Source organism: Anastrepha obliqua, chromosome 4 (assembly GCF_027943255.1).
Source record: "Anastrepha obliqua isolate idAnaObli1 chromosome 4, idAnaObli1_1.0, whole genome shotgun sequence".
Classification (NCBI taxonomy): domain Eukaryota; kingdom Metazoa; phylum Arthropoda; class Insecta; order Diptera; family Tephritidae; genus Anastrepha; species Anastrepha obliqua.
This window is the reverse complement of record NC_072895.1, coordinates 85,308,174-85,430,069: the sequence shown is the minus strand read 5'-3', so window position 1 is coordinate 85,430,069 and position 121,896 is coordinate 85,308,174. Positions and strand designations below refer to the sequence as shown.

The window sequence follows — 121,896 nt, the reverse complement described above, 5'->3', positions numbered from 1 at the left end:
AATCTAATTGGTCCCAATTGGAGATAAACGATGCATGAAATGCTAATGTATGAGTCCAGCAAGCTAAAACTTAAGCTTTGCAGTAAACCTACCGAGGTTATGGTCGGTCTTCGATAAGCATAATTTAGTTCATTTTTGTCACTTATAGGCCTGTCACAATTTGTGTTGAGTAATTTTTTAAATGTCTTTGATTAAACGGAATGTAATTTAATCTTTTGGTTATCATCTTTGCCATCATGTCAAACAGCAGATTTTCAATAAAGTGCAGACGATTCACACAATTCGCGCTAACCATAAAACGGTAGGGAAAGTATTGCATACAGGACCCATTTTTTGGTTGATTGCGATTAGAAATATTTTGTTGTGCAATATAGAGGTGATATCCGTTATCTACTGATGAAAACATCAAGGGGTGTTGAAGAGTATGTATGTATGCGTGATGTAATACAGAAATTCGTTTCAATTCACCAATGCGGCAATGCAAGGCAATATCTCTTGCTCCGCTTGTAAAAATTTGGGGCAATTACCGTGGCGGGGAAGTAATAATCCGATGCGGTGGAAGACTTGTACTTGAATTTTGAATGTGGGTATGAATTTCCTTCAACTATTTCATTTGCGCCAAAGGAAGCCATTTGAAATAAGATGTTGTATTTTCGAATATTGCCTAAGAAATGTTTCCGATCCAATAATTAAACATTTTAAGAAATTTGTTGGTTTTTGTAATCTTGATAAAATAACTTTTCCGCCTTTCCATTTTTTTGCATTCCACTGTAAAAAAATTTTGTCTATACTACCAATTTGGACATTAGCAAAGCTTAAAAAGTTAATATCACTTTGGTAAAAGAAACGCATATCTCGATGGAAAATTACATGATAATCGCACTCGAATGAAAATGATTCAGTCTATTTTGGGTTCAATATAAGATATTTTATTTTAAGCTTTTTTTCAAATGGACTCCAACCATTCTAAACAAATGTTTAAGTAACAAAATAAATTAGTAAATGGTTTAACAGAGTAAGTATACCCACAGCGGTACAAATTTATAAATTAACAAAAGTTTTTTTTTTTTAATTGTAAAAAAAAAACATAGTGCAACTACGTCTTGGAATAACTTAATTAATTTAGGTGTTTAGCAGTTGTATAAGTAGTACATAATTTTAAAACTAATCTCCCGGAGCGATTGCATTCTCCAAGAGAATACCTATTAAGATTATAATTATAGCTCAAATAAATCACAAAATTTTATATAGTTTTCTTGCATAAATTACAGTTAACGCTTAGCACTATACCTAAAACTATTGCATATAGCAGCATCTATGTGACTTACCAAATAATTTACTGACTTAAAGCCTACTATTACTGTGTTTCTGACCGAGTGTTATTAAATCAAACTGGGAAATAAATCGTTAAAATTACCCTGCCAGTCAAAGTCTTCGGCACTTGTATCGAAATGCTCTGTCGCTGTAGATGTGGGTGAACCAATAATTGATTCATAGCCATGATCTGAAACGGCAGAATGTAATGACGGTGCAGGAGATTTCGCTAGCGGACGATTAGGTCGCAGAAAGGGCTCATCATCAGAGTCATCGACAACGTTTAGGAAAACATGTGATGGTGAAGCCATAGGTGTGGGGTATTTAATTTCATCACTATTTGACGGCGCTACACCATCACAGTAGATCTCCTCAACCGCTTCATTTACGGGTACCGCATCATCATCCATTACAATTGTTATAGAATTGGTTTTTGCGTCATATGTGCCATACACAGTATCTAGCGGGGATGTCGGGCCGTCACTAAATTTGCCTTGTTGTATTGTACACGGTGCTGCTGATGCAATAACTATAGATGAATCGCTAAGCCCTGTTAGCTCTTGTGTCGCTGCAGGCAAATTGGTTTGTAATCGAATTTCATCTGTTTGGATTGGTGACGTCCACTCCGAATTATTTAAGCTGTTACTTCGTGTGTTTGTATGTTTGCTGGATTCCAAGCACTCTGTTTTGGTCCCCACCACTGGTCCAAGCAATCGCTCTGAGCTGCTTGTAATTTTGGCATCATTTTCATTGCCTGACCCATTATTATTTTCCAGGTCTGCTTCGATATCGGCCATGAGGCTTTCGGCAAGTTCTTCAAGTTTACTGACATCGAATTCTTCGTCGATGAGGAGCATATCTTGAAAAGTAGGCAAAGCGCAACAATCCTCCAAAGCGACGCCACTGAGTTGCTCTTTTTCAGTTGTTCTTCTGTCGACTGAGAGTCCATTTGACGTGATCCCTGCTGCAGAGGGTCAGTATATATGGATACTGCAGATCCATTGAGTATGGACTCACAGCCGGCACAAGTACCAACTGCACTTTTAGCTTTTAAGTTGGTGGCATTACTGGCAAGTTGTTCTTGCTGCTGCTTCTGTTGTTGTTGCACTTCATTGAGTTGTTGACGTAAAAGTTCTAACTCCATATCAAGTTTATGATTCTTTTCAAGAAGAGATTCATTGATAGCTTGCAAACTTTCGCACTTATTTTGTAATATTTCTGTTTTTTGTGTTAATTCGTCAATTTCTCTTTCCATATCTTCCATCCGAGCTTTTTTCCGATCGCGAGATGTCTGTGCGGCAACACGATTTTTCAATTTTCTGTTAAATAAAAAACAAATGTTATTACAATCTATAAACAATAAAGGGGAAATTTAGTCGTACTTTCTCTGCATCTTTTCTTCCCATGTTAGGTGATCAAGGCGGCGTTTTTTGCCCCTTGGTGCTGATGCTCCATCCTCAACTATCACATTCTCAGCAGACGCTAATACGGCTGTTCCCTGCACTGACGTGGGAGTCGGTGCAGGCCTTATCTTCGGTAATGTCATAGTTGGATTATGCGTTATAGCTACGTACTTGGGCACTGTTATAAAAACTGATTGTGCTGTTGATGCCATTGTGTATTCCGTTTGAGTCCGCTTCACTTAAAGATCTAACGAGTTCTCAATCAAATAAATTTTTTTGTATGGCTTTATCCGAAGTGTTTCAAATTTCTAATGCAACATTACACTGGTTCCTTTGAATTATTTTACCAATTCATGTTTACACTTTCAATTATTGCTCAAGACTGACGTGTCTTTATTATGATTTTTATCAAATTTGTTTTTCATTTACGTCGGTTCAATTTCTTTCATTGCTTCCTTTTTTCTCATGCAATTTAAATTACTATGTTACAGTATCCATAACGTAAGATATTCATTTTCAACTAAATTGCTGTCGTGTTCAATTGGGACTGGTTATTTCTATTTGGACAAAATTGTAATACAATTATACGCATTTGTATTCATAAGTTGACTTGTTACATTCTGATTGGCTGTTCGCATAAAGTTTTTTTTTAATTGATGACTCATTCATGACGGAAATTATGGCAGGGTGGTATTTTATTCAGCAACGTTCAAAAATTATTATGAATGATTTTTCTTTATTTGACAACCGGTGTTTTTTTATCGAATCCTACTTTTTTGATTGAAGGTTGCACAGTGCATGGTTTGATATTGTTGCAACACCGCATAATAATGTTGCGAGCAAGTTGAGCTCCACGGATCAAACCACATTGTCACGGCCAAAATATAAGGCTTATTATACTAATTCTTTATATGAGTAAAGATTATGAACCAACAATTTTTTGGAAAACTGCGAGCAAAATGACTGTGAAAATGCCCGTAAACATTGTCAGTTTATCCTAAAGGAGAGGTTTGAGTTTTCTAAACCGCAAGGAAGGGCTGGGGTCCTTAGCCAATGCGTCCGCTACCTCTGCCCCAGTTATACCCCTGTACCCTGTCACCCAAAAAGAGCCGGATGCGGTTGTGCGTTCCCAAAAAATTCAGTTTCTAGATACACTCAAGGACCTGTGAGAACTTAACCTACTAGAGCAACAATATTGACATATATTTTGGCGTCTTCCGAAAATTGCTACTCTATCTTCCGCGATTTTAACAAAAGGCTGACGTAATGAGCCATAATAATACAAAAAATATAAAAAAAAAGAATACAAGGGAAGATAAATTATTTGCTTGTAAATATTCAGTGAATGGCTTGTTAATATTTGACTTGAACGTTTAAATTAAACAAACTTATGTTAGAATGTGAAAGCACAATTCAATATAATGCTTCTAAATGCATTGTTTTGGCATTTTTATGCCGATGGCGACGTAGCAAGTGGTTGGCAATTTATTACATTGCTTTTTTCTTTCTCCGTCAAGTCACTCTAATATTTTCTTTATCTTACACCCTGTAGTAGGAAAGAATGAAGCTCAATCTATTACGTTTCCAATATGTAATCATGAATATTATTCCGAAAAAATGCGCAACGCGATTTTCGGACTAGTTTTTGTTTTGGTTTTTGTTTTTATGAAATTCTTTGTTGCCGCATCGAATAATATTATATTAAAAATACAAGAGAAATATAGTACCTCAATGTGATAAAAAAATCCACAGAGATAGAACCCAGTACCTTAAAAGTGAACACAAAAATATTGATTCTGTTAAAATTAAGTGTTTGGTGACGAAGCGTACTTCTAAAACCAGAAATTAACGCAAATTCATGGGAAAGATGAAGGTTTGTTTTGCCCAGAAATAAATTTAAGTAAATCGTGCACAAAGAATTTATATTTTAAATGCTCATAAATAAAAATAGTGGTGCAGTCCAGCACAATTTGAGGAAACATTGATTGTTTTGCTGTATGGAACACTATTAGAGAAGGGGATGATTGTGTGTGGGGGAGAATGTCGGACACAGGTGTATGTAGCTAGCCAAGTGTAAAATTACAGGTGGCTACGATGGATATATTTATAACGCTTGTTGCTTTTCGGTATGCATATAGTTGTTTATTAGTAAACGGCAAAATCTTATGCAGGTTGTTTGTGGATCATAGTTACATAGCGAGCAAAAAATTTCGAACAGCGCGTTTGGCATTCCGAATATTCGTATGCGGTTGTTGCTTATTAGAAAGGGCCGAATGGCAATAAATATCTAACTTAATATTCAGATCAAAGTCGATATGATTTGTGTAAGTATTGCAAAGCCTAGCACAAAGCGATTGGTTCATTATCAGAGATATTACTTAGGTTCCGTTTTGGTAAAATAATGGGGAGAAATATATACATATATTTTTGAATATCAAGTTTTTAGGCAAACTAAAAGGAATAAAAGTTGATTGTAATAAATTTTAAAGTTAAGTGAAAAATAAAGAAGTGTTTGATAATTACATTTAGAATGAAAAAAATTGGTGTTTTTTTTTAATTTCTGTTTATCAATTATTTTCCTGAATGCTCCCCATAGTTGCTATATTTTCAATGAGGCGGTAAAGAAATAAATAAGGCAACAACAAAGAAGCAGGACATTTTGTCATTCATCTGTTATAGCCAAGTCCCCTTGAGTGGATTCGGCTTAGACAGTTCTTGGCCAGACATGCATTTGTAATTTCGGATCGCTCCGGTAATGCAGAGCCGACGGCCGTGGCTGAGATTTATATCCAATAACGGCATGCATGAGACTAATGATAACGAAGGTTGTCCTACATGGTCTCGCGATATTCCACAAGGTTTAGTGGCTGGGAAATGCATCCTTGGTAATAATCAATTTGAGGGAGAAGGGAATTTGACATGGGAGAATGTGACTTGGCTTTCTTGGTTGGCGACTTATCAGGTTTCGGTAGTGATACCATTCTTCCTCTTTTTCAAGTTTCAGATATAGAAAAGTCATAGACAAAATAATAGCGTTCCCACGACAGTTGGTTCTACGTACCACAACCATCCGGAATTATATCCGGCGAAGGATATAAATGTGAAATATTCTATTCCCGATTCATGGCATTACCAATTATTTATTTTATTTTATTCATTTAAATAGAGTTTAACAACCAAATTAAGGCAATTTAATTCTTCAACTTTAAATCTTTAAAATAATTTACTATCTTATGCATTCATTATACGAGTGTTGTAGATACCGACTTTTAATGATCTGCTGAGACAGCCGAGGACTCACAACAGACAAAGTGGCCATTATTGCTGAGCTCTGGGGAACTTTCCTGGAGTAAATTTTTTCGGCACTTGTTTTTTTAAAGGTATTACCTTACCAAGAAACCATGTGTCGTGAGAAAATTTCGCCTCAAGTTTGTTCTCCTTTTCCTTCATATAATGCCAATGGCGATTGTTCGTCGTAGGTTGAAGCGTTAATTGCCCGAAGTTGTACGTTCGAGCGCAATAGCCGCACTCCAACTTCAAATGTTGCTTCCACTTTAGTTCGATTGGTTCGTCGTACGTGTTGGTTGTGCACGCTTGCTACGCTAGTTCACATGCTTTTGTGGCTTATACGTGTTCTTCATTAAAAATATACATATGTATATGTTCATATTCTGTGGCCATCACTCGCAGAAATTTGGAATGAGTTTTCAATTTATATGAATTATATTTTAAGTGAATAATTTAAAATAGGTTGTGTTTGGTCACTAATAGTCTTTGCAGAAATAAAAAGTATGAATAAATTTGGTGCTGTTTGACCACTTTTTGTATTAATTATTGCCAAGCGATTGACAGCAAACAGGTGGAGTCGATGGAAACCGGCCGACCTGGTAAGCCGGTCGCAGCAAAGGTGTAGAAAAGAAAGTCAAGTGCGTTTGAGAGTCTCGGCAACGCGTGAGATCTCACTGTTATCGTCGTCGTCGAAGAAGCCATCATTTGTGTCTGCAGTTAAGCTGTAATCCGCAGCACTAGAAATAACATTGCGAAACTACAAATATCGCCCTGTCGGTCGTCTAACGTGTTTATGAGTGTTTTGTGGTTTTTTTTTTCGCTTTGCAAAGATAAAACCATTGCACTACGTACATATATTATATTTATGCGTATATAGGTACGTATGTAGATTCATCTGCCTCATAGGCGCAACCAATACCAATAATACAAACACCCTATCAATAAGTTGTGATCACCTGAACAGCTTTCAAGGGGTAGATGCGGCGGTTGCTGGCTGTTATTAATTGTGGAGTTGTATTGAATTTGCTGTGCGTGCTGCCTTCGCGATTTCCCCCCTTTGCCAGTAGTGTGTCCAACAAGTGAACCTGTCAGTTATTTTAGTGGCTTGTGGAACGTGATTTAATCGTGCAATATTTTGATTTGCTGCAAGTGAAAATGGAAAGTGATCTTTCACCAACAGTCTCCCTTCCTTTGCCGCTGCAGCTGTATCAGTTATCGTGCTCAGTACGTAAACATTAGTGCCAGCGGTTTTAAGATTGTTTTGCGCAAACTATTTACATACAAGGGGAAATATGCACATACATACATTCATATATATGTACGTATTAATATAAAAATAAATAAAAAAAGGTGTAAATGAAAGTGATGTTTAATTAAAAATCATTGCGAACAAAGATTTTCTACTGTTGATGTGTTTATGTGAAACTGCGCTTTGACTTAAAACGTAAGCTTGATAAGTGAAATACAATTTTTTGAATAAACATTACTTTCCTAGTAAATAATATGAAATAATAAGGTAAATATTTATTAATTTATAACACAAGTCAATTTTATTTTTGATATTCTTTAATACTAATACCAGTTTCTAAAAAGTCCGCGACAGTATTGCAGTTGACGTGGCTGTTTAAGGGGTTAGGGGTAGTCAGAGGCCCGAAAAAATGATGATTTTCACGAATTTTTTTTTGCTACTTAATTAATTTATTTAACAAAAATAAAAACATAGCATAAAAACATCATGTTTTAACTTGACTTCACCAAAATTTAAAAAAAAAAATTAATAATTGCAAAAGTTATCGCTGTTTGTGTGAAGCCCGTTTCTCCAGAAGTCCCTTGCGGTGAACATCACAAGTCCTTGCAGATTCATCTAAAACCAATCGGACAAGAAAAATTAGTTTTATTAATAGATAATCTTGTGCCTGATCGAAGCTTTTTTTTTTTTCAAAATGAACAAAATGGCGGCCTCAGAAAATTTTTTCCAGATTTTAGAAAAAAAAACCAACAGTTAATTGTTAAAAAAAAATCGAAATTTTTGAAAAAAAAAATCCTTCGATCAGGCACAAGTTTTTTATGTTTTTCAAAAGCTGTATAAATTTTATTGAAATCTACGTAGCGGTTTTTAAGTTACAGTGTTCACCAGTTTGAAAAACATAGTTTTGAGAAAAACGCATATAAAGTTTTGCTATCGGCTCCGGAGCGGCCGAGCTCCCTTTGTTAATTGTTGAATAACTTGAAAAGTATTTGTCGGATTCACTTCAAATTTTTACACAATATTTTTAAAACATTATACTTTAAGAAAATGCAAAACAAAAAAAAATCGATTTTTTGAAAATTCTGACTACCCCTAACCCCTTAAATTGACTATTCCTTATATAATTCGACCGAATAGAAATTTTTAATCATCGAAGGTTTTCACTTTTCCTACAAACACTTGTAGAGGCGTTTTCATTAGAGTAGTGAAGCTTGAGATTGAATAATACACCAAGAGTTTAAATGATATTGCGACAATGCGTGCACTTTTTGGATTCTAATTTTTTTTGGTGGACGGTGTTAGGCATTTTTATCGCCATACAAAAAATTCTAGCATTCATTGTATGGACGAATATGTGTTACACCGTTAATAAATTATCAAAAATCAATGCGAATTTCAAGCCACTATTTTATACGAAAATTGAATGGGCTATAGCCGGAATTTTTCTAAAAAGTTGGAAATGTTAGTAAAAACTCATTAATTTTTTTTTTAATTTGCTACACAGTGAAAACTTGTCTTAAATGGTTTTGAATTAAAAGAATGAAACTTTGAGTTACAGTGGCTCAATAAAGAACTCGGACTTGCAAAGCATACAGCTTCAAATTCAAAATTTTTCTATGAAATGCAAATAAAATATTTTGATTTATATATTTTTCTATTGGGTATTCAAATAGGAATTTAAAAATAGTAATAAAAATTTACATATCCACTACCTCCTTGTTATAAAAAATTTACCATGCAGCATTCTCAAAATTGGTGTCAAAAAAGAAGTCGAACATCTGGCATTTTTGCGATTGTTTGACACTTTAAAACGTGGAATCCCACAATTAATTTGCTTTCTCAGTCGCGTTTTGTTGAATAAAAGTCCAAATTATAAACATGGGTGGGAGGATGGTTCCATGTGTAGAAGTCCACGCCAATGGGGAAATTTACTGATCACCATTCACTTGGGAGTGGCCTTCTGCATATGATTAAAGCAACTCACAACGTCCGGGACTAGCCCACATATCCTCTGGGTAGCTTCCGAACAGCCGTTCCAGGATAGCTGGTTGTGCGCTGGGTTTGGGACCCGCCGCTTAAAAATCCACCCCAATGAAAAGAATTACAAAGCCTCGGATGAGAACTACGTTTACTGATGACGACCCCTGCAAACGAAATAAGGAATATGATTCGAGGGCATGCACCTGGAATGTCCGGTCCCTTAATGGGGAAGGTGCCTCTGCCCGGCTGGTTGATGTCCCCGTGAGAGTAAAGGCTGACATCACTGCCATCCAAGAGATGCGACGGACGGGGCAAGGCAAGAAAACCATAGGACCTTGCGACGTCTACTACAGCTGCAATGTAAAGGAGCGCAAATTCGGTGTCGGATTTGTTGTGGGAGAGTGACTTCGTCGCTAAGTACTGTCGGGTGGACGAGCGTCTCGCAATAATCCGCATCAAAGCGCGGTTTTTTAACATCTCGCTAATTTGCGCCCACGCCCCGATGGAAAAGAAGACGATGCGACTAAAGATTCCTTCTATGAGCGCTTGGAACGTTCCTACGAGCGCGGCCCCCACTACGACATAATACGACCAGATCGATCATGTTGTGATAGATGGAAGACACGCTTCTAGTGTATTAGATGTACGTATGATCCGAGGACCCAACATCGACTCGGATCATTACCATGTTGCAGCTAAACTGCGCAAACGCCCCTGTGCAGCAAAAAATGTACATCTACCTACGCAAAGAATGTTCAACATCGAAAAGCTGTAATCACAACAGACAGCCAGAAGATTCGTCACTCGACTTTCACTCCTGCTCTCAGAGAGCACTGCCCAACAAACCGGCATGCACGACCAATGGAGTAACATTTCTCGCTCCCTACTTACCGCCGGGATCGGATTCCGGCGAGCCCCAAAAAACAGTTGGTACGACGAGGAATGTCATGCTGCTGCAGAAAGAAAGGATGCCGCCGCATGTGGGATCGCTACAGAGAGCTAAAAAAGGAAGAGAGACGTATTATCCGAAAGAAGAAACGAGAGGCCGAAATCCGTGAGTGCGGAGAGCTTGAAATGCTGGTCAACAGGAACAACGCCCGAAAATTCTACTAGAAAGTTCGGCGGCTTACAGAAGATTTTAAGACCGGGGCGTTTTCCTGTAAGAACAAAGACGGCGAACTGGTGACTGACGTACAGAGCAATCTTAAGTTATGGAGGGAACACACTCGGGTGGGAGCTAATGCTGCATCCACCATATTCTCCGGATATTGCACCTTGTGATTATCATCTTTTCCGTGGACTTCAATCCCATATGAGTAACAAAAAATACTCCTCAAAAAAAGCTATATCGAAGCGTATTTTGGCTCTAAGGGCAAAACATTTTTTGAGCAGGGATTAAAAATTTGCCTAAACGTTGGGAAGACATTGTAAATAATGAAGGAAAATATATTATTGATTAATAAATACTTTAAACATCTTTTTTATTAATTTTAAAACCACCTTTAAAAAACGCACGAACTTATGGAGTGACCTTATAGTTTTGCCATTGATTTGATTGACTTGTGACACGGTGCGTTGTTTTGTTGAAACTGTGAGCAAACACAGCATCTTCTTTGAACAGAGCTTTCTCATAGTCAAATGCTCATGCAATATAAATCCAACTCCTCGTCTTTTTAATATCTTCAAGATGTCAGCTAATTCCCGCAAATTTACTTTTCGATCATTCAAAACGATCTTGGGGAGTTTTTTATGTCTTCTGGTGTTACCGCCTCATTTGGACGTCCACTGTATTGTGCATCATCGGTTTCTCTACGACCACGCTTGAAGTCAGCAAACCATCGTTTTATTGTTGTTTCTGATGGAGCGGAATCGCTATAACACTTCTGAAGCCATTGCTTCGCTTGAACGGTATTTTTCCCATCAAGAGAAAGAGGTGCAATAAAAATAAAGCCATCTATGTGTTTGGCCGGAACTTTTCAGCCCATGTGTTAATCAACAAACAAAAAATGGAGCGCCGAAAGGTCAAAATAAAGATTTCCATCATTCCAAATTATTATTTTTATTTAATAATAGGACTATGAATAAGTTCGTGCGGTTTTATAACAGATGGCGTAACTTGATTATTATTCCATCGATCCACATTTCCAAACATTCATTGGAGAGCTACTGTCGTAAGGCACAAACGTCAGTATAAGTTTTTTATTTGAAGCGTAAACAACAATATTTTTACCACACTTGAAAATGTCGAATTTCGTGCCAAATAATGTGTTTTTGCGGGGAATTCTTTAATATGAAGAAAAAAGCAGCCGAAAGTCATCGTATCTTGGTGGAAGTTTATGGTGAGCATGCTCTAGCTGAGCGAACGTGCCAGAAGTGGTTTGCACGCTTTAAAAGTGGTGATTTTGGCTTGGAAGACGAAGAACGCGAGGGTGCGCCGCCAAAGTTCATGGATACCGAATTGGAGGAATTGCTCGATCAAGATCCGGCTCAAACGCAAGAAGAGGTTGCAAAAACTTTGGGAGTTGATCAATCAACCATTTCCAAACGTTTAAAAGCCATGGGAATGATCCGAAAGGTAGGCCATTGGGTGCCGTATGAATTGAAGCCAAGAGACGTTGAACGCCGTTTTATGGCATGCGAACAACTGCTTCAACGGCACAAAAGAAAGGGTTTTTTTGCATCGAATTGTGACTGGCGATGAAAAGTGGGTCCATTACGACAATCCAAAACGTCGGGCAACGTATGGATACCCTGGCAATGCTTCAACATCGACGTCGGCGCAGAATATTCATGGCCTGAAGGTTATGCTGTGTATCTGGTGGGACCAGCTGGGTGTTGTGTATTATGAGCTACTGAAACCGAATGAAACGATTACGGGGGATGTCTACCGACGACAAATTGCCAGAAAGATGGGAAAAAGTAGTAGCAAGCGATGGACAATACTATGAATATTAAATTTGTAACCATTTTACGTCAATAAAGTTTCAAATTTCGAAAAAAAACCGCACGAACTTGAAGAGACAGTTCGTTCACTCGACAGCCGATTCTATGTTAGTCGTATGATGCGGATTTAAATCCAGCGAACGACTGTCAATTCAGCAGCATTCCCCGAAACATTTTTGGAAATTTTTTATGCTGTTACAACAATAATAACGTGACCAGTTTGTTAAAGACTTCAAAATGCTGGTTTAATCACAGAACACCTTGCCATGCCAAAACTCATTTTTGACAACGAGAATACTTGGCTTGATTGAAGACTATAATTTGGTTCCGACCATGCGTAAGAAGAAGAACCCATGCACGCTATAATTACGAGGTGTTAGTCGAATAGTTTCCGAATACTTTTCGTCGTATGTTATTGGGTAACTGATTGAGTAACATCTATTGAGATGCAAAAGTAGAGTCAATTAGGTGCAGATATGCAGAGGTCTGATAATATACAGATCATTTATCAAAGTAAAAAATGTTTTTAATAAAATGTTTTAAATAAAATATTTTACAAGATATATAAAAACATTGGACTATAAAAAGTAATGCCAAAAAATCTAAAAATAAAAAAAAATGTTTTTTAATTAAATATTTTACAAGATATATAAAAACATTGGACTATAAAAAATAATGTCAGAAAATCTAAAAATAAAAAAAAAATATTTTTTAATAAAATATTTTACAAGATATATAAAAACATTGGACTATAAACAGTAATGTCAGAAAATCTGCAATTTTTTGGTGTGCACATTTTTAGGTTATCAACTGTACATAAATCAGCTTGCGTTATAATTTATTTGACACCATTCCTACGTTGTCTTCGATATTTTAGCAGAAATTTCAAGTTGTCACGCAATAAATTGCACAGTCTGATAAATTTTTAATTTCCGGTAAGAGTTAGTTATTTAGAAGATTACAAATTATGTATGTATGTATGAATGTATGTATACTCATCTTTGCACACGGCTACATTATTCTCCATCAATTATTAATGTTTGAAGCATCATACGAGTACACTTGCATTCTTGTCATTATTACCGTAACGGTTTCCGAAAATATAATTCCATACATACATATATCTGTATTGTACAGTAGTGTAACACTGGACTGCACACCATGATTGAGGAAATTTTGCTTTGAAATTTGCAGTAGATACCAATTCTTTACATCGCTCATTTAGACCAACTGATTTTTTTGATATCTGTAAATCATGTTGCGTGAATATCATTTTGATCTGGGTAGCATTGCATGAAACCTTGCACCAGAATATTTATACTTGTATGTAGCTCTCAGCGGAACCACCGAAGCTCGTCAAATATCGTTTCCAAGTACTTACATATAGTCTGTATAATCAAATATGATCGATTACTAGGTTTGGCCAATAACTATGGTGAAAAACAAAATTGTGAGGGGAACTTCGGCTGCCGCGTCACGGGGGTGATTCGTCAGCCGAATTCTGCACGATCATTTCACATGCACACACTCGTCCAATTGGTCGTTGTTCAACAGCAACGCAGCAACATGAGCGAAGGCTTTGTTGATTTTTGTTATACATCTCTAATACAATTTTTTCCCCAGCCGAAATCTGAACTACAATTTACAACAATTTACGACAAAAAAAAAAAAATATATGTACATATACATATATATAATTGGCGCGTATACCCTTTTTGGGTGTTTGGCCGAGCTCCTCCTCTTATTGGTGGTGTGCGTCTTGATGTTGCTCCACAAATGGAGGGAACTACATTTTCAAGCCGTCTCCGAACGGCAGATATTTTTTATGAGCACCTTCTTCATGGCGGAAATACACTCGTAGGTTTGCCATTGCCTGCCGAGGGGCAACCGCTATTAGAAAAAACTTTTTCTTAAATTTGGTGTTTCACCGAGAATCAAACATACGTTCTCTCTGAATTCCGAATGGAAGTCACGCACCAACCCATTCGGCTATGGCGGCCGCCGAAAAAATACCCCACCAAAATAAGAACAGAAGGTCATTGACTTGTTTGCGACAAAGCCGAACAGCTGGAGCAGTTTTGGAAAACAGGAAAAATGGTTTTAATGTATCCAGAGACACGATTCGAGGACGCTTGCGTGCAGAGGACCTCAAATTCCGGAGCACGTTGAAAAAAGACTTGCATGGGATAAAGCAAATTCAGAACGGAATTTGGCAAATGTAATATTCATGGATGAATCTTCCTTTGTAGTGAATTTCATACGTCGGTCCTCTTATATTGCTGAAAATCGACAACATCAATGAACTCTTAAGCATCCAGTTAAGGCGTCCCAAACGATTGCTTTCCGGAAAATGATTTGGCGATAAACACAGAATCGCAAATTTTAATATAGTTTTGATGATTAAAATTTACCAAAAAGCATTATTATCGTCAGCTGCGAAGATGTTTGAAAGAACTAGCCAACCCTGGATTTTACACCAAAAAAACGATTCCGAAGCCGAAGGTGTGTAGAGTGGAAACCGCAAAATTGGATTGAAATGTTGGATTGTCCTTCAGAGTCGCGTGATGTCAGTCTTATTGAAAATTTTTAAGCAATAGTTAAACAAAAACTGTAAGCAACAAAAACAACAGAGGACGGTCAAATAGTAATCAAGGTAAATACGGTTAATTTGGATCCGATCGCCTCCAAAATTTGCGCAGAAACGAACACAAATTATGACTCGAAAATGTGAAGAAGCCTTGTATCTAATAAACTCTTTTTTTATCGAATTCTTATATAAACTCTTTCAATAAGTTTTGATTCCAAATCTTTGCTACACTTTAACGTAAACAAAATTTATAAATTATTTAGGGACTGAATCAAGTAAAGTTGGGATTTTCTATAATTAAAATAGAGTTTCCGGGTTGACGGGATCGCGCGATTAGCATCCCTATTGGGTACACAATCAAAGATACTTAAATTAGTTTCTATATGGTAGGTGTAATACAGTTTGCGTGATTGTTGTCGGTAAAGATTAAAAACATTTATGAGCGGGTTAAGGTATGGGATGAATAGAAATCGCAGTTCATCCATCTTTTCTCCAACATCATAATCTCATCTCAGTTAACTAGAAAAAAGCGATAATTTCGAAACTAATCCCTCAAGCCCCACGTCAGTCTCGATTCGAAGTCAATGTCATGCGACGTGCTAATGTTGTTGCGAATTTTTTGTAATGTTTGTGCAATTGCAGTTTGCCATTGCGGAGTCTGCACTGGACACGGCGGCGGCTGATGACATCGCTGAAATCGCTACCCTCCGACAGCGCCGCTGCCACTTTTCTCCGTCACCACTTGCGGCTGGCGTATTTAGCCGTCCATCACTCATTCAGACATACAGACAGCGAGTTGCCATGCCAAACAGTCAGTCAGTAAGTCAAGCAGTTAGTCAATTGCTTTGTGTGCATCAGTCAACGGTAGCATGTTGTGCGCCCGCCGCCTCAACGATTCCTCAGCACGTCAACACGCAATTGGCATTTTGCTTGCATTTATTGCAAAACTTAAATATTTCGCGAGTTAAAGTGTTTTTGTTTGCAAAATTTCCACTGAAATTTACTGAATTTTTTTTTTTGCAAAAGTCTGAGTTCACACGTTTATCCGCTCACATATACATTGTGGCATTGCGGCGACTTTCCTTTCTGACAATGTGTGAAAGTTAAAATTCGACATTTTAAAAACTTGACACCCCTCTATGGCGCACAGTGTATCGTGTGCGTGAAATTAATTTTGAAAACCTGTTTTCAAATACCGAAGCGACTTCAAATACTTTTAACTAAATTAATTTTGTTAAATTTTATTTTTTCCGAAAAAAAGGAAAACCAATTGTTCAATATAAGCTGTAATCTAGTCGATTTCTGAGGTGAGAACTTATTTCGTATTGTAAAACTATGTATGTAGATAGATTTTTTCAACAGCTTAAAAGTTAAAGATCACAATGAGCCCATCATTTGCTTTCCAGGCACAAATTCTTGAATTATAATAATAAATGAGTATTTGATTTAGAAAAAATAGTAATCTCTAAAAAATTTGCTGCTCTTTACGAAACTCTCTTAAATCCGAAAAAAATTAGAAAAAATGTAGGTGTAGACAACAAGAAGTTCAGCTTGTAGATTATTCCGCAGTGGAAGACTCACTAAATATTATTGACGCAACTACAACCAAGACTGACCAAGAGTTGACTCACAAAAGGCGAAATACATGGCACTATTAAGATCCAGGACAACAGGAGACGACTAAGAACACTGCGTTCTCACGTCAGTCAATTCTACGTTACTGGAAGGACCCGGATTTAAGTATATCCGGCCAAAGACTGTCACTCCAGCAGCATTCCCCGTACATGTATGGGGGATCTCTATGCTGTTACAACAACAACAACTAAGGACACTGATTATAAACGGCTGGGATTTGGGTGTTGAGAATTTGGATTATCTGGGAGTAATGACAATGGGAGCAATTGACCATCAGAGATACACTACAGGCAGCACACAAGCAGATATACTTTGGTTTAAGGCGGATTTATTGCAGGTGATGGCATTCGGCCAGCTGATTTTTTCGCCGTAGATATGAATAACGTCAAAATGATTTGTTTTGTTTACATCTGTCTGTTCACTTTGCCATTTGTATATTGATAATTTATAGTTGGTGATCAAATAATATCTAAAGTGAAATATTACATAAAAAACACATGAAAAAGTTTGTATTGGGACTGAAAAAAGTTGGGGTAAATAAATAAAATCTCTTGTTTGGCGTTTTTTGAGGGGAACCGAAACAAGTGTGGAACAGAGGATGCTGATTTTAACAGTGGATGAAGGATTATCAGGTTTGGGCTTCAGCTATGGTGAAAAATTAAATTGAGCGAGTAACTTCGGCTGTCACGTCACTGGCAGCAGAAATCTGTCCGCTCATTCACACGTATTCACACACTCGTCCACTCAGTCGTTCAGATGGTTACAAAGTAACATGAGCGATGATTGTGCTGATTTTTTTCGAATATCACCAACACAATTTCAGTTTTTCGTAAACAAACCGCTCTTATGACCCCGGTTACGTCAGCCAATCAGCTGATTCCTTTAAATTCGCTGCGAGCCGGTTAACGGTCTGATATTGGCCACACGTGAATTTTTTCCACCATGGCTTTTCACGTGATAGAACTCAAAAAGCAAAAACAAAACACGTGTTTTTTTTTTGTTGCGTGTTGTGGGACCTCTAGGGTGATCTTTACTGCAACGCCTTTTGGGAGAGCCTTAATATGAGGATGATGGTCGGGCGACAGCAGGAGGCTATTTAAGTTTAATTACTGCGTTATACCACAAGTAGTAACAAAATTGAAGTTAATATTAGCTAGCCCTGTAGTTATTTACAGCTCCCCTTCGACTGATCGCTCTACTGCACTAAATTTAAAAATTATTGTTGTTGCAATGGCGGTAGTCCCTCTCACTTGCTTCTAGTTGCCAACGCAAAACGTATGTGACCAATTCTCATAGCCGTAGAGAATGACGGATTTTGATATGTCCACTGGCATTTATGAGTAGAAACGTGTACCGTTGGTTTTCACAGTCTTTGGAAATATATTACTTCTGCTACTTAAACTTCAGCCTCGTGTTGAGCTTGACCCCAATGTTGTTGTTGTTGTTGAGGTGGTTGAACATTTCTGAGCTGAAAATGCTCCTAATTAGTGAGTGTTATTTGTTGTTTTCCAAGTCAGATCCATTTAGTGAGGTCCAAGTATAGCAGCAAATCCTTTATCTCTATGTCTGAGATTTCTTTAATTTGCTGTAAGGAAGGCTTACCGAAGGATCGGAGTCGTGCCCGGGCTAGTCCCGGACATTCACATAAATAGTGGAACAGACTCTCCTTCGCCCCTTCCGATTGACAGCTTCTACAGATAGGGTTGAAGGGTAGATTGAGTCTAGCTGCATGATCCCCTACTTTCCAATGTCCTGTAAGGGTTGCAGTGATACGTGAAATGTTTGGCCGAGAACATCCTAGGAGGTCATTCGTCCTTTGGATTTTGTATGACGGCCATGTGTTTTTTGTTGTAATACATGTAGGTATTTGCTTCCATCTTCTTTCGGCTAAAGCATGATAGTATGAAGCAATGGATGCTTTTAGTGTGTTCAGTGGGGTGGAGACTGCCACTGCCTCTGCTATGTCTAGTGTCGAGCCCTTTCTTGCTAGCTCATCCGCTATCTCATTGCCCCGTATGTTCCTATGACCGGGAACCCATATCAGGGTAATTTCAAGCCAATGGCTGAGCAGTTTCAGTTCCTCTCTACACTGTAAGACCAGTTTGGATGAAATGTAGTTGGAGTCTAAGGCCTTAATAGCTGCTTGACTGTCTGAGAAGATAGCTGCTCTTGCACCAACTTCCTTGTACTCTTGCACCAACTTCTTCCTTCCCCAATGTACTTTATTGAAAGTTTCGAATGCGTTGTAAATTCTTTATTCAGTCTTATCACTGAGTCCATCGTTACTAATACAGCCCTCCGCTTCGACTACGCTATCACCGAATCCATGTGAACTCGAAAAAAATGCTGCCTAACTCCAATGGCTAATTTTGACATTTGGATACCAGCTGGCACGAAGTAAATGAACAAATTTTAGCTTAAAAAGTTACGTCTTCAGTGTCGTTTTCCAATTATTTTCCTTTTCTTGCAAAAATGAATTCTGCAACACTGTTAAATGAATGAAGAAAAACAGCAACATTTATGAGTGATTGAAAGCCTGTGCTTATTTTCTCAAGTAGATGCTGAATAGACATTACATTCGGAAAATAACTCAAGAAGAGTTAAAAAATGAGTTGGATAATATTGTGGTAACCAATTTACCTTTATCTTTACCAAAAAGTAAAATTGATTAAAGTTAGAGAAATTTAAAGCTTTAATTCTTTCCCACTATGCCGCATTCCATCCTCGCCGCCATTAGCTCTTTGACATTTCAGTGCTTTTGAGTTACCTCTCTATACTGCGCTTCACACATAAATCACTTTTATTTTCCATCGCGACGTCCACAACTGCTGGAGAGTGGTCTTTACGGTTAACTGCCTCATCGTCGCTCAGGTGCTGAATATGATTTATTCGGTGAGGTAAAGTAGCGAGTTTAAATGAGTTAAGCGGTATTTGGCTACGATTAGCTTAACTTCGTTTTTCGTTTTTCATTTTATACTTGTTTGTTAATGCATAAAGATATTTTTGGCACTTTTTATTAAGTGTAATTTTAATACTGTAATTTGAACTTTTGTGTAATGCTATTTTTTTAATTTTTTTCAAGTACAAACCAGTTGGTATTTCTTAGACAATCACTATTTTATTATTTATTTTATGGCTTCTGTGCGCATTAGCTTTTACAAGACAAGCAAGTGCTTCGATGTTTTTTATTCACTCGCGACTTAATTATTACGGAATTTCCTTTCACTTGGTCAAGATATATGCAAATTTTTTTTGCACAACATTTCTTTATGTAAAAACAAGTTACTATCATATATAATGTTTACATTCTTTTTACTTCTTTTTTTGTTTTAAGAAAGTAAAGTTTATGAATATACATTTTCAGCTACGGACTCAGGTGGCTTTAAAAAATATGGAACTTTGGATTTTTTCAAATATTTTATTGCAGATGCACGTGACATTTTTGGACCTTTAAGGTGTGTACGTGGGAACACTGCATCAATTAATTTTTCATACGCGGAACTCATTTTGTAAAAACAACGCACGCTTTCTAAATTTCTCACAAGACTAAAAGAATTGCACAATGCGTACTGCGAAAAGAATACGCCTATTTGGCAGTATTTACAATTTTTTATAACAGCTCCAAGTTTGAATTTTGCCAGCCACGCTTCTATTACACAGACTGTACTTTTATTATACTACATATATGTATTGAAATTTTACCAACATAATTTTTTTAATGCACGCACTAATGAAATGAAACTCTTAGACAAATTTTTCGTTTTGACTTATTGTATTTCCGTCGTTTAGATTGAATTTTGAGCTTTGGCATACATTCTGTCAAAAAAATATCAGGAATTGTGCATTTAAAAACCGCGCGTTATACACATGTCCAAATTTCTCTTGCTGGAATGTTGGTGCAACTGTCCTCTATAGTGTTGCAGAGTTTGTGCGTGATCTGTCAATTAGCATATTTTTGGCATTTAATTATATCAGTCAACCGCAGGTATACTCTTCGATTTTCACTATATATAAAAATATCGAACAAAGATTTTGTCTTAAATTTTGTGTTTTAAACGGGATTTCGTGTGCCATTGAAATGTTCCAGAAAGCCTATGGCGAGTGTGCTTTATCAAAAACACGGGTCTACGAGTGATATAAGTCTTTGTGACCTTAGCGTGTCTCACGAATCAATTCGCTACATTTTACAATTATCAATTGGGCATGAAACGCCAAGACGCGTGGCTGCTTGACTCGTTCCAAGAGAGTTGAATTTCTTTCAAAAAATTCATCGGAAGAAGGTGGCTGAAGGCATGATTGTGCAAGTAAATTCGGACCCAACGTTTATTCAGCGCATCATAACAGGTGATAAGACGTGGCTATATGAGTTTGACATGCAAATCAATTAACAGGCGGCTGAATAGCGCTATCCATATGAGACGAAACCCAAAAAACCACGTCAAATTCGGTCAAAAACGAATGTCATGCTACTCGTTTGATGGTCATGGTGTTGTGCCATCGGAATTCGTTCCAAATGGTTCTACGGTAAATAAAGAATATTAAATGGAAGTTATGCGACGCTTGAGAGAGAATGCGTGTAGGAAACGGCCCAATTTGTGGAAAGAAAACTCATGAATCTTGCACCATGATAACGCACCGTCTCACAAGGCTCATATTGTGAACACTTTTTTTTAACAAAAACTCGACAAATATCATCGAACAACCATTTAGCCTCTTGTGACTTTTTCCTTTTCCCAAAACTTAAATTGCCACTCTGACGACGCTGCTTTCAGTCGATAGAGGCCATTAAGGAGAATTCGCTGAAGGAGCTGAAGAAGATCTCTTCAAACGCGCTTAAAAGGTGCTTTGATGAGTGGACTAATCGTTGGCATATGGTTTCTGCTTCGAGTGAAGCCTATTTTGAAGGCGACAAAATAAATTTTGATGATTAAAGAATTATTTTGCGTTTTATTGAACAATTCTCGGTACTTTTTTGACAGTTGTATTACGGCGGCCGCCGTAGCTGAATGGGTTGGTGCGTGATCACCATTCGGAATTCACAGAGAGAACGTTGGTTCGAATCTCGGTGAAACCAAAATTAATAAAAACATTTTTCTAATAGCGGTCGCCCCCCGGCAGGCAATGACAAACCTCCGAGTGTATTTCTGCCATGAAAAAGCTCCTCATACAAATATCTGCCGTTCGGAGTCAGCTTGAAACTGTAGGTCCCTCCATTTGTGGAACAACATCAAAACGCACACCAGAAATAGGAGGAGGAGCTCGGCCAAACCCCCAAAAAGGGTGTACGCGCCAATTATATATATATATATTAAAAAACTTATACAAGTTTTTTGTGTCCAATATTTGTGTGCTATATATCAACACAACAACCCTCTAATAGTCGTCCTTGGGCAGGCAATGGCAAATCTCCGATTGTATTTTTACCATGACAAAGCTCTTCATAAAAAACCCTACTGCTTCTTGGAAGTGGTATAATTCTGTAGGTGCTACATTTGTGGAAAAACAAAAAGACGCACTCCAAAATTGGACTAGGAATACCGCCAAACCAGCCAACAACGGATGTGAATGTATATGTACAAGGTGGCGCATAAAAGGTGGCATATGTAAAAGTAATCATGCGATTTTGTCTTTGACTACTTTTAATAAAATAAAAAAATTATTTCGAATGATGGTATTTATACTGCAGCTGTCTAGTTCACAAGTGTCAAATATGATTGACATACGAATGACATTTGCAAAATTTATAAAGCTTCCGATAGGGTGAAAGCTTTCGAAAGGTGATGATTTTGCGCCACATTGTAACCAGTATTTTTTTCTTCTACTCGCGAAGACGCGCATTATGAATCATATAAAATAATATCTTCAATTCCAGCACTACCTAACCTTCTTCTTTTTGACTGGCGAGATAACTGCTTATACGCCGAGTTTTACAAAGCGCACGAGACGTTTCTTTCTCGTAATAACCGGCGCCAATTGAAAACACCAAGTGAAGCCAAGTCCTTCTCCACCTGATCTTTCCAACGTAGAGGAGGCCTTCCTCTTCCTCTGTTACCACCAACTGGTACCACATCGAATACTTTCAGAGCCGGAGCGTTTGTATCCATTCCGACGACATGACCTAGCCAGCGTGGCCGATGGATCTTTTTTCGCTGCGCCATGTCTATGTCGTCGTAAAGCTTATACAACTCATCGTTCGATCACCTACGACACTCGCCGTCACCAACGTGCAAAGGTCCAAAAATCTACCTTAGAATCTTTCTCTCAAAAACTCTAAGGTAGGTCGCATCGGACGTTTTCATCGTCCAAGCTTCCGCGTCATATGTTAGGACGGGCATGCTGAGACCCTTGTAAAGTTTTAGTTTTGTTCGTAGAGAGAGGACTTTACTACTCATTTGCCTACTTAGTCCAAAGTAGCACTTGTTGGCAAGAGAGATTCTGCGTTGGATTTCAAGGCTGACATTGTTATCGGTGTTAATGCTGGTTCCTAAATACACGAAGTCTTTTACAACCTCGAAATTATAACTGTCAACAGTGACGTGGGTGCCGATACGCGAGTGCGTCGACTGTTTGTTTGAAGACAGGAGGTACCTCGTTTTGTTCTCGTTCACCACCAGACCCATTCGCTTTGCCTCTTTATCCAGTTTGGAGAAGGCAGAACTAACAGCGCGGTTGTTAAGGCCGATGATATCGATATCATCGCCATACGCCAACAATTGTACGCTCTTATAAAAAATAGGCAACTTCTTTTCGTACTGGCAAACAATTAATAAAATAAATAATGAAAAAATAGGAGAAAAATAGTAAGATATCTAATTTGACAAAAGACGATAAGTTTGTTCCTTAGTAAATAACTTAATTGCATTACAAAAAGGCTGAGGCTTTGAAATCGACTAAAAGATGGTGTGAGTCGATTCTCCTTTCATAGATCTCTTCCAAGCCTTGGCGTATTGTGAATATCTGATAGATGATGGATTTTCTAGTTCTAAAGCCACACTGATAAAGTCCAATCAGTTGGTTGATGATGGGCTTCTGCATTTCACTCGCTCGCTAATACCTTATAGGCGATATTTAGAAGACTAATTCCGCGGTAATTGGCACAGATTTCAGTATCACCCTTCTTGCGGATTGAGCAGAGCACACAAGTAAATTCCAATCGGCAGGCATGATTTCATCGGACCATATTTTGAATAGGAGCTGGTGCATGCACTTTACCAGCTCCCCGCCGCCGAGTTTGAATAGCTCAGCCGGCAGTCCGTCGGCTCCCACGGCTTTGTTGTTCTTTAGCCGCGCTATTGCTATTCTCACCTCGTCATCGTCGGTACTTTCAAAACACCGATACAGGTATGGTAAGTTAGATTGCAAGAGTACCACAGGTACACTTCAAGTATCACTTACGTGCCGTTTTGATACCATAATGTGGGCCACGAAAAAATTTAGGGAGGCGAAAACCATCTACAGCCATCCAGTGCTGTTGATGTAGTGGAGGAGAGGAAAAGGATCTAGGCTGGAGAATTTTCTCAAGCCATCCTCAAAGGAAAGGAATCCCAAGCGCCTAGCCTCCACAGCCGGACATTTGCAGAGAAAGTGCTCAACAGTCTCTTTCTATGCAGGATCCCAACAGCTTCTGCAATAAGGGTTATACGGAATTCCAATCGTCTCCGCATGAGTATCGATCACCCAGTGACCAGTGAACACCGCAATGAGTTTGGAAATTGACACAGGTATACTCGTAAATATATTTTGCCCCATTACGAGAAGCTATTATCGGAACCTTTTTAGTTTTTATGTTGTACAGTGTAATTGAATGGCTTTCGTTTTATGCCGGGTTTTGCATGTAAGCCGCATCTATTGAATTATTATTGAAATTGTAGACTTTAACGATATATTGTAGTTTTCAGAACCTTATAGCTTTCAAATATGTTTTTAGAAAATGGTAAATTATTTTAATATGTTTAATTTTTACTTTTATTTACAGTTTATTTTTAAAAAGCGCAGACTAATTTTGAATGTTTTGAGTAAAGTAAATAAGAATAAATAAATCGGTGCATTAATGTGGTGATGTGATAATGATGATACTTAACTCCACAAGAAAACAGAAACATATGAATAACCAAAATTACTATGTTGTGTGAGTAAAGGTTCCCCCAACACGAAATACAAATATACAAAAATGCAAATTTCAGCTTTGGGAACGAAGAAAATTAAGCATTCCGTCATAGTAGATTTCCTCGTACCGGTGTCTATTTTTATACATAATGCAAAGAAGCGTCCGATTAGGAACGCAGATAGGGTACTCTGAGCGTTGAAACTGTGTGTAAGAAAATTGCGAGTAGTAGATAAGCGTAAGGTCGCGTGTGAAAGCGTAAAAAAACAGGAAACTCGCTTCGCGAACGTCAAACTGTAAACACAAACAAGATCCGCAAAATGTTGCTGTTTTCTCTGTTAAAGCAATGTAATTAAACAGATTAGAAAGAAATCTCATTAAAGCATAATAGAATAAAATAATTACAACACAAGAACGGGCAAGACCAACAAAAACAACGAACGACAATTCGACTGGCGAATACCCAGAAAATGCCTACATTGGCGGCAAAAAATTCACAAGCTCCAGTCACAGCCACAGCTGCTATGATGGCAACGGCGGCGGTAACAGAAACGACAACAGCAACAGCGACAACGAATTCCGTTGGCAGTGGGCAGGGCGACGTGGATGCTGCTGGTGCAATAATAGCGACAGCGGCAGCGACAACAACGATAACAGACACAACAAACACCGGTGGCGCGTTGAACCATCATTATCATCATCCGCCGGCGCCGCAATCAGGCCCAAACGCCTTAGGCAATGCATTGCCGTCCCTGGCACCTGCAACAATATGTGCAGATGGGGCGGGAGCAGCAACAGCTACGAGCACAGTTGCAGCTAGTTTAGCCACATTTAACGGAAATTCAAATTTAAATATTGCCAACGGAAACATTGGAGGCAATGGCAATCACAGTAACAACAATAGCAATATCGCAAGTGTTGGTGGTGGTGGTGGCAAAAAGTCAATGACAACACTACATGCATCCCGTGAGGATGTTGCATCACCACCACCGCCATCACTATCGGCGCTTGCACACCTGGGCAGTGCCATGCCATCAGCGTCAATCAACAATCACCAATTGTCAGCGTCCAACAGTCAGGGCAATCACAATCATAACAACAATAACAGCAATGGTGGCAGCATCGGCAGCAATAACGGCAACGGCAATGGAAATATCAACAGCATTCTCAAAGGAAGTAAAGGTGAGTGAAGTTTCTATTTGAAAAGCGAAAAAATAAATCTCATTGAAAATTACCGTACCTAACGGAATATTGAATATGTTGTGTAATGAGTGGCATTGAGTATGTTAAAAAAAAGTTGCAAAAACAACAAATTTAATTTACATATCTACTTAAGGCACAAAGGAAGCAGGAAAACACAAATTTTCTTAGTGGCTACACAGATTAGAGAGGCATATTTTTTCCATGCAGGGTAAGGCTATAAGGCCGTGAAAGTAAACAAAATACTGGTAGTGTCTCGATGTGTTTTTGTTTTTTTTTTTTTGAAAATTTGCGAAGTAATGGGTCACTTCAAAATCAAAAAGGATCTAGGAAGCGTTTATTTTTTTTTATTTAATAGCTCCGATGCCGTCAGACGAATCTTAATAAAAATTACAGACAATGCAGCTTAATAACCACAGTAATAATTAAAAAAAAAATTTAGAATGTGGTCTAAAAACATCGAAACAAATTTTTGATTTAATGTTTAGTGGCGTGTTTCTTTAACATTTTAATGCGCATATTATTATTCCTTCAAATTTCACTTTTTATTTGAAAGGAAGCTATGACTTTAACCCTACAGTAGTCGCGCCCCTGAAACTGACGTAATTGGTCGCGCGGTCTACATATGTAATCCATTTTAAAATTAAAAATACAAAAGATAAATATTTAATTCTTCCATTGCTTTTGTTTTAAATATTCTTGTTATTGTTTAATTTATTAATATTAATCAAAAATAACATAAATAAACTTTCTGTTCTTACATAAAATAAATAAAAACCAAAACTTCATTTTTTAACAAAAAATTAAGATACTTCACAAAAGTATAAAATATATATAAAATAACCAGAAGATAATTGAGATGTTTTAATTGTTTTCGAAACATGACGAACATACAGTCTTGGAATGATCAGGACAAATGAATTTATTGCAAACGTTACACACTTTACGGGTGCTTTTATTACGGGCCCTTCCAAAGTCGTAGCAACGACCGACGTAGTTATTGTGCGTTGGACCTTGATGACTTACAACTTGTGGAAGATCCAAGAAGTCTTTTATTTTAAATGTCAGTGTTCTAGGTAGCGTGGTAACTGTTAATCTTTGGTGAGCCAGTGGTTTCATCCAAGACAAGGCTAAGTCTATGAGAAAATCACGCCTTTTGACAGATTCATAGTTACTGTTTGCAGTGTAAATGCATAATGCGTTGAGAGCATTGAGGTGACTGATTTTGAGGAGCATATTGTTAGAGGCAATTCTAAATTCCCGGGGAACTTCTCTTGTATCTTTTCGAACGGTAACAACCATTGTAATTCCATTATCAAATCATTGCTTTGCTATTTTCAGAGAGGAAAACCAATTGTCCATAGTAATATGATATGTCTATTCAAAATTGGTTGCACCATTCTCATCACGATATCAAATCTCTCGTCGCTTAACCGAAATGGACCTTCGGGTTGTTGGCCGGCGTAAATTTCTAAGTTATAGGTGTATGGGTAATGAACATCTACAAGTGCAAAAACTTTCAGTCCATACTTAGCAGGTTTATTTGGAATATACTGCCGAAAAGAACAACGCCCTCTGAAGGACAAGAGTTGTTCGTCCAAAGTCATTTCAGCAGAGTAGCATACATATGTAAATATTATAAGAAAAGTTCCACAAAATTGTAAAATGAAAAATTATGCCAAAAGTCCACTTTTATTTACAAAGTATAACTAGCTATTAGCATAAAACCTAATTTAAAATACTTACGTAATCGGTCGCGCGGCATACATACGTAGACCATGAATTTCACGAACCTCTAGCGACACAACTGAATGCGACAATTAACAGCGGAAAACTGAGAGTGACTCTCAATTTGTTAGTTACAAATAGCAAAAATCTCCGATGAAATCGATGCACGATTTTCAAGAAATTTAAAATTTAGCAATGGTGGATTACATATGTAGACCGCGCGACTACTGCAGGGTCATGATTCAATTATAGAAGGTTAGGTAAGTAAACAGCTTTCTCGCTCCCTCTTGACATATCGGCTCCCTTATTTGAAAACGTGTTGCTTCTTTACAAAAAAAAGTACCTATTTCACAAAAAAATTTTTGAATTGTAGTAAAAACTAAACTTTTGGTGCAAATTATTTGGTCGGCAACACCGTTTCCACTTTGACGCTTTGCTTTGTTATTATTCGTTGAAAATCTTTTATCTGTTTGTAAACATTCAAGTAAGTATAATAATAAAAGCTAATTATTTTGTAAATTAATGTCGTTTTTCACTATTTAGGTCGATTATGTCTTACATATGGTGATAGTCGATTATTTGGAGTCGGCTTTCTGCTGCAGAAAACCACCGGTTTGTGAATTTTCATACATGTAAGTCCAGATCAGACATTTGTAAAAATTCTTTTCAAACTTTTTCATTCATAGGTTTTTATAGCAGCGTTTTTGCAAATATAACAGATACCACCTTACATACAATACATAAACTACAGTTAGTAAGTTCTTTTAGAATATTTGCTAATAAATTGTAATAAATAAAAAGTTTTTATTTGTAGGACTTCACAGACGAGCAATTGCTGCGGAAGGTGTGTGTTAAAGAGCTAGGTGGCCCAACTATTGTGGTTTTTAGAAGTAAGTGCAGCGTTCCAACACCTATACGAGCAAGTGCACCCACATTCCTCATATTTCCACTCCGATTCATTACTGAGACACGTGGTATTGATATACGTACATTTACAAACCATCACAATTACTAAAAGTGGATTATATTACCAATATCTAAAATTTTTCGATGTATTAGTTTTAGTCTATATTAATAAAGTATATTAAGGTAGACAAATTTTAAACTATAAACTAGTAAATTTGTAATTTTTATTTTTTGGCCGCAATTGAATGGTATGGACTTAGACGACATGTGGTTTCAACAGGACGGGGCCACAAGCCACACATCACACGCTGAAATTGATTTGGTGAAGAGTAAGTTCGATGAGCGCATTATTTCCAGAAATGGACCGGTCGAATGGCCGCCGCGCTCGAGTGATTTGACGCCTCTAGACTATTTTCTTTAGGGTTATGTGAAATCATTGGTCTACAGTAACAAACCGGCGACGATTTGTGAGCTCAGAGCCAATATTGAACGCGAAATTGCTGGAATTTCGGCCGATTTATGCAAAAGAATGGTCGAAAGTTTGGTTCAACGATTTGACTTCGTAAAACGTGCACGCGGTGGTCATGTAAAAGAAATCGAATTTCATACTTAAATGTAGATGTTCAAACTCGATAATAAAAAAAAAAATTAGTTAAAAAAGTCAAACCGTTTGTGTTTTATTCAAAAAAGTTCAAAAGTTGAAGCGCTCTTACTGAAAAACGCTTTATATTTTGACCTTTGGTGTATTAAAAGACTTGTACTATTGTAGTAAATTAAACACATTAAATTCCTTTATTATGATTATTTTTTGTTCTCTTCCACAAAATATACTCAAATCTATTGCGAGCTTATATATGTATATATATAAAAATATATAATTGGCGCGTACACGAGCTCTTCCTCCTATTTGTGGTGTGCGTCTTGATGTTATTCCACAAATGGAGGGACCTACAGTTTCAAGCCGACTCCGAACGGCAGAAAAAAAACACATACATAAGTAACATCACATAGTTCTGTGTGCTCTTGTGTTAGATAAACATCGAAAATATTCTAAATAAATATTACATTTGTTTAAAGAAAAAACTATAATTTTTCTGTCGTTTTGTTTTAATGTAGATTAAATAACCAATATACTTGTTTTTCTCTTAGTACAGGACTAATTAGTTACTTTACGTACTTTTTTACTACCTTTAGGCAAGAAGGGGAAAACATTTTTCCCTTTTTCCCATCCTTCGTAAATGCAGCCCTAAAATAAGGGAGTGTCAAAGCGCCCTTGTCATTACTTACCTAACCTTCTATAATTGAATCATGCTGCAGGGTTAATTAAGCATATTTGAATTATGACTATTTTAGGGGTGATTCTGTTACACTGCGTTGTCGACCGAAACGAACAAACGCGCACGAACCTGTAAAGGCTGCGGGTTAGCTGGAAGTGGGTACCATTGAGAAAAAATTGTTAGAGACGCTTGTGTACGTGTCATTTTCCATTTTCCTCCAACTTATGGACTTTGTCGACAAATTAAACATATAGCTATGCTGCTCACTCAAATGCTTCTTTATAGTCAACGATGAAGTTAACATTCGTTTTACATATACTATAGAATAGATTACAATTTATGCAATTTTAAGTCATAGTTGACTAATCAAAGTTGATGTAAATATCCGACACATATAAATGAAAATTGAACAGTCATATTTTTTCGATGTATTTTCTTGAAATCTAAATTTGAAAAGTCGAGCCCAGAAGCACCGAAAGATTTGGTAGCTCCTAAAATACACAGGCTAAAAAGCACATAGTATTTAAAGCTCTGGAAAATGAAAAGGAAGATAGTCAAGGAGGAAAGGAGAGAAGTAATAGAAGTTAAAATATAGGATAGAATAAAGAAATAGAAGTAGTTAGACCTGTGAAAATTTCCCAGATTTTTCGGTAAATCTGGAAATGTCCTCCACTTTGACAGAACGAATTTTACACGTTCTCATGACATTGGAACCCGAAATTCGTAGCCTTGGTCTAGCAAATGCAGGACACTCACAGAGAAAATGCTCAGTGCTATCCAACTCCTCTAAGCAAGACAGGCAAATCGGGTCCTCAATGATTCCAATGGTGGTCACATGTTGACCTCATAGATTGTGTCCCGTAATAATACCGACTATCAACCGAACGTCTTTTCTTCCAAGTTTTAGTAGAAAGTTTGACAAGTTTTTTATTCGGACTTGTCACAAAACACTTTGCGGCTCTGCAGTGTTCTGGACCGGACCATCGCTCTTTATGCAAAATGCGTACATAATCGCTGATCCAATTCGTGATTCCTGCAGAACTGATTCCGATTATTGGCTTTGGTCCCTGTGGGGATCCACAGTTGCCCAATTCATCGGCAGTTTCAATCCCTTGAACAGTGTCCTGGAACCCATATTTTTGCCTTGCAACAGAATTAAGCTTCTTCTTACATTCTTGAACAATATATTAAGTTTGCTTTGCGTTCTCCAGAGCCTTTAGTGCAGCCTGACTCTCACTAAAGACTCCAATCTGTTTCCCGTTCCAACTCCTCTCAATTATCCATTCTACTACTTTCAGAATGGCAAAAATTTTCATTTGGAGAACGGTTGCCATTCCTCCCATTTTCTTAACATTTCATAAATCATAATTACATAATTTTACTATGTATATTAGAAATCTTGCGGGGTGGTAAAAGACTGCAAGGGGAGCATATTGACTATTTCAACATGGATGCTCAACTGTTCGGATGGTCTCATTGCATTTACGTTTTAATTTGTTCTGGCCTGTTATTTCCCACTTATAAGCGATGTATCATATAAAATTAATTTTTTGAATTTTCTTGGAAATGAACAATCATAAGGTTGTAAAATACCTTCATCAACTTCTGCACAAACAATTAGCTATTTTGAGTTGTTTCATACATTTTTTTAGTCCTTTTGTTGCCACCCGGGTACCCATCGGCGTACATTTTGTTGAATAACTTTTTTCCTATGGGAGATAGGCCAACCTCCTCATGGATCCCCATGATTTTACTTATTTTGTATCGAAATATGCATTGAGCATATTTTGAAAAATTTTTGACTTAAAAATTTTTGCATTTGAAAAAAAAATAAATGCATAAGCCACCCGGGTACCCCTAAACCGAAAACACGAGATTCATGTATTATGTCATGAAAATATATTTATACAAATAAAAAGTAAGCAAGTAAGTAAGCACTCGGCACAACACTTCCTTGTCTTTCTTCGCTTACGAAAAGGCTGCTCGTTGCAAATGTAGCATGACCCAACTACAACTTTTCTGCCAGTGACGTCTCGACGTTGGTTGTCGTTGCGTGGTTTCGCATAACCTGCTTGGTTGGAAGCTCGCTCTTGAATCACCGGCATAGCTAAGTCTTCTGAAAGCTGGCGCCAAAAGATTCTGCGTCGATTGGTTTTGTTGGAAAGCATATTATTATTTTCATAATAAATGACGTAAGCAGCAACACAAGCAATAGCCAACATATTGTAAAAGAAAGCTAGTGGCCATCTGCAATTTCTGGTTTTTGATGTGCTAATTCAGGTATCATAGCATCGTAATACATCGTACTAAGAAGGATCACTGCTTTGTTTTTCGTTGGTACGTATGAGCACATGGTAACTTGTTCATGAAAGCCAAAAAGAGTTGAAAAAAGTTCTCTAGAATTCGACGGTTTCTTTTCTGGAGGAATGTACGTTTTGTTTTATGTTCAAAGTACCAACGATAGTAAGGTCCAAGGAAGAAGACTTTTAACCAGAGGTAACGTTGTAAAAAATCTATCCATGCTAATGTTTCGGCCAGATCATTTGTAAGCGACGAGTTCTTTCACAAATCGCACTCTTTGATTCACCTTTCGAGTATTACCTTGCTTGCCTGTACAGAGAATCCCTTTCAGCGGATAAGCATTACTTGCATCGCACACCCAAAAAACTTTGAGACCGTACTTAGCACGCTTTGATGACATGTATTGGGTAAACTTCGTTCTTCCTCGATAACGAAAAAGCTGTTCATCAATAGTCAAGTGTTCCGTTGGTCTATACATCGTTTCAAGTTTAATTCACCTGGCCTTCATAAAAACGAGAAATTTAGGGTGCAGCTGCCTGCGTTTTATACCTGATATAGGAGTATGAAAGTTGCTGTATATAATATTATTGATGTATTCAGTTAGAAATATGTTCTTACAACATAAATAAATAAATATGTATCGAATGTATACAACTATTTTGGGATATAGAGGACCTAACCCAAAAAAATTGTCGTCGCGGTACCCGGGTGCCGGATGGCAGAGTATGTAGATTTTTTTTGGTGGCAACACAAGGGTTAACGTAATGAAGATCCATATGGACTTTTTTACCCTATTTTATATCCAAAGCAAAAATATTGAAAGCATTTGAAATTCTTGTAAGTCACTGTGATATCAAAAATATATATTATAATTTATAGCTTCGTGAAGATTGTAAAATTTTAGTGATATCGAGGAAAGATCCCTTTGAATCTTGCATGGAATTTTGTGATATCACTATAACTATAATAGACTCAACAGTCCCCTTGTCTTGATTACTTTAACTGACACGGTAAATTGCCTCTGGTATCATCTGTTACAAACACCTATAGTTCAGTAACCAGTTGACTCGTCAAAACGTCCATAATGCCTACGCCATTACAACGTCGTTTGAGAGGAAGACGGAGTTCATTAAAATCTACAATTATGAGTAGATATGGCGGCCGCCGTAGCCGAATGGGTTGGAGCGTGATGTTCACAGAGAGAACGTAGGTTCGAATCTCGGTGAAACACCAAAAATGAAGAAAAATATTTTTCTAATAGCGGTCGCCCCTCGGCAGGTAATGGCAAACCTCCGAGTGTATTTCTGCCATGAAAAAGCTCCTCATAAAAATATTTGCCGTTCGGAGTCGGCTTGAAATTTTTATATTAAAATTTCTCTCCCTGAGTCATCAGAGCAAATGTGTTCCCGAATTTGGTTGCAGCGCGTTGAAAACCTGTGGAGTACCTAAAGTGTACTCTGGCTTTAGGTAAAAAATGTTCGGTTAATTTTGTCGGCTTTTTTAAACGAAATGGAGACAGCCCTACAAAAATGTTCATAAATCCATTATAACCCTTATCTGTATCGGCTTTTAAGCATTTTTTAAGCGTTTGTAATTGCCCGTTTTATATATTTTTTACAATATATTGATGAAAAGTAAAAACAGAAACTAATTTCAAATTGTGTCATTAGCAATCAGACTAGTTAGTGGCCATATTTCCAAATTATTTTCGTCTGTGGGCAGCTACTTATTTACATTTGTAATCAAGACCTACTATATGCATATTCGTATGTATTGGATTATGTCATTTCCTAAAACCATTTATTTACAATTTTAAAAGTATGTTTGCGCATAAAAAATATCAAACGACTCTCAAACCGTGGGTTTCTGTTTGAGCTTATATTAGTTCAATGGATTAAAAATACAAAATTAACAAATCTGAATTACATTTTTTACATTATAGCCTTTGCTAGTTTATTTACTGACAAATTTTCGCGCTAAAGCTTTCAAAAGACTAGTTTAATAGGGTTTCCAACATTTCTGGGCGTACTGCTCCAGCATCGGTAAATTATTCAAAAACACTGTCGGAGACCTGACTATTTCATACGAGGGTTGCTATTTTTATTTCTGGTCTAATAATGGAAAAATTATCATAATTCATCGTAAGCCTATTTTTGTGGGGTGGCGTGAAGGATCGATGTTGTGCGAACAATTCATTAACGATTTAGACCCTTAAGGCGAAATTTACGCAAGTCATTCGCGAGACAGAGCCAGAAATCGGCACCAAAGTATTGGAAAACTGGGTCAACGGGATGTGTTGCTGTGAAGCCAGCCGAGGCAGCCACAGGAATGAAATAGTATTTCATAAATAATGGGAATGATTGCTCTTTAATAAGCCCATTATCTCGATACTTTGCGTGCTCAAAAACTCTCTTGTGTGAGCCGATATGTGAGAGTTCGTATTGTCTTGGTGAAGGATGATTTATCTTCTGTCAAAAAAATGGTTGTGTACCACTCAGAATTGACTTTTTGAGTTTTTGTAGCGCTACATTTGCGACATGATCAAATTTTCCGAAAGAACGAGCAACCATTTGATTTGAAGTGCTTCGTCCACGAATCACTTTTGTTCGATTAAGCTCGCCTTGGAACCCCCATATTATCGATTACGTTTTGTTTCCAGCTCATATGCAGAGATCCAAAATACGTCACTTGCTGCGATGCCATAGAGGGGCTTTATACGCGGCTGAATTTCTCCAACATTTCTTTACACCAATCGACACGAGTCCTTTGTGACAATTGTCAAATTATGCGCTATCCAACGAGTACACATTTTCTTCACGACCAAATGTTCGTGCAATATTGAATGTATGCCTTGTCGCACTAATGCTCAAGGATGCGTCTATCTCACGATATATCCCATAACGATTTTGCGTTAGAAATTGACGCACATCATCGATTGTGTCCGGCACAACAACCGTTTTTGGACGGCCTTCATGAAATTCATCCACGTTGGAACTCATTGTAACAGCGTTTCATAGTGGCTAAATATGGGGCTTAAACCCCAAAAGTCGAAGTAAGTTGATCAATGCACTTCTGTCTCTTTAATCCACATCGAAAATCGTAAGAACTCATCGTACGAAAATTCCATCTTTTGATCGAGATACATTTTTCAACCCACTGAAAAAAAAGAATAAATAAAGATCATAAGTGGAAAAGTTGTATGTAAATTTATGCTAAAATGTACCAAACCCATCGGTAAAAATATCGAATCACAACTCTTCACACGTAGTGTTGCAAAGGTGCAAAATTTAAAAGGTAGCCCTCTTACATAAATAAGTTTATATCTATGGGAATAAGTCTAAATAGGCTACATTCGCTATCGGATTTTTTCCCCCTTTTGTGTTGTACTCTGATGTTGTGTTTACGGACTTATAGAAATAGTACACACAGTCCATCTAATAGAAGCGTGACCGGCAATATTCAAACTTAGAGTTCCGTTATAAAAAAAATTTAACTGTTGCTAAATAGGCGTGTCCTTTTCGCAATACGCGTTGTGCAGTTTGTTGCGTGCGTTGTTTTTATTGTGTGTGTTTCTATGTGAACATCTTAAAGGTCCAGAAATATCACTTGTATCTGCAACAAAATATTTGATGAAGTCGAGGACGTTTATAAATAAATGGGTGCAACAGTGTATCGAAATTAAAAACGTTGACGGTTTGCCCAGACGAGACCCAAAAAACATACCTCCCCAAAACCAGATCAGAAGATCTTTGAGTTGTTTGCGGCGAATCAGTTTTAAGGAAAAATAGTTTTAATGTATCCAAAGACGCGATACGAGGGCGTTTACTTGCAACAGATCTCAAATTTCGGAGCACATTGAAAAAACCGCTGTTCTCATTAAAATATATTGAAAAAAGACTTGCAGGGGCTAAGACAAATTCAGAATGGAATTGGGCAAACGTAATATTCACGGAAGAATCTCCCTTTTGCATACGTCGGTCCTGCCGTACAGCTGCTAATCGCAACTTCAACGAATTGTTAAGTATCCATTGGTCTTTTCGCATTCGCTTGATACACAGTGCCTGATTGAAAATGTTTGTGCAATAGTTAAGCAATAATTCAAGGGACAATAAATATGGATAGTCTAACAGTATTCAAGGCAAATTCGGACTGATTTGGAACCGACTACTTCCACAACTAGCGCAAAGTATATGTATAATAAATTTTAGGTCTTTTCTATTCGCCACTTCTCTGCACGACTAACTTGACGAAACATTTGTGTGTGAAAACAACAACAAAGTTATCGAGTAAGATTCGCCATTAGCGAGTATGGTTATACCTCATTAAAATGGTATAACTCACTATCGTACAAAGAGATGCAGCGGTATCAAGATATGTTAATTTATACCAGTTGTTTCATCTAATTGCCACTTGCTAACGCTAAAAAGAGCCCTCATACAATGCAGTTTGTTAGAATCGGATTGGTCACTTAGTTTCTAAGTAATGGCGATCACGCTTCTATGAAACAGACTGTAAGTGACTCCATTTAACAATTCATTTAAAAAAAAAAAAAAAAAAATATTGAAATGATTGTAATATTAAAACCATGCGTTTACACAGCATTCGCTTTGGAGTTAATGTATAACTCTTCCGCACTTCCATTGCTTAGGTTTTACTGTTCTTTGTTTTACATTTCAAAATCGTATAAATATTTTCTTATTTGTATTGCTGATTTACTCATTTTATCCAGATCTTAGTCACCACTTTGTTTACACCGCCCGTTCATTTGATCGCACGTGTCTTCCTAAACTTCAATTAGTGTGCGTACTCGTGCTCTGCTTAACACGAATGCATAACGCCTAACGCGCCTTTTTAGGTAATCAACTGCATATGTACATACATACATACATACATATAAATACCAAGAGATCTGAAAATTCAATGTCGACGGTGTGGGCAAACAGTTTTCGTTACTATTCCTCATATGGATTTTTTTTCTTTGAAGAAATTGTGTGTAGATAGAGGGGTGGAAGGTAGGGCTGGACACAATAGTCAGACAACACGTTCATTTGGGCAATAGGCCATTGAACCTTTCATTTTTGTTGTTGCCCTCGAATTCGTCTTTTTTATTTATTTATTGTTTTTTATGTAATTTCTTTCTTCGTGACTTCTTAGCTTGTAAATAGTTTTTGGTTTTCCTTGTTGGCTTCCATACCAGTTACAAAAAAGATCAATAGCTGATACTACTGAGCATTGATTTCTCTACATTTTTAAACTTTTATAAAGAACAACATCTTTTCCAAAATTAAAATTAATTTTTCTTACTATAAAATATTGAAATGCACAGTGTTAATGATTTGAAGTCTTTTTGTTACTGGGAGCGGCTCTTGAAAACTTGTTTTTTATTTAAATATAGTCCTTTAAGCAAATCTTAAGCACTTTTCCTTCTTGAAAATAAAAAATGCTTGCTATTTGAAATATGTAGTCTCTGAGTTAAGGCCATTATCGATTTCTTCAAGCGTTGATCGGACAAATCCTTCTGTATGCAGCAAAACAACTCAAAATCACGAATTTAAAGCGCATAAACATATTCCACTAATCGGCGGTACGGTAATGCAGTAGGACTTCTCACAAATGCTCCTTTGTTGGAGGATTCGCGAAAATTTGTATTTTTATAAAGAACAACATCTTAAATTTTCATTTAAATGGTATAAACTAACATGGCAGTGATGGAGAAAATGAATCACACATTTTCACACTAAATTACACGTGTGCAAAAAGAAAGTTAAAAATGGATGAAAAAACCAAAAATATGCGTAAGGGTTAAAGATGGAAATTTCACAATCAAAAAAGAAAATTCTTCACCTCGCTTAAGTTATCTGATTTTTTTTTCCTGATGGAATCTACATGTATGTATGATTCAATTTGAAAAGTGAAGTGCATATATCTATACTATTTATACTCGAATTAACTTGGGATTGTAGTTCGTATCCGAGATATGAATTTTAACGCTCATTTTAGCCGGTAGATGTCACTGTAAAGTTTTGCAAAAAATAACATAATAATTGACCCATATAAACGACTCATTCGTGCCAAAAAATTATACTAGAAAGAAAAAAACGAGATTAATAATATACATATATTTTTTTTTAAATTTTTAAACCTTTTTTTAATAAAAATTTCTTTTTTTAATTTAATTTTTAATTTAAAACTTTTTTAATTTAAATTTTTTTCAGGGTAACTGTAAAAAATATTGGGTTGGCAACTAAGTAATTGCGGATTGTTTTTAGAAAATCAAAAATTTTTTCATGGAATTAAATAACTTTATTCTGTAATGCATTGACCATTTTGATCAATGATCTTTTGCCATCTTTTGGGCAGCATCATAATCCCACGTGCATAAAACTTCTGGTTTTTATTACCAAAAAACTGTATCAGGTACAATTTGATATCATCATCACTATTGAAAAAGAAATCAGATGATGCAAAAAGTAATAAGATGGTGTAAGGTCAGGACTATATGGTAGATGTGGCAAAACATCCCAACCAGGCTCCAATAATTTTTGCCGAGTGGCCAAAGATGTGTGTGGCCTTGTATTGTCATGATGGAATACAATACTTTTTCGATTTGTCAATTCGGGCCGCTTTTCTTCAACTGCATTGTTTAATTTCGTTAGTTGTTCAATGTAGACGTCAGAATTGATCGCTCGGTTGGGTGGTAAGAGTTCAAAGTAAACAATTCCTTTGTAATCCCACCAAACTGATACCAAATCCTTCTTTTGATGAATATCAGCTTTTGTGTTGTTTGATTTGGTTCGCCTGGTCTGCTCCACGATCTTTTCCGCTTGATATTGTTGTAAACAACTCATTTTTCATCGCTAGTTACCAATCGTTTTAAGAATGGATCATTTTCATTACGTTTCTTTAGCAAATCGCAGCTGTTAATGCGTTTCTTTCAGTTCATGAGGAATCCATATATCCAAATTGTTTTAAGTGATTTTCAATGCATGTATGTGGTACATGTAGCTTCTCTGCAATCCCACGTGTTGTACTGTGACGATCCGAATCGATTATTGCTTTGATTAGGGCGTCATCAACTTCAACTGGACGACCAGAGCGTTTTTCATATTTGTGTGAAAAATCACAAGGACGAAATTTGGCAAACCAATTTTGATACTGCCGTTCTTTTAAGGCTTCGTCACCGTACTTACTTTTTATGAGCTTGCGATGCGGTTTTCCCTTTGCGGAAATATGAATCACATTTTTCAATCCATTTTTCAACGAACGCCAAACGAAAACTACGCAACCGATCAAAAAACTTTTTTTTCAGATTGACAGCTGAATTGCCAAATATCAAATAACAAAATGTGTTTTACATTTGTACTACGTCTGCAAACCTAAAAATTCAACTGAAGCCATCTATGAGTGAAATCCGCAATTACTTAGTTGCCAACCCAATAGTTATTTTTGTTTAATAAATGTAAATTAAACAAGATTTTTTGATCATCGTCATACATTATATTTCATTTTTTGTATGTATATTTGTGAAGGGAAATTAAAAGAAGAGTTGAAACAATATCGATCTGTAAACTCTTTATTCGAAATTTACGGAGAATTGTATTTTTTCCTCTGCAATCTCAATGTTTATTTTCGAAGTCTTGGCGGGTAAATATTAAATAAAAAAATAAAAAATATAGGTGATTCACTTTTTCAAAGAAATTGTGACCGTCGTAGATAAAAGAAAGTATGCCATAAATGCCAATAAAACAAAGCATAAATTCATCACTGGGCACCAATACTGGCGCATACCTTTGCAAAGATGAAAAGAAGGCGGAATCGATTTTTCAAATTTTATATTAATGTCCAAAGCTGCAGTCGAATACCTGACATTACGCTTCTTCCACAGCCAGGCAGAGATATCTATTGTAGAAGTATCGCACCTCCTCATTTTCATCAAGAGACTTAAGTTGCTTTTCACGCAAACAATAGCTAAAGGGAACTGCCTCTTGCTGACACTTACAAAGAACCGTTATTCACAATGACCATAATGAGAGTCTTAGCGAGTTTTGGATTTCCCCCTACCTATTCCCCCAGACTTACCTAACCTAAAGTTTAATTTGCTGTATTTTGAAATAAATATTTGTTTTCTTCCTTACATTGGAAAATTTTCCTTCCTCACATCAGCAGTGGTCTGAAGGTGTGCTCTAATTTTTTACATATTATTATAAAAAAATTACACCTTATGAAAATAACCCGATCTGTGCAACCAATAGCGCAATTTAATATAACGGGCCTTTTAAATCCACAAAGAAGCAGTGTTGCCATTTGTAAAAAAGTGAAATTTCAATAATAGCTTTAAATTGTACTGAGCGACATAAGGAAATCGGTAGCTAAAGGCAGCGTACCTATTTTAATGGCCATATGTGTCCATATGTATTTCCGAGATTATGCCGGGTTTATCGCAATCAAAGTAGCTTTAATCTAAACCGATTTAAAGATTGTATGGAATTAAATAAGAATAATTTTAGAATCATTGCAGGAATTCTAACAGAACATTGTAGATTGAATTATCATCTTACTAACCTGGGAATTTTCTCTAATGAAACTTGCAGAAACTTGGGTAAACATATTTTACCAGAGGAAGAAACAAAACTCAACACAATAGGACAAGTACTAAAATACATTGAGGAAGTTGGACTCCGAGAAATACTCTGAATTCGTGAAGAGGACATAATAATCCTTTCAGTTCACAGTACTAAACACTCTCATAAGAATAGAGTGTTGAAAGGTTGCAAATTTCGATGTGACTTCAACTATGTGTTTTTAGTCATAATAATGTGAGTCCGTGTTAGGCTATTCTTTCGTATGCAAGTCAAAAATATTTAAAGTAGGGCCTCCGTTCATTCGCCAAATGACCGTTTTGGTAACGTGTTTTTCAATTCGTAGACAACTAAGCAGCCAGAGAAATGTTATTCCTGTTTCGAATTGATATATGTAGCTACAGAAGCTCATATTTGTACTAGTGAATTCCCACCGCTCAGCTCCTTTGCCATTAAGCGTCAATACTAGACAAGAAATCAAACAGCTTCTCATTCAAAATCAATCGGGTACAGCTGAAGTCAAGACGCTTACCAGAAATGGAGAAAAATGCTCACATTAAACATCTGTCATCACTACGCCACACCACGACTAATACTAATTGTGAAAATATTCTTAATGAATCTAGAATTGAGATTTTTTTTTTAGATATAAAAATTGAATATTGTCCGGCTTGCTGTAAGAATTCTCAGGGAACCTTAAAAGCGGTCATTATTAAGTCCTTCATATATTTTATACGAATATCTCATGTCGAAAGTAATTAGATGAATACAGCCGTTCCAACAACCACAAGAAGCAAACACCACCAAAACGGTCTTGAAAAGTTTGTGCTGCAAATTTTAAAGTTGTTGTACAATTTTTGATTGTCGTGGTTGGCTGCATGCGAAAATTTGGCGGAACATGCAACCGGTATCAAAGTGAGACACCAAACATATAAACACATACATACATATATATATATAATATATATAAGTACATGCTTGGATATATGGGTATGAATCTAAGCTGTGCAAATAGCAATGAAGGACTGGTAAATACGTGGATGTTTTTGGACATTGGTGTGGTAGCCAGAAAAAAACTTCATATTATATTTTCGTTCATTAGGACATCAATTCAACATTTTGCTGCTGACCAAAAACTCGCGGAGGCACTCGCAACAACAATAAAGTTGAATGTGGGTGTGTCTGGATTTATGAAAAAAATAAAGCATGGAGTTTATTTCATATGATACTAATGTTATAAAAATACATGAATGCAGTGAAGCTATCACATAATGAACCTTCTTATAACGAAATACTCAATATAAACTACTGCTTTCACTTTATTGTTTTGAAAACTTGCTCTTCTCTTCTTCTCGCTAGAATGAAGCAGTTTCGTTGGTTGGACATCGTAAAGCATAGGATTATTACATATAATATATTATTTACAAAGTACTTGAGAGAATACTCAAAGAGAAGTTTAAGAGAATTAGAAAGTTTTCCCTAGGAAGATTAAGAAAGAAGTTGAAAGAAATTTTCGATATGTCCTTATTTAGCCGTAAACCCATTCGGATCCATGCGTGACTACACTTCGGTAGGGTCCGTCTTCGAAACCCACTATGAGCATGAAACCCAAATGATAGAGAAGGTTTTTCTAATAAGTTGCGGTCGCTCTCGGGCTGCAATAGCAAACTGTGCCGAAAATTGTTTTTTTGGGTCAAATTCGTCCTAATACGATCAGTGAGAACGTTTAAAGGGCGCTACGTGGTCTTAACTCTTCGACTACAAGCTTAAATTTGAACCCACTTAAAACAGAACGCATGCTTTTTACCCGAGATACAAGGTACCTAATTTTACCCTACCACTTACTAATGGCCAAACTCTCCCAATTTAATCCAGCGCAAACTACTTAGGAGTAATCTTGGACTTCAAACTTACATAGCTGGAAACTGAACATTGAAGAACGGCTAAGGGGTATACCTGAGTATACTTTATGACTGTATAAGGTGGTTATACGATCAATTTTATCATACGGATCGGTAGTTTGGTGGTGAGCTCTTGAAATAGATTACAATATCGAACTACTTAGCAGAATACAAAGATCAGCCTGTGCAATTACGAATGGTGCATCTAGATTATGCCCTATTGAGGCTCTTAATGCACTAACACATGTAATTCCGATAGATCCCTATATCAAGAAGGTGCCTACCATGAATACATTTAGGTTGAATAAAGCGGGTAAAAACGCCAACCCATTATTGCGACAAAATCAATTCGCCTCGGGGAGGGCTGATTACATAATCCCAACGATGACATTTTCCCACTTTCCTTCCACCTCGGGAGAAATGGAGTAAGGAACTCTTACTAAACTAGTTCGATACTATAGTCTACACAGATGGTTCGAAAATAGATTGTGGTGTTGGAGCTGGTATATATTCTCATAGAATATTCTCATAGAATATATACTGAATAATCTGGTATATATTCTCATACAATTGGAATTGATTCCACCCTGGGGCTGCTAAAAGCATTTCATCAAGGTGGAGCCGTGTTTATGCCTTTTAGACGCACCAAGTACCAGGTTCCTCTCCTAATTCCGCATTGGGTATAACCCCTATTAATAGCTACCATTGCTTTGTGACTGATGGGGCATCGGAAAGTTGCAATATCGTTGCTCGATATCGAATTGTCGTCTGTTTGGGTTCGTCTTGAGGCGTTCGTGCCTGTCATATGTTCGTGAATACAGTCACCCCCACAGGAGATCTGTTTACTCACTTTGCTTCCGCTTGCTGTCTGGCTTAGACGGCAATAACCTAATCTTAATCAAAAAATCCAGTTAAGTAGTGATCATCATAGTGATCGAAGAATTTTATCAATCCTCTCTACTTCGTATTATCGAGGTTTTACAGTGCATAAGAATGTACATATGTGAGCCTCATTCTAATTCTAGCAGCAAAAAATGCGGGAATTATAACTTAAAGTTACTATGAAAGCCATCAACGACGCAAGACAAGTGCTCGAATGGATATTCGCTTGATAGTAGAAATTGTGGCGCAGCAATCAACTATGATACATACCACAACATTTGGTTGTAGTTACAGTTGACTGCGATGGTTACAGTGCAGCTGTTTTTACTGGTTTGCACTAGAGTGTTCTGTTTGTCTGTTGCACTGCCACATGCCACCAGTGTATTTATATATGCATGAAGTTTTAAACTGTTTTAGAAAAGGAGGAGATCGTGAGTCATGTGAGATAAAATTGGTTATTCAGTTCAGACTCTAATAGACTACCATGGAAGCAAGTTTCGCTTGAAGTCATACACATGCATTTGCTAGAACTTACAAACTCTTTCATACTTTTACTCTAGGCTGCTGGAAATATACACACAACAGTGAATCCATCATAAAAAAGTAGTATTCGAAATCAGCTGGCACTGAGTAAACAAACAAATGATAGCGATTTTTTTGCGGTGGCACAAAAATAAAGTCTCACACTCGACCCTTACTTCCGCTCTCAGAGAGTGTTTGCCAACTAGCCGGCTTGCATGAGCAATGGAGCTGCTGAATATAAAATCGAATTTCGGCGACCTCGAAAAACAGTTGATACGACGAGGAATGTCACGCTCCTGGCGGAAGAAAGGAAGGTATCATTGGGTGCAATGCGAGCCACGTGGGATCGCTAACGGGAGTTGAGAAAGGAACAGAGACATATTATGTCTGATATTATCAGAAAGAAGAAACGAGAGGTCAAAATGTGTGAATGCGAAGAGCTTGAGGGGCTGGCCAACGCTAAAAGTCTTGGGAAAATACCCATGAAAGAAGAATGGACACACATTGTCACGAAAAGGAGATGTTTATATATCACGATGTCTGAATTTGATATTGGTGATTTTACTGCTTCATTTGTACTTCGTTTGTTTAGGAACCAGCATTACCGCCGATAATAATGTCAGCCTTGAAATCCAACGGAGAATCTCTTGCCAACAGGTGCTACTTTGGACTAAGTAGGCAATTGAGTCGTAAAATCCTCTCTTGACGAACAAAACTAACATTTTATAAGTCTCTCATCATGTCTTTTCTATTGCAAGGCGCAGAAGCTTGAACGAGTGTTCGAGAAAAAAACTGCGAGTAGGGCCAGTGATGGAACAATGAGCTGCATGCACTTTACGGCGACACAAATACTGTGCAACGAATAACGATCCAGCAGCTCCGCATATTAGGTCTTTCGCCCTAATGGAAACAAACGCTCCGGCGCTGAAAGTATTCAATGCGGTACCAGCCGGTGGTACTAGAGTAAGAGGAAGGCCTCCTTTGCGTTGAAATGATCAGATGGAGAAGGACTTGGCTTCACTTGGTGTGTCCAACTGGCACCGGTTAGCACGAGAAAGAAACGACTAGTATAGGAAAAGGAAATCCGCGCTCTTCTAGAACAAACACTCTCTATTCCAAGAAGAACCGAAACATATGGATACAATCCGTGTATATATTGACACTAATATTTACTTATTAATTTAATATTTGCCTTCTGCTCAGTTTTAAACATACATACACAATTTTGCGTGCTTTTCAAATTTATCAAGCAACCTATCTATGTTCTTCAATATATTTTATATTGTTTAGGATGGTAGGTACAGCGGTTTGAATGACTTCAATCGATTAATGCAATCAAAGAAGAATAGACGAAAGACCAAAACAAGAAACCTATGAAAAGTAAAAAAGGTGGCAGATCTATAAGAGTCAGATCAGATGCGATTATCATCGAAAAAAGTCAGATGGTATGGCATACGCGGACATACTGCGGTTAGGGAAAAATATCGTACAGCTCAAAGACCTTAGCGAAAAGTTAAAACCCATGCCGCCTACACAAAAAGGTAGACTTGCGGTCGAACTCAAGATGAGCAAGGATTTAAAAGCACCAACCTGCCGTGCGGCTATGGAAAAAGCTTTAGAAAATATACACAGAGTCTATGTGCACAAACTTAAGGTACGAAGATATTTCAACTTAATACCAACCACTGCCGAGAAGCCCAATACCTATTTTGGCAAACGCTCGCTGAAAACAATGTGGATGATGCTCTTCTTTGCCAACTCTACGAAAACATCATCTCTTACAGTTGGATGGTGGACTCTGAAATGCTAGCGGCGATATGGTTAGTGAGCTAAGAGGGAAGCGTCGAATCCTCGTTACTGGGGACTTTAACGCTGGGTCTATAACATGGGGCAGCATGCATACAAAGCCAAGGGGCGGGTTGATGGAAGAAACCTTCATGGCAATGGATCTTGCATTACTTAATGCCCCCGAAACATTAGCTTTCGATTGCAGCAGAGGCCGGTCCATAATTGTCCGGAGGGTAGAGAAGTCCATCTACACGCAGAGTGATCATCTAGCCATAATAATACCAAACCAGGAGGAGGGGCGACACTCTGGAAAATGGAAGACGCGACAAAAATGGAAAAAACGGTCTTAGTTCGGTTTGGGATGATGCTTACCTTCCTGCTACGAGTGCAGTTGGTATAGGGAAACACATGGAGTCCCAGATACAAACCGCTTGTGATGCATCGATGCCAAGATGTAGATATGGTTGCAAATGCAAACCTGCCTACTGGTGCACTGCCGAAACAGCTGATGTGAGAAAAGCCTGCATTAAGCCGCGTCCACGACCAACTTTAAATGGTCTGCAGGCAGAGTATCGACCTCGACACCACACTTCAAATTTTATAATTATTCTTGAGAGCTGTAACCAAAATACTTTCAACAATTTTCGTACATTTCAATATGTCTCAATCGAATTAATTTTTCTTGCTATAAAGGGTTTATTTCTTCTTGTAAACTTCATTGTTTATAAGTCGGTAAATTTGTTGCACAGCACTTGCAGCATAAACAATTTTCATAAGTAAGAATGTTTAACTTTACATACTTACATGTGCACATATGCTGCATGGCATGTTGCCTCGGCTTCCTTATACTCGCAGCTTGCTGGCGTTTTCTATTGTTGGCGCGCGTACAAGGTCTTTGACTTGCTGACATCAATAAAGCCAGCGCAACTGAGATGGGAACTGAGTGCACGGTTGTTCGCCACACTGCATCAGCCAGTCATCGGTGATCGTCGTCGCATAATATGCAAAGCGTTTGAAAATTTCCGCCTTCGCCTTCGCCTTTGGCATTTGCAACGCAGTGCAATGCAGAAGTCATTTTACTCACAGTTGCTCTACTTACTCACGCATTAGAAATTTCCTTTCCATGCAGCTTTATTTCATTATGCATTCTATACACTTGAATGCTGTGTATTTCCATATTTCTGCAGTGTTTTGATACTGAGTGTTGTTTCGCTCATTTAATTTCTTATTTTTTCTCTTTTTTCTATTATGCTATTTACTTTCTATGCCTATTAAAAGCACTTGTGTATTTTCATGTATGAATCTTCATTACTTACAGTGTCGTTGAAGTTTCCATTCACAGCTTCGCCTTTACTCGAACATATTCTTTATGCTTAATTATAAAGACTTCTATGTACTTGTTATATGCGAGAGAGTACGTGTACGAGTATATGTATCAGGTCAATCCATAAGTTCGTGCGTATTTTACCATAATTTTACTTTTGTACGATTTTTGCATACAAAAAATTATTCACGGAATACAACGGAGCTATTTATATTTTCTTTGATATATTGTGCATTCAACAAGTGATTTTAATCGCGGATAGAAGCACGTGTTGTTAAAAAATAAAATGGAATCTTCGAACGCGTATACGAGGCATATTTTGTATTTTTTTATAAAAGTGATAAAAATGCAACAACTGCTGCTGCAGAAATAAACACTGCTCATAGAGAGAACACCGTGAGTGTAAGGACTGCGCAAAAGTGGTTTTCAAAATTCCGAAGTGGTAACTGCGACGCCTTGCTCAAACTCATGGAAGCTGAGCCAAATTTGACAGTTAAATTCATCGCATGGAACAGTTCACAGGCACCTGGTTCAGTTGGGAAAGGTTTCAAAGCTGGGAAAATGGGTTCCGCATAGACTTTCCGTCGCCAACCTTTAGCAGAGAGTGAATGTGTGTTCTCAGCTTCTGCAACGGCTTGAAAATTAAAGTTTTTTAACCGTATCGTTACTGGTGATGAAAAATGGGTACTTTACAATAATCCTGTTCGCAAACGCCAATAGTTAGATGAAGATGAAACACCAGAACCGACCCCTAGAGATGGCTTTCACCCAAAGAAGATTCTCCTGTCTATTTGGTGGCATATGGCCGGTATTGTTTATTATGAACTTCTGGAACCAAACCAGACGATAACTGCTGATTATTATTCTCATCAGCTATCAAACCTGAATGAGGCACTTAAAAAAAATCGGCCGTCTTTAGTGAAGAGACGCAAAGTTTTTTTTCACCACGACAACGCAAGACCTCATACCGCAAGGCAAACATTAGGCAAGCGGGACGAGTTCGGATGGGGGCTAATGCCGCATCCACCATACTCTCCGGATATAGCACCTTGTGATTATCATCTTTTCCGTGGACTTCAATCCCATATGAGTAACAAGAACTACTCCTCAAAAGAAACTATAAAAAGGGATATCGAAGCGTATTTTGGCGCCAAGGAAAAACATTTTTTGAGCAGGGAATTAAAAATTTGCCTAAACATTGGGAAGACATTGTAAATAATGAAGGAAAATATATTATTGATTAATAAATACTTAAAACATCTTTTTTATTAATTTTAAAACCACCTTTAAAACACGCACGCACTTATGGACTGACCTGATACATACAAACAGTTAAGCACATACGTATGTATAGAAATCACTGCTATTTACATGCACATAAACCAATTCTTTTGGGTAAATTTTCTTGTAGTTTTTAACTTAGCTGTATGTGGAAAAGTTTTCAATTAAATGTTCCATTACTGGCGGTTTATCACTGAATTTTTTCGTCAGTGTCGCCGATGAAATTGAAAGTACAATGATTTTTTAATTTGGGTACAAATAGAGTGAGAATACAGTTCTGCATTCACTTGAACCAATTTTCAAAGCGTTTTTGCCTCTCAGAACGAGCTGCTAACAGCTTCTTCAAGCGTGGAGAAAATGCTAACCTCGCATTTTATTTTTAATGTTCAGGAGGAAAACAAAAATCATTAAGTACCAAATCAGTTTTGATCGGCGGATTACGCAATAATTTGAAGACGTGTCCACGACAGTCGGTTCTGCAACACTTTACCGGAACGACCCAAATTTATATCCGCCCAACGACTGTCACTTCAGCAGCATTCTCCGTATATGTATGGGAAATGTTTAAGCTGATACAACTACTACAATCACCATCTATTAATTTGATCTCTAGAGTGCTCCAAAACTCTCTTGTAGGAGGTCATACATACCTACGAGCTCGCATTGTCTTGGTGAAGGATGATTCGTCTTCGGCGGAAGGTGTTCCGTAATTCTCCGAAAACTTTTCGTTTGACTGTTTTAAGTTTCTAGCGATACAGTTGTGAAATGATCAGATTTTCCGAAAAATCAGGCGACCAGTTTTCCACGAATCACTTTTGTTTGGTTGAGCTCGTCTTGGGCACCCATACTATCCATCGCTGCTTTGTTTTTGACATAGATCTCAGACTCGTCACGTGTTATGGTGTTATAAACGTGCTTCGAATCACCGCGGCTGAAGTTCTTCAAACTTTCTTTACACCAATCGGCAGGAGTCTTTTTTTTTTTGGAGAACTATCAAATTATACGGTATCCAACGGGAACAAATGCTCATGCCATATCACACATATCCACTAATGCCCAAGGATGCCTCTATCGCATCCACAACATTGATTGTTTCTAACGCATCAATCGTTTTTAAGCCATCTTCACGAAATTCATGTTGCAAGGTTCGGCGGTCACTTTGGAATTTTTTGAGACAGCCTTTCAACGCCAAAAGTTGAAGTAAGCTGATCAATGTAGTTCTGCCTCTAGCATCCACGACAAAAATCATTAGAAATCATTGCCCAAAAATGTTCACGAGTTAATTCCATCTTTTAGGCGAGATGAATTTTTCAACTCCTTTGAAAACAGAACAAATAATGCTCGTAAGTCAAAACGTTATATTATATGTATAGGGTCCGCCATATAACTTTACGGAATTAAAAATGCTATAAAAAAGAAACTACTCAATATTTTTCAAAACTGTTTTTTTTATTTTGAAGTACAATCCTTCCGGTTAATGATGGAACACAACTTCATTCATATGGTTGCCTCGGCTAGCCATGCACCATCCCATACGATCGGTCCAATTTTTCAACACATTTTCGATTGTATGCGGCTGTATTTCAGCTATAACATCGCGTATGTTGTTCTTCAGTGCATCAATTGTTGCTGGTTTGTTGGCATAATACTGGTCTTTGACGGCATACCAAAGATGATAATCCAACGGCGTCAAATCGCAGTTTGTCAATAAGCAACCCAGTTTCTCTTACTTTTTTCGCAAAGTAACGCACATACGCTTCATTCGGTGCTTTTCTTCTTCCCCTTGCCGTACGTAATTTTCGTACACATTCTGCAACATTACCATGATTTTCAAAGTAATGTCGCAATATTTCCCAGCGTTCTTTGAGCGTATACACAACCATTTTCGTTCAGCGGAAGAATAAAACTAATTTTCTGTCAAATCAGATGACAGCTAATTGTTACCATTCTTCAAATAATACCTAGTTCAAATCCGTAACGATAGATGGCGGGCCCTGTAGTTTTTTCTAAAAATTACCAAAGTTCTCGATAAAAATTTCGAATTACACTCATCACACATAGTTGTTGCAAGGACGCAAAATATAAAAGGCAAGAGTCTTATACGACTATAAAATTTGCGCGTACACGTCCGTTAGGTATTTATCCGAGCACATTCTCCTACATTTCTAGTGTGGAGACAAAATTTTCTATCATTTGGTGTTTTCGAACTCGGGCTTTACCAGGTTTTGCAAATCGATCTAAAATTCGCGAAATATATAACACCTTTACTGATATGTCGAAAAAACTAACACTAGTAAAAGAAACAGCGCGAAAGTAGGTTTCGAAATAAATATCGGTAAAACCAAAGTAATGCGTTTAAATTCGATCTGTACACACAAATTTAAGGTCGACGGTACTGAGCTTGAAGAAGTTAGCTCCTCTTGGTATATGGGTAGTACTATGTGTTCACGCAGAGGCTGAAAAGAAGATATTAAAAATCGCATAAGTAAAGCAAAATAGGCATTTGGCTCTCTTCAAGATGTCTGGAAATCCTCTGCGATCATCCACCCTATTGAACGGCTGCGAAACTTGGAATCTTGCAGCCACAGATTTGTGGTGCTTACAAGTATTTGTGAACCGTTGCCTCCGTACAGCACTTCGCATCTTCTGACCCAACACCATATCCAAACAAAACGTATGAGCTATGACTAACCAAACTACAATGCGAATGGAAGTATTCAAAAGAAAATGGAGGTGGCTTGGACACATTTAACAAGAGACCCGAACGACATCACCCGTAATGCGATTGATTGGAAGGACATACAAAAGTTGGAACGAACTAAAGTGGTTCGTTTTTTACCTCTCAATAAATGATTGACGATGGTATACCTCTAACTTTTTATTCAGCTGATTAATTCTGTAGGGGTACGTTTTAGATCCCAACGCTTAACAAACTACTGAATTTCTTGGCCCAACGCCAGAACAAAAATGATTCGTAAGTCGCGTCGGTTAGCCTAAATTAACATCCCCAAACTGTCTCTTAACAAATATACAAACATACATAATAACTATTCCATCAAACGACTAGGATCCACTCAAATGTGACCTTATTTACACAAATGGGACAATATTGTGTTATACAGAGATGGTTAGTAAAAAGGTATACAAATACATGTGTATGTGTGTATGTATGCTATGTAAATATTTGCTTCTACTAAAACGTTTAAAGCTCATTTGGGTTAAGCAAACAGGTATGTAAAGTAGATAATCGTAGGCAATAGATACAAGCATCGATATGTTGCAGTGTAGTTATGTAAATCCCGAATAGTTTTAAATGTATATGGCTAAAGTATATGGCTAGCTATATACATAGTACACATGTGCACCTACAGATATATACAGATGAGTGTTGACAATTCAGGAGTTAGCACCAGCTTTCTTCCTTTCACTTTGCGCTCCAAATAATTATAAAAGGGAAAAAGAAAGTTGTGTAGTACGCCGACCAACTAAAACTGAGATCGGAAATTAACTAAGCAAAACTAAAGTTTTGAAAAGAAACTTAAATATCAACTGGATACCTACCTGAAATGCATTGACATACATTGGTGGCCAAATGAAATGCAACTATTGGCTTATTATAAAAAAAAAATAAATAATTGGCGCGTACACTTCTGTTAGGTGTTTGGCCGACCTCCTCCTCCTATTTGTGGTGTGCGTCTTGATGTTGTTCCACAAATGGAGGGACCTACAGTTTCAAGCTGATTCCGAACGGCAGATATTTTTATGAGGAGCTTTTTCATGGCGGAAATACACTCGGAGGTTTGCCATTGCCTGCCGAGGGGCGACCGCTATTAGAAAAATGTTTTTTATTAATTTTGCTTTCACCGAGATTCGAACCAACGACCTCTCAGTGAATTCCGAATGGTGATCACGCACCAACCCATTCGGCTACGGCGGCCGCCTTATTATAGAAAACCTAAAAACACTAGATATTAGAAGGACTATTCTCTCCATCACTTGGCTTTTTGATTTGATAAGTGGGGTCATTGGCTCCTCATTGCTACTCGGGAGAAATAATTTCAATATTCCTCAGCAAAACATATGGAATCATGCTATTTCTGGTTATGGATGCTCCGATGCTCCGATTTCTAGAACTTTGGTAGCATTTAATTCGCTTGCAAATCATATTGGTCTAGATTTTTCTTCAACAAAGAACCACCTCAAATTGGTACTAAATGAATTGTTGAACTAAACTCTTAGTATTATCTAATAATTTTTCTCTGTAAATTAATAGGTCTATGAATAAGTTCGTGCGGTTTTTTTTTCGAAATTTGAATTTCGGATCATTCCCATGGCTTTTAAACGTTTGGAAATGGTTGATTGATCAACTCCCAAAGTTTTTGCAACCTCTTCTTGCGTTTGAGCCGGATCTTGATCGAGCAATTCCTCCAATTCGGTATCCATGAACTTTGGCGGCGCGGCCAAAATCACCACTTTTAAAGCGTGCAAACCACTTCTGGCACGTTCGCTCAGCTAGAGCATGCTCACCATAAACTTCCACCAAGATACGATGACTTTCGGCTGCTTTTTTCTTCATATTAAAGAATTCCCCGCAAAAACACATTATTTGGCACGAAATTCGACATCTTCAAGTGTGGTAAAAATATTGTTGTTTACGCTTCAAATAAAAAACTTATACTGACGTTTGTGCCTTACGAAAGTAGCTCTCCAATGAATGTTTGGAAATGTGGATCGATGGAATAATAATCAAGTTACGCCATCTGTTGTAAAACCGCACGAACTTATCCATAGACCATTATAAGAAATGTTACCTTTTTCTTTCATTCATTACAATAAAACTAATAAATTATAAGTTTAATTTATTTGTATTAAATTATTTAGCATTAATCTGTTTTTCATAGTCTGTAAGAAATAAGAATAGAATAAAAATAAAAAAATAATCCGTAGGACCGGATGAAATTCCAGCTGAATTATATAAACTTGTAGATGAAGAAAATATATAATGATGGTCAAATATTTAATAAAATATACGATTATGGTGTATATCTAAAAGAGTGGCTACGGTCGACCTTCGTGCCGTTGCCTAAAAAATCCAGAGCTAACAAATGCGATGATTACCGACTCATTAGTTTAATGAGTCATGGCGTGAAAATATTCCTTAAGATCCTTCTCAACCGTTTATTTACAAAATGCGAACAATCAATGGGTCGTACACAATTTGGATTCAAACAAGTCCTAGTACAAAACTGTAAAGATGTCCAGAAAGATATTTTTATATGCTTCATTGACTATGAAAAGGCTTTTGATAAGGTACTGCACACAAAACTATTTGAGATTGTAAGGCAAATGGACATTAAAGAAAAAGAAATAAGGTGCATTTCCAACTTGTATTGGGGCCAAACTGCGAACGTAAAACTACAAAATGATGTGACGAGTGATGTTTCAATCGAAAGAGGAGTTCGCCGTGTTTTATCACCAATGCTCTTCAATTTATACTCGGAATATATATTTGAAGGAGCTTTGGCATCAGTCAACTTAGGAATAAGAGTCAACGGTGAAATAATAAATAACATACGATTTGCCGATGGCACCACAATATTGGCTGACAAAATTAATGACCTTCAATATCTCCTTAAAGAAGACAGCGGAAAAGGTCTGCAATACGGCCTAAGTATTAACACCCAAAAAACCAAATTAATGGTTGTTTCAAAAAACTCTCAATAAATAACCAATTCAAACATTTATGTATGTAGTATATGACAATCCGACAAATGACAGAGAAATTTGCTGTCGGATTGAAGAAGCGAGGGAAGCTTTCTTCAATTACAGGAACGTTCTTTCCAATAAAAGGTTGAACATAAAATTACGTCTTCGATACATAAAATTACGTTTGGTCAGATTTGTTCTACGGTATGGAGGCCAGGACACTAAAGATTACGAGTATGAATAAATTAGAGGCGTTTGAGATGTGGTGCTATCGGCGGATGATGAAAATATCGTGGACAGACAAAGTTAGTAACAAAGAAGTCTTAACGAAACTTAGAAAGGTTAGAGAGCTGTTATTAACGATAAAGCGCCGCAAAACCGCACATTTGTGGCAACTGATTGTGCAAGGTAAAATCGAAGGCAAACAAGGAATTGGAAGGAAGCAAATGTCTTAGCTACGTAACATAAAAGAGTGGATAGGATTAAGGACTATTGGACAGTTAGTTGAAGCAGCCCGAAGCAGAGACAATTACCATAATATTATATCTAATATTTTATAGTTTTGTTAAATGTAAAAAAGAAGAAAGAATTATTTATCACATTTGTATTAAAATGAATGAATAAAACATTCTGTACAGTCTGTGTCAAAAAAAGGAACCGCGATTATTCATGAAGTATACAAGATATATGAAAGTATGTGCAAAACTACGAGTCGCAATAAGCCATGTAGTCTTCATCGTTGGAGTATATCCTGGCATCTTCTCTGGATGCTTTAAACCAGCTTTTCTACGTAGCTCGTCGACAAAGGGGACCAGATTTTGCGAACTTGACGCACAAGTTGCATTAAATCGCGGACTGGCTTTTCGGCAAGATGCGTTTTCATAATTCCCCTTACATTTTCAATGGGTTTGGCGTCTGGGGACTGGAAAGGCCAGTTCATTACTGTGAGGATTTTTTTTGTTTTGTTGTTTTGATGATGTGGGACGGTAGGATATGTTCGCCTCTTTCAGTCGTCGTTCGATGGTATTGATACTCACATCTATTCCCTTTTTAGCAAGAATTGTGCGTGCTTGGCGTACTCGCAAAGCAGGATCCCGCTTAAAATGTTGGACGATCACTTTATCCTCCTTTTTTGTTGTCACTCGCTTCAAGCCGCGCGGAAAAGTCACAATTTTTATACCATTTATTGTCGGCCCTTTCGAATGTGTGCATAAAAATACCGCCTCGAAACGAGTCGCGTACTTCTCACTCATTTTTGTTTGGTTGCGTTTACGGGAAATTTTCAAACTACACTAACCTAAGTTAGCACTGGCGTCGTAGCCCTTGAGTGGGACTATTACGCAGCAAAAAGCAGAACGAAATATATCTTGAAGTTAGAAGAAAAAAATCGGTACTTTTCTTCTGACACAAACTGTATTAAGAATTTGCAAATAAAGAAGAAGAAGAAGAAATACGGTATTTTTTACACTATTAATTGAATAAATAAATAATTACATATTTTTTTTAGTTCAGTTGTGTAAAATGTTAAACTATTTTAGTTTAATATGCTTATTTTTATTTAAGGTTTTTTAAATTAGTTTTCTTTATAACAACAAATAATTTAATTTGATTTGGTAACCACTGCATGTATGTGCATTAGAGTGCATCACTTTCGGTACAAAAATACATTGGAACTATGTGTACATTTTTTTTATATTTTAAGGCTTAACCCTTTGGGGACGAGTATCGGCATATAGCCGCCCAAATTAGTTCGTAGCTGCAAGGCTCGTGACGTCTGCCATTCTGAGCGATAAGATACGCATAGGTATAGTACTCGTAAAAGAGTCACGTTTTCATTCAAAGTCATTAGGGGCCATTAGTGATGCACTCTTATCTTCCTTATAATGTAAACTTACGTTGAGACGACAGTAGAGTCAGATCGAATTTCACTGTCAGAGGAACCAGCAGGCTTTTTATATATTTTATATTTTATCCTACGCACGATGGCTAAGCGATCTAGAGATGATACACTAGATAGTGACAGTTCTGACGAATATTCCTTTGAATCTGAAAAGGCGGAAGATGACGGCATTACTTCGTTAAGGAAAAGTGAACTCCGTTTTTGATTTTATGAAAAATGTTTCTTGTGTTAAACCCTATTCTTGGAAATATTTTCAAATCGGCAAAGCGAATGCCAGTGGAAAAACCACAACAAATTAAGATGATACCTCCTTTAAGGGGGGAAGCTGGTCTAGAATTTTGAAAAAATCGAAAAATTTTTTTTTGTCTTAAGAGGTTATGGAATCACATACGTATATAAATGGTAGGTAGAAGCAGCAGTCGGTCTCTAGAGTAACTTACTTAGACCGTTATCAATCCATTGTGATACTGCAGTAGCAGTTTATCTGCTACTCCTCCCTAAACCATTTTGTTTTAAGTGCAAACCCAATGATCTGGTTGACACTTGTATCCCTGAGGTCATCAGTATTATTTAGAAACGATGAGCCAAAGTGTTTAGACACTAGTAGCATGCCACGCGGGACAGTAACAGAGAAGGTGTCTAACGCACTCTTCCTCCACATCATTCTTGCAGCTTCTGCAATAGTTGAAATGAAGTACGCTCAATCTTTGACCATGTCGACCTATGAGATAGTGGCCTGTTATTAAAGCAATTAGCATAGAAATGTTTTTCCTTGACCGATTAAGTGGCACCTTTGAGCGACTAGCATCCCATTGCACCACCCAGTTTGTAGGTGGTGAGGGTATACCCACAATCTACATAGCAAGAGGGAGGTGAGTGGTAGTGTCCTCTCTTGCTAATTTCTATGTCTTACAATTCCCTGGTATGTCACTAAGCTCTGGCACCCATATCAAACGGATGCGGAAATATTCCGCCATCTTAAAAAGACGCCCGGCATTTGCGAGCAATGATGGGATTAGTGACAACCCCAACAAGAGATTTAATTGCCGCTTGGCTATAGGAGTAAATATAGATTTCTCTGAAGGTAGTCACATTTTTGCTTAACCAGATAGTTATTTCAGCCTAACATACGCTACAGTGATTAGGAAGACGAGGCGAAACGCTTACTTTTAGCTTCTTATAGTACACATCAAAAAAGCCACCAATACTTTGAGTTAGATTCGCTAATATTGTTGTTATTTTAGCAGCATAAATTCCCCATGTTTGTACGAGGAATGCTGCTGGAGTGACAGCCCTTGGCCGAATATAAATCCGGGCCGTTCCGCTAACAAACCGACTGTCGTGGGAACTAGTATTTTTGTATTTTTGACCATCCAAGTTGAATGAACGATCGATTGTGGTGAAATTTCGAGTGTCTTCATATTCTATAAGTTTTTTTCTAGTTGTTTTTTTAGCAGTTTCGTGCAAGTTCATGCGTTTAAACGCTTCTGAAGTCCAGTTTCTATTTCCAGAAGCATTGAAGTATTTTTGTATCCAGTGGAAAATGAACCTGATTTCTAAGTTCGTTACTGTAAGCAAGCGAATGCGCGCTGCTGACCGGCTATACTTCAGATTGGCTAATGAAGTTGAGTAGAGACTGCTCTTCAGTTTCGGCCAACCAACAAACTAAACGATGACCGACGTGGAGGAAAATGAATGGTTTATGTTTTTACTGCTTTCAAGTGTTCAAAACAGAACTATCAACAGCATCTTTATGTGGTACGTGTACACACGTGTACGTGTGGCAACACTTTAAATATTCATATTTGCTCCGGTTTTTCATTTTACCGCCTATTATGCAAAAGTGTGTTGTATTTACATACATATTTGTGTGTAATATAGTTGCATATATTGCACATTCCTTGTAGGGAGATGGGCTGCTTCCGAACTTTTGCCCTTTGTAAACATTTAAGACAGTTTAAGTTAGACAAACTGTTTATGAAAGAATCCATATGCGGGCATTAAGAGCCAATTTTGATACCCAATAAAGAAAAGGCTTCCCTAGTATACTCCTACTCATGTTGGGATGGCTGCCGTACAAAAGTGGGGCTTCGAAACTGGACCAAGGAGCCAAGATGGTCGCTTATTAACACATCAGTGCCAAAGAACTCAAGCCTGATTCGAGCGAAAGTCATGCAGATGCACAAAAAGTGGTCCGCGTCTCATTTTACTCTCCGCATGTTGGGTAGAGTGCACCGTATGAGATGCCTACCTTTTTCGTGTGCTTCGCCCATAGAAAGTGGCCCGTCATCACTCCAACCAGTTGCCTACAGTCAGTCCCTTCGGCTTAATGACCGGCAGATCTGTGACAGTCGGCCGAACACATCCGTTTTGTCCATCTGTAGCCTCTCTCAGCCTGCCAAGGTAGGTCGCTTGTGGGTCGAAGTAAGCCGTTTGCTAACCGTGGCTTTGCTGGCTACAGAAAGGAGTGGCAGAACGGGTTCCGGGCCCGTTCTTAGCTAAAGAGGCAGAGATCCCGTTACTCGCGATATCCACGTGTCCCGAGACCCATGTTAGCATCAAGATATTGTGTCTTTCGCCATAGTGCAACCTTGATTTACAGTACTCCACTACCCTTGAAGTGGTTGGAGGGATGTCCAAGGTCATGAGCGCAGCTGATCAGCTTAAAACACAGTTGCGACCTCATTCAGATTATCATTTATTATTAAAAAAAAAAAAAAAATGACAAATGAAAGTCGGCTATCTTTGCCTATTTTCACACTTAGTTCCGCGAACTTCTTGGCTTCGAAACTGGGCCAACCGATTGATAATCATATCGATATCGATTTTTTTTCATTTTTGGCTTAGCAGCTATGTGAATAATAAAAAAATATTGAAGCGAACACCAACCAGAAGTGTTCAAACAAACATCAAAGCATCCACAAAGATTGATACTTTGGTGCGGCGGCATCATAGGACCATATTTATTTCTTACTGAGGAAGAAAACATCTTTACCGTCGTGTACCGTCAATACTCTACGGGACTCAGCGATGATGCAGCCAACTTTCTATGGTCAGAGCTCGCCAACATCAATATACCATATTCGAGCTACGGTTCCAACAAGACATCGCTACGTACCCCACAAGCGACACAACGCTCGAACTTGCGAAGGAGAAATTTCAGGACTGGGTCATCTCTTTATTTTCTTTGGGTCTACGTCAAATTACGAGGGCAACATTGGAGATGCTACTGCCGGAAAAACGGCGGACATATTGGACAGTGCTATCAAAAATTGCACCGACTGTTTGAAACTGTCAGCGAAGAACAGGCGTTTTTTGAATGATGTCATATTCCACATAAAATGGCATGAATATAGCTTCAAAATACGACCAGAAACAACACTTATTGAGAGTAACTCCAATCACCAGATCAGCTTAGATTTGTTAATGCGTACATATAATATTAGTTGTGAATACGATTTTTCTCACTAGCTCAGGTTTTTCCTGTAGGTTCAGCATATTTTATGCACTACGTTCATTACTGCAGTGGAGCACGGAAGTGATTAGAAATAGAATTTAAAGCAAATATGCATACAAACTCATGCCATTTACCATACATGCACTACACAAATGAAACCTGCTTATACGAGTTAATCGAAGCGACTAGCTGCTTACAAGTAGAAGAGCTACATGCGCATATTTGCGTATGTACGAGTATATCCATATCTCCAACTACTAATAGATACACACATACGCAATATGTAATTTTTAGTGGGGCTGTGCGAAAATTGGGACACACTCGTATGCTTTCAAATACGTAAAATGATAGCTAACAACTGTACATATTTATGCGTTAAAGTAAAGCACTAGCTGGGAACTAGAAATTTGCTTCAGATGCAAGTGTAATTTTTTTATTTTATTTTATTTATATTATGTTTTAAAATTCTTCTTGAGTCACTCATTCCCTCATTACAATGTTGATTTAAGTGATTTTCGTCAGTCAATAGTTGCTTGACGTACCCAAGAAGTAGTCCATAATCAGAGTTCGAACCCAACATCGAGGGATCAAGGGAACCAACTGATATTCATTCATTGAGGTGATTCGATTACTAAGGGCTCGTCTTTTGATTTCATAAGCTGTATGCAAGCTGCACCGTTTTGTTGAAACAATTTAGCACTTATGTACATACATAGATGTTTGGTATGCATGTAATACACAAAAAGTCACGCACTATTTGGCATCAACTTAAATAATTTTTGAAAAAATATGGACTAATGATGCTTACGGCATGCAAATTACACCAAAAAGAAACCATTTCGGGACTTGCGCTTATTAACTTACCTACTACGCCACAGATAAGGGCCAAAACTAAGAATTGATTTCATTGTAAGGATCAGGTTTAATAATAGTATCTTCTTCTTTTTCTTGAATTTTCTTCAGTCGTTTCTTTATCGCGCTAATTAGCGCCATCTGATCTTTCCAATGCAGAGAAGGCCTTCCTCTTACTCTGCTACCACCAGCTGGTACCGCATCGAATACTTTGAGAGTCGCAGCATTTGTATCCATTCGGATAGCATGACCCAAGTGTAAAGCTCATACAGCTTATTGTTTCATCGCTTACAATACTCGCCGTCGCCCACTTACAAAGGTACAAGAATCTTCCGCAGAGTCTCTCTCAAACACTCCGAGGGACTCCTCATAGGATATTGTCATCGTCCAAGCCTCTGTGCCATACGATAGGATGGGCATGATGAGAGCCTTATAAAGTGTTAGTTTTGTTCGTCGAGAGAGGACTTAACCTCAATTGCTTACAGTAACATTTGTTGGCAAGAGAGATTGTCCACCCCACAACGTGAACAGACATTTTTGTGCATTGACTACTCTAAAACGTGAACAAACCCAAAAAGCTCTATAACATGAACAATAAACATTACAATTATTTGAATGTAGTTTACATTGATCTCAAGTAATTCTGAAATTGGGGAATCCCCTAATTATAAAATAAGCATTTTATTCGTAATTGCGTGTAAGGAGTAAAATATTTCAGTCGCGGTTTTGGTTTTGCAAAGAGATTTCGTCTTATGTTTCCTGGTGAAAATGAGTTCTAAAAAACCCGTGTGCTTGACATTAAAACAAACGGCTAAAGTTCTCGGCTTTTTAAAAAAAGGCTCATCTGTCACGATTTTAGCAAAGAAATATAATGTTGCTAAATCAAAAATTTGTAACATTAAAGCGAAAAAGCAAGTGATTTTAAAATGCGTAAACAACACGTATTGTGGACCTGGAAATAGAAAAACACTGCGTTCTTCAGAGTTGCCCCAAAGGGAGAGAGCCCTTTATCGTTGGTTTATCCGAAAGCGAGATAAAAACTGGCCAGTAAGTGCTCTAATGTTGAAAGAAAAGGCAAAAACACTGCTTGCAAAATTTAAAGAAAATTAAGCAAATTTCTTCGCTGGTGATGGATGGCTCCAAGGATTCAAGAAGAGATACGGTATTCTTTTTCTTAAAATATCAGGCGAAAAAACAGAAGATACAAAAAAAGATGACTGATTTTTTTTAAATAAAAGCATCGTACGACGTAATTTTCAATTCATATGTAACGAAAACAAGAATAAAATGTGAATTTAAATGTGAAAAAATATACCTATTTACTTAGTCTTTTTGGGCATTCCAAAACGTGAACCCTTTTGTTAACGTGAACTGCCTTGGTTTGAATTAGTTCACGTTATCGAGCGTACGCTGTATATATAATCTTGAGAGTAGACATAAACATAAATCACCGAACTAAACAGGATTAGTACAGAGTTCACTTTCGCGAACTCTCGCCCCCTGAATGCCCTTTTCGGAATCCAACCACTATCCAGAGCAGAGAATAGCTACAGTTGACTCGTGAGATGCGCGTTCCATATACTGCAGCAGCTTAAATACCTACTTATCCAGAATTGGCCTAACATATGATATTATAGACTATTAAAAACAATTTTTTCAAAATGTATCAACTTGAGATCAAATTAGAAAAATTCAATACACCGTTAAACAAAATTATGACATTTAGGGATAAAACGGCAGACAGTGCAATAATCTACAGTCCTTGCTCTTTCATAAGTGTGTATCGGCTTGGCTTCAATTTGAATTAAAACAACAAGATTGTGCTAGATGGATGTATAGTGTACACTCGACAGAAAAAGTCTGCGCACATGCTTCTGTCTTATTTCCTTATCTTCACCAAATTTCCTACTATGAAGCATGGTGATGGTGAAGCAATGATATGGGGATGCATGGCTAGTAAAGTTGTAGAAAGAATCAGCTTCTAACACCACCACAATCACTATATTTGATTCCTTTAGAAAAAAAAAATCATTCCTCAAACCCAAAAACTTATCCTTTCTATCCTTACTCCCGTCAATAGTCAGCGTTGCATTGTGGTTGCCAGCAAGAGGAAGCGGGCAACCGCGGTAATAGCGCAGACACTCTACATTTAGCGAAGTCTTCAACCATTTTGTGCGATCCTTCTGCTAGAAAAATGTGAAACACAAATGGCACTCCAAGCAGTAAGAAAGCGTTGCTCCTAAGCAACGACAGGTGAGCATTCCCACTAAGGACTGGTAGCGGCAGGCTAATCACGTACCCTGTCAGAAATTAAAATAGATTAACGAAACCTACACAAGACTGAGTCTTGTCGAGGCCCTATGCTCTCGAGAGGAGTGAAAAGAAGCAAAAATAGAACACCTATGGGATTTACTGGAACGGGAAATACATCAGTGCACAATTACCTCAATGGCTATGCTCAAGGAAGTACTGCGCGATGAATGGGCTGAAATCTCTTCGGCGGAGACCTCTAAACTTGTCAATTCCATGCCAAAACGTCTGGCGGAAGTTTTCAAGCGTAGGGGATATCCGACTTATTATTAAATTTTAAGTGAAATTTGGAAGAAAAATAATTTGGTTGAACATACATATGTACCTTGTACTTAGACTTTTTCTAATGGATTTTGAAGGCGAATTCATATTTTGTTTTATTTGTATGTTATTGGTGGAATATTTATCGTTTTTTTTTTTTTCATAAAAGCGAAAGCTAAATATCCTTGAATGAATTTAAAATAAATTGGATTTCATAACAACTATATAAAAGCCTTTTTTTCAATGAATTATATTTGTTGGTTCCTTGTACGCCGACTTTTTCTACCGAGTTTATAGTGTTTTGGATCACCTCGCTTCGGAGCACCATCTTGAACCTTGTTTAGGTAGCTTTCCGAATTAAAACGTGGTCACGCTGCGCTATGGGACGATTGTGAAGGTTCCGTTGTTATGCAAGAAAACATCGATGCCATACGGGAATTAATATAACAAGCTCGAGCTCGTCATGTGGTACATATGTATGTATGTACATATGTATGTATATCATCAGATTAAGGAATGTTTTCCACTCGAATGCAAATTTTATGAGCATTTGACCGTTAAAAAGATTTGTTCGCATTGGATATCACATACAAATTTGACAAATAGACTATAAAAACTTGATTAATGCAAAAACTAGCTCACACGTATGGAAAAGTGCTTTGCTCATCGTGAACAATATTTTGACAGCGGGAAAAAATTCTCGATTATTTATAATTATTTTTACTTGTCTTTGTCAAACCTAAAATGACAACCCTAGTTCCAACCTAAAATGTCAAACCTAAAATGACAAAAAAAATGCGAAATATAAGTACGTGAGAAGTATGTATGTACATATATATATATATAATTGGCGCGTACACCCCTTTTGGGTGTTTGACCGAGCTCCTCCTCCGATTTGTGGTGTGCGTCTTGATGTTGTTCCACAAATAGAGGAACCTAGAGTTTCAAGCCGACTCCGAACGGCAGATATTTTTTATGAGCAGCTTTTTCATGGCAGAAATACACTCGGAGGTTACCCCATTGCCTGCCGAGGGAAGTGAGAAGTAATTTTTATAAAAAAACATGTGAGATGTGGAAAATTTACTAAGAGAAATCTTAAATTTTGCCCAATACTGTGTGTAATTAAGTCTCGTGTCTTCGCTTTGTGTGCTTCGCAGGCAAACGCATGCATACGTAACTTTAATTCTATTTCAAATTCCAGTTTGTATGAAATTCCTTAAATCTGATGATGTTATTCCTGGAATTTCCATCTGAATTGTTGTGTGAACAAGCGTACGGTAGGAAATTTTTGTGACTCATTGTATGATTCATGCTTGTGGAATTCCAGTAGAAGCAAAAATAGTAATAAAAGTAGGTACTATGGTAGTAAATACATACATACTTGTTGCAGAAGCAAAGAAAAAAGTAAAAGTTTTATGGCTAATGTGATGGAAGTATTCAGCTGATTTTGTGAGGTAAAAAATGATTTTATTAACATGAGCAGTATGTAAAGTGTGATCAAACCATCCAATTTCCATAACCTTAAACACTATTATCTGCAAAAGTATGTATTATATACATATACATATAAACATACAGTAGTCACACAATTTATTCGAACACCCTGCGTAGTACGTAAAAAACTTTAGCTTTGCGTAAAATATTTGCTGTTATTATTTTTTTTTGGGTCAGTGTAAGAATGTTACATTCCTGATGAATTGCCGCAAACAAAACTCCCGTAATTTCAACTCACATTAAAGGGTTCCAAGGAAAGCAGGCAGATGTAGCAAAATGCTGCAAAACATTTATTCGTACACTTTCAGTTCATGATATTGTTCCTACAAAAGCAACAGTAGAAATCGTTTCTGTTTTTACTAATATTACTGAAAACGAAATAATATATGTAGGATTTTTTAGTTTTTCTCGCTGATTCAGTTTCAGTTCGCGTAATATCTCGATTGAAAGTGACAAAATGGGACGAAGTGCGGACTTACCATTAGAAATGCGTAAAATTTGTTATTAAATTGTACTTGGAAAACAAGTCTCTGCGCGAATTCGGCAAAAAATTGGCAAATCACATCCTACAGATCAAAGTGTTACTCCTAATTACGTTAATATTGGTAAATTGGAAGGTAATCACCTCCAAGCCGGAAGGCGAAAAATATTGACTTCACGTGCGGAACGCTATATAGTAGCATCAGCCGCGTAAAATCCCAAAATAACCTCCACGATACTATGCCGAAATATTCTAGAGTCTTTGCGTAAAAAAGTAAGCCCATAAACAATCCTTAATTGTAATTGCGTAACACTGGTTATCATAGCAGAGTGGCACGTCGTAAGCCCTACATTTCAGATATTAACAGAAATAAGAGATTGGAGTTTGCTAAACGCTATAGGTATAAATGACCCAGATTCTTTTTGGCACCACGTCATATTCAGTGATGAGTCGAAATTTAATGTTTTCGGATCAGAGGGCCCTCCAAAAGTTTGGCGAAAAGAAAATACTGAACAGAAAGAAAAAAAATCGTATTCCTACCGATAAGCATGGAGGACGATATGCAGTGGTTTGGGGGTGCATAGTTGCATCTGGAGTAGTAAAAATGGTTTTTATTGATGATAAAATGGACAAATATTTTGTGGTGATAGTGTCGTTAAATTTGGACTGGATGCTAAAGGGTTGTTGTTTCAACAAGACAATGATCAAAACACTCATCTTATCTCGTAGAAGAATGGCTTATTTACCACTGTAAGTAGCCTAAAACTCCACCTCAATCACTGGATCTGAACCCAAATGAGCATGGCTGGGAGCTCTTAGAAAGGAAAATCACCTTTTTGGGTGTTTGAACGAGCTCCCCCTCCTATTTGTGGCGTGCGTCTTGATGTTGTTCCACAAAAGTATTAGGCTGTAAACAATATTAATATGAAATAAATATTCAGGTTACCTTTTCCTTCACTTATTGTGTGAACTTCTTGATTTTGCCCAACGAATAGAGAATCGCCCTTGAAATAGTGCTGTCGGGAGCGAAAAAAAAAATTATAAAACTTTGGAAAAGAAGTAACTAAAGAGTAACCAAATTTTTGGTCAGACATCAACATTTTATATGTGTATGTATATGTAACATGTATTTTCAACAAAAAATTAATTTTCATATAAATATACATACATATATTTACACTGTTGGAAAATATAATAGAAACAGTGCACTTCGATTTTTCGAATGGACTGCATCACGGAAATGCAAATTGTTTTTGCTAAGATTGTTTACGAAATGTGATCAGTGGTGAACTGCTTTCTGTTCTGTATTGCATATCATGTTGTATTTTGCCTCATTCTTATTTTGGACTCACTTAAATAAACAAATGAGTTTTGTGCTTGGAAAAAATTATAGAAAATAAAATAAATAATATGTTTGTATGTATAACTAGATTATAGGTATATATTAGTATTGAATAAAGTGAGCAAAATGGGCCGCTCCAAGCATTGTACGGAGGAAGAAACCAGATTATGAAAAATTAAGAAGGCATGAAAAATGATGGAATTAAAAAAATTTTTAAAGAAAAAAGTGTTTAATGCTATTCTTAATGTACAGAAGCAGAATTTCAAGGAAGAAAATGTAAAATTCTGGTTCCAAAAACTCGTACGTTATAGCAAAATTAAATTTTTTTTCATCAAACGAGCCTAAACTGGATAAAAGCTAAAATGTGTGTAGTGGACTATGTGAGAACATTGTATACGGTTATGCTACCCCATGCAACCCAACAATTTTAGAAATCTTCTTCTTGATTGGCGCGATAGCCGCTTAAGGGGGGAGCCTGGTTTATAAGGCCAAAAAAATCAATTTTTTTTTTCGTTTTAAGCGATTCCTAATACCTATATTTCAGAATATTCACACAAAGTTACAGAGCCTAATTCTCAATATTTCCGTAGATACAAAGCCAAAGGTAGGCGAGCGTAAGGTAGTTACGCTGTGACCGGACAGCTATAGTACAAACTTTATCTTCTTTTCTCGACTTTTCATTTTTATGATTTCTTTGAATTGGCGTACATGAGTGAAAAAAAACTAATGAACCTTTTGAAATGAATCATAGCTTGTTCCCTTCAGTATTAAATTCTCTTCTATTTGAGCTAACAAAATAGATAAAAAAAAATTTTAAAGATTTTTATACCAAGTTGAAGTGAATTTTTTTTATAGAAAAGCATTTTTTTCTTTAAAACCTCCAAAAAGTTGAAATTTTGGAATTTTTCTCAGTTTTCTTAGTTCATCTAGAATAAAAAATCATGATAATTAGAAATCCATTTGAATTTTTTGCTTTCGATAATAATTACGAACTGTATCTTGTATGCCAGTTGGAAACTCCAGCGTTGCAGCGCTCTACTAATTTCTATGTTAAACATTTTTTTCAACTTATTTTAACCACTACAAAAATTTTTTATACTTTTTAAATGTTCATTAAAAGATAGAAAAAACTTTGCAGTGCTAAATTAATTTTTTCCTTAAAAAAAAAAATCGCAAAAAGATGCAATTTTTAGACCTCATAAACCAGGCTCCCCCCTTAAGCGATTTTTGCGATTTTAGAATTAGAAATATGATTAATAACCAAACAACTCAAATACTTGTGAAGAAAAATAAATATGTAACTAACTGTGGTTAAAAATAATCGAAACGGCAATACTGCTCGAAGGCAAATAGTTTTTGTGATAAGTTTTTTTAGGGAGCGTGTCATTATTCTGTATTACAAAATTCTGGATGACAAAATTCTGTAAATTGCAAAAAAATTTAAAAAAAGCAGAATTTTAAAAAAGCAGAATTTTAAAAAGCAGAATTTTAAAAAGCAGAATTTTGTTTTTAGAATTTTGTACATACAGAATTTCGACAGCAACCCGTTTTTTTATGGCAAAAATGCGTATAGTGGTTTGCGGTGGCATGTAGAGAAAATTAAGACATATTTTAGCGAGTTCAAGAAATAATATTTGTGGAAGGTGTTGGAAGGGTGGAAAAGCTTTGAAACGTTTATATTGCTATATTTCGTAGTGAACTACGTCGAAAAATAAGACTAAAAAGAATCTCCAATATATTTGCCATTTTTTTAATGTCAATTGTGAGTAGGATTCTGCGTCACCCGACTACTTTTGAATTTAAATAAAATAATATTTCACAGTGAATTCAATCTCATTTATTCTGAGTGCTCTCACTTGATTCATGACAAAACTAAGTTAACAAATGATTTATATTTAAATAACGATCTTAGTACAAAATGTATTCAGATGTTCAGGACATTTTGCGAACGACAGTGGGGCGAGCAAAAACACCGGTTGTTATATGAGGATTAAAAGCGTCAACAAGCAATAAGAGAGAATCCCAGGAGAGAGACAGCGAGTAAGACAGAATCCCAGGAGAGAGTAAGACAGAATCCCAGGAGAGAGAGAGAGAGAGAGTCCCAGGAGAGAGAGAGAGAATCCCAGGCGTTTTCACGACGTTCTACGTTACCGAAACGACCCGGATTTATATCCGGCCAAGGACTGTCACTCCAGCAGCATTCCCCATATGTAAGTATGGGGAATGTTTATGCTGCTACAATAACAACAGAAAATCCCCGGAATTAAGTTTCGTTGTTGTTGTAGCAGCTTACTAAAAATTAAGTTTCGTCGCACGCGCTCCATAACATGGTTTTGTTTTTTTTTCGTTATTTTTATTGTATTTACGCATGTATACGAGTATATGTGTGTATGTATGCATGTACAGTGGTCACACAATTTATTCGTACACCCGGCGTAGTAGGTAAAAAATGTTAGCTTTGCGCAAAATATATTGCGACTATATATTTCTTTCGGGTCACTTTAATATTACATTTCTAATGAATTGTCGCAAACAAAACTCCCGTTATTTCAACTCACTGACGGGATCCAAGGAAAGCAGGCAGATGTAGCAAAATACTGCAAAACATTTATCCGTACGTTTTTTTTTTTAAATTATTGTTTGCATTTTTACTAAAATTACTGAAAACAAAATAAGATTGGTTTTTCTTAGTTTTTATCGCCGATTCAGTTTCAATTGCGCGTAATATCGATTGAAAGTGACAAAATGGGACGAAGTGCGGATTTATCATTAGAAATGCGTAAAATTGTTATTAAATTGTACTTGGAAAACAAGTATCTGCGTGAAATTGAAAAAAACATTGGCAAATCGCATTATACAGTTCAAAGTGTTACTATTAATTACGTTAATACTGGCAAATTGAAAACTAATCACCACCAAGCCGGAAGGCGAAAAAAAGCTACATCTGGAGTAGGAAAATTGGTTTATATTGATGATAAAAAGGACCAACATCTGTATTTAAACGTTCTGAAGAATAATTTGCATGATAGTTCCGTTAAACTTGAACGGAATGCCAAAGAGTTCTTGTTTCAACAAGTTTACCATTGTAAGCATCTTTAAAACTCCACCTCAATCGCCGCATCTGAACCCAACTGAGCATGTCTGGGAGCTTCTAGAAAGAAGAATCAGAAAGCTCAAATGAACATCAAAGGCGTCATTAAAGACACCTTTAAGTGTTGAGTGAGAGAAAATTGCAGCTAATGAAACCAAAGAAAAAGTTAACATCGACATTTAGAAGCAGTTATTAAAGCTAAAGGCGGCCCAACAAAGTACAGAAAACTCGTTTTTCTTTCGTCTTTCTTTATATGGCTATGAACGAATAATATTTTTGCATAAAATTGTGCCTTATTTCGTTATTACCTTAAGTTCCAGGTGTATCCGTTCATAAACTGTGAGTGTACGAATAAATTGTGTGACCACTGTATAGACTTTGCAATTACCTTTTAACTCTTTCCTCTTATGCCATTATTAAACCATTCCGTATTTTTGCTCATCATTAACACATTCAAGCAACAACAAATTCCATAAACGCATTCATCACTAAACCAATTGTTGTTATTATTATATACTAGGTTTGGAATATTTGAACATTAAAAAAAATAACATTTTTGTCGGTCATTCTATTCATTTGTGTGCTTATTTGTTGTTTTCTTTGTTTGACGTATAATTCAGTTTTAACCTGTTGTACCACTGTCGCTGCTCTTAGTAAAAGTGGGTCAGCAGTGTTAACAATCATTCCGTCACAGCAGCTAACCTACTACTACCACTACCCACAACAACAACCACTCAGCTAACCATCAAGCGTCGAAGTTTTGCTGTCAATGGATGCTGATACAGTTGCGGCTGCGACTGCGGTTGCTGTCACTAGTAAATATTGTTTCTCCTCCATCTTACCCCTTTTTATGCACTTCACATAGATTCCCGTATAGTATGCGTTAGGGTATTGCAATTTTGTTTCATATCTTTGGTTTTTTTATGCTATTTTTGTAGATAGCATCCTCCAGTTCACGCTTCAGCTGTTTTATTTTAGAAGTGAGTTAGCGATGGGCTTGTTTTATGCATCACTACTCACATACATACATACTATATGTACAGTATGCAAAATTCGTATTAGTACACCCCCTTATAAATAAAAAAACCACGTATATTTTCAAATTAATTTGAAAACAAATGCTTGACACCGTTTTATTTTATAGATAATTAACTAAAATAAGGCTAAATAACAAAACCACTCACAAATAGTATTAAATTGCAAAACAAAACTAAGAAAGAAAAAAATTAACACTTTTCACAGAAACAAAATTCGTATTAGTACACATGTTTTTTTAATGATTTAAAGAGTAAATAAAAGATTGTTCAGAAAATTAATATTTTGTAGGATACCCTCGTTGCCTTAGAACAGCAGACAATCTCTTCGGCATAGATTCCACCAATTTTTTTGTGAGATTTGGAGAAATCTTCTTCCACTCTGATTTGAGGACTTTTTTTTAATGTTCTCGGTTCCTTATTTGATGATGTTTCAGTTGCTTTTTGAAAATCGACCATAAATTTTCTATGGGATTAATATTCGGGCTTTGTGGTGGTGTTTTGAGATAATTTGGACAGTTATAAAGGATCCATAACCTTGTATCCAACTCGGTGTGCTTAGGGTCGTTATCTTGCTGGAATATACTTTTTTTTTTGCAACCCAATTTTTTGGCACTTTTGCGTAGATTCTTTTTTAAAATATCACTATATTGCCTCGCAGTCATAATTCCATCAATAAAATGCAACTTTCCTACTCCGTTTGCCCCGAAACACCCCCATACCATCAGAGAACCACCACCGTGCTTGAAAGAAGGATGCAGATTTCGTTTTTGAAGGCTAGTATTACACTCTCTCCAAATTTGTATGCGTCCATCGGACATTTTTATATTAAATTTACACTCGTCCGAAAAAATTACCCTTTTCTGAAACAGCATATTTTTGTTTAAATATTGCCTGGCGAATATAACACGCTTTCATCTATTGACTGAGCTTACATACGGTTTTCTAACCGCAGTTCTGATTCTAAATCCCAATTCTTTTACATAATTGCGCACTGTTTGAGGTGTAATTTTGATAGCAAAGTATTTTTCTAGTTCTGCAGCTAGTGAAACTCCACTGACGGTGGGATCTTTCCTGATAAGGCGTTTCAAATAAGTCTTGTGCCTCTGCCCAAGCTTTGCCCTGTTCACATTTCGAAGTTTTTTGTCAATCCTTCCACTGCCTCTATAAATTTTGACTACGTTTTGTATTGTAGACACACTTTTCTGCAATGTTCTCGTAATTTCGTGTAAAGACTTTCCGTTTTTGTTCATATTTATTATTAATCTCCTAGTTTCGTTTGATAATTCACTTACTTTAGGCGACATTGCAAACTAACTCCGCGAACTTCAACAAATGGCTACTAAAACGCAACTGCCCAATGTTAAACATTGAATGTTTAACACAATCGTTTCGAAAATAACGGTAAATGCCAACAAATTGTTTACAAATTCAACGCATCCTAAGTGTACTAATACGAATTTTGCCTGCAGTAGAAATAGCTACACTGCTACTAAAGCTATTTTTTTCAATTCTATGCAAATGTTTCGAAGTTTTTGTTATTATTCTATTTTTTTATGAATTATACAATACCGCACTACGATTGAAATCAATTGCTTTAAAGTAAATTTGAAAATATACGTGGTATTTTTATTTGTAAGAGGGTGTACTAATACGAACTTTGCATACTGTATGTGCAGATGTATTTAGTGTATGTTCAACTTTGAACATACTGAAGTATGTACATATGCATGCACATATGTTGTTTGTATTACAAATTGATTGAATCCTTTAATTATTTCGCCCCACAAGCCGGACCCTATTTTTCTAAATGCATAGTATGTTTATTGTATTTATATACTCCTTGCTTAAATGCTTATTCTATGTGAACGAGTATTTTGCACTGCTAGATTGTCGAGTGTGTTGTGAGTGCTGTTGTCGACATTACTAACAAAGCGAACCGCTGATTACCTCCCGGATAGTAAAGCTGGATTGGTGTCATTGTTGAAATTACTTCCACTCATCTGCACCGAAATCAATTAAGTGGAATAGTTTTGTGGTTGAAAATAAAAGAACTTGGAAATATTTATGTAGATTTTTTTTCATCGCAAATAGTTTTTGGCTATCTCTTTATGTTTACCCAATTAACATAGCCCTAGTGATACACTGCGATTGTCATACATATACATACACATATATGTATATAAGTATGTAGGTATGCATAAGCTTACATATATACAATACATTGAAACCTCCACTGGCAGACATTTCTCATAAACGAACAAAAGTTCGAGAACCAAGTTTTCCGTAGCGTTTTTAGAAGAAATTCCACTCTAATGACCGGACGCGGGCACTTTTTTTCTTAATTTAATGCTTTCATCACTTCTCGTATGCGGACACGGAACGTTTGGCAACGCATAAGCAAAATATGTTAGTGGGTAAAAATGTAAAGGAACTATAAAAATCACTGTTAAGCGCACGCGAGACTCTTATCCGCGAAGAAGGAAGATCAATGATTCCAAAAAGAATACTTAGGACTGCCATATCTTCTGTTACAAGTTAAGTCGGTTATAGATATGGAATTATAATACTTTTATTTTAACGGAGTTAGTTTTATTTAATCATCTAAATATTAAAAAAAAAAATGAATTTTCATTACAAATGGTCTCCATTGGCTTTTATACAAGCCTTCAAATGATTAGGCCATAGAGCAATTGCTCGAACCAAAGATGGTTTGAGACTCTCCAAATTTCTTTGAGGTCTTTAACAGGCCATATTCTACAATTCTGACCACAAACTATAGTCCAATGGATTGAGATCTGGAAGATTTATAATTTTGTGAACTGGACAACTGTAGTATAAAAATAGACAGGCTATGCACCCGCAGCGAGGTGCTGTTTGGTGTGGGATTTTTGGGCTGACGGAGCCATCTGACCGTACTTATTCAGAAATGATGCCGGTAACGCTGCTACGGTGACATGTTAATGAACATTTTGTGTCCTGAATGTTATGACATGGATTTGATCAATATGTCACACTGCCACTTGCCGCACATCCCATGAAACAATGACCCAATTCCGAACGAAGCTGACAAGACGCATTACCGCACCGGGAAATGGCCGTCAAGACCTTGAGACTTGGCGCCATTGGGATTTTTTCTCTGAAGCTAAGTAAAAAGTACGCTCTATGCCAATAAGCGCGAATCCAGAGCTAGAAAACGATATACAGTGCTATGCCAAAAAGTCATGGAAGTTTTTGATATGCGCACCCTATGCAAGAGGAGTGGTGGTGGGCATTTAGCTGATATTGTGTTTCATACAGAATTGCATAGACTGAAAAATATGATGAAATAAAAAATAATAATTTCGACAAATTTTGTTGTATTTTATTTATAAAAGAAAATTTGGGCTCTTATTCAATCACCCTGTATTTCTATAAAACAATATACACCCTACAAGACAGTGCTGAGCACTTTTGACAAAAATTCCAACACATTTACAAGTATTTTATTAGTCTCTAATACATGCTCATTATCAGAATAGCATATACAACATTTTTTAATGGGGAAATCAAATATTTCATTTAATATTCTTTTCCCCTTTTCGGTGTGACTTCTATCTCTCTTTTAGCAATTTTATATAAGTGAAAAATATATCTACTGTACTTTAAACGCCAAGGCATCAGTGTTGATTAATTTTAACGAAATAATGTGGCTGCTCTGAAAACAGTTCTAGTGTGAGATTTAGCTGTCTTTGTTTCATACTTGTTATAGCCGAGCGAGTAGATGCTTGGTTAAGACTTGAGAATTTGTGATTTCGAATCTCTGTGGACGAAACACCGAATTGGTGTGAAAATTTTTTTTTAATGAAAACAAAAAAATATTGAAAATTCGTGAGTTCGAATCTCAATGAAAACACAATAATATAAATTTTATAATTTCTAAATAAAACATTTTAAGTAAACTCCGCAGTCTAATTACTTTTTAACGAAAATGAGGAGCTTTTGTCATCAGTGTTGATTAATTTTAAGGAAATAATGTGGTGCTCTGAAAAAGGTTCTAGTGTGAAATTTAGTTGTGTTTGTTGTACAGTTGTTACAGCCGAGCTAAGGCTTGAAAATTCGAGAGTTCGAGTCTCAGTGGATGAAACACCGAATTGGTGTGTACAAGTTTTTTAATGTAAACAAAAAAATATTGAAAATTCGTGAGTTCGAATCTCAATGAAAAATATAAATTTTATAATTTCTAAATAAAACAATTTAACGAAACTCATCAGCCTGATTACTTTTTAATGAGAAGTTATTGAGGAGTTTGTGCTGATTACTTTTTGACGAAAATGAGTAGTTTAGAGCATAGCAGATATATTTTTCAGCTATAAGAAATTTCTATTGGTAAAAGATCGATAGAATATCACACCGACAAGGGGAAACTATCAGAACTTTCCCATGGCTAGAACAAAAATGTGTAGTTGGATGATGATAGTGATGATGATAATATGAGTGCTAATATGATAGTCAGCTGTCTTGTAGGGCAGTATGTGTTAGTTATAGGCAAATACTTGGCGGAAAAACTGAATTCCTATTATATTTATACTCACCTAATATTATAATTCGTAATCTCTGATAATTTCTTTTAATAACAAAATGTCTATTTTTTCAGAAAATTTGCTACAGAACTGCTATAACGGAGGTGCTACGAGTGATGTAGTTGGTTCTGAAATTGATGATCCTGGCGATGGTTTGGGTCCCTTACCACCCAAATGGGAGACAGCATACACCGAACGTGGTGAACTATATTTTATCGAGTAAGATGATAAAAATCTATTCAATTTATAATTCAATGTTATTATCATTAAATAATTATTTTTCCAAAAGTCACAACACTGGCACATCCCATTGGCTCGATCCACGTCTCTCGAAATTCCAAAAGAAATCGTTAGAGGATTGTGGCGACGACGAGCTGCCATATGGTTGGGAGAAAATAGAAGATTCACTCTATGGCACCTACTATATAGATCACGTAAACCGACGTACTCAATATGAGAATCCCGTATTGGAAGCTAAACGACGAGCAGCTGAACAAAAACAAAAACAACAACATCAACCACCACCACCAGCACACCTCAGTCCACAAAACATCCAAGGAGATTGCAGCATAGCACAACAGTCAATGCTACCTCACCCGCAGTCACAACAACGTCCGCAAACACCTTCAAATCAGTTACCTTCACCTTTGAATGGAGGCGTTGGTGGTGGCTCTGTAGTTGGTGGTAGTGAAGGCGATCGAGTTGGAAATGTTGGTAGCGGTATGGTAGATTTAGCGCAGCGTTGTATGCAACCACCTCCTCCCAATGCGAATTTGCAGACGCCGCCAACAGCGCTGTTGCCATATAAGTTTACACGAAATCCCGCTGAAATGCAGGGCGAGCGTATCACGGCATCGCTAGTAAAGTCTGCACGAGGACTGGGCATTACTATTGTGGGCGGTGATGATGGTGCGGAGGAGTTTCTGCAAATCAAATCGATTGTTCCACATGGGCCGGCGAGTTTGGATGGCCAGCTGCAAACCGGCGATGTGTTGGTTTATGTGAATGACACTTGTGTGCTTGGGTTTACTCATCACGAAATGGTGAGTTGTTGATTTCTATTATGTGAAATAATACAATTCATAAGTTTATTATTTCACTGTAATATATTACTAGAATTTGCCCAGGGTATTTTGTCTTTGCCTCCTTATGTTTATCTTTATCTCTATCCCTTTCTCTAACTCTTTCTTTGTTTCTATTTGTATTCTGTTCTTTATCTTTTTTACTTTAACTTTATCCCTATACTTATCTTTATTATTTTCTTCGTCTACATACATATTCATCTTAATCTGTTTATCTTAATTTAAATCTTATTTTCAAGCCGCTGCTTTAACACGTTTTCTTAATTCAGTATCAATATTAAAGCATACATTTAGGAGGCACATATGCATGTTTTGGTATTTGGCTTAGTGGAATTTTTAAACTGATTTCTTCGCTTTATATTAAATTAAAGTGAAATTTGATTAATTTTCTACCCTTCGGCACCAAAAAAAATATCTTTCGAGTGATACGAGGGTTGCTTTTTATATTTCTGGCCTAGTGTTGTCAGGTGCCATCTGACGTTGCCATTGGAAAGTTTGACCTATTTTGTGAAAAACGCACTTGATATGTGAGCTATATTAGTGTTGTTTACAGTGGCTTTAAAAATCTATCTCGGCAAAAAAAAAATGGAATTAAACCATGCACGTTTTCGTACGATTATTTTCCACAATATCGATGTGAATTAACAAAACAAGAATGGAAAATATCCGCAAAAAGCTGGTGCAATGAATTTTTTCAGTTCGGTCACCGACGAATTCCGGTAAGGAAAATCAGTTGTTCTGCAAGAAAATATCGATGCCGTACGCGAAATGATTGAGCAAGCTCGTCATGTCATAATGCGTGAGATTGAGACATCCTTGGACATTAGTATGACGAACATCAAAAGAGATTCTGCACGATCACTTTGTGGTAAAAAATTGTGTTCGTATTAGCTCACACACAATTTAAAAAATGCTTTGGAAACGCGACTGGACAAAGTGTTTCGAAAATTGGTTCAAACGAATGTGAATGTTTATTGGTAGTCATCATGAAGAAAATTTAGAAAAACCATTTCAGCCATCAATGTGTATTTTTTCATTGTTATACCAGAAATACATATAAAGAGCAGCATTCGTTTATTTGCATGTAATCTTTCACACATTATAAATATATTAGATTGGCGAAAAAGAAATCCATTATTTTCCCGGTGGATGGCTGCAGTCATTGATATCTCGTAAAGTATTGATCAAACAATTTAAAGTTTATTCCTGTTGTTAAGGTGACATTTCACACTAAATAAATTATTTTGCTGTTCTTTGTTTGTGTTATTCATTTGTGAGTTACAGGGTGTTAACAATGGAAGTCAACAAAGAGGATATTCGGTACATTTCACAGTTTTTCTTTGATAAAGGCAAACATGAAAGCCAGACCGCTGAGTTTAATTTATTTTTGATTTATTCTGCAATTTATATTTATTTTACTTATTTTGCTACATGATTCAATTATTAAAGGTTTGCTCACTAGTGACATTCGATTTTTGACACTCCCTTACAAAAGGTTGTATAATATTTAAGAAGGTGCATAAAAAGGAAAAAATTAAATCCCTTTTGGGAAAAATGGTAGCAAAATAGTATTTTGTTACTTAAATGGAAACAAACTGCGAACGGTTTAAAAAATAAATTTTAATTAATATTTAAATGTAAATAATGCTATAGATAGAAGTGATTAGCGGAAATTGCCAAGTCTAATATTAAAACAAGAAATTATTTCACATAATCCAAGATTTTATTTTGTGAATTAAAATTTAAATTTAAAACCAATCGCGAAGTTTCGCCAATATGAAACTATTTTGTTAAAAATAAATAAATAATTGGCACGTACAATTCTGTTAGGTGTTTCGCCGAGATCCTCCTCCTACTTGTAGCGCGCGTTCCACAATTGGAAGGACCTACAGTTTTAAACCTATTCCGGTAGATGGTTTTTTATGAGAAGCTCTTTCATGCTGGTACTGTGCTTTGCTAAGCCTCCTCTGGACACTTCATCCATCCATGGAAAGGTGGGCTCATTGGAAACAAGTTCCGTCAATCCCAACTTTTTTATAATGAGGTCTAAAATGTTATCGATCGCGTCGGAACTATCCAATTATTCTCCCTGCCGCAACTCTTTGGGAAATGCTAGCTGTTTGCCATGAATTCCGTCTGAATCACCACATCATAAGAAAAAGAGCTATGTAAATTCACCACTCATCGATATCGTATTGCCTCAATTACTCTATCATGCCCTGACTTAAGGGGGGAAGCTGGTCTAGAATTTTGAAAAAATCGAAACATTTTTTTTTGTCTTAAAAGGTGCTTTAGGGTCTTAGAAATAATATACCAAATGAGGGATGCCAGCAAAAATGTCTAAATGCCCAAATTTTTCATTCGACGGCAGTGCCTCGCAGGTATGATTTTACAATACTTACAACTTTAAACGCGTTTTTCTCGAAATCACTTTTTTTAAACTGGCCGAAGACATAACTCGAACAAATCTTTACCGATTCTTACGAAATTTTGACAATACATTCGAAATACCTTTCTCCGGAGACGTACGTAGGATTTTTTATTTATATTACATAGTTTTTTTTTTAATCAACAATTTTATGTCGTTCTTTATAGTGAAAATTGTAACTTTTTGTTCAAACGTACACCATTTCGCGAAAAAACAAAATATCGAAAAAATCCTACGTATGTCTCTTTCTGTTGTTATATAGAAACTAAAAAAATTTTATTTTTTGATCCAGGACAAAAATTAAGGAGTTTACGTCTTCGGCAATGGCCCCACTAGAAAAAAAGGCGCCTTAGGAGAACTGCTGGACAGCGGCCATTTTGAAATTAATTCAGACGAAAAATTTTGTATTTGTACCATGAAAGCTATATTATTAAACCTATTTCACAGATTTTCGATTGATTCCTTTGTTGAGTCAAAATAAATTCATAAAATATGCCCATTTTTTGCGCTCTAGACCAGCTTCCCCCCTTAAGCGGTTTGTATTCCATGTCATACTACCATAATCCTGAACATACCGATGAAAACTCTTGAGCGAGTTGTTGCTCGTAAGCAGTCCATTTTGAAAATGAAATGTTTTTTCTACAAATTTTACTTTTTCTCCACTTTTAGTCAAAGTTTCTATAGCTAGCAACCCAGTGTCTTGCTAAGGCAGCCGATTTGTCAAGAGGGAATGAGAAAGCTGCTTACTGAGCAATCCTTTTATTATTGAATCATGATTTTGCTAATTTTCATATTTGTACTATTTTAATAAATTTTTTTGGTTCATATTAACTTGATCTAATTTCGTATAGTAATCAATTAAAACCAATTTTCGGTTAGGTTAATATATTCCAGTCAATTTTGCCGGGAGAAACCGCTACTTTAGAAGTTTGCCGCGGCTATCCTTTACCGTTCGATCCCAATGATCCGAATACGGAGGTGGTCACGACGATAGCGGTGGATGGCGTGAGTGTTGCAGCCACAGACAAACAGCGACGAATGTTACTTGACCTACATATGGATGGAAATTATAATTTTCTCGATGTTAGCGGCGGAGATGGTGCCGTAAAAGTGCATCCGCACAACCATTTACGAAGTCAGCACTCGACAGCCACTGGCGGTTTAAATGACGGTTTCATATTGATGAAAAAGCCTGAGCTCCAGATGCACACATTTACCATTGTAAAGGGAGCCATGGGCTTCGGTTTCACCATTGCAGACTCGGCTTACGGCCAGAAGGTGAAGAAGATTCTTGACTACAATTGTTGCACGCAATTACAAGAGGGCGATGTTCTATTAGAGATCAATGGTGTCGATGTGCGGCAACAGAGTCATCTCGAAGTGGTGCAGATACTTAAGGACTGTTCGAAAACCGAACCGACGCTTGTCAAAATTCAACGTGGTAGTCCATCTACGAACAGTGAAAGGGCATCGCCATCTGGCGGCATTTATAGCACCGTTGCAAGCAACCCACAACCAATGAACAACACTAACAGCAGCTTAGGCAATGTAGCTAAATTGCGTAAGAACTTCACATCGGCACTATTTCGCAGTAAGACACCGACCGCGGATCTTTACAGCACGCAACAAAAGGAGATTTTACCGATACGACCCAAAACGCCGTTGGTCGATACGCGACACACACGGGCACAAACTCCAAATGATGAATTACAACATGACGATAATATCAACAATGACACTTCATTGGGAAATGACAATGGCAGATTGTCCACAAGCAAATCTCAATTGGATAGCGGTACACACAAATCAACAAATAGTCTGCAAGAGATTGAAGCAATCAACCAAGAGATACCCTTCTTGGATCCATACCCGAAATTGGTCACTAGCTTGAGTGAGCGACTAGCTGGAGTATCTATGCTCGCTGAAACTGCCGCAAGTGGCGGCGCAAACGGTGGTGGTGTCACAAACGTAGGCTACCACCACGCCGGCGGCCTCTCGCTACCCTCAAGTGTTGGTGACATAATGCGTTACGATCATCAAGAGTACGTAACAGCGGGTGTACGTGGAGGTAATAATATCTATGGAATCTCGCCGCTACCATCCAGTATGAATACCTACTATGCGCCGCAACAGTTGCACACGCCGCCTCATATAAACATTTCCGCCAGTAGCTACTCGCCGTCCACACCCCTCAGTTTAACGACAACATCCGCCACGCATCACAATCTCCTACATCATCACCCACTACAATTACCGCCACCGCCGCATCCACATCCGCATGGATCACAGTACTCGCCTGCATCGTTGCATGTCACAACGCCATTGCAAGCGGCTCACATCCAAAACGAACGTATGCAAAAACGTGTGAACGAGCTATTGAGTGATCGTCGGCGTGTAGGCTTCTCCACGCTCGATGCACCACAACCACAGAAACAGTGCTCTGCGCCGTATGTTAATCAGTCCCTGCTACAGCAGCCTCCACCACATTTGCAACATTCGCCAGCCGTCAGCAGTGTATCGCAACAGGCTCCGATTTCTTGGCTGGGCGCAGGAGTTTACACCAATACTTTACAGTCATCTCCCGGCGGAAACTTGCCATATATGCAACGCAATGGCGGTGCGCTCGATGTGCTTGACGATCTGACGACTGAGCAATATGAACTGTGTGAGGTTACTTTAGAGCGTCAGGCGTTAGGGTTTGGGTTCCGCATTGTTGGCGGCACCGAAGAAGGCTCACAAGTGACGGTGGGTCACGTTGTGCCTGGCGGTGCTGCAGATAACGACCAGCGCATTAATACAGGTGACGAGATACTCAGCATAGATGGTATTAATGTGGTAAGTAGTACGATGTACTGTGCCATCTATGTAGGTATATGTATAAGTATAATTTTTCTAAAGGTCAATTCGTCGCACCACAAAGTTGTTTCACTGATGGGCGAAGCGGCATTGCGAGGCCAAGTGACTATGATACTGCGGCGCCGATTACGGTTAACACAACAACCACACTTGTTGCAAACACAACATCAAGAACAGGAAACCCAAATGCCATTACCGCCACCTCCGTCGTTAACGGTGCCTCTACGAAACACCTTCCGCTACCCGTACGATGTGATAGTGAGCCGACACGAGTCCGAGGGCTTCGGCTTTGTGATCATATCTTCTTCAAACCAGTTCTACGGTTCCACCATCGGTAAGTAACAAAGTAATTTCATTCGCAGAAGAGGAAAAAGGGAGAAATATTAAGTGCCTGTCAAATATTTTTTGTTTTGTATTGTAGATCACAAAATGTGCAACTGATCTTCAATCTTTTTGGTTAAACACTATTTTGAGTTCTGCACAAGACTTTGGGATCATTAACAGAGCTATTGTACGCACGACCTAAATTTTAAATATTTAGCACCTAAAAACTCATGTTGTAGTTTATGGAGTGCTGATAAAGGGACAGTATTCGGTGCCACACTCGAACCAGTGTCGCATTAATGAAGAATCGTATATTTACGATGTTTTAATATTTTTTAATTTGCTCATTAAAACTATATATAAGTACATATACTTGTCCTGACCACTATTAATTCGTTGCCCTCGCTTTCTTCTCATCTACACCCCGTTGCAGAATTATAAGCATTTTTATAAAAAATAGAGTTAATAAAAAAAATATTTTGTTTTTAATAATTTGATTGTGATTTTAGCTGTAATCGAATCCTAGCATAGTTCAGAACTATCATCTTGATAAAAAAAAATATTTGTATCATCATCATCATCATTTGTTCTATGTAAGCTTTGGCCTGCTGCTCGAAATGTTCTCATGTGGTTATTTTTGTTGTAACAGTATACTTATCCCTGTCAGTGTCAGATCACTGGTTAGACGAAAGTGATCGGTAGGTCCAGGAAACTTGTTGTTTCGACAGGTTGGGTCCAGACGGAAAGGGGTGTTAGATGAGTGGGCTTGATGGGTCATGTGAAAAGGGGGCTAGTGTCGTGCTGTGTGCCTTCACATGCTGGACATATGTTTAGTATGTGGGGGCCAATTCTGGATAATTCATTATCCATTAGATTCCCATGATAACCGGTTCTACGTTGCCGGAATGGGTTTTTCCCGACCAAGGACTGCCGCCCCAGCAAACCAACCATGCCTAGTGTACCATACCTTCCCCATGTCGTCTTCTAGTTCATCGATCCATCTTGAACTTGATCTGCCTTTTGCTTTCATTGCAAATTTTTTAGCGTCAATTATTTTTCGCTGAGCTTTCGTCTTTGAGCTTTAATAAACCGCACAACATTTTCCCCTCTTATAAGTTGGTCCAGCTCGTAGTTTCATCTTATACGCCACTCGCCGTTGTCTACTGCACCGAAGATTATCGTCCAAATTTTTCTCTCGAATGCTTGAAGTTTGGTTTTGTCTTTTTCACTTATTGCCCAAGATGCCGATTCGTAGCAAAGCACTGGTTGGACTATAGATTTACACAGTAAAATTTTGCAGGGTCTGTGCAGCAGCTTCGATTTAAAAAGTTTAATACATAAGTATTCCACGCTCTATACGCTCCAGAGCCATGCACCCGCATAGCAAGTGTTCTATAGTCTCTTCTTCTTCAATGTCGTTACAGCTTCTGCAATAGTCGTTATAGGGTGCTACCAGTCTACTGGCATGCCTGCCAATCAGTCAATGCCCTGTTAGGACCCCGAGAAGATTTCTCGTGTTTTCCTGTTTAGTTTCAACAGTCGGTTTGTGTGGCCCATGTTCCATTCCGGCCACGTCGTTCTATAGCGCGTTGGCAGCACTGATAGTGTGTTTGTCTATAAGCATATTACAAGTTGCTAAAGTTATAGGTATGTTCGCTTTGTCTGGTTGGATCGGGAATGTGGTACCCAATCTCGCTAGTTCATCTACTTTGCAGTTGCCTTCTATATCTCTATGACCCGACACCCAGAGCAGGTTTATTACAAAGTACTGTGATAGTTCTGTCAAAACGTCGATACATTCTTTTACTGCCTTCGAGTTAATATTATATTAAGCGATTTTAAAGCTTTCAGGGCCGATTGGCTATCTGAATATATGTTTATATCTCTTGTGGTGGCCGCCGTAGCCGAATGGGTTGGTGTGTGACTTCCATTCGGAATTCACAGAGAGAACGTAGGTTCGAATCTCGGTGAAACACCAAAATTAAGAAAAAAATGTTTCTAATAGCGGCCGCCCCTCGGCAGGCAATGGCAAACCTCCGAGTGTATTTTTGCCATGAAAAAGCTCCTCATAAAAAATATATGCCGTTCGGAGTCGGCTTGAAACTGTGGGTCCCTCCATTTGTGGAACAACATCAAGACGCACACCCCAAATAGGAGGAGGAGCTCGGCCAAATACCCAAAAAGGGTGTACGCGCCAATTATATGTATTGTATATATATATATCTCTTGTGGTGAGGACACTTTTATTTAGGGCTAGCAGGCCTTCCCTTATAGCTAGAATTTCAGCTTGAAATACACTGCAGTGATCCGGTAACCGAAATGAGATGTTGGCATTCATTCCTTCAGAATGAAGGCCTCCGGCTACTTGATCATTTAGCTTGGAACCATCAGTATGGGTGCTGATTCCGCTTCTATTGTCCCAATCTTCTCTCGTTGGGAAAGTTGTGGTAAAGGATGTGTTTAAATGCAACTCTACTGAGCTACAAAAGTCTGTCGTTTGATGTAGGAAGGGGTATTCGTCTAGTATTCTTGCGTGACTCCTTCTGTTGATGGCTCAGGTAAGATTCTCTTAACCTCAATGGTTGAATAACTCGAAAAGTATTTGTCGGATTCACTTCAAATCTTTACTCAATATTTTAAAGATATTATGCTTTGATAAAAGGCAAAACAATCCAATTTTCCAACCCAAAATTCTGACTACCCTTAACCCTTAAAACCCTAAATACGTGGAAGTTTTCACCGCTTCAAATTCATATGCTCCACTTTAGATTGAGCCAGGTACCACATTATTTTTTCTGGACATTATCATATATTTTGTTTTTTTTTCTCGTTAATTCTCAATCCAATTTTACCGGTTGCCTTCGCTATATCACAGAAAGTATTTGATAATTCATTGGAGTTTTTGCTGATTATCGCAATACCCTCCGCGTACACGTATAATTTTGTTGTTCTGGGGGGCAACACTTCCAGCCCACGACTTTTTCAATAATAAATTACATCTTAATATTCATGCTTAAATGAATATATAAAAATTGTTTTAAATAATAAAACAAAACGAAAAATGATGGCGCTACAACTGTACAAACGTGGCTTCTTTAATTTGCGCCGTGGAATGTACAGCCTCTTGTAATCTATTGAAATCAACCAGACCGAAATTTTCACTTAGCCTTTTAAAAAAAAAAATGATAATTTGAATTGAAAAAGAAAAAAATGACTCTTTTTTTATAAACAAATTGATGAAAACAATATTTTTAGTGATAATTAATAAAAAAATTGAGGTACATGCAAAGGCCATTATGTTAAAAAATATCGCTGTAAAATTTTAAGTTGATGTCTTGATTACTTTTTGAGTTACATTCGACAGCGCGTATTTCGTATTTCGAGAAAAACGCGATTAAAGTTTTCGTTTTTACTCATCTTTCGTTCGACGCTCATCACTTCACTGACTTTATAAGGACTTTTTAGACTTTCTATTAAGCTTAAAAAATTGAAAAGGTATTATTTAGATTGTAAACCAAACACAAAAAATGGAAAATTTGAAAGTGCTGAACGAGCTGCCCCCTTAAGTATGTGTCCAGTTCTTTTTGTATCAGTTACTTCGTCTATTGCGGAGCCCAGTAAAAACTCATATGATTTGTATATTGTGATGAATATAATGCTGATCGGTTAAGTCGTTCAAAAGTTCCGCGATCATATGCACCAAAAAGTTTATATATAAATAATTCTTTTTTTATTTAATATACCAACTCGTTTTACAAAAGCTAAAAAAAACTTAATTTATTTTCTACACCTTTAGGTAAGTTAATACCTGGTAGTCCAGCCGATCGTTGTGGTGAGTTGAAAGTTGGTGATCGCATCATCGCTGTAAACCGCATTGATATTGCCGGCATGCCACATGGTGATGTAGTCAATCTCATAAAAGAATCGGGCCTTCACGTGCGTCTAACCATCGGTTGTCCGAAAGACGCATTAACAACACCAACAACCACTGCGGGAACCCCAACTTCGGCATTGCTCGTTAACTCGGCACAGGTGTCGCCAGGTCAGCTATCACAAACACAACTACTATACACGCCATTGGCAACACAACAACATAAATCACGCATATCGCCAAATCTGTTGCCCAGCAATGACGGCAGTGGCACCTACTTTATTGAACAGCCCAGAACAAGTACGGCAACAAATTTCACCCAGCAGCAGCACCCACAATTGCAGCAGCAACAACAACAATTGCCACAACATTTATGACTTTGAGACTTGCGTATAAGTCTCTACAAAAGCTTCCTCTAAGCACACAACAACACTGTATATACGAATAACACGTCAAAGGCAAACTGAATACTTTTATATTAAAGTTTTTATACAAAATTAAATGAAATTTAGTAATTTACAGTATATATGAGTTTATATATAGTATAAACGAATGCATCGTAAACGTTTTGCGTATTTTTACTTAAATTCATTTAAACATTTCCTGTTTTATAGATATTTACGTACCTAATTGTGAGAATAATGCCAATAAGTTAAAAAGGAGGATGCCATCCAACAACAGTGGCAACAGAAACAAAATTTTCGTAGAATTTAAAATGTTTCACTATTCTCTCAGTTAGTAAAGCAAATGAAACTAAAAAAATATATACTTCTAAGAGCAAAAATAATGTATTCTTTTTCCTAATTAAGAATTTTTAAGTTATTCGCATTATTACATAGATTCGTCGTATTGAATCCCAAAGACTGAAATTAGCCGTGTGTGCTGTTGCATGGCGTCTAAACAAAAAAAAGTAAATATATATATAAAATTAAATTTTACAAGTTAAGCATTCTTGTTTTATTGAATGTACAAAATTGTTACCATTTTTTAACATAGGGAACTTTTTTATACACAGATGTGTTTTGCATTTGTGCAACTTTATTATGCATATCTTATAAAATACTTATAGTGTACGAATATACTACACTTTTATTAATAGGTCTTTAAAAAGAACAAAAAAAAAACGAATATAAATTTTATTTTTAGTTTTAGACTCGAATTGGGCAATGCCCACTAAATGCAGCCTTTCATCCCACATTTTAGTATATGTACATACTTATTATATATCTACAGTCAGCATTAATCTAATGAATTTACATCTATGCTCAAATAATAAAGCACATGTACCATATTTCATAGCATGCAATAGCCTTAGGTCACCAGTGTACTTATAATGCAGTTGATTTTAGTATAATTATGTTAATATTAATATTATACTCTATATTGTGCCGGAATAAATACTAGGAATATCCTAGGATTATTCGTAGTATGGCTGCATAATAGTGAATAAATATTGTACTGAAAATTATTGCAAATAAATATTTATAAATATACACAGTTTTACAATTAGAAATTCGATTTTTCATTTAGATTCATCTTACATATTTGGTAATTAAGTCGAAATGCATACATCAATGTACTTCAAAAATTTTATTAAAATATAGGGTATGGTAATAAGTTTCCTCCTTTCGTCCAAAGTGACGAATTATGTAAGGTATTTGCCATTGGAAGCTACAACTTTACTCCATCGTTCGGGCAGCACACGGATTCCTCTGACCAAAAATGCAAGCTCTTTTGACTTGATCCATTCATTGGGCCAGTTTGCAATGCTCTCGTAAGAAGTGAATTGCTCTCCAATAAGAGCTGACAGATGGCAATCTGAAGGTGCAATGTTTGGGGAGTACGGCGGGTGGAGCAAGATTTCTAAATTCAGTCCATCTAAATATTTCTGGACCGATTTAGCAAGGTGTGGTCTGGCGTTGTCATGCAGCAAAATCAGTTTGTCATGTCTACCGTCCCATTCCGGCCGCTTTTCTTTGAGAGCTCGATTCAAACGCATTAGCTACAGACGGTGGTTTCTGATGGTTTAAGGAGTTCATAATAGATGGCACCCTTCTGATCCCACCAGATGCACAACATAACCTATGAAGCATGAATTAATTTTTTTCGCTTTCGATGGACCTGATTCACCTGACAGGCTCCAACATTTTCGACGCTTAGGGTTACCATAATAGATTCATTTTTCATCACCAGTGCCGATATGATGCAGAAAACCTTTTCTTTTCTGCCTTTGAAGAAGCATCTCACACGTGACCAAACGTCTCTCGATATCCCTCTCCTTCAATTGATGTGGCATCCAGTTACCTGCTTTCTTGACCATTCCCATCGCGTGCAAACGTTTACCGACGGTTGATCTGTCAACATCCAACTCTTTAGACAAATCATCAAGGGTTCGACAAGCGTCTTCATCCAAGAAATGTTGTAGTTGAGTATCTTCAAATTTTTTTGGTACCCTTTCGCGATCTTTATCACTCACGACGAAATTGCCACTTTGGAAGCGTCGAAGCTGTATTTGATTACCGTAAATAATGATCAATACACGACACGTTTCATAGACATTTTTGACGTCAGATAAAAAAGGGTCTTTACACTTCCCACGAATGTCAACTACTGCGATCGAGGCCACACATATACACCTTCAAGTCACCAGTATATTACTAGAGCGAACACAAAATTCAAGTTCATTCTCAAAAATAGTAAATAGGTTAAATGGTTGAATGGCGACGCTGTGGCACTCCCCATGTAGCACTAAAGTGCCGTTTTGATACCATTATGCGACTTCCAACGGGCACATATCCATACACAGTCAGCCAGGGCTGTTGATATAATGGAGAAGATTGAAGGGATTTACGTTGGCGCACTGCCCCAGGCTGTTGAAGAGGGAAGCGACCAGTGACCATAATCGTCTAGCTGCCAAACCCGGACATTTACAGAGAAAGTGCCCAACAGTCTCCTTCTTTGAAAGGTCCCCACAGCCTCGGTAATTCGCGTTAAATGGTAAATCTAGTTTTTCCGCGTGTATGCCGATCATCCTCCTTAAAGGAGTAGATTTATGGCCACCATTGTCCCCATACAGCCAAATATTTTAGAAAAAAATAGGTCAAAAATTCGACCGATCGAATGGGCCATGTAACTCAAAGCCGCGGCGGACATGTGCCGGAAATCATATTCACAAAATAAAGCCATGAAATGATCTGCAATTCTAACAATATTTCTGGTTTGTATTATCATTTAAGTTCTTATGCTCTTACAAGAACACCCGATACATAACTTGCACTGGAATGCTTCAGAAAGAAACATTTTTGGTCTTCATCTTAGTCTTAATATCATCGAAAATATAAAATTAACAAATCACATTTCATACTCTAATCCACTAATCCAAATTAAAAAAAAACACATCCGTTTTCTTTTTTTTTCCCATGTTTTCCATGGAGCACTAGCACTGTGTGTCGTTGAAATGTGCGTTAGAAATATAGTCCATTCCGCTTGTTATTCACAAAATAAACATTTATTTTTACAGGCTCCGTGTAATCGTTTAAATCAGGTATGTTTGTAGGTATACTTACAATTTTCCTGGTATTCGGAATGATTTTTTCTTTGGGCTACTCAATTTATAATATTTGTATTTGCATTTGCGAGACCGCCGGCTTCAATTAATTGTAGAAGGAAAACAACATTTAACGGAGAGTTACTGCTAATTCTTTTGCCTGTCCGATTACTAAAGTTTAATTTTTTTTATATGAGACTGGCTGCCGATATATTTTTGTACGCTGAATATGATTATGGAGTCTAAATTAAAGCATGAATAACCACATATGCAAGTACGACAGAAAAAAAGAAAAATACAGTTTTCCACAATTTCACACGTCTACTTAATATAGCTTCAACGGACTTGTAATCAGCGGCCCCAAAAACCGCTGAGTAGCTATTTTTATGAGCGTAGCTCAATCCAATTTAATAATTTGCAATTCGATCGTAATCACTGGGCCTTAAAGTGCTAACACCATTTATATATAAAGTAGATACATATGTATGTAGTACCTACACCTGCGTTCAAAATAATAGTACCACTAAATAGTTAGAGAATAGAGGTTGTTTCGGCTGGGTGGGACCAAATAAAAACGCGACTCGTTTGACCTTGCTCGCTTATGCGTGGCATACCGGTAGTACTGCAGATATGCATATAAGGAAATGGCCGGAAAGAGTTTTTTCGTTGCCTCTTCTTGGGCAAAGGCAAACCATGAATACCGTGATCATTGAGTGGAATACCTTCCATCATTTTGAAAAACACACTTATTGCTTCTTCATTTGAAACCAAACATCAACACAATCAAGATTTCGCCCGCGTAACTTTGGCTCAATTACCTTGCGGATATTTGAACAGGTCATAATTATAATCGATTAAAAAATACTCAATATATGTCCGGTATGCGCAAGTACCCCGCGCGATACTATGTATATATATATAATTGGCACGTACACCCTTTTTGGGTGTTTGGCCGAGCTCCTCCTCGTATTTGTGGTGTGCGTCTTGGTGTTGTTCCACAAATGGAGGGACCTACAGTTTCAAGCCGACCCCGAACGACAGATATTTTTATGAGGAGCTTTTTCATGGCAGAAATACACTCGGAGGTTTGCCATTGCCTGCCGAGTGGCGAAGTGTTTATATTGAAGTTTCTACTAAACCTGAGGACGCTTCACAGTATTTTATCCTTTATACTCGACAAGGAATCACGACTTTCCAAGAACCACAAAACACCTTGTTGTTGTTGTTGTTAACAGCATAGGTAGCCCTGTCAGTGTAGGCATATCATCGTTCGTCTTCGTCTAGCTCATCTAAGGGTAGGCCCAGGAAACATGCTGTTTTGACAGGTTGGGTCCAAAGGGAGAGGGGGGTTAGATGAGTCGGTTTGAGGGGGCATGTGAAGAGGTGGTTAGTGTCGTGCGGGGTACCTTCACATGCCGGACATGCGTTTGGTATGTCGGGGTCGATTCTGGATATGTAGGAGTTCAACATGCTACAGTATCCAGAGCGTAGTTGTGCCAGTGTTACACGGGTCTCACGGGGAAGCTGGAGCTCTTCATCTGCGATAGGTGGTGGTTGGACTCCAATTACGGCATTCACAGGACGAGACTTCAAGAAGGTGGTAACGGTCTCCCGGTGAATGTCGTTTATAGACTGTCTAAATACTGTCCGGTCCAGTAAGTTACGGTCGGTCTTGTCCTAAAAAACAACCTTCATATGCTCTTGTTTCGTATGCGATTTATATACTTCCAGCTTGGCCGTATTGAGCAAGTTTTAGCGATCTTGTTACAACAGCCGCTTTGCAAGCCAAGATACATTCTTGTATACTTTAAATAAGCACCTTAGATTCCGGTGGCTAATGCAAAAAATATGCTGCATAACAAATATAAATATCAATAAAATAAAAAAATGCAAAATAAGAGCTTATATGGAGATGTTTACAGTTTACATTTATATTGAGATGTAAGCAAATATAAAATGGAAAATTAAATACGTAAAGAGAGTACTACTAAATTAAAATATTATATAGGCTTAATTTTGAAGTGCAGTCCAATTAGTGAAAATACTAAGCACTTTAAATCTTGCACCAAATAATAGAAGCAACGTAGACCTTCAGGATCTTTTGACCGATTGACATCAACCAGAGAGCCGGTCTTCGATGTTGTGAAGGATATATGTTCATCGCCAATGACAATTTCCAGTTCCTAGATATTAAACAGATTTTAAATGTATACCCTTGTATGGAGGCTTTAGTTTTTCTCACTAACCTGTCTGCCCACTCGATCCGGTGGTGGCCAAGGCGAATCATCTTCGGCCATAATTTCTGAATCTAAAATTATTCTTTTTAATTCTTCCATTACAGACTGATGCACAAAGGCCTCCTTTCGGATCATTGTGTCGTTCTTATAATTTGAGTTGTTGGCATAGCGCAGTTTACCGTCTGGCCGGAATTCGAACTCCAGGAATTCATGTCCGAACTTGCCCTTGTGACCTACGTAGTAACGTAGATAGAAATCCTCCGTAGACATAATATCTAATAAAATATTGGTTAAATCAAAATAAAATATTTGTATAAAAAAATAAACTATTTATTTCTAATATTTCACTCACTAACCTTATTTTTGCCGGACTTTTATGCCGTGCGAATTGTCAAACTTTCTAAACCTATGTTACACTGTGATGCCATACTATTCGATATTTGTAAAAGTCTAATAGTTGTGTTCGGGTATTTTTCCGGGCACAATTATCTACCAAAGAAATTTGAGAGTTTGACGAGGAGAAACATGTATCTGTCAATTTTCATTGCAATTTAGTTTTAAATTTTTTTATTGATTTTATTTTATAATTTTGAAAAAAAGTTATTGTGAATAGACACTGACTTTATTACATTCAATCCAATTTAGAAGATTATTTGTTAATTTGAAATATATGAGTTTTCTAATACATTCCGCATATGGTAGTGGTTGAACAAAATTGACTAACTGCTTCCTAGTACCAAAGTCTTATGTAAAATATGTAAAATTAGAACAAAGGTTACAATTTTCTTTATTTATGAATTTCAGCCGGGAAGTTCTGCATGATCGAATCTTTTCTCTGGGCGATTTTTTGAATATATTGTGACAAATCAGGAACACTTGCGAAACTATTGGCAATACCGAGTTACATCATTCACTTAAATAAAAACATGAGTGCCAGATGACAAGAAAGAAGTTAAGAATGTTAGAAAAGCATAGAGATGGTGAGCGGAGAAATGGTGAATAGAGAAACCTAATGGTGCTCACACTCACCAAAGTATCATAGTTCCTCTCCGTTGCCCGTAGGATACACAAAATTGAGCAAAACTTATTCCGTAGAAAACAACTGCCTTCTTGTAGTTACATATTACACAATACATCGGTTTGTGTGGGTTTGTGTTTGGTTGCATCTACACAATGTTGCCATTGATATTTTTGCATACACACATTTACACATATCCGCGCTATCAGTTACAATTTTTCAATGTTTAATTAAGCAAAGCCAAAAATCAACAACTGCAAATAGTTTATTTATCTATAGTTAACATTATTCAACATTGTTTTTATGATATTTTAATAAAAAATAAATTTTTTCTAAGTTTATTTTGTAAATGATTTCGAAATGTACTGTATGGCAACACTATGTGGTGAGAGAACAATCAGCTGACACGATTCTACGAAATCAATCCAAAATCCCATGTCAATCAGCTACGATACTACATGGGGCTCTCATTTGTTCCATAGTGTTAGCTGATATGGGCGTACGTTGGTGAGTGTGAGCACCATAATGATAGTTTCTGTATACCGTAACATTAGTTTGGAATTTTATTAAGCAATCTATGATCGTGTGATCGAACTTGCAGAAATCATAAAAAAACGTTTTACATGTAGAAAAGCGTATCAATATTAAATGGTAAATTATTGTGTATAAATAGGGCTCAATTATGTCTTTGCTTTGCCTATTAACCGCGAATTGGCACATTCTTTGAATATGAAAATATTTTTAATATTTATATATTTGGTTTACATATTTAAAATATTTTAATATTTTTTTAGTATATCACAGACATAAATCGTCTGCTGATGTACAATGCTGAGTAAGTTTTTAAAAACAAACAACGATTTCAATTTCGGTTGGAATGGGTTTCTCAACTTATTTGTTTCTTAAATGTCTCTCTTTCGTATTATTTTGAAATTGCTTTATCTGGCAGCGCTGATAGGATTGTAGCAAAGCGTTGCCAACGATGCTGCGAATTTTAGTCAAAATAAAACGCCAAGATTGCTGTCAGATTATTATAATTTATAAAGAATGTAATTTAATTAAAAGTTCGAAACGGCACTATTGAATTGATGAGCGATTTCTTGACGTAGCTCGTGCCAATAATCTTAGAAAGTTCGGTGTAGCTATAGATTCAACAAATACCCGATTAAGAAAAATTGCGTGCATTTAAAACAACAATGTTGCTGGTAATAACAGTAGCTGTGGCAGTAGGAACAATGGCGGCAACAACGATGTTGATAGCAGCGACGTCGGCAAGGCCATTTGCTACAAAGTAGATGCAGAAAGAAGTAGCAACGAAAGACAAAAAATGTAGGTTGCAGCAGTAGACGACGTAGTAGTGAAAAATTACAGGATTCCTTGCATTTAATGTTTTATAAGTTAATAAAAAGAGCACTAAACGAAGGTTTTTGCTAAATTTGGAGCAGGTAAGTAAATATTTGAATAATATAAGATGAAAAACTTCTGTAAGTTCTTCAACCGATTAGTGTGAAATCATGTAAATTAAATTTGTTTTGTTGTAAAGCCGCAACATACAAGGGTGGAATGGAAGGAGGCAGATAGTGCTACGCACAGTTGGAATGGGGAGGTGGCCCTTCAAATTTTGAGGCACAAACGTGTCATGGGCTGAACATAAAGCTTCCTAAGTGTGTAAATAGAAATCTCTGTACTGTCGCTTTAATAACATGGTTTAGGGTTGAGGGGAGAGGAGTTTTAAATACAAAATGGTTGCATCTAAAAGGGGGGAAAAGTTTCGCGCCGAAAACGTGTAAGGAGTAAAAAGAAGCGTCTTCGGGGAGACTACCATGATATTATATCGGTCAAAGTAATTTTACAAAGTCCATTGGGGCTGCTAAGAGTTGAACTCAAATGCATGTAGGACCGAAAAGGAGCAAGTTGAAATATTTACTCGCAAATAAGTTGTACAGTAGTCTGCTAATTGCCGCGCACGTGTCGTGCAAATCCAGAGAACAACAGGAGAGCCAATTGTTATTCTAGTGGATGTCTGGTTGCGTGAACAATATTTTAGATTGTGGTTTCGTTTAGTGAAAGTGCATGGAACAACGTGTTATTGAGCATGTGCTGCATTCAATGGAAAAAATAAATGCACACTTGCACAAGCTATACCCAAACATATTTATGCGTGTAAGCGTGCATGTGAACCTCTACATTAATGCTCCGAAACTGGGAAACTCGGTCGCGCAACATTGTTGCTCACCATCATGGCGTCTGTAAATGTGAGAAATGAGGCTACTTCACAGCAAGGGTTGCAGGAAGCCGGCTCATCCGTGCAACCGGAAATAGCAGCCAAAACAACACTATAAAAACTGTGCTTAAGTAAGTTGTTCTTGTATTTCGCAAATGTACTAAAGCTGGTAGTTGGGTGTACGCTAGGTCGACATGCCATTGGCTGCGTTTTGTAAAATCGATGACATTGAGTGCAACATTGTAGAGCACCAGCTGCTCCTGAGCAGTAGCTGGCGCAGTAACTACTGCTCTGGTATTGCTGCTACGGTGATAACAAAAACAAAGTAATGCAGACCTATGTTCGTCATATGACAAGTTTTTATTGCAATTTTTAACTTTATGCAGTTATACTTGTATCCTGCCGTAAAGGGCAATGAACGCTTTGTTTTAATATATACCTGGGCAATACCGGCACAACAAAAAGCCAAAAAGAAATGTCAGTTATATTTTCAATGTGTTATAAATGAACTAACTGCTTTTTTTTAAGCCGTTACTGCACGCTACTTCCACCTACCTCACTTCTGCTGAAAGAGCTAACTCTGGGGGAGGGATATACTCATATTCGATGTAGCCACCCTGAGTCGTCGCAAATTCTATGCATTGAGGCGTCAAGCAGTCGAAATTTAGGACAGTAAATGTAAAGTTACTTTGTTCAGCACTAACAGTCTAAGCCATTTTTTGGAAGGTTCTGAAAGCAAAATTGAATAAATATGCAGGATTAGGAGAAGTCGCTGCCGATATTCTATTTTTTACAGAAACGAATCTTTTAAATAAAAATGTAAGCGTGGTATTTGACTTGAGTGCATAAGTATGTATACGTGCCTGTGCAAATATGTCGTATGTGTAGTTGTGATTGTTTAACTTTGGCTATATATTCTACTTCATAAAAAAAAGATATTGTTTAGCCAAAGTTCCTCGAAAAAATAAAAAATATATAGATGAGCACAATCAGCGTAAGGGTATTAAAACTTTATCCAATTTGCCATTACACCGGCATATATCTATCACCGTAGGTATCTACAAATATTTGTATACATATGTGCACCATAATGCAATGTTATTACATCATGTATTCGTACATGCAGGTATTTGACCATTCATTATTTCGCAGGGCATTCAATATGTCAACAAAATTTAGTAACTACTCAATACTTCGTTTATCGGCATGTTTCTTACAGAAGTTTTATTCGATCAACGATTCTACCAAAAAATCACAGACAAATTTGTTTATTTGTTAAACCTATAGCTTGCTCATAGACATGTTTAAAATTGAAAATTTACGTATGTATATATTTTTCGTCTTTCAGGATCCTCAGGTTTCTAAAATCGGGTTTTCAGAAGTTTTTCAATATCCTCATATACAACATATAAAATTTTAGACAAAATATTGCTTTTGTACGTCTAAAGAAGCCGTCGAGCCTAGTCATCTAATAAAAAATATGTAATTCGGGAGCAATATTTTTTGTGAACTTGCTCAATTAGTTCATCAATACAATAGCATTCGCTGTAAAATATTTAAATTAAAATAGGCCATGAAGACTTGCGAACTTCAATTAATTTAAAGGTAAGTAAATAAGTCGCATTTGAATGTTTAAGACATTTAAAAAATTTATATTTATAGTAATTATCTCCCACTCAGGTCACTCAAACATAATTTATAAACGTTTTTCAATACGTGCAAAGCCCAATCAAAAAGCGTAAAGGTCAAGAAACGTCGCGCATTAACAAGCATATTTACTAAACAAATGTGAGACTAGCTTTGAAGCGGGTGTGGTGTCGAGAAGAAACACATCACATTGTTGTGATTAATATTGTCAATGCATGCATGTACCTGCTTGCATATGTATACACATTGGAATATTGAGAATTCAGCAGATGTAATAATACCGTTACACATTACACCAATGCCAAAGGAAAACGACAACACTATATCACGTCAACTACAACAACTAATTTGTATACAACTTATATGTTGAAGTAAATTGCAGCCACTTCTGCAGAAATAGAGAGAGGAGCCAGTAAAGTTCGTATAGACACCGTTGGGCAAGAAAACAGCTGATCAGCCACTTGCGTTATTAAAAAGAAGAAGAAATATCACCGGCAAATAAATACACTCATAAAACTGTTATATACCTGTTAGCACATCTATTAGCAGGCAATACGTATAATAGAGAAGAGACAACCACGAATGTTATAATGTCAACATACGGTGCATCATATAATAATGGCAACAGTGCTAATACCGAAAAGTTACGCATGCACAGCACAAACAACAGCTTCTGTACCGTTCAACAGACAAAAGCGAACATGAAATCTAACAGCTCGAGAAACATGAGCGGCACGAATTTGCTGCAATTCCTGGCCATAGTGTTAGCCTGCGTGGTTTGTTACTGGAATAGCGCGCAATGTGAACTAGTATTTGATGATATTAGCGCCGTACGCGACAACAAGGATTTGCGTCCGTACACACCAATTCGTAACATTTTTCTCAACGATTTCTGGGGCACACCAATGCGCAAAGAACAATCGCACAAATCGTATCGGCCTCTCACAGTGCTCACTTTTCGCTTCAACTATTGGCTGCATGAGCTACAGCCATACGGCTATCACATTGTAAACATCCTGTTACACATTGTGGTGTGTCTGTTATGGCGCCGTGTGTGTAGAGTATGCCTGTTGCATTGCGCCTGCGCTGGGGGAGAGTCTGCTATCGCTCTGCGTTGTAATGTGTTGTGTATAAACACTTGTAGCTTCTTGGCGGCACTGCTGTTTGCAGTGCATCCCATACACACAGAAGCTGTTACCGGTGTAGTGGGACGTGCCGAGCTACTCTCTTCCATATTTTTTCTGGGTGCATTTCTCTCGTATGCAAGCGCCATTGAAGTGTCGGTTACCGCCAATCGTCGTCATTTACAACAGCAACCTCTGCATAAAAATATACGCACTCGATGGTCGGTGTTATGTTGCAATTTTTGTAGTTGCTTAGTGGCTTCCATGCTGTGCAAGGAGCAAGGCATCACCATAGCGGGTATTTGTGCTGCATACGAATTGTTCGTTATACAGCAGGTGCATCCACGTGAACTCTGGTTATGTGTGCAACGTTTATTCGAAGATAGAACGCGTATTTGGTCACCGCAACATGCAGCTAAAAGCGCAGTAGATTCATCAGCCAGTGCGTTGCCATCGGCCGACGAGAACAATCGTTCAAGTATTAACGGCATTTGGAATGGAAGTTTGGTGCGCCGCTTGTCGTTTCTCGTTTGTATTACGGTTGGCCTTTTGATTGGACGAGTTTACGTGATGGGCTCGCAACTACCGGTCTTCACGCGATTCGATAACCCAGCTTCGGCAGCGGCGACACCATCGCGGCAGCTCACCTATAGTTATCTTATTTACTTGAATTTATGGCTTATGTTCTTTCCCTGTGACTTGTGCTGCGATTGGACAATGGGTGAGTTTTTTTAAATATAAAAATTCAGTATATTTATTTCCAATTAAAACCATTTTTGACTGGAGTACGAAATAGACAATCGTTGCAAAAAAATAATTGTAATAAGATCTATTAAACATTTTTGTAACGGGTGTTGTCCTTGGCCGGATGAAAATATTTTTTAAGTGACAGCTGCAATTCCAAGGTTGTTATTGTAGGTAAACAAAACGTATTCCTTCATACTTGGAGCTTCTGAAAAGAGAAATATGTGCCAGCGAGTGCTACGTTAGCACAAGGCAGTGCTCAGAGTATTAGGGAGTAGGTTAGGTTAGGTTATGGTGGTAGTCGGTCTGCACGACCAACTCACTTAGACCTTACAGGTCCGTTGTGATACCACTGTGCTACACGGGAACCTCATTTATCTTCCTTCGTGGAACCATTTCGTGGCTCTTATGAAGAGTAGTATTGATGCCAACCCCACGCCAGACAGTTCTGTAAGAGAATTAAAAAAGTATTTACCTAGACAACCTGCTCTGATTTTAGCTAGGGCTGGACAATTGCAAAGGAAGTGCTCAACTGTTTCTTCCTCTTCCTCATCTCTACAACTTCTGCAATATTCATGGGAGAAAACTCCTAGTCTCGAGGAATGCCTGCCAAATAGCCAGTGACCGGTTAGACAAGCCACGACCTTCGAGATATTGTCTCTTGAGAGACTAAGCAATTCCTTTGTTCTTTTCTTGTTTATTTGCGGCCATAGTAGCCTAGCTGTTAGACACGTATCCTCATTTGTACCGTGAGGTCATAGTAGCCTAGCTGTTAGACACGTATCCTCATTTCTCCATGACCTATTGGCCTCTTGGATGAAGTGGTTTTTTATCATTAGTTTACTCGTGGCCATGGGTATTCCGATGGTACTTTTATCACTCAGCAGTTGGAGAGCAGTACCCTTTCTGGCTAGCTCATCTGCTTTACAGTTTCCCTCAATATCTCTATGTCCCGGAACCCAAATAAGGCTGACCTTGAATACGTCACTAATGTCATTTAGGGCTGCCCGGCATTCCTGTGCAACCTTCGATCTTAGTAAAGCCGCATTCATTGATTTGATGGCCGCCTGGCTATCCGAGAATATGTTTATAATCGTTTTTGTTACGGCGTGCGTATTTAGGTATATAGCCACTTCTTTTATAGCTAGTACCTCTGCCTGATAGACGCTGCAGTAGTCTGGTAGTCGAACGGATAGTTCCAGTCCTAATTCCTTCGAGAAAACTCCGTAGCCAACCTTATCGTCTAGCTTGGAGCCATCTGTGTAAAAGTTTAATTCCCCCCTTCTCCATGGCCTTGTTGTATGCCACTCATTTCTTGATGGTATACTCGTCTTGAAGAGCCTTTCAAAGGTGAGTCTAGGGATAGAGTAGTCTATTTCTTGTTTATGACTATTTAGAGAGTGCAAAATGGAAGCGTGGCCAAAGCACCGGTCTTTCCATAGCGCCATACTTTTTAGTCTGAGCGCCGAGGCGGCGGCGACGTGTTTTCCTACCAGATTTAGGGCAGGTAAGTTGATTAGCACTTCCAGCGCTTTGTTTGGAGTAGTCCTTAAAGCGCCAGAGATGCATAAAAAAGCTGTTCTTTGGACCTTACTCATGATTTTAGCGTAAGTCGCCTTTTGAGCAGATGGCCACCATACCAGTATTCCGTACATTAGGATTGGCCTAACTACCGAAGTATAGAGCCAGTGCGTAATACGGGGTGTTAGTCCCCATTTGATACCGACCGCTTTTTTGCAAGTGTATAATGCAACGTTGGCCTTCTTTACTCTTTCCTCAATATTAGATTTCCACGTAAGTTTCCTGTCTAATATGAGTCCTAGGTACTTGACATTCTCTTTCAAAGGAATCTCCACACCCTTAAAAATTAGCGGGGAGATTGCAGGGAGCCTATGTTTCTTTGTAAAGAGAATTATTTGAGTTTTTGAGGGGTTTGTATCGAGTCCCCTGTTCTCAGTCCAGCTTCTAAGCGTGGCCATGTTAGAGCGCAGAATATCCATAAGGGTATTAGGATATTTGCCTTTAACGGCGATTGCTACGTCATCTGCGTAAGCTGTGACGTGGCAACCCCCTCTTTCCAGGGTCAGCAACAGGGAGTTTACTGCCAGGATCCAAAGAAGAGGGGAGAGGACTCCACCTTGCGGTGTGCCTCTGCAGACCTGTCTGCTTAGAGTAGTGCTTCCTAATTTAGCCGTTACCTTTCTTTTGATGAGTATATCTTCTATCAGGGCTACGACGTGTGGTTCAACTCCAAAATCTTCTAATGAATCTACTATGGCGTTTGCATTTATGTTGTTGAAGGCGCCTTCTATGTCTACGAAAGCAACCAATGCAAACTCTTTGTCTGATAAGCTTTTTTCCACCAACCCGACGAGTGAGTGTAAGGCGGTTTCTGTGGACTTCCCTTTAGTATAGGCGTGTTGCGCCGAAGAGAGCCTATTTAAAGGCACGACACTCCGTATGTATTCATCTATTATTCTCTCCAGGATCTTGAGAAGAAAAGACGTTAGACTAATGGGTCTGAAGTCTTTAGGGTTAGTGTGTGAGGACCTACCTGCCTTGGGTATGAAGGAGACTTTCGTCTCCCTCCATCCTAGCGGGATGTAGCCCATGTTAAGACAGCTTCTAATGACAATTTTGATAAACGGTAGTACAATGCCCCGTGATTGCTGTAGTTCAGCGGGGTAGATACCGTCCATTCCTGGCGATTTAATATATAAGGACCAAAAGTATTAATAGCCCAATCGATTTTTGAGTGTGTAACTAAGAGATTTCCTAGGTCGGATTGCCTTTCATTATTGGCGGAATGGTTTTGTTCCACCGGCGTGTTACCTGGAAAGTGTGTGTCTAGAAGAAGACCTAACGATTCCTCACTAGACGTAGTCCATGTATTCCCTTGACCTTGTAGGTAGCCTAGGTTGCATGGCGTCTTTGAGAGAATTTTTCTTAATCTGGCCGCTTCTGAAGTCTCTTCAATTTCTTTGCAATAATTTTGCCATGATTCACGCTGCGCAGTTCTAACTGCTTTTTTGTAGTTTTTCAATTCAGCCTTATAGGCTTGCCAGTCCTCTGACCTTCTCGTGGCCTTGGCCAGATTAAATAGTTTTCTATGGGATTCTCGTAGTGAGGTTAGCTGCTCGGACCACCAGGGTGGTTTAGACTTCCCTCAGGGTCGGACAACCGGACAGCTGGCTGCTAACGATCTATTCATTGCTTTAGTTACCTGATTAACCAGTTTATCCAACTCCCCACGAGTAGTGCGGTTTTTGGGGGCTTTCTTTGGCAGTAAAGCTCTTAATTTTTTATTGTAAACTCCCCAGTCAGTTTTCCGTATATTCCTGAACTGGCTAACTTGGGGAGACCTAGTTTCGATTTCGAATTCAATATACCGATGGTCTGAGAACGAATTTTCGTTTGAAACTCGCCATATTTTAATGTGATTAGAGAACATGTCGGAAGCCAGGGTGATGTCCAAAACTTCCTCTCTGTTCATAGTAACAAAAGTCGGCTCTGAGCCTAAATTCAAAACACTAATTTTATTTTCTAAGATAAAGTCCAGTAGTGACTCACCTCTAGAGTTAGTGTCGCTGCTCCCCCACAGGGTATTGTGGGCATTTGCGTCGCAGGAGACAACCAAATTTTTGTTCTTCCGGGCTGCCTCTTGCACCAGAGTGCGGACTTCGTCCGGCGGAGCTTCTCTGTCATAGGCCATGTAGGCGGAGGCTAGCCAAAAACCGGTTTTCCCGAGCTCGATGCTTGCCGCCACCATGTCGCCGCTACTAAGCTGTGGGAGCAGGAAGATATTTATATTATTTTTAGCGAGGATGCAGCTACGAATCTTACCTCTGTGTTGTACGGCAATCATTTTAAATCCCTTCACTCCGAGGCCGCAGATTTTATTGCCGTATATCCACGGCTCTTGAATGAGGGCTATGTCAAGTCCACCGGCAGCCAAGCGGACGGAGAGATGCGCGGACGCAAGTTTGGAGTGGTGGAGATTAATTTGGATCAGCTTCATGAGAATCTGTCCGTTTCATCTCCACCATCGTGACCTCGACGTCCTCCTCTGAGATCTCCCCACCCTCAATGTCAGCGAGAAGATCATCTTCGTTAAAAAGCGGCCCCACACCGGTCAGCCTCTCCGAGTCGGTTGAGCATTGGCTGTTGGCCAACCCTTCTTCAGTATCGCTCCGCAAGCTGGCTTTGTCACTCTCCTCGTCTGAGTTCAAAGCTGGCTCGTCGCTGCGATAGATTCGAATGGTTGCGTCAACGAACCCGAACCTCACGACATTGTTTTTCTGCGCCAGTGGGCCGAGCGATTCTCCATTGAGGATGAGCATCACCTGTCGCCTACCTTCTACTGGCTCCTCTATTCTCCCTACCTTCCAATTATGTGTTGGCAGGTCTCTGTTGCAAGACTTGAACATCTCTTCAATTTTGTTTGGCTCTGCCGGGAGTAGGGAGTAAAAACAAATATAATATTTAAGACATCACACATTTGCACTGCCACGTTCCCCGCAGAAAAACTGGGAAATATTAACAAGCACTAAACAATTCAGCGTATTTCAAACAAGAGAAGTAGTCCTAAAATAGCGTTGCCGTGGTGCGAAAGGACAGGCAGTAAAGTTAAATCCAAATTTACATATATTCCTCTAAAGGAGCTCCTCCTCCTATTTATGACGTGCGTATTGATGCTCTGTCACAAATGGAGGGACTTACAGTTTTAACCTGACTTCGAACGCAGATATTTTTTTATGCGGAGCTTTTTCATGGCAGAAATACAATCGGAGGTTTACCATTGCCTACCGAGGAGTGACGGCTATTAGAAAAAACTTTTTCTTCATTTTGGTGTTTCGCGCAGATTCGAATTAGGTCTTCCGAATGGTAGTCACGCACCAAACCAATCGGCTACGGCGGCTGCCATACTATACATGGTACAAACGTTTATCCAATATGCCCATGTTGATACATAGAGTGTATATTCTAACACACTTGGGCTGATGTTTGTTCAAAATTAGCTTTATTCATCAACGAAATTTCCATCAAGAACAATAGAATCATTCCAGCGTCGCTCTAACATTTTTGTAGAACGATTTATCTTTTGCCTCAAAATAGCCCTCAGTTTCAACGATAACCTCTTCATTCGAGGGAAATTTCTTACTGGCGAGCATTTTTTTTAGGTCTGCGAATAGCCTGTAGTCGCTGGGAGCCAAATCTGGCGAATACGGTGGATGTGGGAGCACTCGAAATTCAATTCATGTAGTTTTGACATTGTTTTGATTGACTTGTGACACGGTGCGTTGTCTTGATGAAACAAAACAGTGGGCAAACGCGGCATCTTCTTGGAACAGAGCTTTCTCATAGTCAAATGCTCATGCAATATGAAACCAACTCCTCGTCTTTTTGATATCTTCAAGATGTCAGTTAATTCCCGCAAATTTATTTTTCGATCATTCAAAACGATTTTGTGGAGTTTTTTTATGTCTTCTGGTGTTACCGTCTCATTTGGACGTCCACTGTGTTGTGCATCATCGGTGTTTCTACGACCACGCTTGAAGCCAGCAAACCATCGTCTTATTGTTGTTTCTGATGGAGCGGAATCACCATAACACTTCTGAAGCCATTGCTTCGCTTGAACGGTATTTTTTCCCATCAAGAAGCAGTGTAAAATTAAATTACGAAATTCTTTTTGATCTATTGTTTTGAAAATGACAAAAGTAGCGTCGCTCTTATCACAATAACTCACGAACTAATGAATAGAATATCATGAAATTTTAACAAGTATAAGTAAGCTTAGTACTAACTGAAAAAGAGGTGAACGCAATAAAGTTAGTGCTATCTATGTGTTAGGCCCGGGAATTTTCAGCCCATGTGTTACAGCAACGTCTGAATAACAGCGAGTTAATGCTTGAATTTAGTTAAATATCCTCACTTATAACTCATAAGGAAGTAAATACAACAAACGCTTCAAAACGTCAAGATAGAAAATTCCATTGACTGTTTGGCCCGTTGGGACGAACTCCTTGTGAACAATTCCCTTGGAATCGTAAAAACAAATAAGCATCGACTTGATTTTTGACTTCTCCAAATGCGATTTTTTGGGTGGTGGCTCGTCTGGGGCCTTCCATTCGGCACTTTGACGCTTAGTTTCAGGTTCATGTTGGAAATACCACGTTTCATCACCAGTTACAGTTCTTTTCTCGCCTCTTTAATGAGGTCTTTCGAATGTTGAATTCTGAGCAATTTTTGGTCCTCGGTTAACTTGTGCGGAATGAAACGTGCAGAGATCTTTCGTAAGGATCTTTCAGTTAAAATACGATAAATCGATGTTTTGGAGATATTGAACTCCGATTCCATGAACTTCAACGATGATTTCGGTTAATTTTTGATAAATTTACAAATAATTTCGATGGAGTTTTTGGCGATTACTGATTTTGGGCGACACCTATGTATTTTCATTGTCATTTATGTCCTCACAACCATCTCTAATACGTTTAAACAACTCATGAACTCTGGCACGAGATAGACAATCATCGCCATAAACTTTTTTATTAATTTAAATGTTTCGGTAAACGCTTTACCGATTTTAAAACGAAATTTGATATTAACTCTTTGTTCGAAACTCATTTTTGTACCGATGATACAAACATACTGGCACTTTAGACGCAATAACTTCGCTTCCACTAAACCGAATGTCACCAAGCTTTCGCTGGAAGTCAGCTAGTGATGTAATGCGGAGCTTTGCCACCACGAATCACAAGTCCCAGGCGACCAGACGGACGCAGCGTAATTTTGTACCGGCAGGCCAATTGCTTTAAATGTCGCCAGCAACATTTCCTTGTCTTTGCCCCAAGTGCTGCCGGCTAGCTATTTGCAATTGTGGGGGACCTTAGTGGCAATTGCGGTTGTATGCGCTGAGAGGAGAGTAAACTGTCTAAGGCGACACCCAAAATTGTACGGTTGTTAACGATCGGTATTCGTGTGTAATCGACTTTCACGTTTAGCTGCAGTTTGACTTTTGTCCAGGTGGTAAAAAGGGTCGCCGTCTATTTAGTGGGGGAAAGCTGGAGATTCCTCGTAGTGAAAAAGCAAAAAGGGTTGGTGAGGCAAACGTTCACTTTGGATCAAAAGTGGTCGATGTTATTGTCGGACGTCTTTATCGAACAATTTTCAGCATAGGAGACCAGTGAAGCTCTGATGGTTGGGAGAGTTTCTAGATATAGAAGTTTAAAAGCAAGGGGGATAGGACACAACCCTACGGCACACCTTGCTTTATCCTCCTCTGTTTTGAACTGTGATCTCGAAAAATTACAGGCGGTTGCCGGCCACACAGATAGTTCGCGGACCACCTCTTCAGTTTCGTCGGTAGGGTCTGGCTCAGGACTGGCTTACTGCCGGCGCTACTGGGACAGCCCTCTTCGAACCCACTCTTTATATTATCATTAAAAGTTAATCCTCTATTTCATATTGTTGCTATACAATAATTCCTATTTTACAGGTACTATTACTTTGATCGAAGGCTTTAGCGATGTACGCAATTTGGCCACTCTTGCCGCCTTCGCTTCGCTGGCCGCCATAATGTGGCACGCATGCACAACTCGTAATTTAACTCGATCCCGCGTGCTGCTGATGAGTCTCGCTTGGCTGGCATTGCCATTTGTGCCCGCCTCCAATCTCTTCTTTCCGGTTGGGTTTGTAGTGGCCGAACGAATACTCTATATGCCCTCTATGGGCTATTGCCTATTTGTGGCATATGGCTACGTGCAATTGGAGGAATATCTTCGAAGCAAAATGGTTCTACGCCGTTTGATGCAATTATCACTTGCTTTATTGTTGCTCACACATGCGCTGAAGACGCATCAACGTAATGAGGATTGGCGCACAGAGTACAGACTGTTCATGTCTGGCGTACATGTGAATGGCCGTAATGCAAAACTCTTCAACAACGTCGGCCATGCACTTGAAAATGAGCAACGTTACGCGGAGGCCTTGTTATATTTCCAGCAGGCTGTAAAAATACAACCGGACGATATTGGAGCGCACATCAATGTTGGACGTACCTACAATAATATGCAACAGTACGATCAAGCGGAGTTGGCGTATCAAAGGGCCAAGGCTTTGTTTCCCCAGGTGAAACCCGGTGAAAGCTATCAAGCGCGCATAGCACCCAACCATCTGAATGTGTTTATTAATCTAGCGCAACTGATAGCGCGCAATCGTACGCGACTTGAAGAGGCTGACCTTTTATATCGGCAAGCGATCAGTATGCGTGCTGACTATGTCCAAGCGTATATAAACCGCGGCGACATATTGATGAAACTAAATCGCACCACACAAGCGCAAGAAGTCTACGAAAAGGCACTATTGTATGATAGTGAGAATGCTGATATCTATTATAATTTGGGTGTGGTATTTTTGGAGCAGGGAAAAAGTGCGCAGGCGCACGTCTACTTCAATAAAGCCATCGAATTGTACCCGGAACATGAACAGGCATTACTAAATTCCGCCATTCTACTACAGGAGCACGGCGGTGCTGAAGCGCGTGAATTGTCGCGTGTGCGTCTCTTTAAGGTTCTAAACAAGGATGCGAACAACGAGAAGGTCTACTTCAATTTGGGCATGCTGGCCATGGACGAATCGAATTTCGAAGAAGCGGAACAATTCTTTAAGCGCGCAATACATCTGCGTGCCGACTTTCGCAGTGCGCTCTTCAATTTGGCGTTACTGTTAGCCGATGCAAATCGGGCGTTGGACGCAGTACCGTACCTGAATCAGCTAATACGTCATCATCCTGAACATATTAAAGGTTTAATCTTACTCGGTGATATTTATATAAATCACATGAAGGATCTAGATGCGGCTGAGCAATGCTATCGGAGTATACTTACTTATGAGCCGCACAACATACAGGGTCTGCACAATTTGTGCGTAGTATTTGTGGAGCGCAAAAGGTTGGCGCGTGCCAATGCGTGTCTTCGTTATGCACATCATTTGGCACCGCATGAGGATTATATTCTGCGTCATTGGCAAATTGTACAGCAACGCTTACAGAAGATATCAAAGTTACCTGAAACGTCGCTGGAGCGACAAATTGCCTATGTTGACTATGAGCCTGACGAGTTTAAAGTCATAGCAACGAAAGTGGACAGAAAGGAACATACAAGCTTAGAGCAAGAAAAACAGCAACAGAAACAACAACATCGGTAGGAGCAAACAGGAAATAATTAATATATAAATATGAAGACATACTGAGTAAGTTTGAACAACATTTGTTGACAATGTGAAAAAATCTAGCAATTAAGGGATAGAATCTAGCAATTAAGAGAAGATGGTACTTAAATGTAAATATAAGCTCAAGCTGAGTGTATGCGTCGTTGAAGAATTGAAGACCAAGTAAACTGTTTACAAAACAAATGAAATATTAACTACGGTAAACTTTGTTCATCACCATCATTTTGTAGACTCTAAAATCACGTACATCCGTCACTAATATTCTATTTTTAAATTGTATGTGAATCCTTACTGTGCTGATAGAGCGCACCAGTTGATTACATACTATACTTCTCTAAGTTTTCTATAACTGCGATGTCGGTTCTAGTTGTAACAGCATAAAGGGTTTTCCATAAATTTCGGGGAAAAAACTGCAGGAGTCTAAGTTCTTGGCCGTATATAAATCTCAGCTGTATGAACAATCGGTTATCCCATGAAAACCAAACTCGTATATCCGGTCAAGGACTCTAGTTTTACAGCTGCATTCTCCAAAATGGTATAAAGGTGTTATAACAACAAAAAGAATAGGAACAGTTTTATGATGCGGTAGCAGCTGTGATTAGCTTGAAATTACCTTAGGCTGCAAGTTATCGATACGAAGATCCAAATCCAGGGGATGGATTCCGTTTCACCAATAGCATGTTTTCCAACGTTTCTTCGCTTAACAGATTTTTGCTCTCAGTTAATATGATTTTAAAATTTTTTTGTCACCTTAAATCAAATAAATCTTTTATCCGTACTATTTATTTATTAATTATTTAAAAACATTTCATTGTGGTTTCAAGGCTTTTACGATGTTATTTATTTATTTAGTTTATGAACACATATTTCTTACAGACTATTTGTATATCGACCATTTTTTTTTACTTCGGTTGCAAAATCATTTAAGTGCAGACTTGGAAGGAAGTAGACCGCAGAAACTACAAAATTCGGCTTTAGATTAACCATTTCTGCAACAATTATATCAAGATTAGAAGAGAACGTAATGCTCATGAATTGAATTTGTTTTTTTCACGGCTATGGATACATCCCCATAGCCATCTGGCCTATTTTTTATCATATTAAAGTTAATAAATTTCCTACATTTATTTTCATCATTGAGTTGTACCACGCCAGGGCTGCGCCTTTTAGCTTGGTGTGAATAACGACTCCTAGCACAGCGTAGTTTATTTGTACTACCTCGGGCAAATGCAGCAACTAATTATGCCAGGCTTTGGACCCGTAGCCGCCATCGTACACAGGTATTATGTCCTTTTGGTCAAGGAACGATTTATGACTTCATTGGAGTCGATTATATTGACATTCTCAACCAGTACCGAGAATTCTGTATCTTCGACATCTAAGCCATCGAAACGGTTGTTGCTTTTCGGAAAGAAAGTATTGAGCACTTCTTTACGAGATAACTTTTTGACTGTTTTCAGTTTGTTTATCTTATTCTCCTTCTTCCACACTGGACATTTCCTTCTATCAGAGTATTTGTGGTCCTTAGCTTTGCATAGAATGTATTGTCTTATATTACAGGGAGATTTATAGCTTTTTTGCGTGTGCCCCAATCTGCCACTGTTGTAGCACTGTCTAACAGACAGAAAATAATGTTGTACTTGAAAATTTGAGTATTCAAGCTTGACATCCTTAGGTAAGCTGTTGCACAAAAATCCCAGTTTAGCCGAGAAGGTTGGGAGAAATTTGTTTGAATCCTCCAAATCACGTCTAAGGAAACGTTGTACGAAATTTACCTTGCTAGAAGACTTTAATTCTTTCAGGATTTCTTCATTGGAAAGGTTAAGCGCAACTCCTCGAATTACGCCATATGTTCCAAAGGCCGTTCTGGGAATGAAAGGCTTTAGTTTCATTTTTAAAATGTCATTATTGGTGACGAAATTGTTTGCCGATCTGGGATTGAAGAAGAATACTTTATATAAGGTGACACCAACTGCTTCAATTATATCGATATCCTGTATTTTTAAACGACATATGAGCCGCTTAGTGCACACATCGATTAACTCCATAAAACAAAAAGTTGAGAAACACGATGATGTTATGTAGGTATATTGTTTTTAAAAATTCCTCTGATAATATGAATTCAAATATATAATGTGGAATGGATAATTGCAGATATAGCTTTCATCTAACGGTGTATAAAATCAATAAGAAACAATAGCCAACAGACAATCGTCACTAATGTTACAGTTTTTATGTGACTGATGGAGTTAATCGAATTGGCAACTGAAAAAATTAATAAAGTTAGTTATTATATGCATTTTTATCACAGCTTTTCCATAAAAATGAATTTTGGAAGTTCGGTTATAAAATAATTTTCGTAATTAATTTATAGCTGCTTTATATTAGCGGCATTATTCTTTGGGATGATTCAGCAAAATTATAAATAATGACTTGTTCGTCAGCTGTATGCGAGAATTCGTCATTTCGATTTGTTGACAAGTTCTTATATTGTAGTAAACGTGTTTAACAGGAGGAATGAATTTTAGCATGTCCATCATGTCTCTCCATTTTCCTTTGTCACAGTTCTACCTTTAGGATATAATAAATTCTGATCTATATTTTTCAAACTTTGCGGCCTACCCACTAAAGACTTTCTTATATTAATGGCTTGAAATTCTGTATCTTCATTATACAGTAAAACCCGCTTAAGTACCCCGAGAAAAATGTTCAGATTTTTAAGGTCACACTCTGAGGTGTCTACCAAAAGAAAAGCTTTGCCATTAAAATTGGCTGGATAATAAACGGAGCTATCAGACTTTTGGATACTTAGAGATCCAGACTTATTTGTATTTTGCACTTTTTTGGCAGTTGCTTTTTTCAACTGTATAAGTTTCAACATTACAAATATTTTGTACTTTTAAAGAATCTTTCGAAGATTTCACAGACTCAATCTCCATTAACTTCTCACTCTCATTTCCATCAGACAGAACTCCACTCTTCTCAACCGAAGCATGTGGCTTGGATGGATTTATGATATGTTTCACACCTTTTTTCTTGAAAATCTCGGTTTGACCTTTATTTTTGGTCTTTAGCATATTTATATCCAGTTTTTCACTAACAGGTTTATGGATTAATTGGAATAATCATTGCTAGCGCAAAATTCCTCAAAATCCTCTGCTGAGCACGATGTCGAAGGCGTTAGGATGCCATCGCATCACCTTTTTTGCGGTATCATTAAGCCTCACAAAGTAGTTTTAGCTATCTTCACTAGCTTTCACAACACCTTTTCTAGCGTGGATGTAATTTGATAGTCTTGCCTTTCAAACACTGGAAGCACACGAGGCTTGGTATTTTGGTTCAAGACCTTATCAGATTTGACAGAAGACTGTTTGGGAATTGCACTCTTCTTGACAACTGAGCTGTATTTCTTTTTGGTCAAGGAACGATTTATGACTTCATTATAGTCGATTATATTGACATTCTCAACCAGTACCGAGAGTTCTGTATCTTCGACATCTAAGCCATCGAAGCGGTTGTTGCTTTTCGGAAAGAAGTTATTGAGCACTTCTTTACGAGATAACTTTTTGACTGTTTTCAGTTTGTTTATCTTATTCTCCTTCTTCCACACTGGACATTTCTCTCTATCAGAGTATTTGTGGTCCTTAGCTTTGCATAGAATGTATTGACTTATATTACAGAGAGCTTTACTATATAGCTTTTTTGCGTGTGTCCCAATCTGTCACTGTTGTAGCACTGTCTAACAGACAGAAAATAATGTTGTACTTGAAAATTTGTGTATTCAAGCTTGACATCCTTAGGTAAGCTGTTGCCCAAAAATCCCAGTTTAGCTGAGAAGATTGGGAGAAATTTGTTTGAATCCTCCGGATCTCGTCTAAGAAAACGCTATACGAAATTTACCTTGCGAAATTTACCTTGCTTTAACTCTTTCATGATTTCTTCATTGGAAAGGTAAAGCGCAACTCCTCGAATTACGCCATATGTTTCAACGGCCGTTCTGGGAATGAAAGGCTTTAGTTTCATTTTTAAAATGTCATTATTGGTGACGAAATTGTTTTCCGATCTGGGATTGAAGAAGAATACTTTATATAAGGTGACACCAACTGCTTCAATTATATCGATATGTTTCAAAGGCCGTTCTGGGAATGAAAGGCTTTAGTTTCATTTTTAAAATGTCATTATTGGTGACGAAATTGTTTGCCGATCTGGGATTGAAAAAGAATACTTTATATAAGGTGACAACAACTGCTTCAATTATATCGATATGTTTCAAAGGCCGTTCTGGGAATGAAAGGCTTTAGTTTCATTTTTAAAATGTCATTATTGGTGACGAAATTGTTTGCCGATCTGGGATTGAAGAAGAATACTTTATATAAGGTGACACCAACTGCTTCAATTATATCGATATGTTTCAAAGGCCGTTCTGGGAATGAAAGGCTTTAGTTTCATTTTTAAAATGTCATTATTGGTGACGAAATTGTTTGCCGATCTGGGATTGAAGAAGAATACTTTATATAAGGTGACACCAATTGCTTCAATTATATCGATATCCTGTATTTTTAAACGACATATGAGCCGTTCAGTGCGCACATCGATTAACTCCATAAAAAAATAAAAAGTTGAGAAACGCGATGATGTAATGTATATTGTTTTTAAAAATTCCTCTAATAATATGAATTGAAATATATAATGTGGAATGCATAATTGCAGATATAGCTTTCATCTAACGGTATATAAAATCAATAAGAAACAATAGCCAACAGACAATCGTCACTAATGTTACAGTTTTTATGTGACTGATGGAGTTAATCGAATTGGCAACTGAAAAAATTAATAAAGTTAGTTATTATATGCATTTTTATCACAGCTTTTCCATAAAAATGAATTTTGGATGTTCGGTTACAAAATAATTTTCGTAATTAATTTATAGCTGCTTTATATTAGCGGCATTGTTCTTTGGGATGATTCAGCAAAATTATAAATAATGTCTTGTTCGTCAGCTGTATGCGAGGATTTGTCATTTCGATTTGTTGACAAGTTCTCATATTGTAGTAAACGTGTTTAACAGGAGGAATGAATTTTAGCATGTCCATTATGTCTCTCCATTTTTCCTTTGTCACAGTTCTACCTTTAGGATATAATAAATTCTTATCTATATTTTTCAAACTTTGCGGCCTACCCACTAAAGACTTTCTTATATTAATGGCTTGAAATTCTGTATCTTCATTATACAGTAAAACCCGCTTAAGTACCCCGAGAAAAATGTTCAGATTTTTGAGGTCACACTCTGAGGTGTCTACCAAAAGGTTGCCATTAAAATTGGCTGGATAATATACGGAGCTATCAGACTTTTGGATACTTAGAGATCCAGACTTATTTGTATTTTGCACTTTTTTGGCAGTTGCTTTTTTCAACTGTATAAGTTTCAACATTACAAATATTTTGTACTTTTAAAGAATCTTTCGAAGATTTCACAGACTCAATCTCCATTAACTTCTCACTTTCATTTCACAGTTTTTCACTAACAGGTTTATGGATTAATTGGAATAATCATTGCTAGCGCAAAATTCCTCAAAATCCTCTGCTGAGCACGATGTCGAAGGCGTTGAGGATGCTATCGCATCACCTTTTTTGCGGCTTACCGCAGGCACTTTTGCGGTAAGAAAACTCTCTACACGTTCACTTTTCAGGGGAAAATTCTAGGCAGTAAAAAACTACGTGGTTTTCACAAACATAACTATTACAGAGATATACACCGGATACTGCCAAAAAATTTCACAATCTATTAGATCTTTTAGTTTCACGACGCCTTTTATTTTTGCCAAATAAACCAGAGCACTGAGAAAAACACACCAATCACAGCTATGGCTCGATTGCGACAGTGTCGACAAAGATTTAAATACCTTAAAACAGAGAAAGAGATGAAAAACTAGTTGGATAGAACTCGAGATTAAATTAAATTCACTTAAGGTTTGAAAATTGCATTACGCGAATATATTCCGTTTGACAGTTAATCCCATAGAAAGGAAATTGGGTATTGAAATTAGTTATATCCCAAAGGAAGAGCAGTAAATACTGCAATTGCTGATGTTATAAACAAAGGAAAGCGAGAGGACTCATCCTCTTCCAAATACTTTAGGTTAATCAAAAGCAAACGACACTGATATATATGAATTGGCTCAATAAAGGTTAAGGAATACGGAGCGTATTTGAGAAAAAAAATTTTGGAACGATAGCCGTATATAATAACTTAAGAGTATAAGAGTCAGAGAACTTGGAACATTTCGAAATCAATGTTTACTTTTGCGAAATCAATTAATTTAAAATTGATAACTAGGTGATGTTTATGTTAATAAGATCGTCCATTTCCATAGGACTTTATTCCCTTATAAAGTTATAAATCCTCATTGGACATCCAGCCGCGTTTAAAGCTTTTCACGAAGATACAATTTCAAAGGATTATTTTTTGTATAGACAGTACATTAGATAATAGAAATTAATTATAAATGTTGTTCACAGGATTAGGAGTTCCTAGATAAACTGTGTTATTAGTATTAGGACACGCGGTGTTGCGTGTAATGAGAAGACTTTGTAATTCGCGAGGTGACGACCGTCGGCGTTTATTTCCAAAATTCAACTAATTTCTAAAGCTTTAAGCTTCTCGCCCTAAGCTCTAAAGACGCTGATCTTGCACTTTACTGCAAGGAATCATTTTTCGTCGCGAGGCATAGCTCGCAACATGGTTGTGCGTCGACGTTTCCGCTGCCGCTGTGTGGTTTCTGTGGGAACTGTTATTTTACGTTTCTGCTGACGCTATGCGATTTCTATGGGAACTGTTGGTTTTGCATCTTATCATGCGCTCACTGGGGGATGGGCTTGGTTTCTTTTGCTTAACTGGTCACTAGAGATGGCAAAAAAATAAAAAGAATCGATTAATTAATCATATGATTAATTGCAGAAGTAAAATAATTGATTTGCGATTAATTGCAATTAATAAGAATTAATCGATTAATTGTCGATTTATAAAATATAATGATAAAAGAGACCCCTGTTTCAAAAAGCTGCGATAAGGCATTAAAATAATTAAAAACAATTTACTTGAAAAAATTCTTTTGTTAATTCATTCAGTCATTTAAACATATAATTTTATAAAGGGAATTTATATGCGTTTACATACACAGTTATATGAATATTTTTTTTTCAAAAAGTTTAAAAAAATATTTGACAAAAATTGAAAATACTGTTGTGATTATTTTTTTACACATTTTACAAATTATTAATTCATCCCTTTATTTTTTATTTAGCCAAGTTTGTAGAAATAATAATTTTGACAGCCGTTTAGTTGTCAGTCGGTTTCTTTTTAATGTTGCGGTGGATCCGGCCTTGGAGAACAACCGTTCCGCAGGCACTGATGTGCCAATCAAATGGCAATAATTTTTAGAGACTTCATAGAGCTTCGGATAAACTGTTTTCATGTCATCCCAAGCATCTACTACGTTCGATTTAAGTGGCAAAACTTGGGAGTTTAAATAAAAAGAGAGCTCGTCTTGAGGTTGCACATCGTCACATGCTCTCTTTTTTTTTTGTGCGCGAGAGTTTTGTGTGGAGCCCAGAAGTCAAAATCGTGTTCTGATTCCATCGATGACTCACTTGCTGTTTCCATATTGTCATCATTTTTGGTCACCAAAGCCACCGGATCCTTAAAATTAACCCTTTTAAACCTTGGATCCAAGATAGTGGATGCAGCTAAGAGAAAAGACTGTTCTATGGTGGCAAATCTTTTGTCAAACTGCTTTAAAATTTCTTGCTTCAGTTTTTGTGCTGCTGGTTGACATGGGTGAATTTTCGAAAATTGCTCATGACCACAATGAAATAGTGGTATTATTTGGCTGAGAGTTCCATGTCGTTCGGCACTTATCTGCACTGTCATGGCCTCTAAAGGTCTTAAAATTGTACATATTTCCATTAGTTCATCCTTCTCTCTTGACGTTATCATGGGCGGAGAATCCGGGTAATTTAACAAAATTTGGCTGACGTAGGCGCTAAGTTTGATGAACCGCTCGATCATATAATAGGTGGAATTCCAGCGCGTATTTACATCTATTAAAAGTTTTAAAAATTTACCCTCTGGTACGCCAGCAGCTGCTTGCACCTTTCGCATGTCGTCATTGGCTTTAACGCTGCGTTTGAACCATTTCACAATTGTTTCGCATTTTAAAACAATGCCTTGTACAGCAGAATCATCTAATGAATTCGAACAAACCAAATTCAGCGTGTGGGCGAAACATGGAATATGACGATTTTTTCCGAATTTTTCATAGATTGCATTGACAATATTTCTTGCATTGTCTGTGACAACAGCCTTAACTTTATCTTCCTCAATAGAAAATGTTTTCATTGCATCGGACAAAATCTCAGATATATGGGAAGCTGTATGGGACTCACTCAATACATACACACCAATTGTTCCATTAAATGGCTTTGTTTCAAGCAACCCATGAACGGTTATTCCCAACATGCTTTTCATGTCTATATTAGTCCATATATCAGTGGTCAGGGTTACACAATGCAAATTGGAAAGCAATGACACACATTTTTTTTCCTCTTCATACAGTTTATCAATTTCAGCCTTTTCGTGTTCCTTGATGGGACTTTGTAAAGTGGGAAATTTTGCTTCATAAAGTCTAAGAAGCCAGCACCTTTAATAAAAGTTAAATTTTTTAGAATAAAATAATAGAACAATTAACCTTTGACTGGTGACGTGGTTGTTTTATAACGTTGTTTGTGACGTGGGGCCTCAGATGCCCCTATATAAAATGTCCTTATTCGTTAGAAAAAAATTACGGAAAGTGACTTTAATGTTATTATATGGTAAGGATACATATTTATCTATAAGAAAAACAAAATAAATGTTACTAATTATTTATTTCTGTATTGGGAACTTTTAACCATGTAATGTAATTTAAGAAATATAATAAAATAGACTTCTTATTTATAGTTGCGCAAAACAAAACAAAATTTTAATTTCATACATAAATTATCATTTTCCATAACTCAAATAGACTTCTTAAAACACAAAAATCACCTAAACATTACAAATAATAAAAAAATATAAAAAATGACACCGACTGAACTTTAGTTATTTTACTATTCACAATCAGGACAAACTTGTTTGGCGCACTGTAGACACACATGTTTTTTGCATGAATAACACTGATGATTTGACTTTCGATTCAGTTTTGGTGGACAGGAAGCACATACTTTTCTCGTCTTCTGTGTGATTTCTGTTGCCTGCTGGTTAGGTGGCATATCGGAACCCAAGATTCGCTCCAAGCTGGTTCTTATTTCTCGAGGAATTCGCAGGTTGTAAACTCGACGCTGTGCATGTAATAAAACCAAGCGCCTTGCTAGAGTTTTAGTAAAACGTCCTCGGTCTTTGTTTCTAGGTTCATGAATTTGATACAAAATGTGGCTATTGACTAGACTTATGTCCAACATTCTGTAAAAAATTACCATGGGCCATCTGCGTGTTCGGCGGCTGCTTGTGTAAATAGAACACTTTTTATCAATATCATCAACCCCTCCTTTTGTTGAATTATAATAGGCTATAATTTCAGGTTTGCCTGTAGTTTCATCAGTTTCAATAGAGTGATGCATGGAGGAAACTAAGAGAACTGCTTTACGTTTTTTTGGTACATGAGACAACATTGTAATTTGGTTAGTAAATCCATAAAGAGTGGTTCCTACATCTCTCGTTTTGGACGGCTGGAATTCTTTGGGAATTTCCCGTTTATTTTTTTTTAGTGTTCCTACGCAAGTAAGTCCGCGTTTCTTTAATTGATCTACCAATTCGATCGACGTGAACCAATTATCAAATGTGATATTGCGGTTGGTGTTGTGTATAGGCTCAGACAAACGAATAACTGCCTGTGATGGAACTAATAATTTATTTTCGTCGATAGACAAAGTTTGACCATCAGATCCCTTTCCTGAGTAGATGTAACCATTGTAAAAGTAGCTAGTTTTGGAATCGCACAAACACATCATCTTTAAGCCGTACTTAGATGGTTTCTTTGGCATGTATAAAACAAAATATGAACGCCCTCTAAATGCAATTAGCATTTCGTCAATTGTAGCACACTCTCCTATAGTATAAAGCATTTGGCAATTGTTTACAAATATATTAAATATTTTACTTATTGCAGCAAGTTTGTCATTTTGCTTGCGTTCTTCTCTGTCTAGACTATTATCAAAACGTAAACACATCAAAATATTTTGGAATCGTTTCTGAGACATAACACATCGAAATATATCTCTTCCTGTTCCATCTGTAGCAAAAATGTATTCACAGTTTTCGTGGTTGGATTTGAAAACGGCTGTGTACATTAGGAGGCCCAGGAAAGCGTGTAATTCAATCATGTCCAGATCATGTAGTTCTGGGCGGTCTTGTCTTTGGTATCTCATTCTGGTTTGGCCAATCTTCACATTTGTCCACTTCAAAACTTCTTCTAAAATCTCAGAGCTCATTATTTTACCCCACAAATCGTAAGGGTCTTTTTTCTCGCTCTCACTTAATCGAGGCTTCTGTGTAGGTGGTATAATGTTATGCTGAGATGTCCTTACAACCCTGTTGGGTGGTTTTTTTGCCCATTTGTAGCGATTTTTTCCATAATAATAGCTAGATCTTCGAGATAAAGGTTCATCGCTGTCACTGCTTGATTCCTCATTCACTCGGACTGGTAAATGCACAACTTCTTCTTCCTCTTCAGATGCAATCGCTTCAGTTGCCGAATCGTGGTCACTCTGCTCAGCAATATAATTGTCGGGTATATTTTCTGCTTCTGACCCACTCGAGTCTTCGTACATCAACCATTCCTCTATTTGTTCATCAACCACTTGTCTGCTACGACTTAGGACCCCACCAGAACCTTCGACACATCTCCGCTTCTTTCTACTAAATCCATCGTCATCCATAGTTGATATGTATTGATAATAACTGTAATATAATGAAAAAAACAAAAACTATGAAATCCAATATTTGTTACGTAAGCAGTGACATCGGGCCTGAGAGGCCGCAAGAAAAGTTTGCATTAATCGTACTTACCTATTTGGCTGCGGGTGGCACAAATTTCTCCATCTACAGCGCGGGCGCAACTAAACTCTAAGCTACTGAGACGCACAAATCCGGAGTGCGCGGGGAAAGGGGTGAAAAAGCGTTATGCTTCCTTCACGCGGCCTCTCAGGCCCTACGTCACCAGTTAAAGGTTAATGAACACAAAACATACCTTCGACAAAGGTAAACGGCAAATTATCTTTGACGATCATGTGCATGATTCCATGTGTAATTTTGTTGCTTTTTGTTCCGGAGGAATAGCTTCGAATGTTGGTGAATGCTTGTAAAATTAATGATTGACTGGCGCTACTACTCGGCCTATCATCTGTGTTACCTTCGCATACATTTGTCATATCGACCACAGTATCCACACTATTTTTATCAATGGTTTCACTGTCATCGTCATTTGTTTTGGAATCAAGCTATAAAAAAATGCATTACTCACTCATTCTTTGAAGGAAAACAACTATTTGATCTTACATTATACTTATCAACTTCAGCTGCATGTTTCAATTTCAAATGCTGGAACATGTTTGAAGTGTTGTTTGAAAATTTTAACTTTTTTTTGCAAAAATTACAAACAACCAGGTTGTTATTTTCTTTAATGAAATATTTCCACGCTTTACTTTTGATGGGAGCCATTTTGAGTAATATAAGAATCTTAGTGATGAAAGAAATAACAAAGAAACAATGCTGCCACGCACAACGATTATTTTGCCAATTAATCGATTAAAATTGCAATTAATTGAAAGTAAGTCTACGATACAATTAAATCATTAATTGCTCAACATTAATCGATTATTTCAATCTTTGCGATTAATCTTGCCATCACTACTGGTCACTCGTGTTAACTTACATAGATTTAATTTTTTTTGGTATAAAGTTAAAGAAATAACCACCACATATAGCTATGTGGTAACTATGCCTTCCCAAATTTGCCATATCTTCTGGTTTTACAGAAATAATATGAAATATAAAAGTCTCATAAACCTCGTTGCACTTTGGCTTGCAAAATTCATCAATCGCTTTAGTCACCTCGTCTTATTTCGCTCTTTTTGCTTCGCTGATATTTAAGAAATTGAAAACCTCAACAATCGTGTTCAAAAAAATAGCCACCTTCACTGGCTGGGGCTTTTTGTTTTGTTGTTTTGTTCGACAGCCACTGCAAAAATTTCAAAATTCCGCCGAAATAGTCTCCAATTTTCGGCGATATTTCCACTCAGATTGAGTTCGTCTACTTTTTTCACGTAGTCCATGTTTTTGTCTATATAAATATAACGGATCTATTTCGGTGGTCTTCCTCGAGGTTTTTCTTTCACTATTGATGCGCTTAGTTTTGCTCTTCGCATTTAATTTTTCACCGACTGCGCGATGTATTATTCAGAAGACCTTTATTACAAAAGTGGGCGCTTGCATTGGAATAAGTATGAAGAGGAGAGTATGAGAAATACTGGTAAATTATACAGTGTTTCCAGTAGGTAACGATCCACGCTGTTCTAATTCTTATTTAAGATACTGAATCATAAGTTGGCTTAGCTTTGTCCTTTTCACAAACCTGTTCTATGCGACTTCATTTAGGTTAGGTTGGGACTTCATTTATCAATCCAACATCCGACACCAATTACAAGTCTTCTCCAATAAAACGTCTCACAATAATTCCTCTATATTCGATCACTGAATTGTTAAATAGTCTTGCACTGGTTGGCTCCTCGCCAACAACTGCGTGTAACAACTGAGTCGTGCGTGTCACTGAATCCCGCAGCTGAGTTTTACACCAACTGTGTGTAACCGACGGAATCGGTGTATAAAATAATATTCACTGCCTTGATTTTTCAAAAGACTTTATTCAAACAATACTACGTATTTCGACTGAACTTCTCACAAGTGCTCGTGTCCAAACTCGTGCAATGAATGCTCTAATTTTTTACAATCAGCAGCGCTTTGGTTTTTCCCATACCTGTTTGTCCATCTTGCCGTTGCATTTTTGTGTGTAGCAACAATTCATTTCCCTCGATACTAGGGGTGTCCTTATTTTGGGAAAGTTACTAGATCATCGTTCACCGGGTCTAATTTTTTTCCTTTTGGTGTAAAAAAAAATAACTGCAAAGTTTGAAGCCGATCGGGCTTCATTTGATGGACCCGGAAATCGCTTATATCTGAAAGATCCACTAATAGGTGTAAAAAAGACGATTTTTTCACTTTTTTACTTTATTCTGTATTTTTTTGCTCATGGTTGTTGCTTTTTTTTACATTTTCTAGTAAGTGTGTCAAATAAACTCACTAAAGTTCAGAGTGTCAAGTCAGATTTCTTATAGGAACGGAATTTTTCGCGATATGATTGCACAAACTGCAACACTAATTGGAGTTCTTCTTCGTCGTTCGTCAAAATTCTGTTAAAATCTTTTATAAATTTTATGCCTCTTTCAGCTGTATCATTAACAACAAACAAATTTTAACAAAAAGTCCAACCTTCTTCGTAATCAAATGCCGTTTCCCAAGTCGATGGGTCAAACTCTAAAAACGTTGTTGACAAACCAAAGCGGTTGAAAAATTTCTTCGTATTTTCTGAAACGAAATCTTTCAAAGTGTAATTTTCAAATGTTGATAAATTAGTATATGTTCGACCGTTTTTTAATTTCACAACTGGCTCTTTGGATTGTAATTTTTCAACCATTTGGCGTTTCTCTTCGTGAGACACATCTGAATCGAAGAAGGCTAGGGCTACCAATTCTTCCGACAAATACCATAAATGATGAGTCAATTTTTTTGTAACTGCCTTTGAGATTGCAGAATCAGTTTGATCGTATTGAACAGCAGCCTTAACGAAGTTCAAATCTTGGAGAGGAGCAGCTATAGCATTCGTACATCTGAACCATGGCTTGATATAAAGTTTGATGAGAAAAATGCAAATATCGCGCAAACCATTCGCTTCTCTTTTTGTAAGCTGAAATTGTTGTCGAAATAAGAAAATCTTCAAGCAATAAATAGCTTTTGCCATCCATCGAGCGTTACTCGTTGGTCCTGGTGTACGGAAGTTGAACGGTCCTGCTCCAAGAAATGTAAGAACCAATTCGAGAAACTCTTTATAATCGTCTCGAATTTGATTCTTTGTCAACTGATCAAAACAAAATTTTTTGATGTTCTCTTGTTCAACTTGATCAATTTGCAAAAGAACCATTTTTTCGTTGAGACCACTGCAAAACGAATCCAAATCGTAACTTGTCCAAGACTTGGCAAATCTTTCAAAAATTAGAACTTCTGGTGCCGAGCTAGGTGATAATTTGACCTCAAAAACGCTCGACAGAAGAATCTCGTAAACATGATGTCGACACGATAAATCTAACAACTGACGCTTTCCTTTCTTTTCCAAGAGTACACTAGCTCCTTTTTCTGTGCCGGTATTACTTGAAGTTGTGTCAAAACATTTGCCTTGCACGTACTCCGCAATGTTCCATTTAACTAATGTCTCGTGAACCGCAGCAGCAATGTGTTCTCCACTTGACGATTAAATTTTCGGTGCTCCGAGGAACTTGGATGTCCCATTGTAGCTCACAAGAACTGCTATGCGCTCAACTTTGAGTCTACCAATCAAATCTTGTAGTAGTTTGCCATCCCAATGAGTCGATACTTGTTTGGTCGCTTTGCTTTGCAGTTAGGCTGTACTTATTGATGCCATTGTTTTTTTTTAGCATAAGGTGACAATTCCGTTGTAGTAAACAATGCTTTTGCACACGGTGCCAATATCATTATCATAATTATGTGCATTTT

At 37.5% G+C, this 121,896-nt stretch overlaps 4 protein-coding genes, 1 long non-coding RNA gene and 1 pseudogene across 7 annotated transcripts; 3 read left to right on the top strand and 3 right to left on the bottom strand.

The window, feature by feature from the left end:
• Window positions 1-1,831: 1,831 nt before the first annotated feature.
• On the bottom strand, window positions 1,832-3,304 carry LOC129244750 (X-box-binding protein 1). Its single transcript, XM_054882562.1, has 2 exons — window positions 2,697-3,304; window positions 1,832-2,633 (listed from the first exon to the last, which is right to left on the bottom strand). The coding sequence occupies exons 1-2, from the start codon at window positions 2,927-2,929 to the stop codon at window positions 1,949-1,951; spliced, it is 918 nt and encodes a 305-aa protein (XP_054738537.1). The 5' UTR covers window positions 2,930-3,304; the 3' UTR covers window positions 1,832-1,948.
• A 1,076-nt stretch (window positions 3,305-4,380) lies between these two features.
• LOC129243753 (membrane-associated guanylate kinase, WW and PDZ domain-containing protein 1) lies at window positions 4,381-86,756 on the top strand. Of its 2 annotated transcripts, none has more exons than XM_054881028.1 (7): window positions 4,381-4,590; window positions 24,375-25,685; window positions 74,757-74,901; window positions 74,972-75,725; window positions 79,072-81,027; window positions 81,091-81,382; window positions 85,169-86,756. In XM_054881028.1, exons 2-7 carry the CDS (start codon window positions 24,974-24,976, stop codon window positions 85,618-85,620), a joined length of 4,311 nt encoding a protein of 1,436 aa, XP_054737003.1. In that variant the 5' UTR covers window positions 4,381-4,590; window positions 24,375-24,973; the 3' UTR covers window positions 85,621-86,756. The 2 variants fall into 2 exon arrangements, with proteins under 2 accessions (XP_054737003.1, XP_054737004.1); XM_054881029.1 differs by lacking the exon at window positions 4,381-4,590 and adding an exon at window positions 4,956-5,041.
• On the top strand, window positions 27,718-28,171 carry LOC129243754 (uncharacterized). The gene is made up of 3 exons (XR_008582343.1): window positions 27,718-27,915; window positions 27,975-28,063; window positions 28,118-28,171. It is a non-coding gene; the product is annotated as an uncharacterized LOC129243754 (long non-coding RNA).
• A 3,936-nt stretch (window positions 86,757-90,692) lies between the features above and the next one.
• LOC129244864 (protein mago nashi) lies at window positions 90,693-91,488 on the bottom strand. The gene is made up of 3 exons (XM_054882752.1): window positions 91,384-91,488; window positions 91,037-91,302; window positions 90,693-90,973 (listed from the first exon to the last, which is right to left on the bottom strand). Exons 2-3 carry the CDS (start codon window positions 91,295-91,297, stop codon window positions 90,791-90,793), a joined length of 444 nt encoding a protein of 147 aa, XP_054738727.1. The 5' UTR covers window positions 91,298-91,302; window positions 91,384-91,488; the 3' UTR covers window positions 90,693-90,790.
• Window positions 91,489-95,801: 4,313 nt separating this feature from the next.
• LOC129245421 (protein O-mannosyl-transferase Tmtc3) lies at window positions 95,802-108,300 on the top strand. Of its 2 annotated transcripts, none has more exons than XM_054883578.1 (3): window positions 95,802-95,874; window positions 95,950-97,761; window positions 105,283-108,300. In XM_054883578.1, the coding sequence occupies exons 2-3, from the start codon at window positions 96,507-96,509 to the stop codon at window positions 106,989-106,991; spliced, it is 2,964 nt and encodes a 987-aa protein (XP_054739553.1). In that variant the 5' UTR covers window positions 95,802-95,874; window positions 95,950-96,506; the 3' UTR covers window positions 106,992-108,300. The 2 variants fall into 2 exon arrangements, with proteins under 2 accessions (XP_054739553.1, XP_054739552.1); XM_054883577.1 differs by having other exon boundaries at window positions 95,932-97,761.
• A 6,959-nt stretch (window positions 108,301-115,259) lies between these two features.
• LOC129244256 (uncharacterized) lies at window positions 115,260-118,659 on the bottom strand (annotated as a pseudogene).
• Between the last annotated feature and the right edge of the window lie 3,237 nt (window positions 118,660-121,896).

Coding starts and splice junctions, on each gene's coding strand:
- LOC129244750 (XM_054882562.1), bottom strand. CDS start 2,929: ATGGCATCAACAGCACAATCAGTTTTTATAACAGTGCCCAAGTACGTA. Junction 2,634..2,696: donor GAAGAAAAGATGCAGAGAAA/GTACGACTAAAT, acceptor TTTATTTAACAG/AAAATTGAAAAATCGTGTTG.
- LOC129243753 (XM_054881028.1), top strand. CDS start 24,974: ATGCCTACATTGGCGGCAAAAAATTCACAAGCTCCAGTCACAGCCACA. Junction 74,902..74,971: donor GGTGAACTATATTTTATCGA/GTAAGATGATAA, acceptor TTTTTCCAAAAG/TCACAACACTGGCACATCCC. Junction 75,726..79,071: donor GGTTTACTCATCACGAAATG/GTGAGTTGTTGA, acceptor ATTTTCGGTTAG/GTTAATATATTCCAGTCAAT.
- LOC129244864 (XM_054882752.1), bottom strand. CDS start 91,297: ATGTCTACGGAGGATTTCTATCTACGTTACTACGTAGGTCACAAGGGC. Junction 90,974..91,036: donor CGGATCGAGTGGGCAGACAG/GTTAGTGAGAAA, acceptor TTTAATATCTAG/GAACTGGAAATTGTCATTGG.
- LOC129245421 (XM_054883578.1), top strand. CDS start 96,507: ATGTCAACATACGGTGCATCATATAATAATGGCAACAGTGCTAATACC. Junction 97,762..105,282: donor GTGCTGCGATTGGACAATGG/GTGAGTTTTTTT, acceptor CCTATTTTACAG/GTACTATTACTTTGATCGAA.